This window comes from Cupressus sempervirens, chromosome 2, assembly GCF_028749045.1.
Source record: "Cupressus sempervirens isolate cs-2001-9-10 chromosome 2, ASM2874904v1, whole genome shotgun sequence".
NCBI lineage: Eukaryota > Viridiplantae > Streptophyta > Pinopsida > Cupressales > Cupressaceae > Cupressus > Cupressus sempervirens.
In genome coordinates, this window is record NC_143119.1 from 741870507 (window position 1) to 742014685 (window position 144179).

Sequence of the window (144179 nt, forward strand, 5' to 3'; positions counted from 1 at the left end):
TTCAAAATCAAATTTAAAGTCCAATATGATCCCACTATTCAAATTCTACACCATTCCCTATTCAAGATCACTTATTTTTCCAAGGGGAAATTTTGTATGAATAAATCCTAAAAATATCAAGGCAATCCCAAGAGCATCAATGATATTCCCAAGCAAAAAAATGGACTTCTCTAACCAAAAGGACCAATTCTTAGGAAAATAATGTACTTCTCACCTTTTTCTATATAACTCGTTTTATTTTGTGGATTTTGTATAACCCTCAAAGCCTTTACTAGAGAAGTTTAAAAAATATTAAGGTTTGAATTATTTGTAATTATTTTACTTTGAAATTTAAAACCATATGATTGAACCCTTAAAAGATATACTAGAAAGTATTTATTTACCTTGTTGGAAGGGTATTGATGTCTTTTTTTATTGTACGTAAGATTGAATAATTTGTGTATTGTTTTATAGTGTTGTTTTTTTATAAAACCTAATTGCACCTATTTTAAACCTAGTAGTTGGAGAATGTTGACATCTCCCTTTTGTTAATTGTTAAATTATAGATGATGTGGTTTGATATAGTGTTGTTTCTTTGTTTAGCAAAAGAGTAAAAGATTAAGTGGGTTTCATAGCCCTTGGGTCTTGTTGACTTTTATCTCTCTTAGTGTCATTTTTCTATGTATGATGGTGAACTAAATGGTTGCATCTTCCTTTGTAACAAATCTAGTACAACCCTAAATTTTTGAAAAATAATCCATTAGTGTATTTTTGTTATTATTGTTTTCTACTAGCGTTACTCTAATTTAAGATTTGACATTAGTGTCAATGAGATGAAAAATGTTAAATGAGATGCTAATGTCATGTTCATCATTGTAAATAAATTTCTTTAAGCCTTCTAGAATGGAAAGAGATTTAGGATTATTGTTTTCTTGACCTAGCTATTGTTCAAACTTCTTAAATTCATAGGGACTTTAACAGGAGAAACCCTTGATAATTCTTCTTCATTGTGAGAAGAATGAGAATATGATCACTAATATGCACATTGGTCTCATCAAGATTCCTGGGAAAGAAAGAAGGTTTGAGATCAAACGAACCTATGAATCTACAACTTCTTCTAATTAGAATGTTATAGGTTGGACTCAAAGTAATAAATCCCAAGAGCAAAGGTAGTGGAAAGAAAGAAAAATATAATGTAATTTGAAACAAATATGCACACTAAGAAAATTAACTATCAAATTTAAGCATGAAACTATGGATCTAAATGCATACAAAGTAGATATAGATATGAAAAGGATGAGCTAAGTATCAAATCAGAAAGTATAATTCATGAAAGTAGGTTCACTATAATATGTCATAAGAAATAGTAAGCAATATTATGAAGCAAGATCACTTGCCAAATCAAATGGGGAAGGAGGTATGATACATTAGGAACACTCCCAAATGGTCCACCTTCAAATCTCAATCAGACTTTCACAACCCAAAAGGATGAAGGTGTGCTAATGCAAGAGCTAGATCAATTGAGGAATGACTGTCATTTAGGGATGGGTTTGTTTGACGTCAAGATGTACATGATATGTAAAAAAATGATAAACAAATGTAATGAAAGGAATTGATACTATGACTAAGGAAATGACAACTAAAAAGATGTGATATCAAATCTTATGCACCTGTTCTAATAGTTGGAGAATGTTGACATTTCCCTTTCGTTGATTATGAAATTATAGATGGTGTGTGGTTGGATATAGTGTTGTTTCTTTGTTTAGCAAAAAAGTAAAAGATTAAGTGGGTTTCATAGCCCTCGGGTTTTGCTGATCTTTATCTCTTAGTGTCATTTTTCTATGTATGATAGTGAACTAAATGGTTGCATCTTCCTTCATAACAAATCTAGTACAACCCTAATTTTTTGATAAATAATCCATTAGTGTATTTTTATTATCATTGCTTTCTACTAGCATTACTCTAATTTAAGATTTGACATTAGCACCAATGAGATGAGAAATGTTAAATGAGATGTTAATGCCATGTTCATCATTATAAATAAAAAATTTTAAGCCTTCTAGAATGGAAAGAGATTTAGGATTATTGTTTTCTTGACCTAGCCATTGTTCAAACTTCTTAAATTCATAGGAAATTTTTTGGACTTTGAAAGGAGAAACCCTTGATAATTCTTCTTCATTGTGAGAAGAATGAGAATATGATCACTAATATGCACGTTGGTCTCATCAAGATTCCTAGGAAAGAAAGAAGGTTTGAGATCAAACAAACCTAAGAGTCTACAACTTCTTCTAATTAGAATGGTATAGGTTGGACTCAAAGTGATAAATCCCAAGCGCAAAAGGGAGTGGAAAGAAAGAAAAATATAATGCAATGTGAAACAAATATGCAAGCTAAGAAAATTAACTATCAAATTTAAGCATGAAACTATGGATCTAAATGCATACAAAGTAGATCTAGATATGGAAAAGATGAGCTAACTATCAACTCAAAAAGTATAATTCATGAAATTAGGTTCACTAAAATATTTCATTAGAAATAGTGAGCAGTATTATGAAGGAAGATCACTCGCCAAGTCCTAAATGGTTCACCTTCAAATCTCAATCAGAATTTCACAATCCAAAAGGATGAAAATGTGCTAATGCAAGAGCTAGATGATTTGAGGAAGAATGCCATTTAGGGATGGGTTCATTTAACGTCAAGATGTACATGATATGTAAAAAAATGATATGCAAGTGTAATAAAAGAAATTGATACTATGACTAAGGAAATGACAACTAACAAGATGTGATATCAAATCTTATGCATAAAAGTAAGTGCTAGAGGAAAATGGAAAGAATGAACTCACATTTAGACTAGGAGAGGAAAAGTGAACTTCAAATCTAGTTTTGATTGTTGCAGATAAGATAAGATATGATAAATCTATTAATGCCCAGAAAAAGACCACCAAGGGTCTAAGTGACTAAAAGCATACAACCAAAGAAGCAGCAAACAACAAGACACCAAACAGTATCTGGGAAAGAGCGAGCGAGAAACAAAAGAAACAAATTGATTTGACCCTCAGAATAATATATGTTTATGGATTTGACCAACACTTGTAAATTTGATGTTTACAATTTCTCTAAAATGGAAAAGTTGATCTTGCAACTCCCAAAATCTAATCCAGAACCCTTCGCACAAGAAGGGGAAAAGGTTGTGGGAAGAAGCTTGCATTGGTCAAGCCCCTGTATAGAAATCAACCTTGAAATGAAAAACTCAATGAAGATTCTTAAAATGCCTTATAAAATAAAGGATGCCTTAACTCCCGATTCTACAAGATTCTACCAAAACCGCCCTTTTCATTTATTTTAAGGTTTCCCAAGACATTTCGACAAATGCATTTTGTGCAATTCCTGCACTCAATACATTTCATCAAACCAAAACCACATCCATCATGCACTATGACATTACAATCTTTGCAAGCTTTTATCTGCCCATGTTTGAAAGTTTCTAAAGTCTTCCCAACAAATTCGCTGTGTAAATCCAGTTATCATCCTATTCTATGAAGTGGTACTTCGTCATAGCAATTTTGTCAAACATTTCAAGCGCCAAATCCGGGCTTACATACATACGCACCCATATATACCAGATCATTTCCAATAATAATACCTGAGGGAAAACACCTTCAGCGCAGTCCACAAAACAGATCATGTGCATTAATATACCTTCCCAGTTGCATTTAGTTCTGATTCCTCCTAGTCAAGCATTTCGAGCGCACGATCGATGCTTCCATCTTTTGCATGAACATATTGTCAAACACTTCAATTCCCCTCTGATAATTGGCTCACTTTTCTTTGAGGCATTTTGTAAAACAGTTATCGTACCCTGTTGCTATCAACATTTGTACACATATCTTCAAACAATTGCTTTGAAGTTCATAGTCTTCATGAACTAATCCATTTTGTCTATATTACGCCACTGTTGAATTCATCTGCCATAGTTATGAGACCAAGTTTCTTTCTAGAAGTAATGTTAAATGCTTCAACGTTGTTCCCAGTGAAACCACATTTCTTTCCGACACTATATCAGCAATGTGAATGTCTTAACGTATTTTTCCACAATCTGCACACATCTCTACAAGAATATTAAATGGAATAGTCTGCATGTGTATGGGTTTTTGCTTATACATGAAACAATTCATGTGTGCCTCCCGATTTCCATGCTTAGCCCGTATCTAGCCGGACATTCATCGCAAGGAGATAACGTTGAAATCCGTCTTTGATTATATCACAATTACCCTCCGTACAATGGAAGAGGTATTTGAATCTGATTGAGTGTCTTCTAATTGCATTAGATTGTAAAGCGTACTAAAAAATGATCTTTTACAAATTTCTTCTTCATCACATTCGCATGACGACATCTCATTGAGACCAACAATTTTGGGCGTTGTTTCCTTCAGGGGAATTACAGTTGTAATCCCTGATAAAGAATTATTTTCTATGCCCCTTTAATAAATCTTCATTGCACCAGCAGACTAGTAACAAGCAATGGTTGTGAATATTGGCATAACACCAAGGTGGTTACAAGCTCTTGAAATAGGGTTTTCAAATAATTAAGATTTTAAAATAATGGACTCAAATTTAAGAATGAAGTTCAAGCTTTTCACAATGTAAAAGTTGGAGTTTGCAGCTTCTAATGTGAAAAAAACAAGATTTTGGTAAATTGGTTTTGAATTTCAAAATGCAAAATTTATAGTTCATAGTTCCAATGGTGCAAAAGCTTGAGGTTGTGTAAGTGTTAAAAGTTTAGATTTTCTAAAAAGATTCATGTGAAAACAAAAAATGACTTAGACTTTTTATTTTAAATTTTAGACACATTATTGATCAAGTTTCAAAATTTAGTGTTGGAAATAAGGGACAAGAAAGACAAAAGTCAAACTTAACTCTAAAAGCATACTAACTAATAAAGTATTGTCAAAATAACCAAAAAATTGCTAACTCCAAAAATCCAAAATATATAAGTGCAAACCTATGAATGTTAGTACTCTCAAGATCATTTGAAGATGCAAATGAAGAGTATATTTGAGTTCAAAGGGAAAAATATTAGCCCTCCAAATATGTTTAAAAATGTCAAAGGGCCCTTGGTCTATTGGTGAAGCTGAAAGGCTCACAAAGAGCCCACTAGAGATCAGGTCTTCTTGAGTGCAAGGCCCCCGACATCTAAAAGGGATGAGGCCGGGATCATGCCCCGGGCGAATTTGGCGGAATGGATACCCCGCAGTCCTTGGTTCTTAAACAAAGAGACTAGGCAAAAAAAGCTGAATTTCCATCAAAAAAAAAAAAATCTGTTTAAAAATTAAAGTAAATAACTTTAATACCATATTAAGGTTTTGAAAAAATAAGAAATCAACTAAAACCAAAAGCCATGGTGATACCACAAGACTGCTCCATACCAAATTAAACCAAGAAAGAAAAATATAATACACTAAAGAACATGAGGAAAAAAAATAGGTGGATACATTATAGGAAACCCAAAGGAAGGTGGCATAAGAAGAGACCACTTCCAACTCACCAATAAGCTAAAGGTGCGAAAAAAATACCCAATAAATAATGAAAATATAAATACCTACACCAACACTGACTAGGATTTCATGTACTAGTTCATTGAGATTGAGATGTATTATAAAAAATCACATTCCAAGGCTACCAAATTCAGGCAAGTTAAGAAAGAGGAGAACAACAACCTTAAACACTTGATACAAGTAATATTGGCTGACAGCAGTTCAATATAACATCTTATAGCATTAAAATTAGGCAAGCATTAATGAAAAATGCATAAAATTGCCTCCAAAGCATTATTCAATTGGATATTTTACATACAAATAGCATCGTCACCTTGTTACTTTTCTTTCTTTTTTTTCTCTGCAGTTCCTGCTATTATTTCTTCGTACTTGGTTTGATCAATAATAAAAGTTTTCATGATTATCTCGTCATTAAGTACCACCAAAATTTGTCACATTAAATTTTACCAAAAAATCTCAAAAGTGGAATTCTATTGCTATCCTTTAGTAACAAAGAATTTGTAGCTCTCATTCAAGAGCATAAGTTCGTAAAAATAGATATATTGTGACATTAGAAAGAAATCTCATCCAATTATAATTAGAGTGCAGAAAGAAAGGGGTGATTGAGAACTTAATGACATAAATGTGCAGACTTGTGCTTCAACAATTGATGGTCTGTAATACCTATATGGCTCAATACAATTAAAAACTGCTGTTCCTCGAAATTATTCTGTCACAGATCTACAAATTAGAGATTGAGCCAATTTCCTTCTTTCATGTTAAGAAATTAAATGGAAAAATTATGGGTTGATGCCTGGGGCTTACAAACAAGTTGTGTATCACCCGTGTCTGATTATGGATCTCCCACTCGTTCGATTGTCTTGTAAATCTGTGGTCTTACATTAGGCATGTATTTTCTCAATATCTTCACCTATAGTGATCAAAGCCTGTTTCAGTATTTGGTAAAGTACCTCTGACTTTTACATGTTCCTGGACCATTGTGCCACAACTTACATAGGTAATTCTTAAGTTGCAATTTGTAGAGAACTTACAATTCTCATAATCCTCAAAAATGACAAACAAACACCTATTAATAGTTGTTGTCATATAAGCAGAAAATTGGCGACCACAATATATCAATGCACGGTCTCAATTGCTTACAAGCCTAGCCAGTGGTTGGTGTGTTCTTGACATTTTAAATACAATATGTGATATAATCAACTCAAAAATGCAACAAAAATATACACTTGGGGTATCCAAAACATGATGGATCAAAATTCTCGTTTCTTCCAGCCCATTTGAAGTTTCTACAGATGCAACAAATATTGCTTCTGTTCTCTTTGTAACAGGAAAAGACGGAAAATCCAGAAGAGAATGTCTGGATTCAATTTGATGCAACCTTAGAAGTAGTAATAGTTTGAAGAATCTGTACCATTTGGAGCATCTTTACAAAGCATGGAACGAACTTCCATAATAGAGCGTGGTGGCTCAAGGTCTTTTTCTTGGAGAGCATGACCCTGCAATCTCTGAATCTGTGATGCAAAAGTATCATCCAAAATCTGCAAAGGCACAAACACAAGTACGAGCCATGAAAAATCTCAAACCTAAATTTCATAGCATCTCATGACTAGAAGACTTGGCAGACTATGGAGTGCCTGTAATTTTGATCAACAAAGATGTGAATAGAGAACGAAGTGTAGCTTACCCCCACAGTAATACGAGAACCTTTGTACAAGGACCTATTTTCCTTTCTGTTTTCTAAGAAGTGTAGAACATCCTGCATCCAATTATGTATATATCTGAATAAGTATTCTCAATGTGTCACTAAAAGCATAATCAATCCATATGCTATATTACCACATAGATTAAAGGGACCATAAGAACTTAATGATGAACTGCAGCTCAAAAACAAGAAAAAACAATGAATATATTTTATTCAAGTCTAAAACTCCAGTGAGACAAGGAATAACAGCTGTCACAGTCAAATACAGTTTGACAGTAGTATCATGTGTCCTCTAAATATGTGATTGCGGAAAGAGAACCTGTCCCATGCGATCCCAATATCCACGACAAATGGCCACAAAGACACGGCTCGTAAACAGATCGTGAAGATTAGAAATTGTATCAATCAGTTGAGTATTCAAAGCCTGCATTCTATCTCGAATCTCGGACTCTCCACCTGAATCCTTTGTGTCCTGAATAATTTTTTTTATTTTTGTCTCACGTTGAACTTGGGTCTGCCACAGCAAACATATATAGGAGATACAAAAGCATTATCATTATTCCAAATCATATATTCTAAGTTGAATGTAATATAAACAGCATCACAATATATACTTACGTTATCAGCAAGTTTATCAATAATGGCCTGCAAATAGTTCTTAAACTTAGCTCTCAAAATAACTGTGATCTCACTCATGTGTTCACCAAATATCATATTTCCACAGGCACCTTCAGGCAGGCATGAAACCCATGACTTCAACTGTGCCTCAATTTTAGGTCGAAGAACATCAAGAAGTCTCTTGATAGTATTCAGAAAGACTCCCAACTGAAGTAAATATGCAATTGAGATCAGGATGAGTGAGTAGTATTATTAGGACAATATACTGCTGTGCTCAGCATGAAGATTCCAAAGATAAGAAAAATATGTTCAATGAGACTCAACTCACTTGATTAGGAACACTGTAAAGACACACTGATCGGCGCTTTGCAAGCTTCTGCACATATTGGAGACCAAATTTCTTGGGCATCGTATTTTCCTTAAGTGGTGCCAAAACATCAGCATATTGCTTTTCCAATGCTTCCAGGACTGCCTTTTCTACATCAGCAATGGCCTTCACAGAAAATCTTTGATCAATTAGATACCAAGGTTTATGATATAGGAGGAAAAATGAGCTAGTGGTAGTGTCAAACTAAAAATAAATCACAGGCCACTTACATTCTCTAAAGCAAATGTGTATTCAGGCCAGCGACGAACAATGATTTCATATTCATTTAATGTTTCTTTAATGCGTTCATACATGTCCTCAACAAATGGTGATGTTGCATGTTGTGTCGTAATCTCAGTCGATCGGACCTACAACATGGAGTTAAATTTGTTTGTAAAAATATTTTTACTACACAGAAAATAGACTGCCTCTTAGAAAATAGACTGCATCTTTTATTTTCTCTTCATAAAAGTTCACAAATATGCTCAAACGAGCAGCTGAGTCCAAATAAAACCGATACATAAGCTACTTGCAAGCACTAGTACAGCTTGGCTACTCATGAGCATTAACAATAGATAACAACTGAGAAATTGATGCAAGAGGTCAAAAATGAAAGACAAAGTCACCACTTAAAATTCTGCATCAGTTGTAAGTTTGTAACTTTGGGATTGGTTTGAATTTGGGTCTCTAGGATGAACATCTAACAAAATACAAATTCCCTTAAAAACATGGAATGGATTATAATGGGATTTATTTGTAGGACAATAGAGTGCATGACCAAAAAAAAAAAACTCTGAAAAACATTAAATAAATATCAAAGACATGCATATATGCATAGTAGCCAAAAAAAAATCACACATGTTTTGTTTTTACAGCAATGTAGTTTAAAATACTGACTTACCCTATATCTAAACCCAATCAACTAATATTTTCCCAAGTTACCGATGCGCCAGCTCAAGAGGGGGGTGCGGATGTGGATGCAGACTGGTGCGTGGATGGGGACTAGGCGTGGTGGATGCTGGCAGGAAGCACTGTTGTCTCCTGCGGATGTGTGCGGGGTGCTCTGGAGAGCATCCAGAGAGCATCCAGGCGCACCCTGTGAGCATCTAGATGTTTCCACCGCCCAATCACTTAAGTGACTTAGAAAACATGTGCTTTAAATGGTTTTTTTTTGTTTTTTTTCCTTCTATTTGCCTCAAAACCATAAAACAGCCCTAAAAGAAGCCATTCATTGCCCATTCTTCCCATTTTGTTTTCAGCTGGGCTCTCTTCTCATTTGGTCTCCATTGTGCAATTCTGAAAGCAAGGTCATTACTTTTGAAGAGGATCACTCATAGGGTGTCTATTGAGCTTCCACAAAGAACAAATAAGCATCTAAGGTAAACATTCAATCCATTTCATGAGTTTTTTTAGTGATTTTTTTTTTAGTTTATGAATTTTTCAAGTTTTAGGAGAAATTGTACTATTTTTTTTGTAAAGAAATGGAGTAAGTTTTTTTAAACATTTCTAAGTTAATTTTTTCTCTTTTCTTATTAGATTCATAGTTTCTATTGTGCAAGAATGGCCACTACTAATAGTCAAAGTTCAGCAGCAAGGAAAGAACGAAGTGATAACTTCAATATTGATGTGGCATCTCCATTATGGAGACACACCACAAGATTATCACAAGTTTCCGGAGGTGGGTCATACATTTGGAGATGCAATATATGTCATAGTAAACCATTCAACAACTCATATTCTTAGGTCAAAGCTCATTTTACAGGCCCTACTAGTAAAGGAATAGCATTGTGCAAGGTAAGTAAAGATGAAAGGTTGAGCGATGCACAGTTAGCCGGATTCATAAAAGAACAAGAGGCTGCTGATCATTTAGTGAGCAAATCAAAAACAAGTTTGTACAAATCTTCATCTACGAAGAGCAAAGTGAATGTGCCCACTGATCATGTTGCATCCTCCAAACATCCATTCTTGGAAGTGAGAGAGGAGGATGATGAAGTAGAAGTTATTACTCGCAAAAGAGGTCTGTTGGATCAAGCATTCAAAATGGAGGCAAGAGAGATTGCTGATGAAGCAATTGCACATTGCCTTTATGCCAATGGTCTTCCTTTCAATTTGGTAAGATCGCCAAATTGGAGGGAAATGGTTGCAGCCATCCTTAGAGCACCAACTGATTACATTAGCCCCGGGTATGAAACAGTGCGTACTACTCTTTTGCAAAAGGAAAAGATTCTATAGACAAAGCTCTTCCAACCCAATTAGGACATCTTGGAAAACTTCCAGCATAACATTGTATCTAATGGATGGAAAGACACAAGAAACCGACCATTGATAGATGTGATTGCAATGTCCCCCAAAGGGGCAATGTTTTTTAAGGCTATTGATTGTGAAGGACAATTTCAGGATTCACAATCCATTTCTAGAATTCTCATTAAGGCAATAGAGATGGTGGGAAGTAAGAATGTGGTCTAGGTGGTCATAGATAATGCCATGAATTGTAGGGGTGCACGTGCTTTGGTTGAGTCTTGATACGACCATATTTTTTGGACACCATGCATCGTACACTCTCTCAACTTGGTCATGCAACAAATTGGCACCCAAATAGATTGGGTGCAGCAAATATACCAAGAGGGAGAGGAGATACAAATGTTTGTGACAAACCACCACATTTCACAACCTATATTAAGATCATTCTCCAAGTTGGAGTTGTTGGAAGTAGATTTAAAATCGTAATTACTTAGTTTCATTTATTTATTTATTTTGAATAAGTTTTATATTCATGTTCAATATCAAATTTCTTGTTTATAATTGTGTGCTTTGGTTGAGTCTTGATACGACCATATTTTTTGGACACCATGCATCGTACACTCTCTCAACTTGGTCGTGCAACAAATTGGCACCCAAATAGATTGGGTGCAGCAAATATACCAAGAGGGAGAGGAGATACAAATGTTTGTGACAAACCACCACATTTCACAACCTATATTCAAATCATTCTCCAAGTTGGAGTTGTTGGAAGTAGATTTAAAATCGTAATTACTTAGTTTCATTTATTTATTTATTTTGAATAAGTTTTATATTCATGTTCAATATCAAATTTCTTGTTTATAATTGTGTTTTATATTTGATGTCATATTGTCAACTTGCTTATAGGTAGCTGAGACAAGATTTGCATCTCATACTATTGTTCTGAAACGACTCCTCAAGGTGAAATCAGCATTAGGCCAAATGGTTATTTGTAACCAATGGACTATATGGAAGGCTTCAAATTCAAAGAGAGCCTTGAAGGTTAGGGGTATGATCTTGGATGTGCAATTTGTGTTGGATTTCACCGAGCCTATCATGACTATGCTATGCTTTGCCGATACAGATGCACCTTGCTTGGGGGATGTGTATGATGGCATGGACACCATGGTAGAAAAGGTAAAGCTTTCCATACAAGCATATGAGACTAACCCCACAAGATGTGAAGCCTTGTGCAAAAAGGTCTAGGATATCATTCATCATCGTTGGGAGAGGATGACTACCCCATTGCAGCTCCTTACATATGCCTTATCTCCAAGGTACTATATCCAGGAAATACTTGCTATGGTGGATAGAATTGCACCATATGTAGATGAAGAAGTTGTTATTGGGTGCTACAATGCATTTGCAAGACTCTTCCCAGATGATGAAATACACAAAAAAGTGAGGCAAGAATTTGGCTTATTTGCTTCAGGATCAAAACTTACTCCATATGCAATAAAGAACCAAAATGACATGGGAGCTATCACATGGTGGTACATGTATGGTTAGCCATTCAAGCATCTACAACCTCTTGCAATCAAGATCCTCTCACAAGTAAGTTTTCATTTATGTATTTATTTAATTCTAGCAATGGTATTCTACACTTTAGTGTTTAACATTCTCTAATTTGCTTTTCATTTGTATGTTTAATTTTAAAATTTTAAAATTTTATGAACACTATTCAAGTTGCAAGTTCTTTTGTTGAACGGAATTGGAGTATATACTCCTATATCCATTTAGTGAAGTGCAATCAGCTGGGCTCAAAGAAAGTTGAGGACTTGGTTTATATACATACCAACTTGTGTCTTTTGTCACGTAAGGAGGATGGATACAAGAGTCAACCAAGCTTTGGGATGTAGCCCCTAAATCTGCAGACTTGGATGTAACACTTCAGGATCTTACTGTGATGACGGATGATGATGTTAATAACATCATAGCACGTGCATCTAGCACAATTGGAACCATGCATGGTTCAAATGAATCTGCAAGTGTTGCTGCAGGAGGAGATGATGAGAATGTGGATTTTTTTGAGAATCCTTGTGATTCTGAATGACTGAATGTGATTTGTGAATCTTGAGCCTTGACTCTTGATTGATCGACATTGAACCATGAACTATGTTTTGATTATGTAATTCAAATTGCATTGGAATCTTGATGTTTTGATTACTGTTATAACTTATTTCAATTTGATTATGATAAATTATAATAATTCAATGAATAGTTTATTTTTGTATATTTGATATTTCTTGTATTTCTTTGCATACATTGTCATAAATTATAGTTGACAACTTTACATAAATATATATGCATTAATATATATATATATATATACTTATTTATGAACGCACCCAAACGCATCCAAAATCCCCAAAATAAAAATTCCATGCATCAGCACCCCACACCCACATCAGCATCAGAATCAAAATCAGTAACTTAGATATTTTCTAATTTTGTTGCCCAAAATCAAAATTTCTCTAACAAAATATTTATGGACTACATGTTTAAGTATATTAATTACAAAAGATTTTATTTAATTCCCTTCACAATATTTTTCCTATTTATTTGTTCAAACATAATTTTATAATAATACTTTGCTTGTAACATGGCTACTATTATTCTATGTTGAAGTAATCAATTTAAAGCTCCACTATTTGCAATGTTGCTAGTGCCCACTAGGTCTGGATGTGATCCAAATGCCCACAAGATGTGCATCCCAAACTAAGGATGCATCCAAATGCACAACATAAGCATCTGGTGCACGTCTACAGGTCAGAATGTGCTCTTGGAGTGCACCTCGACATCTACAAGTTGGAATGTGCTTTTGGAGCCTTGTAATGTCCCCACTATTAGGGTTAGTTTGGGACCATAATGGCTACAAAGAAATTATCTTTGAGAAGCTATCTAATTTGAAATGATTTACATTCGTAATGAATGCTCTCCACCAAATTGCATCATACTATGACATTCACAATGAATGCCCTCCAGCAAGTTATGCTTGGATCATTCCATAACATTCACAATGAACACCCTCCAACAAGTTATACTAGGATCATTCTCCACCAAGTGTACTTGGATCATATCATGACATTCATAACAAATGTCCTCCACCAAGCTTTACTTGGATCATAAAAATTATATCAATCAATATTCCATTGATCTATTATTATCTAAAATAACATGCTAATTATATATATATATATATATATATATTCTTTTCATAAAGTGAAAACAAACTTCAAATGATAATTTTTATACCTTACCGACGCCTGATCCTTAGTCTTCACCTTATATTAAAAAAAAAAGATATATAATATAATGGTCTTACAACTTAGACCAAGACCCTTCTTTCAAAAACATTATGCTTGGGCACTTCTCTTGATCTGTGATCTCCCACCATGCTACCCGCTTTATTATTCAATGTCAATTTATACCATCATCATTAAATAGTTGCTTCTTTAAGCAAATCAAAAGGCACATCGTTATGTTTATGAAATCACACCCCAAACTATTAGTTTATTAATTTAAGCTCGTAAATTGTACTTCGTAGTTAATGAATTGTAGGTCATTTGAATCAATGGTTCTTAGTTCTTACCCTTTATGAGTTGTTATTTAGCTTTTTTGTGTAATCCAGATTCATTTTTTAATTCACTTAATGATTCATGGCATATCTAAAACATGCTCTCTTATTTTGTCTTATACATTGGCTAATCGCCATTCTTATTCCAGTCAGTTTCTTGACATAATATGGATAATTTATGGTAGGCTATTATAGTCTTCATTAACATTTAGAGTTTACTTGTTTTCTTTAGAAAACACTTTTGCAAGTATGAATTGTCTCCCCTTGGTAACTAATATCTCTACAAAGATTTCTATTATTTATACTTCATATTTTTGATATACAACATTTGATATGTTATATTATATTATAAATTATTTAATAATAATTTTCTTCTTATAAAATAATTTATTATTATTTGTATTGTAATTATTTATTTATTTATATTATAATCTATTTATCAAATCTACGAGGCCATTGAACCTAAAAACCTATCATTTTGTTTGCTTTTTACTCTCATCTCAGTTTGTCTCCATTTTGGCATTTCAAAAGGCAGGTAATTATTTTCAAAGGGGATCATTGTGGACCTAAATGGCCCTGTATGAGGCCATAAAATGATGTGCGCAATGGAGATTCTGTGTGGTTTTGAAGAGCCTCACAACCCCGCCAGGGGCACTGCTCCTTGACACCACACTAGAGATGTTGCCCCCAGACCCTTCAAGGGGTATGGCCCTTGATCCTTTTGGGGGTGTTGCCCCTAAAGCCCCATTTGACTTCTCAAGTACACTACAACTTTGAGTTTCCACCATATGTGTATTTGATGATGTTACTTTGTCTCTAAAGGTAGCCGAATGTACCCAAATCCCTAAAAAAAGCTGCATGTACCCACATAATGGGTTCTCATACCCATACCTGTACCTGTACCCGAACCAACAACTTAGAGTTAAAGGCTATTTGCAATAAAACATGACTATGTCAAAATTACTTGATTTAGGAGTTCTGGTATTTGCAGTCACATCTTTGTAAAGCCCAATAACATTCTTCGAATAGTCAAAATACCTGCAGGATGAAATTAATAGAAAGACTATGAAGATGGATTCAAGAAAACAACTGTTACATTTTCTGCATACAGAATCTAAATTCATCTTAATGCATGACAAGCATTGCTGTATGCCAATTCAATCAACTGGAGAAAATCCTCTCATCTGGAAGGTTGTTCCATAACATTCAATTAGAGCACACCTTCCACAGCTTGATTACCCTTTCAGTTTGACCGTCACTTTCAGGATGGAATTGAGAACTAAAGGTTTGTTCCAAAAGATATCATTAATGCTGTCCAAAATCAAGAAATCAGAAGTTCATTTTTGTTATAAAAAAATGCTCGTATCAGCTATTCCATCCAACATTACAAATTTTGAAGTTTGCTGCAATCACTGTGCCACACCAGTTCATCAAGGAATGTATTGCTTTAGCCTATTGTTTATGATACAAATGAATCATAGTACCTTAAAAATCCATGGAAGAGGTCAATGGAATAAGGGATCTACAAATGTGAGGGTGAAATTAATAGAAAGAGTAGGGAAGATAGATTCAAGGAAACCACAGAACTATTACATTTTCTGCATACAGATTCTGAATTCTTCTACATGGACGACCAGCATTGCTGTATGCCAATTCAATCAACTGGAGAAAATCCTCTCATCTAGAAGGTTATTCCATAACATACATTTAGAGCACACCTTCCACAACTTGGTTCCCCTTTCAGTTTGACCATCACTTTCAAGATGGAATGGAGAACTAAACTTCTGTTTTGCTCCAAAAGCTATCATTAATGCAGTCCAAAATCAAGAAATCAAAAGTGCATCTTTGTGAAAAAAATGCTTGTATCAGGTATTCCATCCAACATTACAAATTTTGAAGTTTGCTGCGATCACTGTACCAAACCAGTTCAAAGAGGAATGTATTATATCATTTATGATATAATGAATGATAGCACCTTAAAAATCCATGCAGGGGGTCAATGGAATAAGGGATCTACAAATGTGAGGACACTCCGTGCACATAATTGGAAACAACAACAGATTGGTTTGCAAACTGATTCCTCCAGCATGGAGAAAATTTCAAAAAGACTTCACCAACCTTTAAATTGTAAACAACAAAAAAAAACTTCTACAAGGCATTGATAAGCTTTTCCTACATCAAAACAAAGCTATTGTTAGAGTTTTAGGTGACTACATAACCCCCAAGATCAAATGAAAGACCAAGATAACTTGCATAAGAGAATGACAAGACTATTGCATTAAGATACAAGAATGATATTATTGATAATGGTCTCACATTGATAATGGTCTCAAGAGTGATTGAGAATAGAAGCAAGCATTAATAGGTCTCCATGAACCTAGGAAAGGGCCCAATGAGACATAGAAGGTTGAAATCATGTCATATATGTGGACTATGTTCAAAGGCACTAATAATTTTCAAGCAAAGACACATTTCCCTATTATTTATAATTAAAAAATCAAGAAAATTGTCATATTGCCATACAAGCAGGGAAGAGGACAAGTCATGCCCCCACATGTATTTAGTGGTTACATTAAAAATAGGAAAAGACACTTGAGGCACCAATTTTGAGAAATAGAAAAGACAACCCGTCAGGCACCCACTTTGGAAAATTAAAAAGGTCTCTCTAGGCATCCTCTTGGATAAGTTGACAAGTTATCTATTTGCCATGTGTGGCTTTTATTGATAGCCACGTGTTGCTCATTAAGAGGGGGAGAGAGTTTTCCAAGAAGTGCAAGAATGATATAAAAGGGAGGCTTGTGCTTAAGTTTAGGCATGCAGAGTTGAGTGGATCATTCAAATTTGAGCTGTTCATTCAAAGGGAACAATTATTTGGAGTTGAGAAGAATTGCCCTTTGTTATAATATGGAGTTGAGTAGTGATACTAGATTGTATGGCCCATGAGTCTAAGCATTGTAATTTCCGAATACTTGAATTTCATTATATAAAAGTAAGAAAAAATCAGTTATTTATATTCTTGCAATTTCTATGCAAATTCTCTTTGTTAGAGTTTTCCAAGAAGTGCAAGAATGATATAAAAGGGAGGCTTGTGCTTAAGTTTAGGCATGCAGAGTTGAGTGAATCATTCAAATTTGAGCTGTTCATTCAAAGGGAACAATTATTTGGAGTTGAGAAGAATTGCCCTTTGTTATAATATGGATTTGAGTAGTGATACTAGATTGTATGGCCCATGAGTCTAAGCATTGTAATTTCTGAATACCTGAATTTCCTTATATAAAAGTAAGAAAAAATCAGTTATTTATATTCTTGCAATTTCAATACAAATTCTCTTTGTTGTGCTATGCATGAAGCTTGGGTGGATGAACCATGACATTAACAAAAAGGTCGTGTGTTTGGGTTGTGTTAGGGGAGTCCCCTACATCAGAATTATTGCATAAGAACCCATAAGACATTGATTCATGAATGATTGATGCCAATAAAAGGTTGAGATAGAGCAGCTTGAGGTAGCATCATTCTAGAACCATTATGTTGTGACTTTATACTCCCTTTCCCTAATGTATAATTCAATGCCCCAGATAGTTTAATCAATAGAAACTACTTCCCAAGATACCTACACTTAACTATTTTTTGCTAAGGGAAAAGGCAAGAAGTTTGATTTTGGATCTTTCAATCAGTTTACAGCCATCTAAAGGTAGCTACTTGAACTCCATTGCAATTTGACACATAATTGTCACTAGATGCCACCATAGAGACGGTACCATTCCAAAGCACAAATGAATGGGAAGAACATTTTGATGAATACTATATCACAAAAAGACTCAATGGTATATACAAATGTTCAAAAGTGTATTAGTGCCTAAGTTGATACAAATTCAATAGGATTGCATAATACCAAAGATAAATGAAATACAACAATAGCATGAATAAAATTGATTCACACTACACGATAAATGGCAGAATGATATATGTTTCATAGCATAATAGTTTCAACATTACCCACACCTTTTACTTGTTCCAGACTCCATAAAAATAGACTCGCCATGGTTGATTAAGTCTCCAACCATCACCAACTAATGATATAATTGACACCCCTTCAGAACACTGTTTTATCACATTAACTAACAAAAGTTCTATTTAACTATTCATGGTATAATCACCGCCTATATCATCCTCGAAAAAAGAAAAAGTCTTCTTCCAGACGACAAATATACATCAAGTAATATCCAAGAAGACTAATGACAAGAGTATAGATAATGACTCGTATTGCACAAACTCAATGTTGTAGTATAGTTCAAAAATAAAATGGGTGTCTGGGGGCACCTTCAAAACCACACATAACTCCATGGCACACACCATTTTTTTATTTTTTCAATGCCACCACTCCTCAGCCTTGTCATGGCATTGCCAACTCCACTACCCACAATGCCCACAAAAGTATTTGTTGTTCTATTACCAAGTGTACGGACAACTTAAGAGAACATGCACCTACCAGCCGTACGAATTGTACGGTCTAGATCCTCTATGTTCTGTACAACTTCTACTTTGTGTGGCAATCTTTGTTGCACCCTCATCCATATGGCTCCTACTTCATACCTCGAAGTCCTCTATCGTTTCGTTTGTGTGCTTTGTACAATGCTGAACTTTCCTACCTTCTCGTACGACAATCTCGTTCTTCAGGTGTATGCTCCCACTCCACGTCGCTCATGGCGTATGGAACTAGTTGACATCCTCCTCTCTCCCAATCATACGACCAAGTCATTTCCCTGTCGTCGTACGTGTCATATAGACCTTGTTCTCTACTACTTTCGTACATTCTATATGACCTGCAATTCCCCTTCTTAGATTTTCTTTCCTATCTCCAAGTGCTTCAACCTCTCTTTTTTCCTTCCCTATAGCCTCTACCATAGTGATATTTCTCCCCTCACTTCTACACCTATTTCTTCTTCCTCCCAACTCTGCACGGTTCGTCCATTATACAATCTCCACTTCTTTGTTCTTGGTCCGTACATTGTACCACCCCTTTTGCCTACATACAGATTATACAATCTACTTCTTCCTTTGTTCATACGGAGCTCTGTCAACCTATGCATAGTATTTTGGTTTTTTGTCTATACAGACCCCAACTATGTTTTATTTCAAATGCTTTGGTCCTGAGTCGATGGCTCCCTGCAAATTAGGTTTATTTCCAAATGCCTTGGTCCCAAGTCGAAGGTCTCCTCCAAAAGGTCTAGCATGTTACAGTGTGGATGGAAAACTTCATAATCCTCCCTCCATCTACAATGGAACAATCCATTTAGTGAACCCGTTTCATCTTTCGAACAATCCCCTTAGTCTCAAAACTCCCTAATCATCTAGTTCCATCCCTCTTTCCTCACCCAACTCTCCTCCTTCGAACTTGGAGTCCAATGCCATTTCTTAGCTTATCGCCTGATTTTGTAGGTCAATGATATACTTCTTTCCCTCGCTATCGACGGAAAGAATGTTCTTCCAATTGTGGTTGGCCTTTATTCCGATAAGCCAAGCCCCTACCAAGGAAGGCATCATACCCCTTCCTTTCCAAGGCGATGACAATAAAATCTAGAAGAAATTGTTGGGTTTAGATAACAACCTTTTGCGCCATTAAGTGTCTTGATTGGTTTTATACCATGTTGGACAACACCTACCAAGTATAAGGGTGATGGCTAGAGTGTAAGTTTAACAAGGGCCTTCCACATTTCTTTTGACAACACATTTATGCAATCCTACATCTACAATATTGTTTATCAGCGTACATCCCATGATTTTTAGCACCCCTTGCCAATAACATAGGATTTGTGGCACTACTTGAGGTAGTAGCTTTCGCATCTTTTTTCCTATCTCATTCGCCTGGTGTCATTGTCTTGGTTGCCATTAGTGTCACCTATATGAGTAATTGCCACCCTCAGTAGTGGCACTGTCTCCAATAGGTCTACCATTCATACTAGAACCATCCTCTGTAACGTCTATTATATGATGTTGGTTTCTAATGTTGACCATATTAGAGTGTCATGTGTTTGCTTTTGCTCTTCCTTCATTACCAGTTCCATATCCATTCTAACTTTCCTTCAACCTTTCTTTCTCCTTACGTAGATCAAGATGCATGGCTTTTTTTTGCCTAGGACCTTGCAATTGCCATGACCTCTTCCCCTTAGGGCAGTCATCATCATTGTCATTACCAAGACCACACCAATTATAGAGCATGCTTTTGCATCCTTACCCGCTCTGATAGTCTCGCACGTAGTGACCCGACTCATTACATCGGTGGCATTGTGTCATGGGTCATCCCTTCACATCGTACTAGATGCGACTTCTTGGTGTGTTGTTACTACTATTGTTGCTTCCTCGTCCATTGTAGTGGTACCCACTGGGAAAAGCATTATAATTCATTAGTCGTAGTAGTGTGGTGAGTAGAGTTGCTTGCTCTCCTTAGTTGGGTAAAGAGCACTTGTGTGCTCCTTACTTTTAGGTTGTAAGAGCACTCCTTAATGGAGTGTCCCAATACTTGGTAGATGTTGCAGAATAGTTTCTTGCAACCTTGGTGTGCCCTTCGTTCTTACACTTGATACACCATAGTTCCTTGCCTTTTCCTTCCTTTGCAAAATCCTTCTCTTCTCGCAGTTCCTTCATCATTCTCACCATGTCCTTTTGAAGGGCTTGTATTGTGCGGGACTCCCTGTTGTTCTCACCATCTGTATTATCATTGTCACTAGTTTGTTTCTTTCCTTTCAATGTTCATTGCCCCATTGTAGGCCTTTGTGTATGAGAATGGTGGTACCACCTTCATTTTCTTTTGCAAAGAGGGGTTTAGCCCCTCGATGAACCACCTTTTATTCAAGTCATCTGCTGTTCGGTTGCCTAACTTGTCTTTGAGTTCTTTCAACTTGTGATAGTATGACTGTACGGTCTCCATTTTTCCCTCCCTTTGTGTTCTAGATTTTTGTTACCACTTCATCGTCGCAAAGTAATTTCAACTCCTCCAGGAATGCTTTTTTTAAAGTCATTCCAACTCGCCTCCTCCCCTGCTAGCAAGTCCATCTATCAATCAATTATGATCCTTCATAGAGGGGCAACAAAAGCCTTCAACTAGTAGTCATTGTCATCCTAGCCATTTGCTTCCCATATCGTTACACATGTTTTATAGAGCTAATGCTCTGATCTATCCCCACTAAACTAGGGCAATTTCTACTTCTCTAGAGTGTTTTGCATTTGCCAAATATGTTAGGTACCATGCACATTACTGTACGTCAGTAAGTTGGTTTCTCCTCTACATCCTTGTGTGTCTTCCACACCTTTGACTACATGCGAGTCTTCTACGCCTCCACCTTTGTCGTTCACGTGTTGGTTGTCTCCTTCATAGTGGTGTTAGTACTCTCTTCTCCCCAAAGTCTTTGATCTGTTCTCCCTATTCTTGATTCCTCCAAGATAACGAGATTGTCAATGCCCCACAAGATACTCTCAAATAAATCTACTACCTCCACTTCAAGATTTCCTTCTTGACTATGGTCCTATTCGAAATATACAGATGGTTAAATTGGCACAGAGTTGCCACCTTCCCAACTGTTGATGTCAAATCCTTTGTGTGCTAAGGGAATTGCATGGGAGTGGTAGTTCTTTGGCAATCTCTTCCTATTCATATCTTGACAGTTGTATTATGTCACCCAATAACCACATTGGGGGACAAACTGTTTCACTAGTTATTGTAGCCATTGGCATCTCTTGGCTTGCTATTAGATACACGAAGACCTCCAAACAACACTTTAGGCTCCGTTCTCTCCTTTTGTCTCCACCTTTGTGTGTTGCCTTACATCCTTGTTTGGCAGGTTCAGCATCGATGTTGGAGTTACACCTTCTAGTGTCGTGTGGTTTCTCCTCCCTATTTTTCCTCTCTTCATATCGTTGGAATATTTATTGTCTTCGTTGCTCCCTTTCTCGTGACCCATGTTGATCCTTGAGTTTCAACAATGCTCATGCCAACAATCTCGGAAGGCTATCCATAAAATCATAGACAGGACTGCTCACCATGAGTTCGACACATATTGTACCAATAGAGACCTCTCCCAAGCCTCCTGATGTACATACTTGTCAATTGACACGTCCCACGTGTGAACCAATTTTTCAATTAACTAGTCCTCTCGAATCACTTTGATATTGTCTTCTTCGTCACTGTAGATACCACTATTTGTTGGTTGAAAGTACGGCCCATTATGCTGCCATCTCACCCATCCGACTTCCTAGACCTCTAGGTTCATACTTAGGCAAGGGCGCCAAAATGTTAGATGCTTAAGTTAATATAGATTCAACAAGATTGCATAATACCAAAGATATATAAAATACAAGAATAGCATGAATAACATAGAATCACATTGCACCATAAATGAAGGAATGATATATGTTTTGTAGCATAATAGTTCCAAAATTTAACCACACCTTTAACTTGTTCCAGACTCCATACAAATAAACTCGACACAGTTGCTTAAGTCTCCAACCATTACCAACTAACACCCCTTCAAACAATGTTTTATTGCATCAACTAACACAACTCTCATTTAACTATTCATGGCATAATTGCCACCAACAAAGTACAGTAAAGAAAATCAAGGGTTAGAGCATGCACAATCAATATATACACCAAGTTATAGACCAGTGTGTTTATGATGATGAAGTGGAGAGGGAGAAATTGAACAAGCAAGCATTTGTTCAAACAAAGTAGCTTGAATTAGTAATATAAGCCAGTGATAGCACACAAGCATTAGTTGTGCAAGTTGTTAAATAACATTCGTAGATTGTATGTCAAACTATAGATAGACCATAATTGACCGAAGTAAAGTGTTTCTACCATTGTTAAACATGTTGCTTCTACATGTGGGCAGCCCAATCCAATACCTTTAGGCCCCATTTAGTTGCACGAATTGGGCGAGAATAGGAAAATCTAAATAATCGCATTCACCAATCTAACATTTGTTTGCAAAATACAAAATTAGAATTAGAATTCGTCTATCCTAATTTGACCCCAAAATGAGCATAGTGGGATTCCTAAAAAAGGTGGAATAAGAATAGCTTATTCTTATTCCAATTTTCAATAAACCCAATATGATGGGTTGTCGGGTCCATGACTTTGCCGCTTGATTGTATTTGGCCGCTCGAATGCATTTTTGGACTATTTCCTCCGTTCATCATAAGATATAAACTAGGTCAACATTATTTAAAGTTTAATATGTACTTTTTTTAAATGACAAAAAAGACTAATATCAAATTTGATATCTTTTATAAACTTTCATAAAATTATCTTTACAAATAAATCTTGGGTTTAGTCTAATAATTAAAACTATGTTGAAAGATCATTTATATATCTAATTGATGACCTCGACTTATTTGTATTTTTTTTTTTTTTAATATATTTGAAAAAATAAAATGATTATAATTTTGATCTTATACTCATTAAAATTATTTGATTTAATTTAGAATTATAATTATAATTTACAATATAATATGTCCTTTCAATTTCAAAGAATTTGAAAGGTTGCCGTATACCTTTCACTGATAGAGTCAATTTAAAAAATAAAATACATGTTACTTAAATTAATTTGGATTTTACAAAATTAATTTAAAAAAACAGTTTTTATAAATAAAAAATCTTGATTATTTAGAATATTACCAAACTAAAAATATATAATTAAATTATTAAAGAAAATAAAAAATATTCCAATTCCTATTTCAATTGTTGCAACCAAACACAAAATATACATCTTTTGAGTCCCCTTCCAGGTCAACCAAACAGGTCCAAATGACATTCTAGAACTTATTTTAAAAATGCACTAATACCAAAAGAGAGCTTATTCCAGCATAGATGAATTCATGCAACCAAACGGGCCCTTAACTCACACTTTCATTCACTGCCAAATTTGTTACCATAATTTGCTCCACATGAGATGGTTAAAAGTTGACCAAGTCTTGCCACAACTTGTGAGTCTAAGGCATGTGATGCACCAACTTTACCAAACTCACACAACAATTCTTTTTTGAGTAACTAGAACTCTAAGCCAAGTCCCACCAAAATCTCATTGACTTTCAAAAAAGGACTTGGTTACAACAAAATAAGAAAACCAATCATCCAAAGTCAAACAATTAGCTTCTTGCTTTACTAGTTCGGCCCCTCGGGCTACTAGATTGGGTCCTAGTCCAACTTGGAAACAAAATTTGAATCAATTTTGACCTATGGGACATCTAGGGTCCCACCTCAAATATACAAGTGCATTCAAGAAAAAACTACAAAACCCTGCCATAGTCTAGCAGGTTTTCATGCCTAGCTGATGAATATTCAATTTAGTCAATTTATCTATTATATATTAATTTCCAACTTTGACCAAAACCCAAACCCTCACCCCCACCCCTTAAACATGGATTCTAATGCATAATTAAGACAAAAACAAAGTCATTTCTCTTATTGTGAATGCAAAATAAAAATCATTTCACTTATCATGGATTCAACATAATGTGTGCAATGCTGATTTGTGAGGATTTGAAAAACTTGATTTAGGCTTGGTGGTAGGTGTTCAACCCTACTCTATATCGGAACAAGGAATGTGTGAGGGGTGCTGCCCCTAGATCCCAACTCAGCCTATTTGATTTGTCCAATACACTCTATGTCCAAATTTGCAAACTACGCTTCCAAATTTGCCTACAGGTCCTTGTTAGCATTGCAAGGAGACATATCCAAATGGCTACGACACACCTAGTACTTAGTCAAGAATGTACTTGCAAGAGGGATCCAACCTGTCTTAGTCTCTTGGAGTCTTCAAAAGTACCAACTCAAAAGTAAGCCCCAAAAAAAAGTAAAACAACAAGAACTTTAGAAAAGGAAGGGTGCCATTCTTCAAACACGTGATAGAAGAATGCAAGAGCATAGAAAAAGAGAAAAAGGAAGGTTTGGTGTTTTATACTTTGGGCAAACTTAGCGTTCGACATTTTATGGCTTTTTGTTTAGTATTCAAGGAAAAACGCATGTTTCATTTTTTTAAGACTTTTAGTGCTTCAAAATACTACCACCGCAACTATACTGCATACAATATGAATATACAATGTTTAGATATTAATTAATAATTATTTATAATAATAAAAATTTAGAATAACATTATCAAATGGTAAGCCTTTAGGCTTTGTTTGAGTAATTTTACAAAATTCAGTTAAAATTATTCTTATAATTCAAATTTCAAACACTATAAGCTTTGTCACATGCTAAATAGTTGTACATGTATAATTTTACTTTTGGACAATATAGGAGTGGCTATTAGTTAGAAAGGGAGTCAAAAAAATTTAGAAGTATACAGCTATAGCTACCCAATTAGTATTGTAAACATATTGAACAATACAATGCTCTTTATTTATTTATCTTTCATAATTAAAAAGTAAAATATCCTCTCTACAGAGTTTATTCTGACATTAACAATCTAATAATTTTTAACTTTTCCATGTAGAATGTTGTGCAGAGAAAAGAAAGAGTTGTATCCATTGTGGGATTATGTTGATTGTGTCCTAGGGCTGAAGGGTTCAAGTGAATCAGCCATGATCAATTGTAAGCTTTGCAGTTGGCACAAAAAAGGTACTTGCATGAGGGTAAAGGCTCATTTCCTTCACCAAACTGAGAAAGGTGTTGATCCATGTATTAATGAGTTGGAATAGCATGATGTCATGAGTAATCAAGAAAAATTTGATGGAAAAGCTGCTAATCAGAGATCTCATGCCTCAACAACAAGGCCAACTGTTGCAACTTGTTGATGTGAGTTTTTGTACTACTACATAACATATTAGTAATTGAATATCTGATACGGAGTATCAAACACACAGTTCCTCTCTTGAAAGGTTAATGCTTATGGGATATGAGAATAACTCCAATGGTCCTTACACTTGTCGATACTCGCTTAGTTTATCGATGTGATTTGCTAGTAATCACGTAGGCGGCCTTATGCAAATTGTTGAGGATGACTTGGACTTTGGTGGGATCAATGTTAGATGGTGTTGGTGAAAAGGTGATAGTAGTAGAGGGTGAATGGTTCTTATGACTGGTATCTTTCTAACTTTCTTCTCCTAAATTCTAAGTCCTAAACTTCTTGCTATCCTACTCCTACTCCTATGAATGGAAGACTAGCAAATGGACTAGGATCAAATCTAATGAAAGTTAACCAACGGCTCCACCTTGACAGATGCAATGATTCAAAGGAAAAATAGACTAGTTTGCCACGCAAGGCTTCCCAACAAGCCGCTAGGATGCTAGTGGTCTAGTATTGATCCCTATCAAACATCTACTAATACTACCATGCAAGTATTCATCTACTTTACTCTTAACAACTTGAAATGCAACCAACTTTCACAAGTTGAAAGGAAATTTTACTCTAACTATTTGGAAGTAGAAATCATGCAATAATACCAAAGGCTCTTAATCACCATGCAAGTCACAACAATGAGAAAGAAATAGCGAATTTTGGCATTATTTTTGCAACAATTTTCTTCGACGCTTACAAATGAGAGCAAATGGCCTTATATAGAGGCCAAAATGTACAACCGACAGTAGAGATAAAGAGGCAAAATCGATGATCCAGATTGAATCCTAGAAACCCTAATTAGGGTTGCCACCCCATCGGCCAATGAGAAGACGCCACCTCGTCAACGGACCAATGAAAAAAGCGTAAAAGTGGCAACCAATGAGAAGGCACCAAAATGGCGGCCAATCAGAATTAAACACTTGTTCTATCCTAGAAGAAAGAGAAATTGCCACTTGGGCTTACATAAAACGATCTTCTAATATAACTCTCCCTTTTTCTTTCATTCTTTTAGATAAGGCAATGAACCTAGCTAGCCTTTTGTTGACTTCTTCCATGGGAGGACAAGGTATGTGCTTTATCTTGAGCTCTGTCGATTTTATCACGCTGTTTGCTACTTTTAGTGTCTTCTCATGATCCTTCTCATACTCTTTTGCGAATCCAATAAAATCATTTAGGGAGGAAAGGGTGTTCAAATGTTTCTTCTTGACAACAACCTTTCCTAGCTCATCCAATCTCGATCCAAGTCTTGTCTCATTGATATCCTCTTCTCTGATGTCTTCAAAATCAAGCGTCATCCCAATGTCGCTTATCATGGTTGAAATGGAAGTGTCAACACTTGGGCTGGGCTGTGTTGTGCAATTGCATTTTGTATCTCTTTGAGTGTTCTCAATCTGGTAGTCAAATCGATACACCAAGATTCAACCGTACCCAATCCTCTCTCATCAACCAACTTGGCCCTCTCCAAATATGCTTCTGGTAGCCCAATGAACACCTATAGCTTGGGAATAGCTAAATCTTTGACTAGAAGGAAATCCTTCCACTCTTCTTCAAATAATCTAAACTTGTTTCTAACAGTCACTAATGACCGGAATGTCGAGATGAAGGCAAGAAATTTTGCCCATCTTGTATTGTATCATAGATCCAACCCTTGACTTCATGTAGTTGAGCCGATGTCTCTTCTAGGTTGTTCCCGCTGTCTTGAGGAAGGGCTGCCTAGTACAACTGTTGGATAGGCTGGCAATCTCTCCAATATTTTTTCTTGGCCTCCAACTTTATGATCCTTTCATTTGCCTTCCTCAACCTTTCTCTGATTGAAGCTATACCCTCCTGGACCTCTTCACATTCCATATCATCTGTGTTTCTTCCCAAGTTGTTTTCCACTATCTCATATTCCTAGGCCGCAATTTCATCCACTGCCTTGTTGACAGTTGGTATAGCAATTTGAACCTTTCGATGACTATCATTGCCGCTCCTGATTACCTTTGCCACCGTCTTTGCCATTTGTTTCTGGTTCTCGCTATCACCTTTTTCTATTAATCCTTGGATGTCTTCAACTATTCGGGCAGTTACCACCTCGCCTCTTGGCATAAGCATTTTCGTTAACCATAGTGGTGCGGTGCATCTCCCCAAATCTGGATTTGGTTCGACTAACAAAGCATCACCAACGGCCTCGGGTGCCTGACTTATTGCCTCGATGTCAATCGGTCCATCTTCTCCACTAGTTACTGCCATATCATCTCCTTGTTGGTTTTTTGAGAGGGGAGTACTCGGTGCTCTCAGTGTAACCACTTGATTTTGAATCAAAGCTCACCTCTATTGCGGCCCCTTTATCACCTGAATTGACTTCTTGGCTTCTAGCCTCAATTATGCTTTCTCTTGACGGTGTTGCATGCTGTCGCTTGGTTGGAGGTTCCGGATGTCCTTTGCTCTTCTCAACCTCCAAAGCTCTTTTCTTGTTTCTAACTGTTTCCTGTTGTCAACTACTTCCTTCACCCTTCTGTCCGACTGATTTTGTTGGACCCTCTTTTGGCTTCATCTTCTCATAAGTAAGGGGGACCCTTTGTCTTTGTAGCTTCTTTAATCTTTCATTATACCATAACTCAATATGCAAATCAACTGCCCTTGTAACTGCTTCCAAGGAAGGATCCTGATAGTCATCCCAATCTACTGGATTCAACTATGTTCCTTCTACTGTATTATAATCTCCTTTCAACATATTATCATCATCTTCCAATTGATCGAGAATGTCAAGGCCTCTCCATTTGATATCTCTCATCATATTCACCGACAATCTTGAGAAAGCTAGCTTTCTCACATGAAAGTCATCCTTGGCATTGGCCGAAAAGTCCTCTATAGTGGGAACATGCTTAAATGCATTTCCATGAGATACCTTGATAAGACCATTAGGATCGAATCCTTGCCTTGCTCTGTACCATCCTAGATGATACCATTCCAATTCCTTCTCTGCAGCTACGAAGGTAGTCCGATTGGGACAACTATCATTGCCAATTTCAACTGAGAAGATAATTCCTGTCTTACCTTCATTTCTCATTATTCTATCATAGTGTTCAAGTTGCCTAACCAATTCCATCAAAACTACCTTGTCAGGTGGGTATCTTGGAAGCCTCTTGGGACAAACTGTGCTCCCTACTACTCTAATGTACGTGAATTGCGGAAATTGGATGAACCAACTCCCAAACTTCTTTATCTTTGCTTCTGCTTCTGATAAAAGTCTTTTAGCAGGTGTCCCTTGTAATACCCTTACTATCTTCATGGCAAAGGCGTCACTGAATATCTTGTAATCCTTGTTGTGCAAGTGAAGTTGTGGACAGCACTCATGCACCAAATATTGCCCTGCCCCATTGCCAACTTCTCCTAAAACCTTAAGTCCCGAACTCTTATACAATCTAGAAATTAAGTAAAACAGATAGGATCCCATATAGAATTGCTTTTGGTTTTGTACTGTTCTAAGTTGCAACTCTAGATTCTCACTTATGATCCTAGCCCAATCAAATCTTCTTTTTCCCTTTTCAATTTCATCAATGAAGAAGTACATCCAGTTTTCAAATTGCGTACCTTGAGCTAGGCCCATGATCTGACTGAGAAGCACAATGAGATCTTTGTATTCTAATTTGAACTCTGTCACTGTAAGCTTTGATGACTTAGTTACGCCTTTCTTTCCCTCGTGTAGCCAATCCTGCTTTAGATGTGTGAAATAAGCCTCCTGGTTATCCTAAAATGATTTAGCCACCTGATCCATCATCACTACTGTCATGCTCTTGTACTAGGGAATGTTAAATGTTTCTTCAATTGCTTGTCCACTAATATTGGCCAACATCCTCTTCCCTTCATCAAAGATGATGGATTTATTGATTAGATCAAACCTAGATGCGCATTCCATAACCAATTCCGAATAGGGCAATGTAGGAGGAAAAGCTGCCACGTGTACAATTCCACTTCTGTATATCTTCTTTGCCAAGGGGGATTGACCTTCCTTTAGTCTGTCCTTTACTTGTATCATGTTCACTGTACCGACATTGGTATCAATTATTCGTTTCATTTTCAAGAAGAAAGTTGTTTTGAGCATCATATCCTCTTTGTCTTTCTTAGTGTTTGTTCCCTTGGGATTCTTGTTTACACTACTATCCTCCATCTTGTCGCCCTATTACGGGATGGTAAAGTGGTGGACAGTGAATGCAAAAAGAACCAAGGGAGACAATATCTAGACAAGAACGAAAGAAGGAAGTTAGCTTAAGGACCCCTTTCAACTTTAAATGATTAAAAGTCACCTCTACCAATAGCCGGATCTTTCTTTTGGAATTTAGGATCAGACTTCAAGAATTTCAAACCCTTTGCAAAACTACAGGCTCTAGCTGGAAAAAAAAAATCAGAATTTAGTGCTCTCGGAATTGTCCACCATCTACCAAAAAAATCAGACCTTCATCATGTATTTCTTCTCCAAATAAAATCGCCAAAATCTGATGTAAAAATGCAGTCCTAAATGGAGAAAATCAAACCTACATCATAAATCGCCTAGGGCATAAAATCAGATCTGCCCTCAAAAAAAAATGTCAAGAGTGGAAAATTCTGCTTTCAAACCAATTCGCCCAAGCATGGAAGATGTTCTCTCTTAATAAAAATTGCTACATATGAGAGAAATCAGTTGCCCTAGCAAAAATTGCCCAACAATGGAGAAGAAATCTGCCCTCTCAAAATCGTCCAAGCATGGAAATTCTGCCCAAAGAAGAAAATCGCTAAAGGATGGAGAAATCTGCACTTGCAAGAAAAATCGCCCAAGGAAGAGCTGCTCCAAGTTAAAATCGCAAACAACAAAAAGGAGGAAGATGAGAAGTGAGGAGAAAAGAGGAAAGAGTTTCCTCTTATACCCAACTTGCCTCTTCTCTCTAGCTGGCCGACTAGGATCCTGAGAGCAAGAAAATATTAATTAATATACCAAAACTAGCCCCCAATTAAATGCTTAGCTAAATATTAACTTTGCCAAGATGAAATTTGCTTTTTTGAATTGCCAATCAGACCAAAATTACAAAAAGAAAGTAAATAATGCCTTGGAGATGCTAAATGTTTCCATTTAATGACAATTTAGCAATTAATATATCATTAAAATCAGATTTTGGCTAGCCAAAAGCCATTTTTCAATATTAAATTACCAATTTCATTAAAGGCTAGAAATTTTCAAGGCAATTTAACCCATTAAAGCCAATTTTTTGCAATTCAATTCAAATCGATTTTGCTAAGCTATTTTAGTTTTTGACAAAAATAAAATCATCTCTAGAGCCTAAAATTGATTTTGCAATTCAATTTCATCTTCACAAAAGAGAATTTTTTCTCACCAAAGAAATTCAAGATTTTCCAAAAAACTCAAATCTAACAAAATTTCACTTTTTGAAAATTATCCAAATTTACACAATTACATCCAAATTTTCAAAAAATCGTCTAAGTACAAAATTTACAATTTTATCCAGCCAAGTGTTGTTCTTTGGAATTTTGTCCGGTCTAAGGATGAAATTGGTTGTTCTGAAAAATCAAGTTGAAACCGGGTGAAAATAAACCTAACCCTCTCCCCTACGGCCTGAAGGTGTCCAAGGCTTAATATTTTTTAAAAAATTGAATCAAAATTTTTTGGACAACTCAAAATTTGCCAAGGCGATTAAAAAAGGGGGGGTCCCCAAAGTTTTGGGGCGATGGTGTGAGAACCTCACAACACAACTCAAAGTCAAAATAGAGAGTCGTAGGTGGATGTCTCTTCTAGATGTAGTAGCTGAATATGCTGACAAGAGTCCACATATTGGCAGCTCAAACCCCATTAGAAGATTGTTCAATGTACAAGGTTGAGAAGCAATTGATGCAACAATTGCACAATTCTTTAAGGAAAATGGCATATTGTTTAATGTTGCTAGCTCACCTTTCAACACTGAGATAGTCCATGTTATAAATAAACCACCAGCAGGGCATAAACCACCTCGGTATGAAAAGCTTCGCACTACTCTAATTGATAAATCAAAAACTCAATTAGATGAACAAACTACATTGATTGAAAGAGTGTGAACTATAGGAGGTTGTAGATTGGGATGGGTGAGTGAATAGATGCTAGGAATCGTCCGCCGCTAAATACCATGGTAACATATAGAAAAGGGCCTTTTTTGGCAAAAGAAAAGAATGCAGAGTTTCTACACAATCGGCTATTGAGGCCATTGAGGAGGTGGAGGCATCGCATGTGGTCTAAGATGTTACTGATGTTGCCCCTGTTTGTAAAGTAGGAGGCATATTGATCCAAAAAAGTCCAACCATATATTTTGGACACCACGTTGTGTACATTCATTATACAATGCACTCAGAGACATTCACAAGTGCTAATGGCTTTCAGATCTCATCTAAAAGGGGAGGAAAATGCAATGTTCATATGCAACCATCACCACACATAAACCATCTACCGTAACTTCATCAAGGTGGAGCTATTTAAACCTACTGATACATGTTTTGCTTCTTACTTTAGTCTTCTTGACCAATTTTGCGAAGCCAAAGGAGCTTTGTGGTCCACACTTGTTAGTGTAAATGGAATTAAATGTATATCAGGTTAGATAGGTTTGATTACAGAATTGTATGATTAATGAACTTCCTTAACTTGGAATAGCAGATTTAGATCTGAGTATGAAGGTTTCAATCAATCTCCAACTTATTGTATATTCAATATATACAAATAATGAATATTAATTTCTGATTATTACTGGTAATAGTCAATCTGCTCTTAGAATAGAATGTTGATAGATTTTGATATCTATTTGGCTGATCGGTTAAGTCATATATATATGAGCCGATATGTCCATGAATGGACAAGTCTCCAGATGGTGGAGACATGTTCATTCAGTATAAGTCTCTTAATATTGCACTGATTCAGATCTGTTAAACAGGCCCGATCACTAATCAAGGTTTAAACAACAATTTTCCTTAACCATAATCATTCTTATGAGATCGCAGATCAGGGAGAATATAATCAGTCTTAATATGATTCGATCCCAGCATCTCATTAATACAAAGAACATGAAATGATTATTGTAAGAAACTAGTAATCTGCCAGAATAGATCTGATAATATACTTGGGTTTTTAATAGTATGCAAATGATTCAGATTATCATTCAAATATCTGATCATAGCTATCATACTTTAACCCTCCCTCTTAGCTAGGAAAGATAAGGATCTAACCAGGTATATGTAATCACAATAGGCTCATCTATTGAGAAAAGAGATATCACCTAACTCATGATGTCTGAGGATATAATATGCTCAAGAATATCAGTCACATGACATTCCTTTTATTAATCTCAATGTTATGGTATGTGCATTGACATCACGTCTCATGATGTCTACCACAACAAATCATGGCATATCCATGGATATTATGTCACATAATATCCACCATAATTATCTTATAAAGGCATAATGATCGGCAACCATTATCAAGTCTCATGATATCTATCAAAATGTCCAAGAGATACTGTATCATGACATGTACACGAATATCAAGTCACGTGATATTCATCATGATAGAGAACTAATCGTTGTAAAATTGTCACCTTACAATGTTAGGTAGAAGTGTATATTATCTAAAAGATTGTCACCTTTCAATAATGTACACAAGGGGGGCCATAAAGTCAATCACACACATGACAAAAAAGAGTTTACACATTAAACATCTTTTATATTAGTAGAAATAAACAATTTGAGATTTGATCTCAATAAATTACATTTCAACCATAACAAGTTTCTTCCTGAAGTGTTCAACTATAAATCTGGAGAGAGGCTTGGTGAGAATGTTGTTTGATCACTTGTACTAATATATTCCAATTGGATCATGTACCTTTCTACCATATCTCTCACATAGTGGTAAGGAATCTCTATATACTTTGATCGATCATGGAACATTGGACCAATGAGAGCTTAATACAAATTTGATTATCACAATGGAAAGTAGTAGTTTCAGGGGCTGACCAAATAGTCTCAAAATCAACTTTTGAAGCCATATTGCTTCTCTTGCTCCCGTAGAGGCTATAATGTATTCGACTTCTGCCAAACTTTGTGCCACTAAAGACTCTTTCCTACTTATCCAAGAAAACATAGCTGATACCAAACTAAAACAACATCCTGATGTTCTTTTCCGATCAATCCCACTTCCAACCCAATCTGAATCAGACTATCCATGTAGATCTAGGTCAACTTTTTTAATATTTGAGATCATGTCCTACCTTGAAGGTACCTCAATATATGTTTTGCAGCAACAAGATGTATCTCTCTTAGTTCAGACATAAACTGGCTCAAACATTTACTGCATAGCAAATATCTGGTTGAGTGTTAACCAAGTACATCAATGATCCAATTATGTCTATAAAGAGTAGGATCTGCAAATCTAAATTTTGTTGCTGCCTCTTTCAACTTATGTAAGTTGGTTTGAATGGGTGTAGACAACGGTCTACAATTTGATACACCAAATCTCTTCAAAATATCAATTGTATTTTCCGTGATTCAGAAGAATACAATCAAATTTATGTCAGACTTCCAAACCAAGGAAGTAGTGTAAAATGCCCAAGTCCTTCATGTCCAATGGCGAGGCCAAGTCCTTCTTACATTGGACAATGAGGTGATAATCTCATGTATTTAGCAGGTCATCAACATATACGATTAGTATTAACATATAACCTTAATAAATATAAAATAAAGATTTGAGTCTGCATAATTCTCTGTAAACCCTAGTCACATAAGATAGTTGTTGTGTTAAATCTGTAACTTCGATATAATACTGATCTGATTGAACAAGATCTTACAGATCTATTCTTGCATGGAAAGCCTATATACTTGTTCCTTGTTTAGGCATGATCAGCGTCTCCCTTGGATTATGACATTTGAGTTTTGAACTTAACTAATATTTGTTAATTTGATTAAACACAAGCTATTACTCATTGATGCTGATTATGAGAAAACATTATAGGGCCGACCTAGATAGCGTCATATGTCCCTTCAAGGGACATGCCTTTTGGTTACCTTATTTATATGGGGTATGGTTGTAGTTAAAGAACCCACAAATAACATACGGTCTACTCCTTTAAGCAATTCTGCCCTATAGGAATACTTGCAGAGATAAAACATTTCTGAATAATATTTATATTATTGACATCACTTCATACAAGTTTGAATCATAAAAGATCATCTTTAGCAAGCATTGTACAACGTTGCAGAAACTTTACATGGTATCAGAGCTCTAGTAGTCGAACCTAGGCTATGCTAATTGACAATCCGACTTTCATATCTAACAACATCCTTCTATCTTCAGACCTGAGGATAGGTTTGATGGGAAAGAACACTTTGTTGCTTGGAAATTCAGAATTATGATGATTCTTGAAGACAATGATGTGAAACAGTTTGTTGATTCAGCATCCAAGTAACCTATTGTTGAACCTAATAAAACTATCTTGAGTAAAGGAAACAGGAAAGCCATGCAGATCATATTAGATGGAGTAAAGAATGAAATAGTACCTATGCTAATGAAACGTCAAACAGCATTTCATATGATGGATGCATTATTAAATGTATATGAGGTTAACAATGCAACTAGAACCCTTGCTCTAAAAAGGCAACTAAATCATATATAGATAAAGAAGGGAGAATCTATGAACTCTTACTTCCTAAGGGTGGCTAGTCTAACGGACGAACTTGCAAGTATAGGAACCATAATTGAAGACAAGGAACTAACACTTATGGCTATAGATGGGTTACCTAATTCATAGGAAACATTCTCACAAGGAGTAAGCGCTAGAAACAATCTTACAAACTTTAATAAACTTAAAGGAGATTGCTCGCAAGAAGAATCTAAGAAACTTGAGAAAGGAGGAAGATTGAAAATTGAAGATGAAGAACTCCATGTTCTCAATACAAATTCCTATAAAGGTAAGAAGAAGCACTTCAAAAAGAAAAAGGGTAATCAAAGAAATGACAAACCTAAGAAATATCTATCCAAAATAAAATGCTTCAAATGTGAAAAGTTTGGACACTATAGATCTAATTGCCCTAAGAATACAAAGCAGCAAGTAAACTGTACAGTCATTACTAGGAAAGAAGATAACTATGATCCTAAGAATCGTGTATTGTATTTTGCACTATCAAATGAAGTGTAAGGCAAAGCATGGGCAATTGATAGTGGATCTTCTCCACACATTACAAGATACAAAGAAGCACTGGACTCTATATCTGAAGAAGTTGATACCGAAGTTACCATCGGTGATAATTCCGCTCATTCAGTCAAAGGAATTGGGAATTGCACCTTGAAACTAAAGTCGGATAGTTCTCTACATCTCCAAGGAGTACTCTATGTACCAGGAATAAAAAGGAATCTAATATCGGTCACAACATTTCAAGATGATAGACATAATGTTGTATTCATGAACGATAAAGTAATGACATGGCCTAAGAACTCTTCATTTAAGAAAGTAAATTTGATTGGTCAAATAAAGGGATACTTATATGCACTAAATACAGAACTTGGTCAACCTATTCAAGCATTAATTCATGAAGCTATTGACATAAACGAAATATGGCACAGAAGGTTAGGACATCTAAATTTCAAAACCTTATCAACTATGGAGAAGATGGTAATTGGTTTACCTAAGTTGGATAAAGATCACTCAAGCATATGCAAAGGATGCACTCTGGGTAAGAACACCAAAAGTCTAATTCATGATAGCACTAGAAAAGCTAACAATGTTTTGGAATTAATCCACTCAGATTTATGTGGACCTATGTTTGTTCCTTCTCTTGGAGGATTCTGGTGCTATAAACTTTTTATAGATGATTTTTCTAGGAAAACTTGGATTTACTTCTTAAAGTGTAAAGAATCAAAAGAAATCCTTAAGAGATATAAAGAATTCAGAACCTTAACTGAAAACTTATCAGGACACAAAATTAAAACTATTTAGACTAATAATGGAGGGGAATACACTTCATATTTGTTTAAAGAGTTTTGTAAAGAAACAGGAATTAAGAGGGAGTATACCGTTTCTTATAACTCACAACAAAACAGGGTAGCAGAAAGGAAGAATAGAACAATTATAAAAGCTGCAAGAGCTATGATATTTGATCAAAACTTAGAATATTCTCTTTGGGCAAAAGCCTCTTTTACTGCTATCTATATTCAAAACAGGAATCCTCACTCCTACCTTAGAGATAAAACTCCTCAAGAAGTCTTTACTAAGATTAAACCTAATACAAGTCATCTTAGGATTTTTGGGTGCCCAATATGTATACATGTTCCAAAAGAAAAGAGAATTAAGTCAAAACCCTCCGAGAGGAAAGATATTTTTGTCAAGTATAATGAAACATCTAAAGCATATAGGATTTTCATAGCTTGTCAGAAAAACATTGAACTTAGTAGGGATGTAATATTTGAAGAAGATTTAGTGTTCGAAAGAGCCCTAAGTTCTAGAGATCCCTCTCCCTTACCTAATTCTGAAGAAAATATTGAATTTGAGTTTCAGAGGGAGAACATTGAAAAATTTGAAGATGAAATTCAAAATCTTATTCTTGAGGAAACTCAAAATCCAAAGAATAGACCACTTTGGACCATTAAGACAAAAGAGGAAGCACAAGACTTCGCTGCACCATCTGGAACCTTCAAAGAAAGCAAAAGACCCAAAAGATTTTCTAGTTTTGCAGCAAACATGAGTTATTTATCTAAATCAGAACCAACCAATATTTCAGATGCTATTAAACATTCAGCTAGGAAGGATGCCATGACGGAATAATACCAATCCATTACTAAGAATAATGTTTGGGAAATCGCTCCATGACCTGAAGGAAAATCAGTTGTTTCTTCTAAATGTATATTTAATATCAAGCATGTTGTTGACGGTAACATTATAAAATATAAAGCCAGATTCATAGCCAGGGGATTCTCTCAGAAAGAGGGTGAATTGATTATGAAGAAACCTTTGCTCCTATTGCCGGATACACCTCTGTAAGTGCAGTCCTTGCTATTGCAGCATCGAAGGGATGGAAAGTACATCAGATGATTGTAAAAACAACATTTCTAAATGGAAAAATTGCAGAAGAGGTATATTTGGAACAACCTGAAGGATTCGAAACTCATAACCCTAAAGTTTTAGTTTGCAAGCTCAAGAAACCTCTCTATGGGCTTAAACAGGCTCCAAGGTTCTGGTATGAAAGAATTGATAAGTATCTCACCAGTTTAGGATTCTCCAAGAATGAAGCTAATCCAAATCTCTACTACAAAAAAGATAAAGATGATATGATAATATTGATACTATATGTTGATGATTTACTAATAACAGGTGATGATCATCGTATAGATCAATGCAAGAAAGATCTAATCTAGAGAATTTTGAAATAAAAGATTTAGAACTCCTTCATTACTTCCTAGGACTAGAAGTATGGCAGAATTCTGACAACATCATATTTAATCAAGGCAAGTATACATTAGACATCTTGAGGAGATTTGGGATGTGGAACTACAGGCCTATGTCTTCTCCAATGGAGACTAATCTACATAAACTTAAGGAAGCAGTAGCACAATCACCTTCAATAGATTCTACTCTTTACAGACAAATGATTGGGTCTCTTATGTACTTGGTAAATACAAGACTTGATATTTGCTATGTTGTTAATGCTTTAAGTTAGTTTATGTGTGAACCAAAGGAGATTCACCTAGTTGCAGTCAAACACATCATGAGATACTTACAAGGTACTCTTAATCTTGGGCTCAAGTATGAGAAAGTTGACTTGGACTTACATGGGTACACAGACTCAGATTGGGTTGGAAGTGTTACTAATAGGAAAAGCACTTTAGGATGTTGTTTCAGTTTAGTCTCAGCGATTATATCTTGAATATGCAGAAAGCAAGCATAATTAACACAGAGTTTCACAGAAGCTGAATACATTGCCGCAGCAATGGCCTCTCGAAAAGCAGTTTTGCTTAGAAAGTTACTTGCAAGATTATTTGGTCAACTTATGAATCCTACATTGTGATAATCAATGTTCCATCAAGCTTTCTGTGAATCCAGTTTTCCATGATAGGTCCAAGCATATTGAAATTCCTTACCATTATGTAAGAGATATGGTGATCTCTTAGATAATGTGCTGAACAGTAGAGATCTCCTGTCAAATCTAGATGAGTTCAAGATCACATTGTGATGTAGACATTTCTATGTCTATGAGTCACAACTTGGATAAATGAAGAATTTAATTATTTTCCACAATTTATCCTGTGTTCTAGTAGATCGTAACTCAGGATCATGTTGTGATATAGGAATGCCAGTAACTATGAGTCACAAATTGGATAAATGAAGAAATTAATTATTCTCCGAATTTTATCCTATATATTGTATTCTTTGCAATACTATTATCACTAGTATCAATGATAAGTTATATCACAAGAAAGTAATATGACGTAGTATCATGTGTTCGATGATACCACATACAAAGAAGATTCAGATAGATATAGAGTATCAATCTATGCTTATTCATTGTAATTGATGATGCTGGATATGTTATCTCTCAATATGATTATCACGTTAAGATGGAGTGTTAAATCTATAACTTTGATATAATACTAATCTGATTGCACAAGATCTTACAAATCTATTCTTGCATGGAAGACCTATACATATTTGTTCCTTGTTTAGGCATGATCGTAGTCTCCCTTGGATTATGGCATTTGAGTTTTGAACTTAACTAATATTTGTTAGTTTGATTAAAAAAAAGCTATTACTCCTTGACACCGATTATGAGAAAACATCATAGGGCCGACCTAGATAGGGTCATGTCCCTTGAAGGGACATGCCCTTTGGTTACCTTATTTATATGGGGTATGGTTGTAGTTAAAGAACACACAAATAACATACGGTCTGCTCCTTTAAGCAATTCTGCCCTATACAAATACTTGCAGAGATAAAACATTTCTGAATAATATTTATCTTATTGGCATCACTTGATACAAGTCTGAATCATAAAAGATCATCTTCAGCAAGCATCATATCAGGTATTATCTCAGTCTGATCATACAGAATTTGTAGAAACTTTACATATTGATCATTTCATATCATGCTCGGGCAGCCTGTTTAAGCCTGTATAAGGATTTCTTCAATTTGCATACATGTGAGACTGTTGTAATAGAAGTTTATCAGGCAACAAGTGCAAATGTCTCATCGTAATTAATACCTTCCTTTTGAGAGAACCCTCTGGCAACAAATGTGCTTTGTGTTTCTCTATACTACCATCTACAACATGTTTGATTTTAAAGAGCCATATGGAAGAAACAACAGATTTCTCTTTAGGTCTAGGTCTTATACCCCATACATCATTTTTCAAAATGGATTATTACTCCTCTTTCATGGCATCTTTCCACACTTGATGTTTGAGAGCTTCTATTACACTAGTAGGTCCTAAGTTAATGATTCTGCTCATTAAGGTAACATAACTTGAGAATCTGTTAGGCCTCTTATTTTCTCTGAAAGTTCGTTTGGGTGTTGCGAAGTTTTCAGTTTCCTCAATCATTTTTCTAGCCCAAAGTGGTATTTTCTCGTCGTTATTATTTTGAGTCTTCTCTTGATACCCCCTCTAATTCTCAAGAACAGTTTGGTTTTCATCTATGGTTTCTTCTGGATACTCCCTTTGAAACCCAGGAGTAGGGTCCTCCTCCATGTCTTTAGGTGAATGCTGAATTTGTAACTCATTGGAACTCTTTGCCCTTTTGAAGGGCAATGTCTTCGTCAAAGATGACATCTTTTCTTAATTCAATTTTTCTTTGTCGAGGTATGTATATCCTATAGGCTTTTGAGGTTTCACTATAGCATAGAAAAATTCCTTTCCTTCCAAAAGGCTCTAATTTTGACCTCTTCTCTTTAAGCACATGGATATAAACAGGACAACAAAATATCCTTAGGTGGCTTATGTCAAGTTTTATACGAGTAAAAGCCTCTTCAGGGGTTTTGTTATCAAGGTGAGAATGGAAACACTTGTTTTGGATGTAAACAGTTGTTCTAGATGCTTCTACCCAAAATGAAGTATCTATGTTTTCATCATACATTATTGATTTGGAAGCCTCTACAATAGTTTTATTTTTCCTCTCAGCAACCCCATTTTGTTGAGGATTATAGGGTATAGTAAACTCCCTCTGAATCCCAACATTGACACAAAATTCCTTAAAGGTTTCTAATGTTTATTCTTTCCAATTGTCTGTTCTCAATGCTTTAATTTTCTTTCCGAAAGAGTTTTTTAATTGGCTTTGAACTCTTTGAACCTTTTAAAGATATCTTTTGACTCCTTACACTTAAGGAAAATAGATCCAAGTCTTTCTGGAGAAGTCATACACAAAATATAGGAATCCTCCCATGGAGGGAACATGGGTCCACATTAGTCAAAGCTAATTCTAATATGTTTTTGGTTCTACTCAAACTATTTTGAAAAGTTCCCTTAGTATTTTTCCCTAAGGCACACCCTCTGCATACTCCATTATGAGTTTGATTTAGTTTGGGTAGTCATGTTACCAATTTTTCGAGAAAGTTATGTCCTAACTTTTGATGGTGGGTCTCATTTGAGTCAAAAGTCTCATGGATGAGGATTTGTTTTGTCTGAGTGCAAAATTTGTATAGGTATCCTTGGCTTATACCTATGGTTTTAGCTTTCCCATCCATGAAGGTGACCCTATATCCGTTGTCTTCCAAGGCAGATATGGACACTAAATTCCTCTTAATTCCGGGTATAAATAGTACATCAGTCAATTGGATAAAGATGCCTAATTCCAATTTGATGGTGCAAGTTCCCACCTCTTTTACTAGATGTGCAGAACCATCCCCAATAGTTACTTCTTCATCAATTTCTTCCACCATAGTGTCTAGGTGTTCTCTGAATCTTGTGATATACCTTGATGACCCACTATCAATTACCCAAACGTTAAATTTTGTTTGATATATGGTTTGATAATGCTAAGTAGAAGACAAATGTCTCAAAATCATCTTCTATATTTGCTTTTCCAACTTTAGCAAATGATGCTTGTTTCTTTGTCCTGTCAGGGCACTTGACTGCATAGTGTCCATAATGGTCAAATCTAAAACATTGAACTCCAGAAACATCTTTCCTCTGCTTGGATGAACCCTTTCCATTAAATTGTCTTTTTCTTTTGAAATTCTTCTTCTTACCCATCTTATGAGAATTATTGCTTAAGACATGGGATATCCTCATCTATAGATTTTTTATTGTTTCCTTGTTGACATCAGTCTAACTTCTTGTAGGTAGTCAGATCTTAATCAATCAAACTTTAGAAGTTTTGATCTTGCACTTATTCTTGAACAAATAACTCCCATGATTTTGGTAGGCCACCTAAATATATCAATGTTAATTCTTTGCTATCAATTTCATATCCAACAGTTGATACTTAATCCCTTAGCTCAGTGATTCTTATGCAATATGCATTGATGGATTCTCCTTCGTTCATGCTTATATAATCAATTTGCCTCTTTAGTGCAAGGGTTATGTCGGTGTTATTTATTTCAAATGTGCTTTCAAGAGATTTGAACATAAGGTATGTTGTCTCCTGTTTTGCCAATACAGGTACTACGTGGTCCCTAACTAAATCTACTATTAGTTTCATGGCCTTTTCATCATTCTCAATCCATTGATTTTTTGGTTCATTCTCAGGTTCTGTCTTTTTATCTTTCACATGAATCTAACTTATTCTCTTTTAGTATCATCATGATTCTTAACTTCCATGATGTGAAGTTGTTTGTACCTTCAATACGATTCTCAAATCTGATCACATTTGACATTTCGAAGAATGGAATGTGACTGCAATATCAAGATAAGTAATCTGATATCTCAAATTTAATTTGGATCTTCCTTAACTTGGCTCCGATACCATGCAAATGGAATTGAATTTATATCAGATTAGATTGATTAGATTACAGAATTGTATAATTAATAAATGTCCTTAACTTGGAATAGCAGGTTCAGATCTGAGTATGAAGGTTTGAATCAATCTCCAACTTATTGTATATTCAGTATTTAGAAATATTGAATATTAAATTCTGATTATTACTGGTAATGCTCGATCTGCTCTTAGAATAGAATATTGATAGATTTTGATATCTATTTGACAGATCAGTTATATATATATATATATATATATATATATATATATATATATATATATATATATATATATATATAGAGAGAGAGAGAGAGAGAGAGAGATGAGCAGACATGTCCATTCAGGATAAGTCTCTTAATATGCACCGATTCAGCTCTGTTAAACACGCCCGCTCACTAATAAAGGTTTAAATAACAATCTTCTTTAACAATAATCATTCTTATGAGATCGCCAATCAGGAAGAATATAATTAGTCTTGATATGATTCGATCCCTGCATCTCATTAACAAAGAACATGAAATGATTATTGTAAGAAACTAGTAATCTGCCAGAACAGATTTGATAATATACTGGGGATTTTAATAGTATGCAAATGATTCAGATTATCATTCAAATATCTCACCATAGCTATCATACTTCAACAGTTAGTGATGCATGGGCAAATTGGAGAAAATCCACATCAAATACTGTAGTTAGGGTGAGAGGTATTCTTGATGAGCATTTTTGGGATGAAATGAAATCTTTTGTGACATTATTAAGCCCACATGTGAGTTCATCAGATTTGCACATTCAAATAAGGTATGTTTGAAATAAGTTTATGAAGATACAGACTCCATGTTTAAAAAAGTCAGGTATGTTTGAAATAAGTTTATGAAGCTACAGACTCCATGTTTAACAAAGTCACGACAAAAACTGCTGCTAAAGAACTTCACTATATCCTTTGATGGAAGATGCAACAAGGGCACCCTAGATCAAGATAAGGAGGTAATAAAGCTGTAATTAAAAAGATTTATAACCAAGGTGGGGATGCTTCAATTTTACGGAGTCAATGAAATAAGGTTTCACATGAGCAAGGTGATTTTTCTTCTATAAAAGCTTTATATGATATGAAAGTAAAGAAAGACCTTATAGAGTGGTTGTGGAACCATGGAGGTGAAACCCTTGAATTGCAATCATTTGCAATATTTTCTCTGGCAACTAGCCAGCTCTTCATCTTGTAACAGAAATTGGATACTTACACATTCATTCATTCAATAAAGAGGACCAATTAGATCAAAGAAAGCAAAGAACCTGGTGTACATTTATAGCTTACGTTGTCTTCTCTCTCATTTAGATCCTAAATACAATGAAGGTCCATCAAAAAGGGATCAAATTTCACCTAATGGAGAAGTTGCAGCCATCGTGAATAAAGTGGTTGAAGTAGATGGTCCTACTGGTCTTTGTTAGTCTTACCAACAAAGAAACCTATGTTTGACAGTGATTACTATTTGGAGAGCATCGTAGCTGAGGACCTTGATATGGATGAAAGGCAATTTCTGTTTCAGTTATGAGTTTTTTATTTGTTTATCAATATGCAATCCTTTTGGAGCTCTGATACAATGATAATATGATTGTATAAAATTTGTGCACTTAATCTTTAAAGTAAAAGTTTTAACAAAAAACTTGATCACTTTTCTTGTTTTGAAAATTCAATGTCATTGTAGATTTGAATTTTCTAATAATTTTTTAATTATCATGATCAGATTGGAAAATTTCCATAACAAACTGGACAGCTTTCCACAACAATACTGATGTTTACCTACAAGAAGCAATACAGTAATGTAGATGATTCCAATAAATCATATATATCATTAGATCTGAGTTTGACCAGTTGACAATTAAAAAATTATTTTTATTGGGGTTTTGTTTATTATAGAATATATGATGCTATGTGTGGTATTTTACACTTGGTAACTGCTGCAATTATGTATATATTTCTGATTTTCAAATGATTTATATTGATGAACTCAAAACAGTCACTGCTCCATAAAAAAAAATTGACCCTGCCCAAACCCAAACAAGTTCCAAGACCAATTACTTATTTTGTGCTCATTTGGCCTTCAAGAGGTGCAAAACAAGCTGAGAGGAATTATTGGAAAGCAGATTTGAAAAGTGAATTTTGGAATGCATTTGACAAAGGTATGTATTCTGTTTTATCTATTTTTATCCCTCTGCACATTAACTCAATACCAACTCTGAGTAATGCTACTAGGTATAAGCATTTTGAGTTTATCTTTAACATTTGTGATTTGAAAAGTGAGATTATATTTCCAATGGTCAGTTCTGTTTTCAATTCTGTGTTCAATTCCATGCATATACCTACATTTAAACAAACATATAGCCATATGGAACCTAGGGAAAAGAATAGGCAAATCACCAGAACGGCATTGTAGGTTATGATTCATTTCAAATTCACATTCCCATATTATAGATAATCTCAGAAAAAGAAAACCAAACAGATTAACAATACAGATCACATTGTCAAACAAGCAGTGCAAAGTTGGACGTCCACAATGATTGCAGAATCATTCAAAAAACAAATTAAAAATAGCTTTCATTGGGTTCTTTGTGTTTGGATGATGGTCCATTTGTATTCCCATCTATGAAACAAATCAATCACAACCAGAAAAATTGTAATGCCAAACAACACAGATAAAAATGTCGGTTTATCAAGCTTAGGAATCTAGCAGAACCAACAACAATTTCCACAACAATATTGCCAACTCAAAAAAATAACAGTGATTTTTTTTAATATGTTTTAAATAACAATTCATTTTATATTCCCACTAGGGAACAATTTCATCATAACAGGAAAAATTGAATAAAACAAATAGAACCGGCCACCAATATTACCTTATCAGGCTTGCAAGACTCAAGCAATAAAAGGCGTCTATCCTGAATCCATAGGACTATATACAAATGGAATAATTCCTTTGCATCAACACCTCCTTTTACAGGACTGTAAATATAATGCACTGAATAGGTCACCACAACATCTTCTGTTCAACTCAAAGAAACCAAAGAAACATAAAAAAAGGAAGCCAATAAACTAACAGTCGACATAGCATACCTAATATTCCAGCTCGCAATATCTCTCTGGAAGTCTGCAGTTGCAATTACAAGTTCTCCCACAGGTGGAGCAGGGCTAGAGGGAGGGCATGCAATAAGAAATGCTCGTAATCGGTTGCAGAGATCCACATTATATATGGCAGCAGCAATATTTGGAAGATCTATAGAACTGGTTCAACATAGATAACATAATAGTGTTTACAAATCGTTGACAGATCATAATTATGGATATGTGGAAAACTGAAAACCAAATTCAGTTATACTATTAACCGAAAAACAGAAGGAATAGGACTAGCCCTTGCAAAACATTATTAACTACACCTTATGGAATAAATAACTCCCCAGCAAATCTATAGAAATGAAATAAATGATGTAATTTTAAGCACAATATAGGCATTCCACTACGTAAAGATCAAGTATAGGATATAAGGAAACTTTGCTTGTCGTTATAAATTTTCTATTAATTAAACTCTCCAATTATAAATTTCAACACAATGTTTATTTTATTACGATGAATCAATTATATCATTTCATATGAATTAAGATGATAAATTTCCAACTTCTGATTTATTGTATACTCTAAACAATAGTAAAGCAGCACAACATGCACAAAATGTAAAAGAATCAAAAAAGATTGGTGGTTAGTGACAGCATACCAATTATAGAGTGACAGCAGGACATCTGGTCCCGCTGAATTAAGATGATAAATTTCCAACTTCTGATTTATAGTATACTCTAGACAAAAGTAAAGCAGAACATGCACAAAAAGTGAAAGAATCAAAAGAACATTGGTGGCTAGTGACAGCATACCTCGGTAAAATGTGCTGATTATGGATTTCAATATCAGTTGAAACTTCATTTCGAATATTCATACAAAGTGTTTTCATTTTTGCATATGCTGTTGAAATATTTAATGCATCCAACAAAATTCCTTCATTGCCATTTGCAACAAACTCGTCAGTCTCTGCTATATGTCGCCTTGACCTTTTTTTTACAGCAGTCTGCACATTAATTTAGTTTCAGCGATCTTACTACCAATCGTTAGTCCTTATTTTTTACTATTGCAAATGTGCAGTTCATGTTTCTTTAAATCACACAAAATAACTCAACCAACTCTGGAGATTACGATAGCTTATTTATAACAATCTAAAGGCAAAGATTCTTTACCTGAAAATAGCTGCACAAAGTTAACTGCACCTCGGGAGATAGTATATCATGGAGAAGAGTATATATCTTTACAGCAGGGGTAAGAGCTGGTGCAGCAATGCCAGTAGCAGGTCCAAATACATCAACTAAGCCTGATGGTATTGAACTATCCAATGATTTATAATTCTCAAACACCAAAGCAAGCAATTGCTCCACTCGGTCTTCAATGTCTCCTAAAATCCGTTTCTGTCAGAAACATATATTTACAAAAAATAAGAATTCCTTAACTGGAAAAGGCAATGAAAGTGAACCAAAAAATTAGTTATATGAAAAATTTTAAAAGAAAGCTCCACAGCCACAACATAAGTGAAAATGGGAATGATCAGAAAAATAAGGCTAACAAAATGAATCAAATATACGACTGCAGAAGCTCCTTCCCCAATTATCTACTACATGTACCCCAAATAAAAAAATGCACATATTATGAGAAATCACAACTTAAACTGATCAGAGATTCTGAATCCGATCAATTTTTTTGTACATTTACAAAAAAAACGTAGGCATGACAAAATCAGACTTGTTCCCAGTTTTAATCCACAAAAATGTGATTTTCTATAGATTTGAATTTTGTAATGAAATCCAAAAACATCATTTTCTCTTATACTTTAATTATTCAAAATTTTCCAATTGATTGAAAATTTCTTTTGGTCAAGCCAATCCCAAGAATATTTTGCTCCTATGCATGTACCTTTACACAACCTTAAATGATGTTACAGTATGAATGCAGAAACATACTTATATGTGCAGATGCACGCTTGTATGAGAAATACATACATCCATTTAAGATTCAAACTAGGTTCTCTATATAGAGTGCCATTCGAGACAGTAACAGCAAAAATATAAAACAAAAAAATGATACACACATCATAAAACTTACAATATGCAGTTTGAATTTTGAGGATGGCCGGTGCATTAATACTATAAAAAATCACAGGATATGTGGCTAATACCTATCCTGGCCATCTGCAATTTATAATTTTCTATATAAAGAAAAAGTTGAACACTAAAAATAAGAGAGAACCAACATGCAAGCTTGTATCTATTCCGGCTATGTGCATATTTGATATACATTAAGGCAAAATAGCCATGTTGCCGGATCTGTCTATAGACAGGCCAGATCAAGGATTCTTTGCAAAACTGAAAAAAACAAATATCATTCCAAGAGGCTGAAGTGAACATTTGTTTTTGCTTGTTGGATCAGCAAATGGAGTTTAAGATTGATATTTAAAGATTCTCCAAAGAATGCATTGTAATTCCTATGTATTAAAAGTATTTCATGTTAGAATACTTTTGCAAAGAGATAAGCTTTTCATTGTTTTTACTCCATATATTTTACAAACATGAAACTAACTCTTTGCTTTGTTTTTAAGTTTCTTTCATCCATCTATGAATGTATCAGAAGAGCTAGGTTTTATATATCTATTTTATTTATTTTTGTTCCAGATGTGTTATTTATTAAAAAAATTGCAGTAAGCATCATATTGGCAGTTAGTTCTAGCTTCATATCTTGATCTAGATTCAAAACATATACTAGTTCTCCTCTATGGAAGTCTACTGATATGATACAACTGATTCAAGGTGATGCAGGTTATATTTGGATTTGTCAAGGATGTGATGTTCTAGTTCATAAGGTAGAATCAAAGTCCATTTGTGAGGAATGTCTGGGCAAGGCATTAAACTTGCCATGGAAAGAATGGTGTACTGATGCCAATGGAGCAAGAACAAGCAAATGAATTAGCAAGCCATAAATCAAATCACCCCTTAATAATAATATCAAAGGAAATGGAGTTCCTAATCCCAGTGTTGTTGTAGAGAACCATCCATTTCTGGCCACTCTTGAGAGTGAAGAACTCACTACAAACAAAAGACCAAAGGGACCTTTGCAGACTGCATTTCAAAATGAAAGTTGAGACATCGTCAACCAACACATAACAAGATATATTTATGCAGATAGGTTGACTTTCAATGTAGTACACTCCTGCATGGCACATTAGGTCAAGCTCCTAGAAGATTCAATGAAGCCTAAAGGGATTCATGGGTTGACAAAGGTGTGTACATTGTTTCAGATGGGTGGATAGATGCTAAAAATGACCTTTGATAAATATCACAACAGTCTCCCCTAAAGGGGTGATTTTTTCAAGTCATGGAATATGAGGAGCAAGTGAAATGTGGCCAATTGACATTCTCATTGAAGCTATTCAAAAAGTGAGACCTCGTAACATTGTTCAAGCCACAATGCAGAATGCAAAGAATTGTTTAAAGCAGGTTGTTGGTTGAGTAGTGCTATTCACATATCTTTCGTACATCTTGTGCAGTTCACTCTCTCAATGGAATGAAATAAATTGGAACAAGATTTGTATGCAAATGCCGAGAACAAATAACGTTCGTCACCAACCACATGTCACAAGGCAATTTTAGATCAATTTCAAAATTGTAGATATTCAAGGTAAATGTAGTATAAAATTTTGCATTTTCATGATTTGATTGTCTACATTTCTTATTTAAACTTTTTTTTTTTTCAATTATTCTATTTTTTATTTTGATAGGTTGTTTACACCCATTTTGCCTCTAGGTGCAATCATGCAATGTATTTACCTAGTTTCACCAAGTGTATTCATGATTCATTATATTGACAAGCACAAACCATTCTTGGGAGAGATATATGATGGCATTGACTCAACGATTGAGAAGATGAAGAGCATCATAAACGAGAAAGTATAAGACCCTTTCCATCTTCTTGCCTTTGTATTGAGTCACAAAGCTACAACATTCAGATTCTTTCTACACTAGTAAGTGCTGTTCCATAAGGAGATTTGAAGTGGTTGAATAGTACAAGGCAACGTTTCATAGTGTCTTCATCGATGTTGATTTGCAAGATGTCATAAGTGAGTTAATTGAACTTTTACACACATCTGGTCAAAGTATTGAGATTCTTATGATAAGTTCAAGAAAGATTCTCGCAACTGGTGATACTTCCATGGCCAACATTTCCAACACCTACAACCCCTCGCAATCAAAGTTTTTTTAAACAAGTTTAACCAAAATATAGTCTTTATAGTTTTTAAAAATATATTATGATATATAGCTTTGTCTCTTTGATTTTTCTTCATATGTTGCTAATTATTCTAGCTAAGAGGAATTGGAGTACATACTCTTTTGTCTATTCAATAAGATTGCACTCAAAAAGATATGAGTACTTAATATATGTACATTTCAACTTGTACCTCCCTTCACACAAACATGTGACTACGGACGCGAGGTTGCAAGATAAAAATCCAAAGCATATTCACTTGAATGCTTACCCTTCTCAACATATTGCACTTGAGTTGATAGCCATAGTGTTAGAATGTAAAGTCCACCGACATAACTGAGAGGAGGGGGTGAATCAGTTATCCAACTATTATAACAATTATCAATCTTATTAATCCTTAAACATATGAGCAATATAATCAGCAACCGTAACAAGATACTCATACACAATAACACCAGATATGTTAACTAGGGAAACTCTTGATCAGAGGGAAAACCTCAATGGGGATGGTAACCATAAAATGATGTACCAATATAGATGTTTCTTGTTAGAGGATGGACCCTGTTAAGAGTCAATGAAATACATTCAGTACATATCAGTCCCTATTAGGAGACTTTGAATCCCCGTTAGGAGATTCAAACCCTGTTAGGAATTTTAGAAGGCAGATGGACCCACTGTCCAAACAGCTTCAGGGGCAAGACCACTAAACTCGTTGTCCAACTGATCTCTGTATTATTCCTTGCAAAATAATAGAAATGAACTATACTTATACTTCCTCTTCCTCTATCCTGTCAACCGGACTTATCTTCTTTTGATCTCCATACCGGATCACCAACTTCACATCCAATAATCCCTTGGATCGCTTAATGGCATTTACCAAATACTTTGCTCTTATTCACACAATCCACACTTGATACATTCACATTCTACCAAAAGGAAAATAACCTTCCTTTATACCATGTCCTCAAAACAATTCCTTGAGTCGTCCTTGAGGCTTTCCCAATTAATTATAATAGGACCACATTAAGATAATTAATTATATTACAATTACACAACATTGTCGGATCGTAGTCTCTACAAATTCTCACACATGCGACCTCAGACCTTGCCCACTCGCTGACATCATCATCAGACTGTTGACTGCCATTGTCTAACCTCGCATATCACGATTCTATCTTTGTTAAGAGATATAATCCATTCATTAGAAATTGCTTCTCAAATACTTTGTTTGTATACTTCTCTCTGTAAATCAACCATATCTTCTATATACCTTTGACTTACTTGATGCACACTTAACCATGTCATCCGGACACAATATAGAACACGTCCTTAACCGCAGTTGACCTGATCATCAGAACTCTATCTATACGACCTCGTTCTTTGTCTGCTATTATGCCAGTCTTCACAAAAATACTGCTATGTTGACATCAATGACAAACACAGTCATGAATGCAACACATCAATCATGCTAACAATCTCCCCCTTTAGCATTGATGGCAACATAGATGAAAAACATCTAAGTTCTAAGAATACCAAAACAAACTCTACTGTTGCTACTCTTTTCTTTTCAAATCCTCTTCATCAATCAAATCTGAAATCCTCTAGAACACTGCTCTGTTCTACACCTCTTTCTTTAGGATCAGCATCAGTTGTTCACACTCTGACTTTTAGGAACAACTCTCAATATTGACATTAACAATTCAATCTCTCCCCATTAAGTCAGTCTCTCCCCCACTAGAGGATCTTCTCCCCCATTCATGGTACTTCTCTCTCCTTGTTCAAACAATCTCTCCCCCATATATACATAGGAGATTTTTTCATGCATACTCTCCCCCATTGACATCAATGACAAAGGCTTCATTATGTGAATCATCTGCTCCAAGTCTTCAATCAGCTCGAGTTTCCAAAGACACTATTCAAAACTAGCCACCAAGAGTCCTTTGATGACTCTGTTCATCGCAAATACTGCCCCACACAGGAAGCATCAGCATTCAATCCAGTCAAACAATAGTGCTCTATACCACTGGACTGATGCAATCTTTGCATCATCTACTCAAAAGTAGGCAGGGGCATAACCCCAAGCATACCTCGCAAGTACTCAAATGTATCTTTAGGCAAAGGCTTTGTAAAGATATCTATAATCTAATGTCTTGTACTTACATATTCTAGTCTAATTTCTTTCTCTGTAGCTTTCTCTCTCAAAACATGATACTTAATGGATATATGCTTAGCACTAGAATGCAGTACAGGATTCTTAGACATACTCACTGTACTTGTGTTATCACAATGTATGATAACAAGCTCTAAAAATTCTATCCCGATGTCCTTTAGCATCTAATTCATCCACATAATCTTATTACAATTATTTGTTGCTGCTACATACTCTTCTTTAGCTGCACTTTGTCAAATACAATCATGTTTCTTGCTTAGACAAGAAACCAATCTTCCTCCAAAGAAAAATATTCCACCACTAGTGCTTTTTCTATCATCCATACTAACTGCCCAATCCGCATCAGTATAAGCACACAAAGTGAAATGACTTGATCTATCATACCATAATCCATAATCAAGTGTACCCTTTAGATATCTCAATATCCTCTTTACTGCTGCATAATGAGATTCCTTAGGATCAGCTTGAAATCTTGCTACTATCCCAACTGCATTCGCTATATCTAGTCTGGTGTGAGTAATATATTGTAAACCTCCAATCATAGATCTATACTTCTTCTACTCAACTGTAGATGTCTCATCCTTCCTAGATAACTTGTGACCAATTATCATAGGTGTACCAACTTTCCAAGCCAAATCTTTTCAACAAGCCTTTCAAGTACTTAGCTTGTGATATGAAAATACCATCTTTGTTTTGCACAATTTGTAAACCCAAGAAAAACTTCATCTCACCAATCATACTCATCTCAAACTCATTCTTCATCTCTTCAGCAAACTTATCACTTGCTTCATCATTACCTACAAAGATTATGTCATCAACAAATATCACAATGATAAACAAACCATTCTCAACTTCTTTCAAATATAAGTTACTATCGTACCTTTAGCAAATCCTAATTTTGCCAAAGTCTTGTCCAATCTAGCATACCAAGTTCTAGGTTTGTGCTTTAAACCACAGTACTTTCTTCAATCTGCATACCATATCCTTTTCTTTGTCAAAGGAAATCCCTGAGGCTACTCAATGTAAACCTCTTCTTCAAGTTCTCCATTCAAAAGTGCTGACTTTACATCCATCTGATACACTTTAAACTTCTTACTTGCAGCATAAGCCAAGAACATTCTTATTGCTTCCATTCTAGTTACAAGGGCATATGTTTCTTCATAATCTATACCTTCTTGCTATGAATATCCTTTGCATACCAATCTAACTTTGTTCCTCACAACTTTACCTTGTTCATTCATCTTGTTTCTAAATACTAATTTAGTTTCTATAACATTCTAATCTTCAGACCTAGGAACCAATTCTCGTGTCTCATTCTTCTCAATCTCATCTAGTTCTTCCTTCATTGCTTGAATCCAATGATCATCCTTACATGCCTCATCTGCACTTTTAGGTTCAACTTGAGAAATCAAACATAATTCATCATGCACTCTATTTCTTGTCATTACACCTTTGTCTTTACCTCCAACAATCTGTTCTACAGGGTGATTCTTTGCCAAAAATTTTGTTAGGTGTAGGAGTTTGTGATGTCCCCTTCTAGCTAGAGACATCACTTTAGCTGGTGATTAGCCTATCAAAGACCCTCGTAGGCTAATAAGATTGGACAGAGGGTCACCTTGGTGAGGAGATCCTCCAAGGACCAGAGCAGAGTACTCTTCTGGGTTGCCAGAGTTTGTTTATGATGAGTTTTCCTTTGAGTTTGGCTTGGTCAGGCTATTTTTAGCAGTTTTGGAGTTATAAAGATAGACCCTTGCTATTTTTACAAAAGGGGTATGGTCATATGCAGTTCTATCATGTTAGCTCCCAGTCCAAACGACATTCAAAAATGTTGAGTAATAATGGAGATATTAATGTTTATTTAGTTAAAATTAACATTATTGGTTTTGAGCCTATATTGTTAAGTTATAATATATAACTTAAGTGAGGGTCATGATATCATAAAAGGGGCCATCGTTTCAATTAATTGTGGGTCCAAGCTTATGGAAAAATTAAAAGGGGTTTTCTAAGTTTTAATGTAATAACATTTTTTATGTTATTATTATATCTTTTATCCCACATTGAGCGTGGAGACTCATTCTGGAGTTGAGGAGTCCTTATAAACAAACCTTGTCTTCCTTCAAGAGCAGGTTATGAGAATTGCTTTAAAACTTTGCCTTGTGAAATTTCTTGAAGTTGTGGCAACAAGGGTTTCTACAAGTTTAAGAAGAATTCAGACTGTGGAGAACGTAGTATCTTCAGAGTTGATGCAATTTGAGGGTGTGAAATATCACTTGAATTTTGCCTGTGAGTTGACTTCATTCTGGAGTCAATATTGTGTTTCAGTAGGGAAAAAGTGGATGAATCTGTTTACAGGTTGGAAGAGGTTATAACAGCAGCTACAGTGCTGTGAACAGTACAGCGCTACAGTGAATTAAAAATCAGAGATTTAATATTGCGGTTTTTGATAGGCGCTGCCCAAGGAGGAAGCAACCAGCAGCGTGGTTGCGTATCGGAGACAAAAATCAGGTTTTTTCAACTATTAATGATGATGTTTTTAATGTATGCTTCCAGCAATAAGTATTGTACAAACATTAGGAGCCATCTGAATAAATGAATTTGATTAGCATTATAATCAGATTTGAGTTATAATTTGAGGTAGATTAGTTTTCAATATTTGTATTTTTTTTTCATCAACTCAAAAACCCAAAAACAGCTTAAAACATTCAAAAACAAACCAAAAACAATTTATTACACCCAGGAAAACAAGCAGTGATCAGCGTAGAGCCTATTTGGGGTTCTTACAGAGTTGCTATCTCAAGTTTTATCTCTTCCCTTGGTTATGTACTTTGTTCCTCTCTTTGCTCAACAATTTGTACATCATTCTGCAAATCATTGTTAGTCTCAAAGAAAACTTCTACATTCTCTTTAAAAGATCTAGGAATATCTTCTTCTTCATCCGAATTATATTCCATCATTCTTTCTTTAACTCCAAACTTATCATCTAGTTTCACATTTGCACATTCAACAATTGTCTTAGTTCTCCGATTAAAGCATCTATAAGCTTTGTTTTTCAATTAATAACTAAGGAACATACCTTCATCGCTTCTTGGATCAAACTTACCAATATCATCATCTCTCTTTATGTAACATTTACTTCCAAAACTTCTAAAATACTTTACTGAGGGTGTATACTTTACTGAGGGTGTATGACCAAACCATAATTCATAACAAGCCTTGTTTGTACCTTTTTTGATCTATACTCTATTCATGGTATAAACTATTGTATTGACTGCTTCCCTGAAAAATAACTTGTATACATCATTCTCAAACATCATTGCTCTGGCTGCCTCTGATACATATCTATTTCTTCTTTCTGCCATCCCATTTTGCTCAAGAGTTTTGGGTGATGATAGTCTCTTAATTCCATTCTCTTCACAAAACATGTCAAACTCTCTAGAAGTAAACTCTCCACCTCTATCTGATCTCAAACATTTAATCTTTACACCAAAATCATTCTCAACTCTATTCTTAAACACCTTAAGCTTTTCAAATGCCTCAAACTTTTATTTAAGAAAAGCTACCCACATCATTCTAGTGAAATAATCAACAAAAATCATAAAGTACCTTTCTCCATAGAATCCTCTTGTTCTGGTAGGACCACTCAAGTCTGTAATAGAATCTCCAACTTCTCTATAGTAGTGTACTTCTTGCTTGGAAATGAGACCTTCTGCTTAGCCATGATACATTCTTTGCAAACAACATTAGCAAGCTTCACGATTTTAGGCAAATCTCTAACTGTAAATGTACTACTAGCCTTCACAATATTATCAAAGTTTATATGACAAAACCTTCTATGCCATAGCCAACTGTTATCCACTTTTGCAACTAAACAAGTCATCTCAGTAGGATTCAATTGAAACACATTACCTCTAGATCTTGTACCTGTTCTAATCAACTTACCATCCTTATCTTTAATAATGCAGGTCTTCTCTGTGAACTGCAACCGATAACCTTTATCAACTAACTGTCCAACACTCAACGAGTTATGCTTCAATCCATCAACGTTACTCTTTCCATCAAGAGTAACAGATCCTATCCCTATGATGTGAGAAGCTGCATTGTTGCCAACTCTAACAATTCCTCCATCATGATCTCTGAACTTAACAAACTTATTCATATTTCCAGTTATATGATGTGAACATCCACTATCTATAATCCAATCAAATTTCTTTTCAACTTGAGAAACTAAGGCTTTTTCTTCTCTAACTTCAATTTCAAAATTCTCTTCTTTTATAGCCACAAATCCTAACTCATCATCAGTTTCACTCTGAACTCTTTCCTCAAATTCATCATCTTCATTTGCATACAAACAATCTCTACATCTTCTAGGCTTGAAATTTCTCTTATACTTTTTCTCTCTTATAGGACACTTAGAAGCATCATGACCAAATTCATTACAAATCCAACATTTAAAGATTTTCTTACCATTCGGTTCTCTTCTCACAAGCAGGGCTATTCCTTCTTCAATCTTCATGTCTTCTTCAAATCTAGATCTTCTATTGCTAGCATAATCTCTATTGTTGCTTGCACTTCTTGATAAACAAGGACGAACACTCAAATTCACTAAAAGTTGTCTCTACTCTTGTCAATTCTCCAGACTGCCTCAAACTTGATTCTGTTGCTTCCAATCTTTCAAGAAAAGTCTCCCTAGTGAACTTCTCGGTACAAGGTATCAAATGTTGAATCATCTATGTTACTTGTTTGAATGGTGGTGTCAAAGGTTTTCAGAATCTTCCATACAATCTCATCTTCCTCTTTAGATCCTTCACAAGACTTAATTCCTGCAACAATCTCAGATATCCTACCAATAGAGCTTCTCACATATTCATCTTCCATCATTTTAGCATCTTGAAACAAACATATCGAATTCTGTAGTCTTACTCTTTTAGCATGCTTATCTCCTTCAAAAGTATTTTCTAGAGCCTTCCAAATTTTATGAGATGTTTCCAAAGATCTTACCTGACTGTATTTGTTTTCAGGAAGAGCTATCATTAATGCTTCTTTGGCTCACATATTGCAAATAAACAGATCTCTTTCATCTTCACTGCATTCTTCAAGCTTGCTTTCTTCCAAAGCCTTCTTATCATTTTTTGTCAAAAGCCAATATCCTAAACCCATGCGCAGCAAATGAGTCTTCATCTTCTGCTTCTAGCTGTCATAGTTAACTCCACCAAACTTAGGACTTTCTTTTCTAAAGTGACCCGCCATTGATCTCCCAAAGCTGTTAAGCTTTCTCTTCAAGGACCAAATGCTCTGATACCAATTGTTACAAAGTAAAGTCCACCAATATAACTGAGAGATGGGGTGAATCAGTTATCCAACTATTATAACAATTATCAACCTTATTAATCCTTAGCCATATGAGCAATATAATCAGCAACCATAACAAGATACTCATACACAATAACACCAGATATGTTAACTAGGGAAACCCTTGATCAAAGGGAAAACCCCGATGGGGATACTACCCACAAAAATGATGTACTAATATAAATGTTCCTTGTTAGAGGAGGGACCCTGTTAGAAGTCAATGAAATACATTCAGTACATATCAGTCCCTGTCAGGAGACTTTGAATCCTCGTTAGTAGATTTCAACCTTGTTCGGAGTTGTAGACAGCAGATGGACCCACTAGTCAAACAGCTTTAGGGGCAAGACCACCGAACTCACTGTCCAACTGATCTTTGTATTATTCCTTGCTGAATAATAGAAATGAATTGTATGTGTACTTCCTCTTCCTCTATCCTATCAACCGAACTTCTCTTCTTCTTATGATCTCGATACAAGATCACCAACTTCGCATCCAATAATCCCTTGAATTGCTTAGTCGCATTTACCAAATTAAAATTGCTCCTATTCGCACAATCCACACTTGATACATTCACATTCTACCAAAAGGAAAATAACCTTCCTTTATACCATGTCCTCAAAACAATCCCTTGAGTCGGCCTTGGGGCTTTCCCAATTAATTATAATAGGACCACATTAAGATAATTAATTATATTTGAATTACACAACATTGTCAGCTCACAGTCTTTACAACTTCTCACACGTGCGACCTCAGACCTTGTGCACTCACTGACGTCATCATCAGACTGTCTACTATCATTGTCTAACCTTGCATATCACAATTCTATCTCTATTAAGGGATACAATCCATTCATCAGAAATTGCTTCTTAGAACCTCTGTCTGAATATTGCTCTTTGTAAATCAACCATATCTTTTGCATACCTTCGACTTACTTGATGCACACTTAACCATGTCATCAGGACACAGTGTAGAACACATCCTTAGCCATGCTTGACCTGATCATCAAAACTCTGTCTGTACGACATCGTTCTTTGTCTGCTACTCTGCCAATCTTTACAGAAATATTGCTATGTTGACATCAATGACAAACACAATCATGAATGCAACATGTCAATCATGCTAACAATCTCCCACATGCTCTAGCAATGCTTAGGATAATCCCCCAAAGGAATACCATCAACATCCATGCTAACACATAGCACTTTTTATGCAAGTGAGACTAGTGCTAGCAATGCTTCTAGTTCTACTGTCCCTATATGGTCAAATGTCAATGATGATGATGACCTTGATGTTAGAAATAGGCAATACTAAGAGGAGGGGTGAATCATTATTGCAACACTTTTACTATAATTAAATATTTCAAAATGTAACCATATGCATCCACAAATAAATTAATAATTAAACTGAGAAGTAAAGCACACAACAATAAGAAATTCATAATGCCATGATTTATTTTCGAGGAACCCTTGGCCAAGGGAAAACCCCAGTGGGGATGGTACCCACAACTAAGTGCTACTTTGGAAGTTATTTGTTGAGAGACCCTGTTAGGAATCATTACATACATTTAGCACATTAGTCCTTGTGAGAGGACTAGACCTTGTTAGAGGTCTCAGACCTGTTAGGAGTTGCATTACAATGGGAGCTCAATGCTCTACAATGATATATAATCTATACAGTGAGTATTAGGTACAATACCAAAGCTGACTATATTGATATCTGCAATATTTGATTAGCCCTTTGTATATCACGGATTTGATTTTGTCCATACATCAACAGTTAGCATCTAACCATCAAAACAGCATCATAGCATCATCCATAAAGCTTGCATGTCATGTACGTATCAATACCATACTTCGCATGAGTAATCTATCTCCTTTATATACCCTTTTAATTATATTATTCGGTTGGCCTTAGTGATGAAGCGTGTAGCACATCTCCAAAATAGAACATTAAGACTTAACATCTAGGATGTTGTCCCTACGTTGACAAGTAATTGAATTGACAAAACAATTCAATTCCTTAGGCCTAAATGCTCAATCTTTGTCTCTTATCCTGTCCTTTGCGATATAAGCATGCCTTCCATGTGCTATCTGACATATTAACTTAGGTGAACATGCTGACATCATATTCAGACTTCATTATATTAATATCCAAAATTGTGGCCAGTAAGACTTACCCTATCATGCTCGTTGATCAAAACAATTCAACTGCTAACAATTTTCCTAAACTCTACTTAGTCAATTTTCTCAATAAGCCAAAACCAAAACCAAAACTGAACATAAGTCCAAGCGACCTTACCATCAAATTGTGTTGCCATTAATGACAACGTCCATGCCTTCACATCTAATTGTTTGCCAACACTTGATGACTTATAAAATCCATAAGATGATTAAAACTAATTGTTGAACAAATGATTTGCCAACACTTGATGACTTATAAAATCCATAAGATGATTAAAACTAATTGTTGAACAAATGAACCCAAACTCAAAAAAATTGGTCAATCCACAAACCCAAACCGAGATCCATACAAGAACTAGCAACATAGTTGTAACAACCACCATAAAAAAACAGCCTCCTTTTTTAGAACCACACATAATCAAAAGGGCAAATAAACAATGCTTTTTATTAGTAACTTTTGTTGATATTGACAATATTGAAGGTAAATGTAGTTGAAAATTTTATATTTTCATAATTTGATTGCATCTTCGAATTATTATTTAAAGTTTCTTTTTAAATTTTAATTATTGTATACAATTTTAAATACGTTCTTGAGATCAGTTGTGCCTCTAAGTGGAATTGTATCATGTATCTACTTAGTTTCACCAAGCATATTTTGAGTATTATTGATTATACTGACAAGCACAACCCCTGCTTGGGACAAATAGATGATGGCATTAGCTCAAAGATGAAGAGTATCATGAATGCGAAAGAGTGAGACCCTAAAGAGACATTTTTCAAACAAGTGCACACAATTATTGGAAAAATAGAATATGATGATACCCCCTTGCATTTTCTTGCTTTTGGATTGAATCCAAACTACAACGGTAAGATTCTTTTTGCGCCAACAAGAGTTGTCCCATATAGCAACTTGAAGGATACAAGCCAATGTGAGTCCTCCTTGATCTTGATTTGCAAGATGTAGTCACACCAGAGTTCATGAATGTTTTTGTGATGCCCCCTTTCTAAAATACGATTTAATAATAAAATATAGAAAGGATATAAATTAAAGTGAATTAAATTAAAATATAACCAAGTTTAATGAATGGTCAAAAGGCATGAAATGACAAGATGTGACTCTCCGTAGAAATGAGAAACCAAAAGGGAGAAGAGAATTCCATTTGGAAGGGGAGAACGAGAAAAGAAGGAAGGAGCGTGGGAACTAAGGAAGGAGTAATGGAAGAAGATTGAAATGAGAAGAATTGATGAAGAGTTGTGACTCTTTCAAATGGTGCTAGTTATGAAAGTTTGTGACCCTTCCAAGGGCATAAAGGATGAAGGGTTGTGACTCTCTTGAAAGGTTGTAGCTCTCCCATCATGAAGATATAAATAGGACGGAAAGTCATTTGTTGAAGGCATTGAAGAAGATACCATCATAGGGAAGGTATTTATAGTAAGTTCTGAACTGCATAAGGAAAGTATCTATAGTGAGTCCTAATCTGCAGAAGGAAGGTATTTATCATAAGTCCTAATCTGCATAAAGGGAGCATAGGGATTAAGAAAGGACTAATGAAAGATGAAGAAGGAAGTAACTTCCAAAGGGGCAGAAATGATGGAAAGCTGTGACCTTTTTTGAAAGGTGCTAATTGTGAAAGGGTATGGCCTTTGAAAAGGGGCCGACATGGTGAGCATAATAATTTGGCTGACTATGATTGGTCTCTTCTTCGTTAAGAAGTAGAATATTACGCATTGCTACTGTGTTTATGCGTGTGTGGGCGTGCATGTGCGTGTGTGGGTGTGGGTGTGGGTGTGGGTGTGTGTGAATCCTCACGAGGTAGGTGAATCCCAAGATGAATATGCATTTAGTCCTGAAATCTTCAGGGAACCAACTTGTAGATTGGTGTCCAAGCGCCCTATAACAATTAAATTGCCATCCTCCTTAGGGTTGATGCTTAGAGTAAGAATTGGGGCTTATGTGTGTTAACTATCAAATGAATCAAATGCAAACTGATGCACATTGATAATTGGGGATTGGCAGCCTCCTAGTAGGGAACATTACAAAGACTAAGTAAATTGCCATCAGGCACAATCCAAAGCCTAGTCGGGAACTTGAGGGTAAACCGAGTAAAGTCCTAGCTCGGGACATTACATTTTTACACTCAAATGGTCAAAGTATTGAGGTTCTTCATGATTAGTTCAAGAAGGATTCTCACATATGGTGATACCTCCATGTACAACAATTCCAACATCTACAGGATTAATTTTAAAAATAAAATCATTTATAGTTCAAATAATATATCTATTATAGTGCACATATTTGTTTCTTCACTCCGTCTTTATAGGTTGCTAGCTCATTTCTATCTACAAAGAATTGGAAAACATATTCTTTCATCCCCTGAATAAAGTGCAATAGATTGCACTCGAAAAGAGTTCAATATTTATGTGCATTCTAACATGTGTCTCCTTTTCCATGTACAATGACTACAAGGAAATGGACGCAAAGTTGTGGGATATAAAGCCAAAGAATACTGACTTTTAGGTCCACTTATCAATATATTGCACTTGAGGAGCCAAAAAGCCATCACACTTTTCGTGCAAGTAATACAGCTTCTAGTTCTTCTATTGTTCCTACATCATCTAATGTCAATGGTGATGATAATCTTAATGATTTAAAAATCTATCCAATGATTAAAACTAATTGTTGAACAAGCAAACCCAAAATGAACCAAACACTCAAAAAAGAGTATCAAATCCACAAAGCTGAACCAACATCCGTACCATGACAGACAGCATGGAGAAATAGCCCTAAAAAACAACCCAAAAAACAGCCCCATTTTACAGACCCACACATAATCAGCAGTGCAAATAAAGAAAGCTTCCTGTCAGTACCTCTTGTCGACTTAAAGTGTTTGCATCCCGAGCACTTACTACAGCAACAAGCAAATCATGTACTAGTATAAGACAGTCTTCAGTAGGTGTTGCAGCCTCCATAATAGATGAAAGGTACCTGCATATTTCAAAAGACGCATTCCAAAAGATTCTTGAAACTAATTAAAAATACATTCATTTAACATATATAAAGATACAAAATATAAAAACAATTATAACAAGCCAAATGATTATTCCACACTACCTTAACTTTGTATATGAATCTGAAACCCCGTAATAAGAAGCAAACTCTGTCAATAACCACCTCCAAGGCCCATGTAGATGCAAATTCCTTTGCTGAAAATGCTGCACTTTCATTGCAACTTCTAGTACTAAATCATAGGCAACAGTTTCTGCAACAGGGCCACACTGCGGAAATAAACAAAAAAGATTAAGCTAATTAAAACATTATGAACTCAATTAAAGTTTACCAAAGGAAAAGCACAGAATTCCTGCTGTGCAGCTAATAATAATGAAAAGTTCCCTATTGTTCATACAGTTTGTGCTGTATATATTATGAACATTTATCTCTCATGGCCAAACTATAGATAGAAAGAACATTTGTAAGAAGCTTACAAAACGTTTGTCTAATTATCACAAGTAAAAATGATATGTAAAATTTGATATAAAAGCAGTTTATTGTAAGATTCTTCTTGCAACCCAAAATTCAATGTACCCAAACTGTAACTTTGCAACTCTGAAGACTATCTTTTAACTTTCAGAAAATGCATGGCAGTCCATCATATTACAATTTCAACATCCTATGCTCTGTGACAAGCCAATCATACATAACTTTCCTGACTATAAATTCAATATAGGCCATTCAGCGTAATCCAAGTGGGAAAGATGCAACAAAACATGTACCTTCATAGCACCCATTTCATCTGTACTCGTTATGTAGTTTATGAAGAGCTGAATTTTACCCACACACTCATGTTCTGGCTCTTTATAAATAGACCACCAGCGTGTTTTATCTGTCTGCACAAATTATTTATATTAGCATTAATGTAATCTTTGATCTTATAAATCGTGATGGCTAACATTATTTCTATCAATATTTGAAGACAGAAGAGAAATGCATTGCTTACCGGATCATCACTAATAGAAGCAAGTTGAACTAAAACACGGCCTTGTACATTACCCTTAGAATCCTGAACATCTACAATGAGATCATCCCCAGGACTTTCTGGCAGGCTTCAATCATGAAGATAAAAACAAAAGCAATGCAAGATATTTCAGATTTTTTTCATGAATTGCTGTAAGTTTTGATAGTTCAAAAATTGAGTTGCACATGAAAAAGAATGACATCAACATGACACAAGGCGGCATCACACTCTTGCTCAAATAAAATAGAGATAGTGATGTTCAACACAAAGAAATGACAAGAAAACCTCAATCTCATAAGAACTGACAATCTTAAGAAATAAGCAATTCTCTCAAGGAGGAGAAGAGTTTAATTTTAGCCAGAGATGCTACATACAAGACATGCATTTCACCAGATCCTGGTTGCATTCGGAAAGCTTCTTCTTCAATTGAACTCTTCAGTTTCAGATAACAAGAGTAAGTCTCTGTAACAAAACATGCAGAATAACATTTCAGAATTAAGAATCTCGTATCCCAATTGATGATAGGCCTGATAATTTGGTTAACAGGGCCCAAAACAAAGCACTCTAAGGAAAACCTGAAGCTAGCTGTTAATGACATTTTGTTTATACAAAAAATATTGAATCCCAAAAAAAAGTTGTTAAAAAAAGGGTTACCTTGTGTGCTTTCATTCACTGAGCTGCTCCTTAGTGATGTGACTCCTATTTTAAGAAGGCCGGACACTTGTTTTACATAACGTCCACCTGTTTGCATATATGCCATACTACGCTGAGAGTAAGTGCCATGCAGAGGAACATGGGTTGCAACACGAACTTTTCTCACTGCTTCCCATCCAGCCAAAAGTGTTGACTGAAGATTGGAAGTTTTACTACGTATGGATCCAAAATTTACACGTGATGATCCCAATGAACAAAAAGTGCATCCAGATGGTGAATCAAGCATCATCCTCACTTTACGCACTGTGTCCAAGAAAAGCATAGAAAAATTACTCAAATTCACTTTCCATATAAGTTAGAAAACTGGACACTGATTGATGTTAACCAACAATCCCACTGATGCATTCTTGACTCATCTGAAAGAGCTATGTCATTTTCATTTTTCAACCAAAAATCTCCACCATGATGCAATCTTGACTCGTTCAAAAGTATAATATCAATAACAACAACAATCCCCCCAATCAAATTCTTACTCATCTAAATTGTGGTTCAAAACAACTAAAGAAAAAATGCACCCTTGGATCAAATTGTCTCTACAGTAGATGTACCTAAGTTTAAAAAATGTCACAGAACCATGAGATAAATTCATTGATATAATACCTTGCACCTTAATTTTTCCTACGGTTTTCTTTGGCTTAGGAGCAGACCCTTCTAGAGTAGCATCTGTGGAGCCTTTTCTCAGCAACTCCTCCTCTGGTTGTAACAGTATTTGCTGCAATCTATAGACATGATAAGCACGTCATATGAAAATCAAGCAGCATTCCTACATGTTAATCAAAGTTAGTTCTAGTATCACCTTCAATCCAAAGGATTAATAAAAACAACAATCAACATGAGATTGTTTTCAACTGAGATAGTAAAAATCAATATGTCACTTGCCCAAAAGCACTACGCAACAATGAGCATTCATTATGAAGGAACTCAGGAGCTTCCACGCAGCCTCTGGCCCAAGCCTGGAGGCAAAGCCGCACACAAGCCTCATAAGCAATAAGGGCATGCCAAGCTCCTTGGCCACTGCAACCAACAGATACCATTTCATGTGTTTTATCAAACAAGATAAATTTGAAAGGTTACCTCTGCATTAAGCTAATAGTGATCCATGAATGAAACTGACACTATAAACAACCATATACTAACCTAAGATGATACATGGGTAAATAACTCGCTGAACTTGTTGGCTGTTTGCACGAATTACCAGTTGTATCTTCAACAATCATAGAAGCGGGCCTGTAAAAGCATTGTCAATAAGTTTTTTTGCAATTGTTTAGAATTAGATCTCAGCTTGAGACTTCTCACTAACCCAAACAAATCTATCAATAACAAATGAGATAAACATCTGACTGCCAACAAGAGGGAGTGTGTCTGTGCAAGTATGCAAATGTGTACCTGGCACATTCATCCTTTGTTTGCTGTACAGTGTCATGTCTCTCCAGTCCCTCATTTAAGGCTGCTTTAGGGAGAGGTTCCTGTGCCCTACCACACTTATTGTCTGCTTCTACAGTGTCTCTCCTAGTAGAAGATTCAGAGCAATAGACAGGATTATTCCGAACGCCTGTAATAGTCGGTCCACCCATGGAACCATCAATTGGTGGTGCACTGGGCATTTCCATGTCTGAAAAATTTCCAGCCCAGCCACCACTATTGTGAAGATCCTGCAGCTAGATAACACAAAGGTGATTGATTTTATTACTCCCAGTTTTGGTATTATATTATTAATCTAAGAACAAAAAATATATGAGTAGAACCCATTGCAAAAGCAGTTTTATCCAGATATACAAACAACGGTCAAATATAAATAATTTAAAACTTCATTCTATGCACATATTCTCTGGTGATCAAGGTTAAAACAAAAATTTATTCAATTGCTACTACATTTTTGGTAAGGAATGACATGTTTCAAAAGCCACATCCATTTTTGGATATCAAGATAAGATTCATGTACCATTTGGAAAAAAAATATCAAAATATTAATACAAGTAACCCCAGTCTTACCTGCGTCTGGGTTGGATGAGGCTGTGGAACAAACTCGGATGATCTTTGCTGCAACATTTTAGACCTTATTTTAGTTGCATGAGTGATTGTATCCTGTGAAAACTGCAGCAATGGATCATTCTTTTTAGATCACCAAAGCCAAACGAGCTTATTTCAGGATTCTACATTGCAATAACTAAATAAGTAATATTCTTTGCCCATGCAAAAGTTTCACACAGCAAGTATTCTTCTCAAGAAAACAAATTTGAGAAACTTCTGTATATTCTCCATAATGAAAAAAATACATATAGGAGATTGAATATGCAAACCTCTTGAAGATTCTCTGTAACACCCTTAAAATTGGTAACACCTATCCCTTGGTGAATACTGCGATCTCTAGCAAAACGATCTTCAACTTCTTCAAAGCTCATTCCACTTTCTGAAGATTCATCTTCAATGTATTCATTTTGATGCCTATTATTATAACCATAAGGATATCTCTCCTCGCCTGCTCCTAAATCTAGTCGATGCCCAAAGTTCCTTTGCTCTGATGATTCATTAGAGAAATGCTGCTGCCTCTGAGAGTGCAATGAGGAATTATCATAAGAATACAAATAATCACCTGTATATGTTTCTCTGCGTTGCGTAGGGGGCATAGACCGGCGCTCCATAAAGTTGCCATTATAACCATGTTCAGTGTCTCTATAATAATTTCCAAAATGATCTTCCTGTGGAGAAGAATCGCCAGAATATCTTCCATATTCTCGCTCCCCACCAGAGTCTGATGTTTCTTCATAGTCTGAGGTACGACTGCCAACATTCTCTTTGACTGCAGCATCTCCAGCTGATCGAGAACAGGGAATTGTACCAGATAGGACACGAGCACTCCGCAACTGTGATGGAGGAAGGCCAAAGCCTCGGCTTCCATTTCGGTCATTGTAAACTGGATCCATATTACGAGTAGGATGTTGTGCTTGTATTGGATGTCGTTTAGTCTCCGCACCCTACAAAAAGTTCATCCAAATTAAAACTCTGGATCTCGGGCAAGTTTGTTGCAGCACATTCGGCTCAATTTTCTACTCGGTTAACGATGTCTTGCCTCATATCAACTCATCCCAACCAGGGTTCCGTTCTTATTACAGGATCAAAAACAAATTTATAATATAGATAAAGATTGTTCCCATGCACAAAAGTAAAGATCTTGTAAAGCCAGCTTTCTCTCTCTTTTTTCATTAGAAAAGGCTTTCATCTAAGTAAATGTCAGCTTAATTCTTATTATGAAATAGAGAAAACAATCTGGATATTGAGTCCCCTGGTTCTATTTTCTGTGTTTTAATTTCCATTTTGTAACGCTAACTAGCTAATTCAGACGGAAGCTAAAAGAATATCAGAACAGCAACAACAACCAAAACAGTAAAGCTGGAATCCTCTGTATAGCAATCGTCACCTACATTTTCCATTAAACTGTCAAAGCCAAAAAAAGGGAAATGCTTTGCTCACCTTTCTAACCCAGTTAATGGCACTTGAATCTAGCCCTTCCGTGAACATCATTCTTGCTGAACGCTATTGTCCGATTTGGCCCGCTTGAAGCTGCAGCAAAAGCATTGAAGACCAATAATTTCATACATAACAAAAACCGAAACCGCCGACAAACTTCACCCCTGCAAAAATCCTTAAAAGCCTCTCCACACACACCACAATTCCGTGAGTTACCTACAATCTGCCTCCAATTGAAGCAGGACTTCAATAACTGGTAAAAACTCCAATGTACTTCCTTCTCAGACTAAAAAAGCCAAAGAAACCCTCTTCTGATATCAAAGCTTCATTAATCCCAAGAGTTCTTCCGATTTCAGGCTCCAAAATCTTGTGCTGCTACCTACCACATTTCAAACTACCAGCTAGCACTATTTAACTCATACGGTTTTAAGATCTTCCACTATGAACAACAAAAACCAAAAACAACACCACACCACGAACTCGTACCAGCTCTGCAGCGTTCCAACTTCGTGCTTTTGATTTATTTATTTTTTAAATTATTTCTGATTTTTCCTTTTTATCTGGAAAACGATATCTGGACACAATTTAAAAACTCCGTTCTGAATTAAGCGCGATTACTACGCCACGTCTGATATTCCCGTTGGAAATTATTTCGAGACCCGCTGTCCACGTCGGATTTGTCCGGCTTTGACCACCGTTCATCTGCCACGTCAGCAGACTGATGAGTGAAGATGCCGTTAACGGAGTTTGGCGGTCTAGAATTTGACGGTCATCTCTTCCTCCTATGTGAAAATTTTATGACGGTTTCAATGTCTTCTATTTGACATTTAAAAGTGATATTCTTTGTCAAGATAAAATATTTGAAAATTTGTGTAATTTTTATATATTTAGATTATTTTTCCTAAATATTATAGAAAAAATAGTTGATAACAAATGTTAAGATTTAGATTTTATGTGGCATCACAAATTTCTAAATTAATCATTTATGTTTAGACAAACTTATAAATATTTAGATTTTTTAAATTGATTATATTTTAATTGTAAATAATACTCAAAATTCATAACATTCATATTGATAAGTTCAAAAATTTAAAACAATTATATCTTGTTATTTTAAAATATTTCAAATTCTTTTTAATGATTTAAATTGTGACAAAAAAAAAGGACGATTTTAACATTCAAGATCTATAAGATTAGTTTATAGGATAATCTATACATTCAAATGTAGTTAAACTAGTACTTCTTTTTTTATGAGAGTTGATGGTGAGCATCCCCAATTTCTCAATTTTGTATTGTTGTGTCATTGAGATTGAATGACACTTTCTCACAAAGTGCACAACTTATGAAGACATTAGGTAGAGTTCACACAAAATCATCTTGAAGGTCGATAACATGATAAGAGCAAGCAGCTCTAGTTTGATTGTCAAGATCACAAATGGAAAGGAATTAAAGTTGTGATTATGTGGACATGGACATTGTTAAAATCATTCATTCATTCATTCTTTGCTTATCATGAACTAACTCTACACCACAAATTCTACATTTTATTGTTTCTCGTAGACATTATTAAGATCCTTCATTCATTTTTCACTTGTCATAAACCTAGCACTGAGTAGATTTCCACAATCTATACTTATTATCTCAAATGACTTCCAAATTCATCATTATAATGAATTTGAAACATTGATAATAATAATAAATCATAAATGACATTTTATATAACATTTATAAATTGATGTAAGAAAATTGAATCGCCTCCTCTCTAATTTATGTGGGTTTGCACAATGTATGAAGACATTAGATCGTGAAGGTTGATAACATGATAAGAGCAAGAAGACTCTAGTTTGATTGTCAAGGTCCCGAGAAAGGAATTAAGGTTGTGATTGCATTGTTAAATTTTGTCATGCATTGATTATTTTCTTATCATGAACAGTAACCACACATTCTTCATTCAATTGTATAAGAATTTTGATGTCTCGTGTGGACACTATTAAAATCCTTCATTCCTTCATTTTTCGCTTATGGTGAACTTCAAAGTAGATTTCCACAATCCATTAGTATTATTTCAAATGATACTTCCAAACTCATCTTCATAATGAATTTGAAACATTGATAATAATAAAAAGTTATGTAAGAAAATTGAATTGCAATTTATCATATGAGATCACATTCCCTGATTTATCAAAAGAGAGAAGAAAATATAAAATAGCCACGTAGACCGTCAAAATCTAGGGCTCAACCGACTTCACCGTTTCATAGTCATTTGACGGTTGTTGTCGACGGGCGTCCCATGCAAATGCGCAGTTTTAACGAGAAAAAGGGCGTCCAAGTTTGACGGCATTTGAATCGGAATATGAACGCATGGAGAATTTAAGACCGATATAATCGCCGGTTTTTCTGACGTTATGGCTTTTGTCGGTGCCACCTGGGCCCACAAAAGTGTGGTAGTGGGAGTGGGAGTGGGAGTGAGAAAATAAAAAATATTCAAATATTTAAATAAAATTAATCGGAGGAAAATAAAAATTTCAAATATTTGATGATAACCCTAGTCATAGTCATAGTCATAGTCAACAGCATGTGGGGAGTGTCTTTTCTTATGCGAGGGACATCTTAAAGGAGGTGAGACAGAAGGAGTGTGTTTATTCAAATTTAGAATATAGTGGAATACCTATAACGTAAAGATTCTTATAATCATATTTTTCATCTTCAAAAGAAAAGAGAATCTATGGATGTGGAAAGTTAATAAATAATAATTAATAAAAATAAAAAATATTAATTGTTGGTATTGGAATGTTGTGATGGTATGATTATTATATTTTTTATTATTATTCAAAGATTCAATTCCATTTAGGTTCTATTATTCAATAGTCATTTTCATAATTTGAATGTCAAACATGCTTACCTTTTTATAAAATAAGATAAATAAATTTAAATGAAAGCATGTGCAATTTGTCTTTCTTTGGTAGTAAAATATATCGTATCTTTAGAATAGTATAATACTTAATATATAGATTCGTATAGCAAACTATATAGTATGTGTATACTTGTAGAATACATAATATATAGATTCTTACAACAAACTTCATGTTCTAGGAGTTCTAAAGAATCAATAGATGTGGGAGAAAAAAAATGTGTTAATAAAAGAAAGCTAATAATATGATATAAAGTAAATAAAATAATGAATTATTAATATGTGTATGTTGTGATGGTGTTGTTTTGACCATCAATCTCATTCTAGTGTTATTCTTGAATGGTCAAATGGGGATGAGGCACTAATTTGTGACCTTATCATTCATAAATTTGAGTAAAAAAAATGTTTACCCCTCTTTATAAATATAAATAAATAAAATGATCACAACATGTACAAAGTGTTTTTTAAGTGTAATAGACTCTTAGGAAAAAAGAAGAACAAACAAACATATTTATCTAAGCTTGGTCTATGGAGTGCTTATGTATAACATCTTATAAGATAATTTTCATCTTCAAAACAAGGAGGAGAGTTGTTGAGAATCTATAGATAGAAAAGACATTCATATCTCAATAAAAGAAGGTTAACAAATAATATAAAATAAAGAAAATAACAATTCATAAAAAAAAAATTGAATGCTCATATTGGCATGCTACAATTGTTAAGTTATGTTGGTGGATATTGAGTGACACTTCATCTTTAAGTGTGTATGATATAAGGATGTTTGTAAACAATATGAAGACAATTTGAATGTGAGTTGTTTAAGAAGGCAAGAATTCACAAAATTGAAGGCTTCTTGATCAAGGTCCATAACCAAAGAGTTAAAAAACTTGAAAATTGTCAACGATGTTATTCTCAGTCTGATACATTGATAGTCTCGAGGACATCACTAAAACTCATGCATTCATACATTTAACCATGTTCAAGTGTTATTGTTTTTGTTGATGTTTTATATGCATGTCTTTTTTGGCATACAATAAATGGTTTTTATAGACATTTAATGATCCAAAATAAAATCTATCTCATTATACAAGTATGTTTAACTTAATTTTGATGGACTTTTTTTCTTGAAAAAGATTGTAATTATGATATCATTTTCTAAAGAAGATTGTGGATACAATCATACACTTTACTTTTAAATTTTTAAGTCTTTCTTTCTAAGGACAACCTTGAGACCTATTTGTTAACATAAGTACTAGAAATTCAAAATTATGCTTATGAGTTCATTTCTGTAAAAGTGCCATCTTATGGCATTTAAAGATTACTAAAAGCATATTTGGAAAAATAATGTCCCCTTTTATAGTTAATAAATTCTCTCTCATCATCTATCGACATTATTAACAATTATTGAGCTTTCGACAATTCATCCAACAAGATTTGCAAAGCACACTCCAAGTACATTCTCTAACATAGTCACCACAAGCTTGCTTTTTCTTTGCCAAGTAACTAGAAAATTGACATAATTTTCAACATCGATTGTCATCTTACCTCAACATCCATCATCATCCCTCGTCACTTTTACTTTTACAATTGATTTGCTCAGTATACTTGTAAAATATTCAAATAAGTCTATGACGACAATCTTTGTATAGCAAGTTTCATGATGCTCCTTAGTAGTTTCATTATTTTTCTTAGCTTAAATCTTTGTGGACCAAGTTCCATGAGGCTCCTTAACACTATCATTATCTTCCTTGCCTCGTATATCAACAAACACATGAGTGTTACGAGTATCATACTATAATTCTATTATTTGTACAATTCTAAAAATGATGATAGTGGCTACTAGATGAGACTGTAATTGTAATTATAATTATTTAAGTTTCAATATTTGAGACATGACTTATTGGGGTTATGTCAATCCAACTTCACTAAGGTGTGGTTTGCAGTCATTTATTGTTAAGGTAGATAAAGTTGGGGTAGAATGGTGGGTAAATTTGAAAATTTTCTTTCAAGGAATGGTTGTGATTGATTACTTGGTCAAGAGGAAAACCAATTTAAGGTCGTCCATGCATTTCCTTTTTCTTGGATTTGGCATGTACCTTTAGAATTGGCTAACCTCTAGCAGCTTATTTTGGCACTTCAATTTCAAGTTGGTTAACTAAAGCTAGAGGAATTCGAGTGGAAAAAACACCAACTATTATGAATCTTGTTTTGGTGTTCTCAAATGTTCACTCAAACCATAGTTGTTGTGTATTCGAGAATTGATGAGAATTTCTATTGAAACTTGTGAATGGTATGAAAAAGGTGGCCATTGAGTGTATTACATGTCATATCAATACATGTTTGAATTGAATATTTGCAACTTTTTTTGTTGCTAAAATTAGTGATGTTTCTATAAACTTGTAAGAAACATACTTATGATGCTTTACATAAATAGATTAGATTAATAAAAATATAAATAATTAAGCATAATTAACATAGATTTTAGAAATATGTGGATAAATGAATATTAATGGGTATGGTAATTAAATAAGAAGAATTGGGCACTTGTGTTAGGTAACTAAGAGGGGGGTTAATTAGTTATGTCCAGTTATCCTATAGTCCCTTCAAACATTTTAGTACCAATAAAACTTCACAAACATCAAAAAAATCACTCGGTGATCTCATTCAACTTCACAATTAACTCTTAAAATCAATATACACCAAACTTCTAACTCATTGCCTTCGTTATTACTGAATATCATAAATATAACTTTACTATTCCCTAGTTGTTACCAAGTTACAGTAATAAGTAAATACCATGAAAAATTACTTTCAACATAACAATATTCACACATTTGGCACCAAGATTTTTAATGTGGAAACCCTATAAAGGGAAAAAACACCTAGGACTAACAACCCAAATATTTTTCACTATTTTGATGTGAGCTCTACTAGGATTCAACCTTGTTAAAGGTTTGCATACCCATTGTTAGTGTGACTTGGTTAGAGGATTGACGCCAAAGATCATCTAGACCTTATCACTCCTTGATCCTGTCTTAAAAATGGCTTTCTCTAAAGGACTTACAAACATCACTAATCGATGTTACCATATAAGATTTTATAGATTTGTTAGGTCCACTTGGTTAAGAGATTTTCATGTTATAATTGTTAGAAAGTAACAACTTAAATGATCTGTTAGGTTTAACACTACCTTTCTTGTTTAGATCTTTATTCTTCTCGATCTCTTTCTGATATATTTCTTCTGATATCTTGTTGATTCCCACCTTCTCACTTTCACTTTTCACTTAACTATGCTTTGATCTTCTCTCTTCTTTTCTCGATTCTCCTTCCTTCTTTTAGCTTCTCCTCTTCCTTCAACAATTTGCATCCATTCAACATTCAATTAGCAACTCCATCTGCAACCAAAAACTTTTTCCAACTTCTCCTTAAATAGTATTCTCTCTGCTTCCAAATTCTTCTAGATTTTGTTATTTAAACACAGTCGTCAATCTCATATTCATACCAAATACGATGTATGTAGACAATGGAAAAATAGAATTTTCATAGAACTTTCTGCTCATCCTTATCATTTTTCAATCTCCATCATCAGATCTTCAATGTATTTTTCTAGCTATATATCTCAAACTTTGACTTACACCTTTCAACTTCTCAAGTATTCTTTATTTTACCAAAAATTGGCTTCGAATTCCATATTTATAAACTTGTTCTTCCAAGTGTTACTTAGTGAACATAACATTTCACTTAGTTAATACATCACTCGGTCAATATGAAACTTACTCTATTAATAGTTAAATTTTACTTCGCTTTGTCAAATGCTTGGTGACAACTGTAGTCACTCGGTGAAGATTGTCTTTCTTCTTTAACCTTGTTACTCGATGTAGCTTGTAGAGCTCATTACATTACAAGATTACTTGATTTTAAGATAATCAAACCAACATTACATTATCACTATCCAACACGTTCAAGTGCTCATTGAATACCATACAACTCAATACTTTGTCATTAACATACTTTCTTCAAATCATCTTCATTAGCAAGCTCCCACAAAACCACCAAGTGGTATTACATAAACTGTGTGCTAAAACCATGTGCTACCAAACCTTTATCAATTCCCATTTAATTTTAGGCATTTAATTATTTTCCCCAATATAAAATAATTGCATCAAATATTTGTTGGAAATTGTTGAGCTATTGTTTTGCACGATGCTTAATGGTAGGAATCCTTTCGAGCTCCTCTCTTGAAAAGCTAATCTGGGATCAACTTCAAGGTTTTGAGTGATCTTGCGACCTACTGGAATTCGCTCAGTTGAAAATAAATGTTTTTGTTCACAGGGAGGCCTTTGCTGGTTCCGACCAATTTCGAATAAGATTTTGAATCTTCTTGTTGTCTCAAAAGAATAACCACACAAAAAGAAAAAATATTTTTGTATCTTTGTATTTCTTAACAAATGCAATCTAATTTTGCAACTATATGAGTTCCTAAATTAACCAAGGGTTAGAAAATAAAATAACAAGAATAGGGTAACAAGAAGTTTAAGAAAATAACTTGAAAAGAAAATTCCTAACGGACATAAACCATGGAAACAACACGTCTGTGAATTAAGCCTTTGAAAAGATCAATAAGTAACCAATGAAAATAGGAGCAATGTTTCCTTAATTCCACTAATGCAATCATTGATGGGGATTCAGTAACCATAAGATGTTTCACTTTTCATCAAATTGCAAGGCCACAGAAAGTGCACTCATGCGAGACAAAAAGCTATGCAGGAACAAAATGGATGATCTCTTCTCAAACTAAGTACATTAGCAGAATTTGTAAACCCATAGCAAACACCAAAATTAAAAGATCGCATAATCAAAATAATATAATAAAACTATTGGCTCAATTACATTCCATGAATATACATTCACAAAATATAACACACTTAGGCAAGAACCACTACACTCCAAACACGTGCACCAATAACATATATTATTGCATCAAAATAATGGCTTGGAATACATATTACATTCCTGACTTTATAAGAAATTTTTTCCTTAATTTGTGTTGAGAGTGAGAGATATCTTTATGCAAACATATGCTTCTAAACTAATAAAACAAATTTATTTACATACAAACTAACTCTCTAAATGGTGCTTAATAGACTCCATCCATATTTATATCATTAAATGGATGCATGAGCCTTTACATGTCTTAAAACAAATAAAGCATGATAAAATAAGAAGAAGAAAGCCCTTAGATGATGTAGGAGTATCTGGAAGTGCCAAAAATAGAGCTCCATCTTCACTAAGTGTTTGTAGGAGTTAAACTATCATCAGAATGTGTTTTCGATGCATGGAAAGCTCTAAATTTAGAACTGCTATTTAACTATTGACACACTTTTGACTTCTTCAAAAACTTCCAGCACACTCAAAAGAAGTGCACCTTGCGCAGCTGTGGACCTTGGAAGCAAGTCCAAAAAATGCAAAATTTTACCAAGTGTCAAAACTGAAATTCTAGCTTCTAGGTTTTGTTCCCTTTTATACTAGAGCTATGTCTAGGTATTTGCTATTGAATTTCTCAATAATCTCAGTGACTTGAGCTGCATCCAAAAAATTTAAAGCTTTGTGCTTTTCTTTCAGTTTTTGCCTATAATTTTTCCTACCTTGATGCGAGTCTTTGCATAATCTCCTAATTTCACATCCAAGTCTAGTAATGCTTCTTCAGCCCTAAATGCTTATCTAATATCATCATTGTTGGAAACTTCTTCAAAAGTCTTCCGAAATTGTTCAACAACTACTTCTATGGTCATCAATTTGTCCCTTGAATCATCTTCAAAAATATCTAAGCACACATCACTGTAATGTTTCTCTGCCTCCAAATTTTGCTCTTGGGTTTGATCCTTCAGCTTATGAATATTCACATGTAATGTTTCCATTACTTTATTGTCATCCACAATCTTCTCTATTCAGTCATCAATTTTATCTAACTCTTCTATTATATATACCTCCATTAGCATCTGATACCTTTAACCCTTTATGGATTGTAATATTTTTAGGTCCTTACCCCAGGTATGCACTTCATCCATTAATCCAAAATCCTAGTTCAAAATAGCCATCAACTTATCTACATTATTTTGCATATGGTGTAGCAGTTTAATATTTCCCTGTATAATCTACACACCTTTCTCTTCAAAACTTTCTCGCCATTACTGACAAGCCTTTAAAAATGGTTCAAGTTGCACATTCTCCTTATCCCTTTTCTCAAGTGTTGCATTTAAAGTCTCCTCGGGATTTTCAAGATCTAATGGACCAACTACTTCATTCATATATCCTTTTAGGATCTCATTCTACTTCGGACGTGTCATTAACTCTGTCTTGTTCTGCTCTAAGTGCCTAAACACTTCTTTGATTCCAGTTATCACCATTAATTTGGTAGTGTCCATTGTGGGTTTCCCAAGCACAACCTCCCTGATTTGATAATCTATCAGAGTCAAGTCCTCAATATCTGCATGCAAAGGAGGGATAGCAACATGAGCAAACAAGTCCTAATTCTAATCACTCATCACAAAGGCCAATGCTCATGCATCTTTTGGAGGCAACTTAGTGAGAGCTTCAATCAATTCTCTCATTCCTTCTTCCTCAGTATCATACCACTATCTTTTGTTTCTAATTACCTCTTGCCTCAACCATCTTGGAATATGTTCCATCAGAGATTTACCTTTCAAAGAATAAGGAGTTTGTTTTGCTATGCTCTTTCCCTTATCGGTCCTTTGTAGAGTCTTCTCCTTTTATGAGAGATCCACATTGGGAGTCTCTATATCTGTAGAGTCCACAGTTCTCACCTCCATGTCTCGAGAAGTCTATTGAGGCTACTCACATATTTGTCCTTCCTCTAACACTTCATCGATGAGTATTTATTGTGGCTCTTCTTCCTATTCCATTTGGACCTGTTCTTCTTCATTGCTAGGAGGGAGAGGAGTAGCAAAACCTTTATGCATGCAAAATGTACCTTGATTTGGTGATAGTGGAGCTACTTCGGGTCCTTGTGGCTGAGATGACAACTAACTCCAACCCTCTTGTTGAGGTTGATTAGTTGGAGTGTCCCTTATCTTATCTCCCACCAACTCAGTGCCAATTGCCATTAAATCAAAATCTAACATCTAAAAGACATAAATCCCTTCATCTTCTTGTTGATCAATCCATTGCTGCAACTCATCCTTTGAAGTAGTAGACTAAATAAGTTGAGTGGGAATGGATGGTGGTGTAATGGTAGAGCTTCTTCTCCACTCCAACTTTTTCGCTCCATGAAGAAAAGTCCTCCGACTCAAGGGAAAGTTATCTTCTTCATCTTTATCATCCTCTTATTCTTCTCCTTCTGGGATAACCTCTAGGACTAGTGGAAAAGGAATAACTCTTCTAATCACCTTTTGTCTCCTCTTGACCAGAGTTTTGATCTTTCTTCTCTTCAGAGCCGATGGGGAGGCTTGTACTTATTATTGAGGAGGAGACACTGTTTGTACTTCTATTTCAGTTCCTCCTTACCCTTGTTCAGTCGATGGCACTTAAGGATTATCCTAAACTTATGTGACTTCCACATTCTTCGCTTGTACATTCTTTGCCCCTTATTGTGGTGGTGCTTGAGTTGTTCCTTCTTCTGGCTCAATTTTGCTAGGGAGAAGTTATTTTCCTCTCACCTTTACCCTTCTGAGCCCTATAATATCCAACTTCTCTATCAAGTTGGTACACTATTTCTGGTCTCATTGGGGATTGAGCTATGAAAGTGGGAACTGTTACCTTGGCTTCTCTACCTTTTGTTGGGCAAGCTGCAGTGTGAAAGACTACTGCTTGAGGAATTGGATCCAATTTGAAAGGTCTTTTGATCCAATCCTTGGTCAATTTGATGACATTCCTGGCCCTATGATTAATATCTAAATTATTTTCTTCCTTATCAATCTTTGCATTCATAATAGGTCGATGAAAAATCTTATCTCTACTATACAATGGATCTAGGACGTCTTCGGTATCTTGTTGCACTACCTTTAAAGGAACCTTTATCTTTAAAGCATTGCTTGTCAAATAGAGAGTCATCCTACAATACTCCATTATACAGATATTGTAGTCATCTACTATGTTCATCCAATGGTCCTCAATTGCATCTTCATGTTGGAATTGTTTGCCTGCTAAGTATTGCACTCTTCCAATGTTATCAAAAAAGGGACGAGGAGAGTTATATTCATCCAAGGGATATTGATCCCACTCAGACTCAAAAGATGGAATATCCTATCTCCTGACCACACTAAATGGTCCTATAGTAATGGACCACACCCAGGTTATCTTGTGTTGCTTCCTTACTCTGTTATATGCAAACAAGAGTTGCCAAGCAATCTCCAACAATATAAGTCTATCACTTGGATACCTAGGGAGCTTCTTGGGATTGACAATCATACCTGCTACCCTCAAATAAGTGAATGTTTTAAATTAGATGTAATAGGTGCCTACTTCTGAAATCTTTGCCGCTGCCTCATTTGACATCCTTTTCGCATAATCCCCTTCAATGAACCAAACAATCATGAAAATAAAGGCATAATTCACTATCTTGTATTCCTTGTTGTGGTTCGGAAGCTTTTTCTTCACCAACTAGGGATATACTATATAGGGCCATGCATTTTCATCTTGCATGCTTCCCTTTTTGAATAGTCCCGGATAATCTGTTGCTCTCACAACTAACAAGTATACCAAATAGGATGTCATATAGAACTTATGGTTGTTCTTGACCACCACTAGTTTTTCATCCAAGTTCTCACTAAGCATTGAAGCCCAATCAATTAGTATGTTTGTTGCTTTGATAGTCTTAATGAAGTGCACCATCCATATATTTAGGTGTCCTAATGCTGGTAACCCCATGACTCTACTCAAAAGTATTATAGAATATCTTATATCTTCTTTCATATAGCCCCTTGTCATGTCCACTTTGCCCGCTTTGCATTCAAGAGGAGTTTTCTCGAGGAGGTATGAGGATTGGATGATTTCTAATGGTTCCTCTCCATGTTCACTATACCATCTTTTTGCCTAATGATATGTCAATCTAATATACTTATCTACTCTAAAAAGATGAGATACCCTTTCTATGTTCTTAGGTCTGAGATCTAGCATGATCTCTCCAATTATACTCTTCACCACCCTTTCTTCAGAGACATAGTTTTCTGCCAGTGTCATGATCAATTCTGAAGATTGTACCGATATTGGGTGTGATGCTACATAAAGTAGCTCTAATCAAAGAGGAGCAGATATCATTGGGACCTCTCTGTAGGTTTGTTGCACAACACTGGGAATGTGTTCCAGTTATTATGACTAGTCCTAGATCTCTGAATAGTCATCTTGAAAGTGTGACTTTGCTAGAACACTTTGAAACAAGTGAAAAACACTGGTTTTGGGACCATCTTTGTAGCGAGGGAGGATGATGAAGAAGCCATTGAATCTGCACAAAATCAAGACCCATTAGTCTGGAGGCAAAGAAAAATCAATAATATAAACCCTAATAATGACCAAAATACAACTTAGAAGCCTCGACTCTCAAAAACTATTAAAAAACATTAAAAAAACTTAATTCTAACCCTAAAAAGCAAAAAAGAGCACACCTAGCACAAGTGTGCTAGGTGTGCTTTACCTATACACCAACTCTATTAAGGGTGCACATCTAGTGCACCTCATGGGGGGCACTAGATGCGCACCCTTATAGCATAAAGGGATGCTTAAGTCTATGTAAAGGAATGCAACTGTGCACCTTAGATAGGTGCACAACTATGCACCTATCCCTAAGTGAAGGATATGTTAGCTTTAAGTTTTTAAAACATTTTAGTATTTTGAAAACAAGGTGCACATCCAACACACCTCAAGAGGTGCGCCAGATGCACACTTTGTTGCCTTTAGTTTATTATTTATGTGGTGTGTGGGAAAGCAGAAAGAGAGATTGAGTGCAACAATGCAACTTGGGAGTTGCGCAAGTGCAAGGAAGGGAACTAGAGTGAAGAACGAAGTGGGGAGAGGGGTAGAGTCTCAGGTTTTAAAGACTCAAGCTCATGCACACCTCTTGGAGGTGCATAGCTATGCACTTCCATTAGGAAAGTGCTTTCGTTAATGTCTTAGTGCATTAGTGCACCTAGTGAGGTGCATGAGGTGCGCTAGTGCACATTTTTACTTGCAAAAAAATGGCTTCTCCTCTCTAGAACATAGTTTGTGGGGATCTGGGTAGATATCCTAAATTAGGTAAAAACGCTAGACGAAACCCTAAAAAAACTCAAACCCTAGACTAGGATTTCAAAAGCTAAAAAATAAAGTAGGGGGTCCCCATTTCTAAGTGAAATGGGGTGTGCATTGTGAGACCACAACAAAAATGAAGAGAGTAACTGAGAGGGGAGGGGTGAATCACTTACCACAAAAATAATTCCTTGTCCCTAGATGTCAAATCAAACTTTTCACTGATAATCCAATACTTTATCCAGCTCAATTAAAACTAAGTTCTTGTTGTAACTCAAGTAACAAAGTAGTCTTAATGATTAATAATCTATCTTAACCTTTAGTAACTTAGTTACATGAACATAGATGACACCAAGATTTAACATGGAAACCCAATTTGGGAAAACTGCCATGCAACTAGCTACAATATTTTTACTCTTCTGAAGTGAACCCTATTAGGAGCCAACCCTATTAAAGTTTACAATACATACTATTAAGTATGACCTTGTTAGAGGATTTAGTTCACCCTGTTGGGCATGGCCTAGTTAGAGGTCTTCAACTACTTCAATCTTGAAATGTCACCTTGTCAAAGGATTTATAATCTGATTGTTAAGTTAACTCTATTAGGATATTTCTTCACTATAACAATGATTAAAAAGGTAATAGTAATTTGACCTTATTTATGAAGCAACTTCTTTTGAATATTCAGATCTCTATTCGGCTTGACTTATGGATCCTTACTGATCTAAATATTCTTTGCTTCTTATCTTCCACACTTGCTTGCTCTGCCTTTTCCTTCAATCACATATCCATCTTATTCCATGTATTCCACATTTTCTCCACTCTCATTACATTTCTTGATCTCTCTTATATATCTTAAGCTTTGACAAGTCATTTTGAATGCCCTTTCAAATAACCATTAAACATCCAAATAGTCAACCTCAATTAGTTAATTAATAGACAAGTGTAATCTGTTGAAGCTCGATCAACACGAGGATTGATCACTCAGTTAACACTTGAAGTCCTTTGATGCTTGACCACTCAGTTAATGCTGACTATGCATGGTTAATATTGAAAGTACTTTATTGCCCGACTGCTCAATTAATACTAAATATTGAATATGCTTGGTTAATATTGACATTTGCGTAACATCAATTGCAACATACAATTTGAAGAATTATTTTGAACAATCTCCCTCTTTGGCATTGATAGAAACACAACATGTCAACATACAATGATAAAAGTATGAGCAATTTAATAATATCCTTAGTTTGATTATGATTCTCATCCATACCAACTCCCTCTATGATTATGCTTAGATTTGTCTCAGAAGCTTCCAAGAGAATTCTCCCTATCACTTTGTTATGTACTTTTTGTCATTTTTCTCCCTCTTTTTATAAATTCATCATTTGTATACTTTCCTTCTTGAAATACTAAACTCTCCCTCTTTGACATCAAATACCAAAGGATACATACTTGAAGTTACTATGTACCTTTTGTACTAATTCATATATAATATGTTCTAGATTTCACATCTAAAGTATGGCAATTTGCATCAACTTGATAGATCTTCAATGAGACTTGGTTGATGCATCACTATCTTATGCTTTAGTGAGCATTAGATAGAGGAATAACCCCTAGCTTTCCTCTTAGATACATAAATGCATCCTTAGGTAATGCCTTAGTATACATGTTTGCTATTTTCTCCCTAGTGTTCACATATTCCAATCTCACCTCTTTATCTTGAACCAATTCCCTTAGGTAATTATACTTGATTGCAATGTGTTTTGTCTTTGCGTGCATCATAGGGTTTTTGGATATATTGATTGCACTTGTATTATCACAATAGATAATCATTGGTTCCTTGATTTCCTCATTCATTCCTGAAAATAATTGCTTGATCCATATAATGTTAGAACAATTAATTGATGCAACAGCATACTTTGCCTCTCTTCTTGATTGAGAAATACAATTATGCTTCTTGCTTGTCCATGACACTAGTCTCTTTCCAAGAAAGAATGCTCCTCCACTTGTGCTTTTTCTATCATCAATTCTTAACTCAAGGTTACTCTTATACCATAGACCATATTCTTCAGTTCCTTTTAGGTACCTCATATTCCTTTTTACTGTCATCATGTGATTTTCTTTAGGATTTGTAGAGAACCTTGCAACTATGCCAACTACCAATGCAATATCAGGTCTAGTGTGTGCCACATACTGAAGTTTTCCAATCATTGATATGTAAGTAGTCTAACTTACCTCCTTTGAATCATCATTCTTTGAAAGTTTATGTCTAGTAGACATAGGTGTTCTAATTAGTTTGGAATCTTCCATTCCAAATGCTTTCAATGTTTCCTTGATGTACTTTAACAGAGTGATGTATATGTCATTCTTCATTTGATGAAATTCTAAGCCAACAAAGAATTTTATCTCTCCAAACATAGACATTTCAAATTCTTTCCTCATTTCTTTAGCAAATGATTTGCATAACATCTCATGTCCTCCAAATATGATATCATCCACAAATATTTCTCCTAGCAATATCTTGTCCCGTGGTCCTTCTTTTATATACAAATTACTATTATCATTTGTCTTTTCAAAACCAATTCTTACTAGATATACATGCACCTTTCATACCATGCTCTAGGAGCTTGCTTAAGTCCATATAGAGCTTTGTGTAGGTTTCATACCATGTCTCTTTTGTTTGGATCAATGAAACCTTCGTGTTGTTTAATGTAGACTTCTTCCAAGATTTCATTTAAGAAAGTTGATTTTACATCCATCTGATATACTTTGAATCCTTTATGTGCATCATATACTAGTAGTATTCTAACTCCTTCAAGTCTTGCAACATGGGAAAATGTTTCTCAATAGTCAATACCTTCTTTTTATGCATAACCTTTGCATACTATCATTTCCTTGTTCTTTGTTACTTCTCATTTTTCATTTAACTTTTGAATATCAATTTTGTGTCAATCACATTCTTATCAATAGGTCTAGGTACAAGAGACCAGGTATTGTTCTTTTCTATTTGCTTAAATTCTTCATTCATTGCCTCTTTCCAAACTTCATTTTCTAAAGCATCTTTTACATATCTAGGTTCAAATTCACTAAGCAAGCATATACCTTTTTATTTTTTCCTTGTCAGTATGTCTATCTCTCTCCTCCTATTATTTGTTTAGGTGCACAACATATTCTAACATATTTTTCAAGTTTTGGTTATTTCCTTCTTGTTTCCAAACTTGGTTCTCCATGCTTGTGATCTTATATATTTTGTTGGGGCTCCTCTATCTATGTGACTCGAGTTGCATTGCTTGTGACTCGGGTTGCATTATCTAAACTGATTGCAACTTAGGTTATTTTGTTTGTGACTCAAGTTTCACTATTTCTAGTAATGTCTCAGGTTCCTCCTCATAGTAAAAAAAACTTTATGTAGTTTTTAGGTTCCTTGCTACTCTGATCTTCACTTCTTTCTACAAACTCATCAATCTTCACATGTGCACTTTCTATAACTTTATGAGTAGAAAAATTCAAACATTTGTATGCCTTACTTTTATTGGAGTAACCTAGGAATATATCTTCATCACTTTTTGCATCAAGTTTTTGTTTCCTTATATCTCTCAAGATATAGAATTTACTTCCAAATACTTTGAGATAACAAACATTAAGCTTATACCATACCATAATTCATAAGGTGTTTTGTTTGTACCTTTCTTCAGTTGAACTCAGTTTAGTGTATGAATTGTTGTGTTGATTGCTACTCTCTAGTATTTTGGTGCAACAATTTTCTCAATCATTAGTGTTCTTGCACACTCCATGATGGATCTATTCCTTCTTTCTGCTATACCATTTTACTCTGGTGTTCTAAGTGTTGATACCCATCTTTTGATTCCTCTTTCATTTTAGAACTCATTGAATTCATTTGAGATGAATTCACCGCCTCTATATGATATCAGGCATTTCAAATTCTTTCTTGTTTAATTCTCAACTCAAGCCAAATACCATTGGAACTTTTAAAAAACATCATATTTATCTTTTACAAATATCACAGTCATCATCCTAGAATAGTCATCAACAAATAGAATGATGTATATGTCTCCACAATAGCTTTCTATACCTATTGGTCCACAAAGATTTGTATGAACCAGTTCCAAAATTTCTTCATAATTGAAAGTCTTACCTCCAATTTTTTTTTTATCCATCTTTCCAATTTGACATTGTTTACACATGGCCATCTCAAGTTTCTTCAGATTTGGTATGCCTCTTACTCTCTTGTTCTTGCTTATGGTAACTAGGTTATCAAAGTTAACATGACACATTATTTTATGCTATAGCCAATTTTCCTTTATTTGAGCCAATAAACATGAATTTTTAGTGAGATCTAGGTAAAATAAATTACCATTTTTTTGATTTCTAGTCCCAAATAGGTTTCCTTTACCATTTTTTCCATTGATTAATTCTACCTTATATCCTATATTGTTCAGTTTTGCTACACTATGTAGATTATTTCTTAGTCCTTCAACCCAATAGGCATTATTACATTTGATTCCTTCAGTTAATGTTATGAATCCTTTTCCTTTTACATAGCACGGTTCATTGTTCCAAACCTAACACTGCCACCATCATAGTGTTCTAAGTGTTCAAAATTAGTTTTTCCATGAGTCGTGTGATGAGAACAACCACTATCTATGATTCATGTATCATTTTTTCTAAAATGGGAAATAAGTGTCATATTTTTTGTTGGAAATATAAGAGGAGTAACTAAGAGAGGAGGTGAATCAATTACCACTAAAATAAATCCCAGATCCCTTAGATGTCAACTATAAAATTTAGACTAATAAAACATATTACTACTGTTACTCTGTAAACACACATAAATTGTTGTAACTTGGTAAAATGCAGAGTGTGAATTTACTTTACTAGATCTTAAGATATTTTTAGTAATTACTTGCAAGCATGAAAGAAATAACACAAACACATGAGAGACCAAGATTTAACATGGAAACACAATTTGGGAAAAACCACCAATGTAATTAGTTACTATTTTTCACTCTTCTGAAGTGAGCCCTATTAGGAGCCAACCCTGTTAAAAGTTACAAAACACACTATTAAGTGTGACCCTGTTAAAATATTTAATAACCCTGTTAGGAGTGGCCTTGCAAAAGGTCTTGAAACAATTCAATGGAATTTCCACCTTGTTAGAGGATTTACAAATGGCTATTAAGCCAACTTTGTTAAGATACTTTAGTTCACTACTACAATGGTTAGAAAGTAACAATGAAATGACTTGATTGTAATGCAACTAAATTGTTGATTATAGATCTCTACTCTGGTTTATACTTGATCCTTCTTGATTGAATAATAATTTTCTATACCTCAAGGGTATCTCCTTATCCTTCAAGTTCGCTTCCTCTTCTTATCTCTTTCAACTTATTCAACTTGCATCTTACACACGTCTTGAAATCACAACTTGACCTTTTACCTATACCTTTTAGATTGTCAAGTCAGCTCAAATATAAATTAGAATAACTAATATTCATCACCTCAGTCGGCTAGAATCAATAGGTAAAATAATTTGAGCTTTATATGCCAAAACAAGAAAGTCCTTAGGTAGCTGACCTAGCTCGGTAGAAACTATTTCTGAAGCGATTTTCTGTGTTAATGAATAGAAGCTCGGTTAACACTACAAACTTACGAAATTCCTTTGGTAACTAAGTGAACTCAGTTACACTCACTCTATTCAACTTTCCCTTAATTAACAAAGTGAGCTCGATTAACACTCATTTCTTCTTAACTTCCTTCGATGCTCAAGTGAGCTTGGTAAATACTACCTTTTGTACAAAGTAAACTCAAGAATGCTCGTTAGACTAGAAAAACTATCTTTATTGACCAAGTGAGCTCAGCATGCACTGACTGTCAACTGATATGACATTTGTATAACATCAAAGTCAACACACAATTAATCAATTGTATCCAACAATTTTCATGTTCCTCATTGTCAAATTCATCCTTAACAACAATATAGACTACTACTTCTTCTTTATTATCATCACTATTAGAATCTTTAACAATGTAACAAGATTTCTTATCTTTGTCTTTGTAGTCCTTGTAGTTCTTGAAGTCTTTCTTGCCTTTGAACCTGTTGTTTCTTCTCTCATCTGTATCTTCTTTGTTTGATATCTTGTAACAATATGACCAACCTCCTCACATGAGAAACAAATCAATGGAACTTTGCCTTTAAATTTACCTTTGCCTTTTGGTAATCTTTTTGCAAGCAAGGCTTCAAGGACTTCAAGATCATCATCAATGCCATCTTCTTCACTATCAACTTGTTTCCTTTTGAGTTTCCTCCTTTTCTATGAAGAATTAATTTGGCTTTGAATGTAGATTCAAAGTTGCTAGGATTAGGAGCATAGTTATCAAAGTTATCCAATTCAAGAGCAACCATCTTCCCACAAGTGCATCCAAGGTTATATCATTTTTAGGATTCCATCTCATCTCTTGAATTGTTGAAACTCTAATTGCATAAAAAGGAAGAAGAGTTCTTAATATCTTGTTGACTACTATTTCAGTTATTTATCCTCCTACAACTATGATTGCACTCACACTTTCTTTGGTTCTTTCATTGTATTGAACAATGTTCTCCCCTTCTTTCATTTTCGTTTGATCAAACTTGCCTCCCAATATTTTTGCCTTGGCTCTTTACACATTTTTATCACCTCCATAGACTTTCTATAGTTTTTCCCATATTTCATACATTGTTGGACAATATTTAACTTCAACAAAATCAGAATAGTTGAGAGAGAAAGTAATATCAATCATTAATATATTGTGATTTTTTTCCTCTTTCATTTGTTCCATGTCATAGGTTTAGGTGGTGACACATATTTGTTTTCCAAGTCGAATAGACCATTATCTCTGATGCTTGATAAGTACAACTTCATCAATTCCTGTCATGTTGAAAAGTTTTCTCTCTTAAGCTTGAGAATCTCCCTTCTATATGACATCTTCATCTTTAACTTAGGTCTTTGAAACATTTCTTGCCATCACAAAATGCTCTAATACAAATTGTTGGAAATGAAGAGAGTAACTAAGAGGGGAGGGGTGAATCGGTTACCCCAAAAGTAATTACTTGTCCCTAGATGTCAAATCAAACTTTTCATTGATAATCCAATACTTTATTCAGCTCAATTAAAACTAAGTTCTTTTTGTAACTTGGTTAACAATATATTCTTAATGATTAATAATCTATTTTAACCTTTAGTTACTTAGTTGCAAAAACATAAACATATTTAAGAAAATAATATGAACACAAATGACACCAAGATTAACATGGAAACCTAATTTGGAGAAACTACCATGCAACTATTTAAAATATTTTCACTCTTCTAAAATGAGCCCTGTTAGGAGCCAACCCTGTTAAAGGTTACAATACATACTGTTAAGTATGACCTTGTTAGAGGATTTAGTTCACCATGTTAGGAGTGGCCTAGTTAGAGGTCTTCACTCTTGAAATGTCACCTGTTAAAGGATTTATAATCTAACTGTTAAGATAACTCTATTAAGAGATTTCTTCATTACTACAATGATTAGAAGGTAACAGTAATTTGACCTAATTTATGAAGCAACTTCTTTTGCAAATTTAGATCTCTGATTGGCTTGACCTGTGGATCTTTACTGGTTATAATATTCTTTGATGTTTATCTTCCACATTTTCTTGCTCTGCCTTTTCCTTTGATCACATATCCATCTTATTTCATGTATTCCACATTTTCTCTACTCTCATTACACTTATTTATCTCTCTTATATATCATAAGTTTTGATAAGCCAGCTTGAATACCCTTTCAAATCACCATTAAACATCCAAATATTTGGCTTCAATTAGTTAATTAAAATTACAAAATCTTTAAAAAATATATTTGAGAGTTGAGGAGTATACCAAGGAATTATTTAAGATGACAATAAGATTTGGACACCAAGAATTATCAAAGGAGAAGGTGGATAGGTATGTTAATAGTTTGATATTTAACATTCAAGAAGAGTTAATTATGTTGAGAATTGGTGGAATTATTGGTGCAATTAACAATGCTTATCAATATGCTCTAAATGAAGAAAATAAATTACCCCTAGAGTTAGGGATAAATATATTGTAGATAAGGGAAAAGATAAACTTGTGATTGAGGAGGAGCCTAATCAAAAGATTTATGGAAGGGGTAGAGGCAATAGAGAGTTCAAATTTACTTGTTTCAAATGTGAGGATCTTGGGTGTAAGGCTTTCCAATGATTAGTTGGTTCTAGAATGGGAAAATACAACTTAGTGGCATATGAGGAGAAAGTTGAGAAGATGAACTTGTTGAAAGGGAAGATGGACCTAAAATGGGGGAATCTTTGATGTTCAGGAGAGTCATGTTGAGTAAGAAGGAACCAAATATTGCGAAGAGAAGGAAATTGGTCCAAATTGTTTGTCAATTGGGAGGTAGATATTACAAGGTGATAATAGAGAATAGAAGTACTAATAACCTTATATCTAAGGAAATGGTACAAAATTTAAGGTTGAGGAGAGTTAAAAATCCTTTTCCTAATGGGAAAAGTTGGTTTCAAGATGATCATAAAGTGGAAGTAAAATAATAATGGGTTAATTTCAACATTAGGTCATATCAGTGCATGGTGTTGTTAAGATGAGTGATTTCCATGTTTTTTTGGGTAGACTCATGCATTATGATGTCGGAGCTATTCATGATTTCCAATGGAATATTGTTTATATTGTGAAAGATAGTAGAAGGTTTACTTTAATTCCTTTAAAGAAAGAAGTAAGACACTTGATAGGAACTCAAGTATGATGAGGAATTATACCTTAGAAGATCATACTACTTTGGAAAGGTGATAGATTTATAGTAAGTGGTTGGCAAGGTTATTGCAGTTGTACGGTAAGTGCACCAAGATGATGAAAAAAAAGTGACACAGGAGTATCTTGGGTCAACAAGAAATCTTGCATTAACCAAAAAATATATTGCTTTGTTTTTTGTACTAGTCTACTATTTGTGAAGTAGTTTTTGCTTCTTTTGGTTTCAAGTTGAGTGTGGTTGACATCATGTGGAGGACCTATTTTAGATCCTTAACATATGAGAGCATAAGTTCATGTTTCATGTGCTCTGAGTTATGGACCATTTTCTCCAATTCTTATTTCCTGATATTTCATCTAATGTGGCATGTTGTTGCTTTTGGCATGTTTTCCTACAATAATATGGCATCTTAAATGCTTGGGAGTTGAATCCCTAATCATGTTTGGACCTACCTTTAAGAGCACATAAACAATTGATGCCCATTGCTTGAGTTATGGTTTACACTTCCAAGGTAGGACCTATATTGTAATTAAATGCTTGATTGGCCAACGTGTGGTCCAGATGGCTATATAAGAACTTGAATTTGATGTAGGAAAGTAGCATGGGAGTAGATAATAGAAGATAGATAGTAGAAAGTATTAAGATTTGAAGTTTCAAGCTCTAATGTTATAAATTCATTATTATGGCTGCAACTCGAAAGGCCTTACAATCGGGCATGTTGGTTGCTAGTTGATGGCATATTTTATCATCAGTAAATTTATGAATTCTACTATTTCTTTGCTGAAATTATGTGTTTTGTTCCCTGTGTACTCTTGGAGAGTTTTTAGGTAATTGGATTTTGATCTCATATTCACTTCCATTCCCTAGTAGCCTTGCATCAAAAAGGGAGGTATATGTAGATAACTTTTTTCTTGAAATCAGGTAAACCTAAACTTGGACAAGATATTTGAGGGTCATCCACTCAAAATGAAAAAATGTGTAAAAAATAAATAAAAATTAGTACGATGAATTTAGTTTCTAAACTATGAAAGCTTTTAAAAAAAATAGATAAACATTAAGTGGGTCAAACCCGAAACACACCAAAAACTATCCCTTATTTTATTAGAAAAAACATAACATAGTTGTTTATGTGAACTACACAAAAGACAAAGATATTTATAGTATCCTTCAAAGACCTTTAGTAGGATGATATCTAGAAGTTGTGCATTTTTTTTGTAATTTTATAATGGGTATTTTTTTTTTCTTTTTTTATGATTTTTGAAGTGAGTACATCTTGAGATTTTGCCACATGTTCGTGTCCTTAGCACAACTTGCATCAAAATAATAAAAAATGAAAACATATATTTAAAGTGTATTGAATCAAGTGTAGAACAATAATATTTAATGCATTTTGAATTTGGTTACGTATATCAAAAATTATTTAAAAAGGTAGACATGTGTCTGTAAGGAGTGTCAAGACACTGGTAAAAATAATTAAAGTTGACTATGCTAATGTTATCCAAAAATAGAACAATTATATGGTTAGAAAGCTAAGAAGACATGTAAGATTGTGTTAGTGATTTTATAGATACCCACTTCACCATTTGTATATTTGATGAAGGAAAATATGATAATTCATCTTAGAAGATCAAAAAATGTCTAAAGGAACAAAAATGGAAGGGAGATGAGCTCCCAAGCCTTTGAATAATTTCCCTAGGCTCTTACCAAGCCATAATCTCATCGGGTTTTAACTTTTCAAAAAACTCAATCAAGTTCTCAAAGGCTTCAGTGTGTTTTATATATCTTCTTAACCAAATTGAGTTATTATGATCTACAAAACCTGATTAGGGTATGAAGATTGGATATTTAATGCTTCTACACTTATCATGAGCAACAAATACATATATAATTAAATATTTATATTGTATGTATGTATATATATACATATATTTATATAGATAAATGTGTAAATGCATCTCTCTCTGTCTCTAACCCCTAACCTCTTTCTATATATATATATATATATATATATATATATATATATATATATATATCTCACACACACACTCACTAATTACCCCTAACCCCCCTCCCCTCTCTCTCCCTCTCTCCCTCTCCCTCCCTTCCCAACTCTCCCACCAAAAGTTCCATTCCTACATATTGCTTGTAGGGATTTTGTCTTGTTAGATTTATCCTTCTATTAGTTGGGTGCATACATTTTTGGATTTTCCTATCACTTCTAAGAGAAAGTTGAACACAAGATCAAATTTTATTTTGATATTCATTTATTGCTCTTCCCCACAACTTTAACTCCATCATGGTTGGAGTTTGAATTTTGTGTAAAAATCTGGGTTATGTATGAGCCGTATAAAGGAAAAGTTTATAAATATTTTATGGGTTCTTTGTTAGATAACTGGGGGGGAGGGGATGTGAATTAGTTATAACTAGTTATCCTACAAGCCTCGAAAACACTTTTGTGCCAATTCAAGCTCATATACTTTCAGATCATTAACTTGGTAAATAGATCTAATATCATATGATCAATTGGTAAAAAATTGGCTTTAAACTTTATAATTTTTGTTCCTTAATATACTGAGTATCAGAGTAAACTTTCAGTTTATATGATTTTCTATCGACTTACAACAATAAGCAATAAACATGAAAATAACTTGCAACACATAAACATCCATACAATTTGACACAAGTATTTAATGTGGAAAACTTGTAAAGGGAAAAACCACATGGGAACCGATAACCCGAAAATTCACTCTTTTGAAGTGAGCTTTGTTAAGAGCCTACCTTATTAAAGGTTACATACACATTATTACACGTGACCTCATTAGAAGATTTTCACCAAAGATCATCTAGTCCTTATCACTCCATGAAACTTCTATAGAGTGTCCTCTAAAGATCTTAAAACATTACTATTGAATTTTACCACATATGGTTTCACAAAACTATTAGGTCCACTCAGTTAAGATATTTTTTGGCTACAGAGGTTAAAATATAATAGTGAAATGAGTTGTTAGGTTTAACACTATCTTGCTTGTTTAGGTCTCTATTTTTCTCTATATCTTTCTTTTTACAATCCTTATAATCCTTTCTCTAGCTGATCGACTCAAGTATTCATTCGCTTAGCACTTCTCTTGCTTTATCTTCACAATGCAACTCACTCAATTATCCTTTGGCTATCAACTTCTTCCACTTCTTTAACTTGATCAACAATAATGAACTTCACATTCATCCTTTAAGTAGTAATCTTCTAGCTTAATATCTCCATCTGATCCATCCATTTTGTCTCTTAAATACATCCATTAAATCTTCATTTAGCTTAGGTTAATTGAATCTAGTGACTCTGTTAATATGCTTCCAACTTGAAGTTTGTTGTCACTCTAGAAGTAGTAAATCTCATTCATTAGTTCTCTCTTGAATTTATCTAGTCGTCGATCTCATAATTAACTTTTTTCTTATCATTTAGACTTCTGGAACATTCTTAATTTTCATCTAATGTCGACCTTGGATTCCATCTTTTCTTTTCTATTCTTTCTTTTCATGCTCAGTTTACACTGTGTCTTTCTCAGTCAATACTAGGATCGGTTAACACTAACTTTTCTTGGTCATCACTATACTTCTTTCTCATTTCATTTGGTGCTCGATAACAATTGTAGTAGCTTGGTGAATACTAGGATTCTTCTTTCACCTAGTTGGTTAGTGTAACTTGGCCATCTCAGTGCAACATGTTTACATATGATTTCAACACTTCATCAAAACATGTAAACCCATCAAATAAACATTATACTGCCATAGTCCAACTCATTCAAGTGCCCATTGAATACCATACATTTTTCATCATTTACATCATTATATTTTCTTAAAATCCTCTTCATCAATCAAATAATATGGCACTCTACTAAATTAGCATAATGTCTTACCAACTAAGGCTTGACATCAATGACAACATAAGAATTGATATGATTCTTAAACATACATTAATAACATTATCAATTGAGGGTAACAATCTCCCCATTTGGCATTGATGGCAACACATTTTACATAGTTTAAACATTTGAAATAAATTATTAATAACATTACATTATGAAACAAATAAACTATTAAACCATAAACATTTTCATCTCTCTGGCTTTTCATGATCATATTCTTTGCAATCTTCTCGATCTCTACATCAGGTTCTCATTCTCAGGTTCTATGTCTATTTACAATATTCTTCATACATTCAACATCTTTTTACATGTTATTCCCCTTTGATTATACTTTATACTTGTGTTCCTTGTTTACTAATTCTCAATATCTCTCCCCCTATGGGTGTATTCTCATCATTTCAGATTTCATCTTCCTTTATTCATTCTATCCCTATTGGTCCTCTCCCCATTTGCTCATTTCTCTCATTTGTATAGATTTTATCATTTGTTAGCTTGATATTTTCCCCTTAATAATTCTCAACACCATCTATGGTGAAACTTATATGCACCATATTGCAGTGAAAATAATATAGTTTTACATTATTTAACACTGGCTATGAGTGCATATAAGTTGTCCTGTAGCCAAAACCCTAATTATCTCCCCCTTTGACAACAATGCCAAAGGTAAATATAATTTCCAAGTAGAAATTCATAAAACTTTATAGTTATACCTTATACCTTGCATGTATTGATAATATTTTCACTAAAGTTATTCTTTCACAACTATAGAAACAACTTCCTAAAGTTTGAACTCATCCATCAACTCCACAAAAAATTCTAATTCATCCATGAGCTTATGCAACTTGCATCTTTTCTTAGTAAATCTTGGATAGGGGAAGGACCCCTAAATTACGTCTTAGATAATCAAAAGCATCCTCAGGGAATGGCTTAGTAAATATGCCTACAACTTTCTCTTTAGACTTTACATATTCCAATTTGAATTTTTTCTCTTATACTTGCTCCTTCAAGTAGCGATAAGTGTGCTTTTTTTCATGCATCACATGATTCTTTGAAATATTTATGGTGCTTGTGTTGTCACAATACATAATTACTAGCTCGGTGACTTCCTTTCCAATAATTTCTTAATCCAAACAATATTTGAATAGTTAATAGCAACATCAACATACTTGGCTTTAACAACAAACTAGAAAATACAACTTTATTTTTTGTTCAAATATGTAATCAATCTTTCTCCTAAAAAGAAATCTCTGCCACTAGTTCTCTTCCCATCATCAACATTTCCATCCTAATATGCATAATTATAGATTCTCAACTCAAAATCACTTTCTTTCTTATACCATGGTCTATAGTCTTCAATTCCTTTTATAAATATGGACATTATCTTAAATGCAGTCACATGTGTCTCTTTAGGATAAGATGAAAACTTCACAACTATTCCAATTGCAGGTGCAATATTAGGTCTATTGTGTAAAGCATACTGTGACTTTCCAATCATTGATATGTATTGTGTCTCATTCAATTCAATAGCTTCATCTTCCTTGGATAATTTGAATCCAATTACCATAGGTGTACTAACTAGTTTTGACTCATCTGTACCAAAAGTTTTCAATATCTTCATAATATACTTAGACCGAGTCACACATATTCCTCCTTGTGTTTGATGAGCTTGTAAAGAAATGAAAAACACAATCTCACCAAACATAGACATTTCAAAATCTTTACTCATCTGATCAACAAATGATTTGCACAATGAATTATTCCCACCAAATATTATATCATTAATAAAGGTGACATTTTGGTTAGCTTTGACATGGTGTCCCTATTCACCAAGGTCCCCATTCCTGATTTTGTGGAGTTAGTTAAGCACAAATCCAACTTTGAGGTTGCCTCTTTGGTTGAGTTGTGCTTGCGCTCTACTTTCTTTTCCTTCCAAGGTGTCATTTATGAGCAAGTTGATGGAGTAGCCATGGGCTTACCCCTTTCTCGAGTTATCGCCAATCTTTATATGGAGCATTTTGAGGATGTTGTCCTGCGCTCTGCCCCCCTCAAACCCAAGTGGTGGAAGCATTATGTAGATGACACCAATGTCTGTTGGCCCCATGGTCTTGATAGTTTGGAGGAATTTCACCACCGTCTTAACAATTTAGTTCCGTGCATATCGCTTATCAAAGAAGTCAAGTCTGACAATTGTCTCTCCTTTCTTGATGTCCTCATCATCAAGAAACCAGATGGCTCCTTTGGTCGTGGTGTATTTCGCAAAGCTACCCATACAAATCGTTATCTTCATGCCTCCTCCCACCATCATCTGAGCCAAAAAGAGGGCATTCTCAAAACCCTAACCTTGAGAGCCCATCGGATTTGCGATGTTGATCACTTACCTCTTGAGCTCTCTCACCTTTGCCAAGTGTTCCTGTGGAATGGTTATTCCAACAAACAAATCTCAAGAGCCTTCCATCGGGCTAGGTCCCTTGTTTGCTCCCCTCCAACCTCCTCACCCCCGCCTCTCAATCCTACCCCTTTCTTCACCCTCCCCTTTGTCGAAGGCATTTCTCACAAGATCTGTAAAATTTTAGTCAAAAAGGAATATTCGGGTGTCCTTCAAGCCCCTCTCGACTCTCAATCGATGCCTTCCCCCGCTCAAGGACTCTAGGAATTCCTTCATGGAGTCAGGAGTCTATAAGGTTCTTTGCTTGTGTGGCATCCCTTACATAGGCGAAACAGGTCGCTCTTTTGCCACCTGACTCAAAGAACATGCAACAAATATTAGACATGAGTGGGTTCTCAAGTCTGCCCTTGCCGAGCACTCATCCTCTACTAAACATCATATCTGTTTGGAGGATGCTCTCATTGTTTCCAAGGAGCATAACTTCTTCAAAAGGAAGTTCAAAGAGGCTGTTGAGATATATTACAACTCGTCTAACCTCAACCGTGATGATGGGTGGCACCTAAACCATGCTTGGCGTCCCTTGTTGTCGTCCCTTCAGTATTCTAGCCCCACCTTGTCTTGATTGTTCCTTGTCTCCCCTGTTCTGCCCCGGGTCTCCCCCCCTCCCCTTTTGGTTTTTTCACTCTCTCTCCCCCTTGGTGCTCCCTTTCCTTTCCTCCCTCATTCTTGTGTTCTCTCGTTCTCTTGTTCCTCTTAGGTGCTTTGGTTTTTCTTGTGCCTGCCTTCTTGTTTCCTTCTTCTTTCTCCCTCCCCCTTGTCGCCCCCTTCCGCCTCGGTGTCCTTTCTTTCTTTTTTGTCTCCTCCATGCTAGTTCTGGGGCTTTGAGGGCCTTCTTTCTCAATTTCTTTGTTGTGTTACCCCCTTGGTTCTTTAATTGCATGCATGGGCTTGCATGTGTTCCTATATATATATATATATATATGTTGGCTTTCTTCTCTTTGTGCTTTCTAGTGTTCTTCTGCGGATTTTTATTCTTTTTCTATTTATTTTTCTTTTTATTATTATTATTATTATTTTTTAACTTCCTTTCTTTAGCTTAGTGTTTTCTTTCTTTTAATTTTTTAGATTTATTGTCTTAAGTTATTTATTTTTTATTGTTTTTATTCGTTTATCGTATTTATTTTTAGGTTTTCTTTCCTTTATTTCTTTGTCTTATTGTGGCCTTTTTCAATTTTACTACCCCCCCCCCCCCCACCCTTAAAATTCTTTTCCCCTTTCGTTGTCCCTTTATTTACTTAATTTTTGCTCTTTCATGGTTCTTTTGTTTAACTTACCTTTGCTCTTCTTTTCGTTTTGTTTTTCTACTTATCTTTCTTTCCAATTATAATTTAATTATTAACTAAGTTATTTATTTCTTTTTATTTTTTATTCTCTTTTCCTCTCTTTTGCTTATTCTAACCAAAAAATTTAATTTTGTTTTATTCCTTATTTTTTAATTATGTTTCAATCTTCCTTTTTTTATTTTATTAGTTTATTAATTATTTTGTTTTTTCAATCTTCTAATTTTTCTTCTTTGTATATTTTACTTCTTATTTTTTTTTAATTCTCCCTCCTTTTTATTTTTATTTTTATTTTATTTGGGGTCTTTTCTCTCTCCTTTCTATTTAATCATTTTTCTTAATTTATTTAAATAGATTTATTTATTATTCTTTTGGTTTTTCCAGTCTTTTAATTATTTAATTTTTTCTTCTTTTTCTTCGTTAGAACCTCTTTTAATATTTTTCAATTCTCCCATTATCTTATTATTATTAATTTCTCCTTCTTTTATTTTTTTATCTTTTGGGGTCTTTAGTTTGCTCACTAGGATCTTCTCTTTGTGTCTTGCACCTCTCAACTCTTTTTCCTCTTTAGGTTGGCTTGGTTGTCTTTTGGGTTCCTTTATTTGGTAGTTGTCCTTGTTTTGTGTGCTTTCTTCCTCCTCTCCCCCCAACCCCCTACCTTTTATTTGAAGTTTGGTTTGCTAACTTTCTCTTTTATCCTTCTCTTCTATTGTATGCATCCTAATGATGGATCACAGAGTGTGATCCGAAACGTTGATGTAAAAAATTGGTCACACAATCAAATCCAGATAGCAAATCTCAACATTAATAAAGTTTTCAACAATTAAGATGTTCTCATCAATTTCACTTTTCAAATACATATCAATATTTTCACTTGGTCTGAAAAATCCAATTTTGATTAAATATGAATGCAATCTTTCATACCATGCTTCAATGCTTGCTTTAATCCATATAGTTCTTTGGTCAATTTACATACCAAGTTCTTCTGATTTGGCTCCACAAATCCTTTAGGTTGATCGATGTAGACTTCTTCTAGAATTCCATTCAGAAAAGTTGACTTAACATCCATTTAATATACTTTGAATTTCTTGTAAGCAACATAGGAAAGTAGAGTTCTAATTCCTTCCAATCTAGAAATAGGTGCAAAGGTCTCTCCATAGTCAATTCCTTCTTCTTGGGCATAACTTTATAAACTACTATGGTCGTGTACAAATTATTCTTTTTAATTCAATCTGTTCTTGAATATCTACTTGGTTCGAATCACATTCTTGTCTTTGGGTTTTAGTACTAATGTCCATGTATTTTTCTTTTCAATTTGATCTATCTCCTCATTCATTGCAAATATCCATCCATCATTATCAAGTGCAAATTTCACACTTTTAGGTTCAAATTCATATATCAAACATGTATCATCCTTCAACTTATTTCTTGTCATAACTCCAAAACTCTTGTCACTAATTAATTGATCTAGTGAATGGTGTCTTCTCACATATTTTACTAACATAGGCTTGGTTTTGCAATCTCCAACATTATCATCACTTGATTGGTGCTCAACATTATGCTTAGGTTATTCTATCAGTGGCTCAGGTAAAGTAGGTTGTTTCTCAATATCATTCTAGTGTTTCTCGGTACCATTGCAATCACTTAGTTTGGAGCTCAGGTAAAGTATCAAGTGCATCATCATAGACATACACAAATTTTTTCTATCCTCAAGTTCTTTCTTTCTCTCCTCATCATTCTTATCTACAAACTCATCAATTCTTACATTTGCACTTTCAATCATTGTGCTAGTCACATTGTTCAAACATTTTTAATCCTTGCTCCTAATAGATTAACCTAAGAATATACCTTCATCACCTTTAGAATCAAAATTTACATTTCTTGCATCTTTATGAATACAACACCTACTTCCAAATATTTTGAAATAACTTACATTTGGTGTATGACCATACCAGAGTTCATATGGTGTGTTTTTTGTTTCCTTACTTAAGTGAGCTCAGTTGTGAGTATAGATAGTAGTGCTAATAGCATCTCTCCCAAAAAATTGTGCAACTCCTTTTCCAATTATTAGTGTTATGGCATAATCAATAGCTGGTATGTTTCTTCTTTCTACAACTCCATTCTATTGTGGTGCTCTAGGGGAAGACAATTGTCTCTTGATTCCATGCTCAATACAAAATTTAGCAAGTTGATCATACATAAACTTTCCATCTCTATCAGATCTCAAGCATTTCAATTATTTACCTATTTCTTTTCCAACACTAGATTTATACCACTTGAACATATGAAATGCATAAGATTTCAACTTTAGAAACATAAATTTCATCATTATAGAACAATCACCAACAAATAGTATCAAATATCTATCTCCATAGTAGCTATCTCTCATATGACCACATAAATCAGTATGCATCAATTCTAGAATAACATTGGATTAATATTCTTTACTAGTAAAATTGGACTTAGTCATTGAGTTGATATTGTTCACGCCTAGCATTGTCAGCTTTACAAGCCTCTAACTTTCTTCCTTCTACTAATCTTGATAATGTTATCAAAGTTTACATGACAAATCTCTTAGGCCATAACCAAACATCTTCAATTTTAGAAAATAGGCATGTGTCCACAGTAGGATCTAAGTAAAATAAGTTACCTCTTGTTTGTCCACCAATTCCAATCAAGTTTCCTTCTCCATTATAGACCTTAACCTTTCTATCATGAAATTCCAATTTGTGACCTGAATTATTCAATTACACAACACTTAATAAGTTATACTTTAGTCCTTGAACCCAATAATCATCATCACATATTATCTTTTCAGTCAACATCAATGATCCTCTACCTTTCAATAGACATGGAACATCATTTCCAAGTTTAACAGTTCCACCATCATATTCTTCCAATTTATCAAACTCATCTATATCACTAGTCATGTGATGTGTATAGCCACTGTTAATAATCCAAGTGTCATTCTTATTAACATGTTGATGCAGGAGCATCCTAGGTTGACGTGTTATCCTACTTATTTGTTTTCATTCTACTAGTTGTTGCCAAGTTTTAGTCATTGTCGAGTTGCAACAATTATCGAGTGTCAATAATTTTGTAGTTTAAGTTGAGTTGAGGTTATCTCACATCATGTTAACACTCAAGTTCACGTGTTATCCCATCTCACTCTGCAGTGTGTGCCAAGTTCCATAGTGTGTACCGAGATATTCTTCATGTGCCGAGTTACCTAGTGTATGCTAAGTGATCCTTCATGTGCCCAGTTTTGCTGTTGACATTGAGTGTTAGCATTTTGGATGAGTTTTTTGCATTTTTGGTGCGAGCCAACTTGTGGGATTTATTTTGATTGCATCATTTATGATAAGGTCTTTTCTTGGGATGTGTCTATACCATTGTTGGGCTAGTCTTTCTATTATGTAATGTTCTAGAATGATCCACAAGCCATTTTGGCAAGAATAAATAATGTTTAGGATTAGAGTTAGAGTAGTTCTGAGGGTAGATTTGAGGGAGTCTAGAGCAAAATGTGAGAGTTGGAAAGTTTGTTACATATGTCTCTGGATGTCGTGAATTTGAAGTTGGATCTTAGATCTTGAAAGTATTTTGTATCTAATCGTAACCTAGAAGGCCTTACAGCTAGACATGTATGATGATCATTTGATGAATCAATAAAATAATATTGTTCTCTCTCTCTCTCTCTCTCTCTCTCTCTCTCTCTCTCTCTCTCTCTCTCTCTCTCTCTCTGTGATGTTGTTCTCTATTTGTGTTTGCTTTCATTGTGTTAACTCTACAAGGTTGGTTTGGATTGCTAGGTGTGTCTCTGGCCCTAGTTATTCTTTTCCCTCCTTGCATCAAGTGGTATCAGAGTGCAATTGTTTCTAAGTGTGCAAGCAGATTGCCAAAGTGTGAGGTACTTTGTACCATGACCTTGGATCATTTAAAACCCTGATTCATATTTAGTTGTAAGGTTGTAGATCTGTAGATTTGACCTATAACTTGTAGAGGGTTCTGATCTTGTAGGAACCAGATTTGTAAAGATGGTTTGTGGTAGAGGAGATGTTGATAATACTGTGTTGGATGCATTAAGACAAACTACAACCAGATTAGATGTTGTGGAGATAGCCCAGAGGAGAGGAGCACATCTTGAGGATGTGAGTGATGATGAAGCAATAACACAAAACCCTAATCTAGAAACAAAAGAAGATCAAGATGAGGAAAGATTATTGAGAGTATTGCCTAGGGCACATTTGAAGCATGTTGTAGAAGTTGTTCGTTATGATGGAAAGTTGGAAACCAATGTTGTGTTGGATTGGATCTCTAATATTGAGAAGTTATTTGAGTAAGAAAACACTCCTAATAATAGGAAGGTGAAGATTAAAGTTACAAGGCTGAAAGATGATGCTTCACTGTGGTGGGAGCATTTGCAAACTGATGAACAAAGGAGAGGAAAGAAGAAGATCAGAACTTGGCTAAAAATGGTGAACAAGGTAAATAAAAAATTCCTTCCTACTGATTACCAAGTTAGCTTGTTAAGAAAGATGCAAAATATAAGAGAAAAAGGCATGACTATGAAAGAGTATACTAAGGAATTCTATAGATTGGACATCAGATCTGGACATGTGGATGATGATGTGGAGAAAATTGCAAGGTACATAAATGGATTGAGATCTAGAATTCAAGATGAGATAAGTTTTTTGAAATTGGAAAGTGTGAAAGAAGCATATCAATATGCCCTGAAAGCTAAGGAAATCTTGACAAAGAAGCATGAACAAAGACAAAGAGGTAGAGGTGGTAGATTCCAGAGAGGCAAAGGTAGATCTTATGGTGAAGGTGGCAGATCTAATACTTCTGTGCAAGATAAAGGAAAATTTGAATGAAAAAATGATGACAAAGACAAGACTAAGTGGAAAGGTGGTAGTTCATATCGAGGAGGTATCAGTTCTTACCGAGGAAGAGGTAATTCTTATCCTAGAGGTGGTTTTTATGGTAATTGTTTCAGATGTGGTAAAGAAGGGCATAGATATTTTGAATGTAGACCTTCTAAAAGTGGGCAAGGTAATAGAAATGTTGTGATTCAAGAGGACATTGAGATTTCACCAAGTGGACCTGAGGCTAAAGAAAATATGATGGTGAGAAGAACCTTATGTAATAAGGGAAGTGATGATGAACCTCTCCTTAGAAGAAGTCTTTTCGAGACCAGATGTAAGATGATTGGAAAATGCTACAAGGTGATCATTGATAGTGGAAGTTCAACAAATTTGGCATCAGAAGAGCTGGTTACAAAGTTACAGTTGTAGAGGTTGAAGCATCCTAAACCCTATCATGTTTGATGGATCAAAGATGAGCATAAGATATTGGTAAGTGAGCAATGCATTGTGAAGTTTAAGATTGGACATTACTTTGATGGAGTGCTATGTGATATTATGCTTATGGATTGTTCTCATATTTTTTTGGGTAGACCTTGGCAATATGACAGATATGTTGTACATGATGGAAGATTGAATCAATATACTCTTTGGGTGAATGGGAAGAAGCAATTATTATTGCCTTTGATTGAAAGTCTAGATGAGGTTAGCTATGCTACAATAAAAGTTTGCATGGTTAATGGAAAAAAAATTGAAAAAAGAAGTGAAGAAGAATCAAATTTATTTTGCTATAATTCTTGGAGGATCAAGTGTTGCTGGAAATGACCGAATAACAACAGATAGTGGTAGCTAAGTACCAAAAGAAATTACAGAATTATTGAATGAGTATAAAGAGATTGTTGCTGAGGATATTCCTGATAGTTTACTGCTAGTGAGAAGCATAAGTCATTATATGGATCTAATTCCTGGAGCTAGTTTGCTGAAAAAAGCACCACGTAGATTGACACCGACAAAGAATGAAGAACTTAATAGACAAGTGCATGAATTGCTACAGAAGGGATCAATTAGAGAAAGTTTGAGTCCATGTGCTATACCTATTGTATTAGCACCTAAGAAGAATGGAGAATAGAGAATCTATGTACTGATTCTAGAGCTATTAATAAGATCATAGTGAAATATAGGTTTCCTATGCCGAGGATGGATGACATAATGGATTGTTTGAGTAGAGCAAAGTATTTTACCAAGATTGATATGAAGAGTGGCTATTATCAGATTAGAATCAAAGAAGGTGATGAATGAAGACTACTTTCAAGACAAAAGATGGTTGGTATGAATGGTTGGTTATGCCTTTTGGTTTGACTAAAGCACCTTGTACTTTCATGAGGTTGATGAATAAAGTTCTAAAAATATTCTTGGGTAAGTTTGTCATTGTTTATTTGGAAGATATTTTGATATTCAGTAAGACCAAGGAAGAACATCTTGAGCATGTTACACAAGTATTACAGAGATTGAAAGAGGAGAAGTTGGTGATTAATTTGAAAAAGGTGTTCTTTTATGCAAGAAGAGATTGTGTATTTGGGATTTGTGATTTCAACTGATGGTTTGAGAATGCATTCAGAGAAGGTTAAAGAAATTTTGGAATAGCCTACACATGAGAATGTGGGTGAGGTAAGATCATTTCATGGTTTGGCTAGTTTTTATAGAAAGTTTATAAAGAATTTCAGTGATGTTTGTAATGCTATGACTGAGACAATGAGAGGAGATAAAAATGAATTCAAGTGGACACATGGAGCTGATAAGAGTTTTGAGACTTTGAAACAAAAGGTTGTTGAGTTACCTGTATTAGCTTTTCCTAATTTGAATAAGGTATTTCAAGTTGAATGTGATGCAACTGATAGTGCAATAAGAGCTGTATTAAGTCAAGAAGGTAAACCTATTGATTTCTTTAGTGAGAAGTTGAATGATGCTAAAAAGAAGTATTTTGTGTATGATCAAGAGTTGTATGATGCTAATCCTAATTTTTCTAAGGTGTGGAGAGAGTGTAGAGCACCAAATCTGGTAGACCACGTCAGTAAGTATGATGAATATTTCATTCAAGAAGGTATGTTGTTCAAAGGTATTCAGTTGTGTATCCCTAGAAGTTCTATGAGGTTGAATTTGATTAAGGAAAAGCACAGTGGTGGATTGGCTGGACACTTTGGAATTGATAAGACATTGAGTTTGCTAAAGGAGAAGTATTATTGGCCATAGATGTATAAGGATGTTCAAAAATTTGTGAAGAGTTGTGGAGTTTTTCAAGTTGCAAAAGTAGTAAGTTACAATACTGCATTATATACACCTATTTCTATTCCCGAGAAACCTAGGAGTGACATTAGTATGGATTTTGTTCTTGGATTGCCTAAAATAACAAATAGGTATAATTCTATATTTGTTTTTGTGGATAGATTTTCTAAAATGGCTTATTTTATACCTTGTAAGAAGACATTAGATGTTGAGCATGTTATTAAACTTTTCTTCAAAGAGATTGTTAGATTGCAGAGATTACCAAGAAGTATTATTTTTGATAGAGACAATAAGTTTGTTGGTTATTTTTGGAAGACTTTGTGGAAGAAGATGGGTATTTAGTTAAAATTTAGTTCTACATTCCATTAACAGACTGATGGATAGATAGAGATTGTGAATAGAGAAGCTTGGGTAATTTGTCGAGATGCTTAGTTGGAGATGATCACATAATTTGGAGATGGTATTGGCACAAGTTGAGTTTGCATATAATAATTCTGTGAATAGAAGTATAGGAAAGACACTTTTTGAATTTTTTACTAGAATGAAGCCTAGAGGAGTATCAAATTTAAGAGATGTTGCTGGTGAAGAGAAGAGAAGTGCTACAGGAGAAGAATTTGTTGATTTTATGGAGTCTTTGCATAAGGAAGTGAAGCTGAAGTAGGAACAAAGTAAACAAAAGTACAAGGAGAATGCTGATAAGTCTAGAAAACATCATGTTTTTGAAGTTGGTGATGAGGTGATGGTTTACTTGAAGAAAGGGAGATTTTTGGTTGGAACGTACAGTAAGTTGAAGATGAAGAAGTTTGGACCTTGTAAGATCTTGAAGAAGTTTGATAGTGGAAATGCTTATGAAGTTGAGTTACCTGATGACATTGATATATGTTCTATATTCAATGTTGTTGATTTGTATAATTATCATGAGTCATATGATGAAGTTGTTGTACCTAATGATTATCCTAAGAAGCAAATTGAAGAGACTGAATAGATATTGGATTAGAGAGTTGGCAAAAGTACAAGAGGAAAGGACTACTATGAATATTTGGTGAAGTGGAAAAATAGACTAGTTGAAGATGCTACATGGATTTCTCAATCCAAGTTGGATTCAGCTCAAGTTGTGACATCTTAATGATTTAGGAGAATCATTTCTTTCTACCCTAGTTTTCTAATGCAGGAGCATCCTGGGTTGACATGTTATCCTACTCATTTATTTTCATTCTGCCAGTTGTTGTTGTCATTGTCGAGTTACAACAATTGTTGAGTGCCAATAATTTTTTACTTTAAGCGAAGTTGAGGTTATCCCACATCATGTTAACACTCAGGTTTGTGTGTTATCCCATCTCATTCTATAGTGTGTGTCGAGTTCCATAGTGTGTGTCGAGCTATTCTTCATGTACTGAGTTACCTAGTGTATGCCAAGTGATCCTTCATGTGTCTAGTTTCCTTGTTGATGCCAAGTGTCAGCATTTTGGATGCATTTTTGGTGCTAGACTACTTGCGAGATTTATCTTGATCACATCATTTATGATAAGATATTTTCTTCGAATGTGTCCAGATTGTTGTTGGGTCAGCCTTTCTATTATGTAATGTTCTAGAATGATATGTAATCTATTTTGGCAAGTGTAAATAAAGTGTTTGGACTTAGAGTTAGAGAAGTTTGGAGGGTAGATTTGAGGGAGTCTAGAGCATAACATGAAAGTTAGAAAGTTTGTTGCATATGTGTCTAGATGTTGCAAATTTGAAGTTGGATCTTAGATCTTGAATGTATTTTGTATCTAGCCATAACCCAGAAGGCCTTATAGCTAGGAATGTATGTTGATCATTTGATGAATCAATAAAAAGAATATTGTTCTCTCTCTCTCTCTCTCTATGGTGTTCTCAGTTTGTGTTTGCTTCCGTTGTGTTAAATTTGCAAGGTTGGTTTGGATTGTTGGGAGTGCCTTTGGCCCTAGTTATTCTTTGCCCTCCTTGCATCACATGTGGAATGAGGGCTTTTTCATTCTAATACCTTTCTTCAATAGGATCTTCTTTAACAATGACATATTTCACTTCTACTCCTTCCTTTTCATCCTATGTATTTGACTCAGTGTTCTCTTCCTTAACAATGTAACATAATTATTTCCTTTCTCCTTGTAGTTCTAGTTCCTTCTATATTTGTTCTCCCTTTTGTCATCTCTGTCATTCTTGTTCTTGTTAGGATATTTAGTAGTAAAATGACCAACTTCATTACATTTGAAATATAAGATAAACCATTTGTCTTTATACCTTCCTTTACCTCTTTGTAACCTTCTTGCAATAAGTGCTTCAAGATCTTCATCTTCTCTATCATCTAAATATGCATCACTCTCATTTTTGTTACACTTATTTTTAAAATAAAATTCCAATAGTCGACGATGTCTTGAAAGCATTCTCAATCTTAGGTACACTATTGTCAAAGTTACTTAACTCAAATGTAGTTAATCTACCAACCAATCCATCAAGAGTAAGAGCATTACTAGACATAACCCTAAATTATTGAATAGAAGATAGTCTAATAGAATAAATAGCCAATAAAGTTCTAAGAACCTTACTTACAACTTCTTCATCATTAATCGCTCCTCAAACAACTTTGATGGCACTCACAAATTCTTTGATTTGGTTGTTGTATTGAACAATTTTTTCTCCTTCTTTTATCCTCATTTCATCATACTTTCCTCTTAAGCTTTCAACTTTGGATCTCAATACAATCTGATCTCCACAATTTACAAGTGCAATTTTATCCCACAAATCTTTAGTAGTAACACAATTTTTGATATCATCAAAATCAACATCAGTAAGCATAGAGGCAATCTCAATCATTAGGTTATTGTGTTCTTTCTTCCAGTTCATCTCATCCACTATCATAGGTTGGTTCAATGCTGTAAACTAATTATCTAGATAGTGCAATGTATTGTCTCCAATCCTTGATAGGTACAATCTCATCATGCTCTATCATAGTGTAAAGTTCTCCTTGTGTTGGCATTATGATACATTTTTGTCATTAGTTACAACACTTATTGGATTCTGAATGCTTACCGAGCTCTCACCGGACATTCCTTTGTAAGCCAAGCTTTACCTAGTTCTCAGTGTTTACCGAGTGATTGAGGTGAACAAAGAAGTCAGTGTTTATCGAGTGATCGAGGTGAACAAATAAGTCAGTGTTTACCGAGTGTTCGAGGTAAAGAAAGGAATAAGTTTTGATCGAGTGAAGATGTACTTAGTATTGACCGAGAACCTCGTGATAACCGAGCTCCTGAGGTTATCAAGGAAATTAATTTTACCGAGCTCAGACGGTTATCAAGGAAACTAACTATCATCGAGTCACAAGGTTCTATCGAGTGTTTCCTTTGATCACCGAGCTACAGTTCAGATAGAAGTGTTCACCGAGTGACATCTCTTCTACCGAGTCTCCAGTGGTTACCGAGTTCAGAACTACTCGAAGTGTTTAGTATGGACCGTGCCTTCACTTCTACCGAGTGCATGACGATGCCGAGTAACGCAGTGGATGCCGAGTATCAGAAGGACACCGAGTCAGTTCACTGAACCCAAGTTTTTACCTTGGGCCGACTTTGTATAGAGATTTGCACTTGTTGTTTTGGCCGACCTTGCATGTATTGTTTATTTGGATGGTATATATATGCAATGTATTGTATCATTCAAATATAATGGTAATAGTAATGGTAATGAATGAAAATGCGAAAGTGTGAAAGAAATACATGCATGCGAAAGTATGTGTGCTGAGTTGTGAAGGTATTCAACAAGGTCAAGTTTTGGAGCAGAAAAGTTTTATCTATCACATCAAGGTGAATCAGAGCATAGCGGATCTTATCAGCAATCAGTTGTAATCAGATCCACTGTTTCATTCTCACAGGTGAATCAATTTTTGTAAATCCTTTAACAAGGTAGACTTAACAGTCTTTTGTAAATCTCCTAACAGAGTGCATACTTTATTGTATGTTTGTAAATCCTCTAACAAGGTGGATCTAGCAATCCTTTGTGCTCCTAACAGGGCAGATCACCAGAAGTGGTCATTGTAAGCCTTAACCGGCCAACTTCATACTGCAGTAACGAAGCTTTGTGGGTTTCATCCCCACCCCAGTTTTACTTTCTATTTGGAAGGTTTCTGGGTCACCAAATCTGTGTGTTCAAGTGTTGCAAATGATTTTGTTTCATGCTTACAGTAGGTTACTTGGATGAATGGTGAATATATCAGTATGCAGTTTTATTGTTTGAAATTTTAAAGTTACTGATTCACCCCTCCCCTCTCAGTAACTTGTCATATCTTGAATATTTCCAACAATTGGTATCAGAGCAATAAGGTTCTCAAGATAAAAGTTTCACAGCTTGAGCAAAGATCAAGGACAATGGATATATTCAGACTTGACAAAACTATTGAGAATGAAAAGCTAGATCTGAAAATGGCCATGGCTCAACTCAATGAAGCAAAAGAACATCTTTCACAATCCTTGAAAAGAAGAAAAGAACTTGCAAGGCAAATGAATGACCATCAATATGTTGAAGAAAAGATTGAAGATCTCTCACCATCAAGTAGTTCAGATGAAGCTGACAAAGCAATCAAAGAACTTTTAGAAAAGAATGGATCTCTGCAGGAAGAATTAAGAAAGCTCAAAAGGGAACAAGAAATCCAGTCCATCAGGCTATGTGAAATCTTGGAGCAAAGGAACAAGGCAGCTGAAGACTTAGAGGTAAGGAATAATCAATCCTCTCAGCTTGAAAATCTTGTAACTCAATTATCTAATGCAAATGAAGAAATTATGAATCTAAGATCTGAGAATGAGAATTTGAGAAATGACTTAATTACTGAAAGGCAAATCAATGCAAGCTTACAAAGTGATCTAATCTCTAAAAAACAAGTCAATGAGAGAATGGTAAAATCTCAAAAGGACATGGATCAATTGAATCTGCAAAATGAAGAAAACTTTCATAAACAAAATGGTAAAGCAGGCCTTGGATACAAGGAAGAAGGTGAATCCTCCAAACAGGGTACTCAAAAGAATCAAAGACCTACTTGCAGCCACCGTGGTAAGTTAGGTCATACATCTAACAGATGCTAGAGCAATGGAAAAGGCAAATTTAATGGAAAGTGCTACAATTGCAATCAGCATGGACACAAAGCCAATGAATGCAAAGAGAAACTGAAATTTGAAGGTAAATGTCACAAATGCCAAAAGCAAGGTTATAAGGCATCACAATGCAAATCCAAATCATTTAATCCAGCTGAACAACTTGTCAAAGCAATATTTGGTTGGGACTACAACACTTGGTGCAGATGTCATTATTGTGGAGAATATGGTCATATTGGCATAAACTGTGCAAGGCATCACCTAAGAAAAAGGGATACCACTGTAAGATGTTATACATGTACAGAACTTGGTCATATATCTAAAAACTGCATGAACATAAAGAAAGTCGAGGATGAGAAGAAAATCAAAGTAGACAATATTCGGAAGCAAATGAAGCAACAATGGATTCCTAAGTCTACCGAGCCAGATAATTCAAGTGATGGAATGGTCACTCAAGAAGTGAGTGACTCTACCATTTCCAATTAAGACTCATCAGGATAAGACCAGGATTGTATCTACAAAGCAATATCCTAAGCAGTCCTAGAATGAAAATATGATCAAATCATTATTTCAGATACATCAGGATCATGGTCGGTACCTGACCTTACCGAGCTCAGTCGGGTGCAATAAGGCTTCTTTCACCAAGTTGCACTTACCGAGCATGGTTGGTTCTTCTCTTACCGAGTTAAGGTCGGTTTAACCTATTTTCTTTTGGTAACCGAGTTGCGAAGTTTAAGCCGAGCTAGTGGATGATAGTCTGTCAATCACAGCTACCTTCATACTGAACATTAATGGCAAATTTTTCATCAAAAGGGCAGATTTTGACATCAATTTTTTTTTCACCGCGAATTCGAGATTTACACAAAAAAAAGGCTTTCAAGCGAGTTCAAGTGATTTGAAGAGATTTTCCAGCGAAGTATTCTTACGAAACCTTTTCACTCACCGAGCAGCAATGGCATCCGCAAGCACCAGCAGCAACAAGGCGAAGAAGGGTTCCAAAATGCTTGTGAAGGGAACAAAATGGAAGGCACCTACGTTCAAGCTCGTTCCTGCCATCGCTGAATCGCTCGATCCCAATGGAGCTCAATCACATATTCCACCCAAGGTACTCCTCGTGAACGACATTCGCACTCATTTTAAGTGTGCTATTCAAGAAATAGGGACATTGGACATGGATAATGCCCTAGCGGAGTTATGTGTAAATGGTTCTCTCAAAATCAAGCACAAGCATTTGGAAACTAAAGGTTTGACTCACATCGCGCATATGCCTAGAAACTTCCAAGCCAAATGGATTAGGTATATCTTGAGTCAAGTGCATAATGGTCAGTTGTGGTTGGAACAACCCATTTTGATAACCAAGAAGATGATTCACAAAATCACGGGTCTCCCGATGCTCAGCAAAGCCAAAACCACCAAAACCCTAGGACGGGATGAGTTACAGAGGCAAACCCTAGCCGAGTGGTACGGTAGAGGTTTGAAGGTTAACACTGTAACAGATCCGGAACTAAGATTTGGCATACATATTATTGCATATAAGTTATATAGTTCCAGCAGGTTAAATAGTGTACCGTGTGAAGCTGTGGATTTGGCCCTGAAAATTGTAAAGAAGAAACTTGAGTTTGATCTGTCAGAAGTAATGTTGAAGCAGTTAAACAAGAACATGGACAGTATAAGGACATCGAAGAATAACCCCTGTAAATTTGGATCTCTGTTAATATGTTTACTATTTTATGTACAAAAATTCTTTCCATCAAAGGGAACCGTAGAATGGAGAAAAGATGTCCCAATTTTGTATCAGATTAAAGAGTTTATAGCAGAGATGGGAGAAAATTTTGATAGTATCATGGATAACTATTTTGAAGACTTTAAGGAGAGGATGAATAACCAATTCAGAATTCCTCCTAGGCTTGTTGAAGAATATAAAGATGACGTATATTTTATGGTTGACTGTGACAAGGTGTACATACAGGCAGTTAGACCCCGAGTTGCATGGGTGAAACCTCTTCCATATGAGGTAAATATTGATGAAACAAGGGATATCATTGAAGCACTGGTAAATGAGCCAATAGACCCAAGGCAACGGATTTTTGGTACTTATGATGAAGCAAAGGCCAGAATTGAACTGGAAATCAAAATTCCACAGGCCATCAGCAAAGGTACGATGAAAGTGGCCAAACTAAAAACTGCAATAGGTCCTCTTATGCTCACCGAGGGAAAAGGTGAAGATAAAGAAAGTGAAGAAGAAGAAGAAGGAGAAGAAGAATCATTGGAAGAAGGAGTTGGCATCACAAATTTCAAGGCATTGAAATTTGAGACAAGGACTGATGCAGAGAAAATGTAGATTGAGGAACTGGTACTTAACAAAATGGAAAAATGGAAATACTCCCCGGACCAGATTTCTCCTCATATCTCTAAAGAACTACTGGAGAGAGTACGGTCAAGATGGGAGTTAGCCACCAAGACGGTAAAAGATATATATGAGCAATCCCTGAAGAATCTTCGGCCTAGTCTCACTGGAGCAGAGGTAAAATCTGAATTGAAAACCTATGAAGGTAAAATGATGATCAGATTCCACACTTGTTTGATTTTGATCAAAGATATAGAGCATGTTTTAAATGATGCCACAAACATGTGGAAAAACATCTATCATCTACATAAGCCCAGTGTAGACCCAATAGAAATAAAGGATGATGACAGCAGCAGTAGCAGTGATGAATCAGATAGTGCTCCATCCATCACAGTTACACCAGGAGAGTTGCATGCATTGATGGAAGAGAAAGAGGAAGAAGACAAAGAGGAAGAAGCTGAAGAGGAAGATAAGGAGGATGATCCGGTAAAAATTACAGCAGCAGTTATTGCATCCCTTCCTCACTCCCCAGCTAAACCTGTGACATCATCAAGGTTGGAGTCAGCTTCAGCAGGTTCATCTACACCAGATTTACCATCTACACCTGCCATATCTCAGCTCCAGGTATCATCAGTGGAAGTGACTACCACTTCGTCTACCGAGCTGCACCCCTCTTCATCTACCGAGTTGGCCTCCTCGACTCCATCATCATCAGTTGGCATTGCTGTGAGTTCTCCAATTTTGACTACTCCAATTTGGTCTACAATTTTGTCGCCATCTACTTCAGGCACAGTGAGCTTAGATACTATATTACCGAGTGTATCACCTTTTTTGGCCAGTACTCAAATTTTTGATCCTGTACATACTCCTATTGGCACTCAACCCTCAAGCATCCCAGTTTTTACTGCTAGTCCTTCTGTCTCTACTGTTGTGTCTATTCCAAAGGTCAAACCAGTCATCTCAGAAGTCAAACAAAAGCAACCATTAAGACTTATGATCACTGGAAAGGAAATTCCTAAAGACATTGACTTGGACACAAAGATAGTAATTCCAAAGATTGACTTTGATAATGCTACCATTGAAGAAACGAGGTATGCTAGTCAACTTATTGAGAAAAAGGCTACTCAGATGCAGTTAAGATCGAAAAGGGATAAGGAATACTGGATAATTGAAGATGCCCGGAACATAATTACTGAGGCTATAGGTGTTGATGTTGATACTTCTCAACACATTTTGATTCAATTGGAAGAGGCAGTTAATAAATTCAATGAAGATGCCTCCGGACAAGAAAAGCTGATTGAGCGTGCAGCAAAGAAATTTGATAATAAGGTGTTGGGGCACATTTCCCAGAACATTACAATAAATCAGGTTGCATTAACCTCAGTTTTGGCAGATATGGAAAATTCTTTTAATAATGTAACATCTCTTTTTGCTAAGCTTTGTGATGTTACCGAGTACACTAAGGGAATAAGAGAAAAACTAAATAAAATTGATGAGGATCTGAAGGTGAGCGCACAGAACTTGAAGCTTGACCCCAGTTCAAGCTCATCTCATCACCTCAGGATCAAATTTTTGTCAGAGAAGCAGGCAGAGCTGTTGAGAGAAGAGGTAAGGATCCGATCTACATTGATAGATATCCAAAACATGATCCTTCCCATCATGGATTCAATGCAGAAGCACATTGCACATTCAAAGACATTAATCCATGATAATAACTTCTCCATTGCAGACCATGTGATTGAACTTTCGGCTGAAGTTCAAGTAGCTCTTTCCACCTGCAAAATTTTGCAAGAGAATTGGGATAAGACTCTCTAGCTTATTCTTCAGGTACATTCAGAGTTCATCTCTCATTTTGGTGTTTCTATATAAGTATATATATTCTTTTATTCTTTGGCATTATTGTCAAAAAGGGGGAGATTATTGTTGGATATGTATACTATGGGTGAATAAGTGTTTTCGGAAAAATTGTACAAAGGAAGAGATATACAACTCATGTAAATACTATATGTACATTCTATGGGGGAGTTGTATATAATGAAGCTATGTATATTCAGAATCAGTCATCAGCATTATGATACGTTTTTGTCATTAGTTACAACACTTATTGGATTCTGAATGCTTACCGAGCTCTCACCGGACATTCCTTTGTAAGCCAAGCTTTACCTAGTTCTCAGTGTTTACCAAGTGATCGAGGTGAACAAAGAAGTCAGTGTTTACCGAGTGATCGAGGTGAACAAAGAAGTCAGTGTTTACCGAGTGTTCGAGGTAAAGAAAGGAATCAGTTTTGACCGAGTGAAGATGTACTTAGTATTGATCGAGAACCTCGTGATAACCGAGCTCCTGAGGTTATCAAGGAAATTAATTTTACCGAGCTCAGACGGTTATCAAGGAAACTAACTATCACCGTGTCACAAGGTTCTATCGAGTGTTTCCTTTGATCACCGAGCTACAGTTCAGATAGAAGTGTTCACCGAGTGACATCTCTTCTACCGAGTCTCCAGTGGTTACCGAGTTCAGAACTACTCGAAGTGTTTAGTATGGACCGTGCCTTCACTTCTACCGAGTGCATAACGATGCTGAGTAACGCAGTGGACGCCGAGTATCAGAAGGACACCGAGTCAGTTCAGTGAACCCGAGTTTTTACCTTGGGCCGACTTTGTATAGAGATTTGCACTTGTTGTTTTGGCCGACCTTGCATGTATTTTTTATTTGGATGGTATATATATGCAATGTATTGTATCATTCAAATATAATGGTAATAGTAATGGTAATGAATGAAAATGCGAAAGTGTGAAAGAAATACATGCGTGCGAAAGTATGTGTGCTGAGTTGTGAAGGTATTCAACAAGGTCAAGTTTTGGAGCAGAAAAGTTTTATCTATCACATCAAGGTGAATCAGAGCATAGTGGATCTTATCAGCAATCAGTTGTAATCAGATCCACTATTTCATTCTAACAGGTGAATCAGTTTTTGTAAATCCTTTAACAAGGTAGACTTAACAGTCTTTTGTAAATCTCCTAACAGAGTGCATACTTTATTGTATGTTTGTAAATCCTCTAACAAGGTGGATCTAGCAATCCTTTGTGCTCCTAACAGGGCAGATCACCAGAAGTGGTCATTGTAAGCCTTAACCGATCAACTTCATACTGCAGTAACGAAGCTTTGTGGGTTTCATCCCCACCCCAGTTTTACTTTCTATTTGGAAGGTTTCTGGGTCACCAAATCTGTGTGTTCAAGTGTTGCAAATGATTTTGTTTCATGCTTACAGTAGGTTACTTGGATGAATGGTGAATATATCAGTATGCAGTTTTATTGTTTGAAATTTTAAAGTTACTGATTCACCCCTCCCCTCTCAGTAACTTGTCATATCTTGAATATTTCCAACACCTTGTTCATCTTGGGTACCTCCCTCTGATACATTTTCTAATCTTTAGCTTAAGTCCCTGTTAAAAATTCCTTCAAGCACTTAGCTCTGATACCAATTTTTAGATAACTTTGGGGGGGGGGGGGGGGGGGATTATTTATAACCATTTATCCTACAAGCCTTAAAAACACTTTTGTATCAATTCAAACTCATAAACTGTCAAATAATTAACTTTGTAAACATATCTAATATCACAATCTTAACTAATAAAAATTTTTCTTTAAACTATCAACTTTCTATTCCTTAATATACTAAGTATCAGAGTAAACTTTCAATTTATATAAGTATCATAGTAAACATGAAAATAACTTGTAACACAATAAACATCCACACATTTGACACAAGTATTTAACATGAAAACCCTATAAAGAGAAAAACCACCTGGGAACCAACAACCCAAACATTTCACTCTTCTAAAGTGAGTTCTATTAGGAGCCTACCTTGTTAAATGTTACATACACATCATTACATGTGACCTTGTTAGAGGATTTTTACCAAAGATCATCTAGATCTTATCACTCCATGAAACTTCTATAGAGTGGTCTATTCTAAAGGACTTAAAAACATTACTATTCAATGTAACCATATAGATTTCACAAGACTATTAGGTCCACTCAATTAAGATATTTTTCTACTATAAAGGTTAAAATGTAATCTTGAAATGATTTGTTAGGTTTAGCACTACCTTTCTTGTTCACATCTTTGTTTTTCTCTATAACTTTCTTATGTTTAATCCTCTGATCCTTTCTCTGGCTAATCCACTCAACTATTCATTCACTTGGAAATTATCTTACTTGATCTTCATAATGTAGCTCATTCAGGTATCATTTGGCTATCAACTTTTTCCACTTCTTAACTTGATCAACAATGACAAAGTTCACATTCATCCCTTAAATAGTAATCTTCTAACTTCATTTCTCCATTTGATCCATCTTTGCGGCTTAAACACATCTGCTATATCTTTATTTAGCTCATGTTCTTTGAATCCTGTCACTCAGTTAATATGCTTCTAGCTTGAAGTTTGTGCTCACTCTGAAAAATAGTAATCTCCTTCATTAGATCTCTCTTGAATTTCTCCAGTCGTTGATTTCTTAACTAACTTTGTCATTTTCATTTGGGCTTCTCAAAACTTCTTAATTTTCATCAAATGTTGGTCTTGGATTCCAACTTTTCTTTTATGTTCTTTCTTTCCATGCTCGGTTTACACTATGTCTTTTCCAGTCAATACCAAGCTCAGTTAACAGTAACGTTTCTCAGTCAAAACTACACTTCTTTCTCATTTCATCAGGTGCTTAGTAATTAATAAGTGTAGTAGTTTGGTTAATATTAAGATTCTTCTTTCACCTAGTTGATCAATGCAACTTGGTTAGCTCAATGCAACTTGTTTACACATGATTTCAACACTTAATCAAATCATGTAAAATAATAAAATCAACATTATACTATCATAATACAACTCATTCAAGTGCCCATTTAATACCACTACATTTATCATCTCTTACATCATTATACTTTCTTCAAATCCTCTTCATCAATCAAATGATATGACACTCTGCTGAATTAGCATAATGTCTTACCAACTAAGGCTTAACATTAGTGACAACATAATAATTGATATGACTCTTTCACATACATTAAGAACATTATTAGCTGGGGCTAAAATTCTTCTCTAGTTCATTACAACAACATTATTCTCTTAATTTGTATTCCTTTTGCCTTTCATTAATGAAATATATCCATTCTTACCAATTTGTGCCATTCATTAGTATGTGCATGTATATTGCCTCACTTTGAATGTTTCTTTTTTCTGTTTTCCTAATTTGTATGTTGTGTTTAATATATTGGTAGTTTTTTCATAGTGAAAATTATCTTTCCTTTCAACATTTGATCAATCCTTGGAAAGTAGATTAGAGTCAAGACTAGTGTATTTTTGGGTGTTTCATTGATGTTTAGTGTAGTAATAGGTAGACGTAGTAATCAAGTTTCAATCTAATGCATCACCCCCTTTTCCCTTTCAAACATTTAATTTTATGCAATCTCTCTCCCTTTTCCCTCAAGGTTTTAGTTTTGGTGCATCCTGATTGTAAGGAATGTAACCTTCTTTGGAGATTCAACCTTAGAGCACAACTCTCACACTTGGAGGTTGTTTTGGGAATAACAAGTTGGACATGGGTGCATATTTTTGTGTCAACAGATATGTTGGTAGGCATTCTAACATGTCCAGAGGAAAACTAAAACCACTCCTAGGGTAAACCTACCCAAATACATACAACAAAAGCATTAGTTTGTGCCGATGCAGAACAAAATTAACATTGTTGCTCCTAGTAGGTTACACAGGGGACATCATCAATAGGGTATGTTGATGCCCATTATTGCATGCCAAGAGGGAAACTAGGAGTATTCATAGGATAAAGCTACCAAGACATACACAATGGAACCATTTCTTCATGCTTAGGATAAGGATAAACTTCTCCACCTTAAGTACATTTGAGGTCCAATAAGACAAAAGACACTTCTAATGAACAAATTGAATCATATTTAAATTTTAAATCCGCAGATTTGTAATTATGAATATATATACTTATTAAATAAGTACAATATATTTCAATTATATATATATATATATATATATATACATATATATATATATATATATATATATATATGTATATATATATATATGTATATATATATATATATATATGTATATATATATATATGTATATATATGTATATATATATATATATGTATATATATATATATATATGTATATATATGTATATATATATATATATATATATATATATATATATATATATATATATATATATGTTTCATCCCATCCCACACAATGAATAAGTTTGATGACAACTCAATTGTAAATAGCTAAGATTTTAGGTCCGAATATATTTATGGAAAGAAGAAATTGGATTGAATATCAAGTTTCATATGTATTAAAATAAATAATAATCGTGTATATATCAAAAAGTGGCTACATCCCAAGTCACCTATGTCAAGTTCAAATGTACAACACATATGTCGAATAATTGCTAATAACTTAGCTGAGGTGCATGCACTTTTGGAAGGTGTGAAACTTGCAGTGTCATTGGGAATTTCTCATCTTCATATTGAGGGTGATTCTATGTTGATTACATCTTCTTTATCTTTGGTAAATCTAGTTGATTGGAATCTATAGTATGTATTAGGGGAGGTGTGGATATTTCTTCCTCGATTGGAGGTCTTTCAAGTAGGCCATTGTTATAAAGAAGCGAATGGTATGGCTAATTGTCTTGAAAATTTTGGATCTACCTTGGATCATGGATGCTTGGAGTTGGATTCTTCTAGAGTTTGGCACTTGGTATCTTCCATGAGGTATTCAACCAAATTGGTTTTTGAGTTGGCAATGAGAACATGATGTTTGTGTTGGTTGGGACTATTTGTGTTTGTTGTTTGGATCACGAAGAGCAATGTTGAAAGGATGTGACATTTTCTACCTTTTATACATGGGTTTCTACTTAGTAGGTTGTGGGGTTGGATTTTTTCCACGTACTTATCTATATTTTGAGCCCATTTGGATGTTTTGTAGATTTGGATTTTGAATCTCGTATATGTGCACATGGATGGTTCTTTTTGGGTTGATATTTATATGAGTTGTATTGGGTTTTGTTGTTGATCTTGAACTTTTAGCATCCTCTTTCATATGTACTTTTTTTTAATCTTTTAATTCAATCTATTTATGGGTCTTCAACCTTTTATCAAAAAACAAATAACCATAACTAGATCTATATATGTCTCTATAAAATTCCCTGAATATGCTAAATCATCAATATCTATGACTTTGTTGGATCATCAAAATTTAGCCTCTTCACATTAGTATGTGGCTTAATATGTATCTGCACGAGAAAAATTTAAATGCTAAATTACATATCTTATCTAAAAATAATATCAAATAACTAAATATTGGATTTTAATTTTTTGGTAGTTGAATTGTTGATTACTTGATCTCTATCTTCTACACTTGGGTTATATGATAAAGGTATTAGGCTCCGTCATGGGAAAGAAAGACCCCTATAAAAATGGAGAGGTAGAAGAATGATGGGCATTCATGAAGGTTCCTATAAGATGAAATAAAAAATATGTTATATTCAACATATACTAATAAAAAAATACATAGAGTAAAAAATGAATGTGCACCAGAGCCTCGTTTAGATGTCTTGTGTTGCTAGAAGGAATAACTATTGATGAATCAATTATTTTCTTTTGTTTTATGGTAGAATACAAAAGATGTTATAATCAATATTTATACTAGACAAAAAAATGCATTGAATAAAAAATAAATGCATATTGGAGCCTAGACTAGATCTCTTGTGTTGGTAGGAGCCACAACTTGTGATGAATCAGTTATGATATTTCTCTAGATGGAAAAATACAAAATATGTTATAGTTAAGAAATACTAGACAAAATAAATGCATGGACTAAAAAATGAATGTGTATTGGAGCCTTAGTTGTATCTCCTATGCTGGTAGGAGGCATAGCCAATGATGAATCAATTCTAATATTTTCTTGTATGGGAAGTGATAAAAAATGTTAACATTGCAGATAGAGGTATTTAGGGATTTCTAACAAACACAATACAAATCCAAAATGATATCACAAGAGGGTTTCAACTAAGAAGACATGTATACCTTTGGCCTCTATTGTGTTGGACCTCCTAGTCAACGATAAAGACTCCTAACAAAATGGAATGATAAAGGATCTCTAAGAAGTCATGAAGGGAGTTGTAATAGGTAAAAGACAACTAACACGAGTTAATAACCAAAAGTCATTGACAATCACTAGAAACTAAAAATGCATGTACTCATTTATAAATAAATATGTTTAACATGTATATAGAGAAAATGAATACATAACCTCATATTTCTCTCCAACACTCTTAGGAGGAACCATCATTAATGAGGAAGCTATGACCATTTCCTATGTGAAATATAACAACATGTGAAATACTGATAGAATGCAAAATTAAGTAAATATGGAAATTTTACCTCTTCCCTCTCCTGAATGCTAGTGTCATCTAGTGCATTCAATAGTTTTGTAAAACCTAATTATTTTTGCATGTATACGATAAATAAGTCGGGTATATTCATCAATATTGACTACATGTGCATATTCATTCATAATACATTTCAAAATATAATCTTAACTTAATACTTTTTATATTGAAGTGCTCTGATTGATTTCTTTCTCTTTCCCAGTGTGTAGAGGGAAAATGGAATCAACCACCCTAACAACTAATGAAGGAGGAAAACCAAGATTCACCTCCTAAGGTAGGCTTTATTAACACAAGAGAGAAGTGTCAATTCGTAACCTAATTCAAAAGAGTGAATTACCTAATTTACTACCTTCTCACCTCCACCTTAAGAGGGTTTTAGGCAAGTAGATATGCAATGTAAAGCTGAATTATAAAGAAATGATGAAGTTTGTTGAAATGGAAAAGATAAGGTGATATATCTTACAATATACAAACATAAAAATGGGCTATCAAAAAAAACTCTAAAACTGCTAATTCTCGCAATTTGGACTAAAAATGGATAAATCTACAAACCCAAAAAGCATACAAAGCATCCAAGGCTAAATTACTCTAAGCCATACTCAAAATCTATATTTGCTACTCCATTAGTAGAAACTATGTACAAGATAGATGTATGTATTCCCCTTCCATTTCATGTCTATATAATAGATATGAGAAGGAAGAGAGAAAGGATACCTACTTCACGAAGTAAGGAGATATCCTTAAAGAAATAATGCAGACTATGTTCATAGAGAATAACCTTAACCCTTACAATCAAAGAACATAATCAATCATGGAAATGCTATATCACTTATGGAAAGAGGATCCCCAAAAGGGGAGAAATTTTAATAAAAATACATTTTTGTAAGAGGAGCGCTTGATCAAGATAACATCTCCAAGAAGAGGGGAAGAAGAACATGAATGCACCTGTTCAACCCCCTGTGTATAGGTAGAATAGGGATCCTTGGATGAAGGGTGACAAAATTTAACTCCAAGCAAGGAAAAGTGTGTATAAATCTCATACCCCTACTTGATAAAAAAGACGCGATGACACTGAAGATACACCTCTTAAAAGAGATGATTCATAGTCAAGACACAATTATTCATAAAGAAAGAACAATTGCACATAATAAATGAGTTCCACTTAAGATTAAGGAAAGTAGATCCCTAGAAAAAGAGATAAATAATATACAAAGCCTTTTACCCACCAAGAATGAGACAAGAAAAGGAAATCTATGGTGGATTATATAAAAAAATTCTTGGAAGATATAAGGATGAGGCGTAAGAAAAAATCTATTGACATGAAAAAAATGAAAACACCCCACATCCAGCAAGAAGTATTATAGAATAATGCAACACTATAGGATAATCAATTAAAAACAAGGAAATATATTATATATGAAGTAAACTATAGATGGTCATTAAATGATATGTATTAAAATCTAAGGCATGAAAGGACATGTGCTAGGAAAAAAACATGGTAATGAATTTAACAAGGCAATGCATACCCATAGATAAGAATGTACCATAAAGTAATACAAATCTATAGAGAAATAAAATAAAGAGACAAAAGGACTTCATTATAACATGTAAAGAACATCTTACAAACATAAGAAATATAGTGAAGATAGGAATCAACACCTATTTAGTGCAAATCAATGTCACATATAGAGATAATAGATCCAAAGAAGGAAAGAATAACATCATCATACAATGAGGGAATACCATCACACAACATTATATAAATGACAGCAAATTTCAAGGAGATAGAAGAAGAAAGAAAATTAATTCCTAAGAGAGGAAATGAATTTAAAAAAGATGGAAAAGAAGGGATAAAATACTCTTTCTTCCACATAAGATTTCGTAAATAAAAATACCTATAGATAGGATGAAGAAGAGATCCCTATATGGAAAGTAAAGGAAGAAGAATTTCCCCCCTAATGAAGGAAAAAGGAAAGGAAACCTATTGGGAGATTCCTAATGCTCTTTATGTAGGATAATAGGGAATCTATCCCAATAGGTGAGAAGAAAAACTAAGTGAAATTAAGAATAAATTGTAACACCTCTGGCGTGTATGGGAGAATTCCCAAAGAATCATTTTCCTTTACATGCAAACGGAAAATGATAAAATTGGAAAGCATGTGATAATTATCATAGTGAAAAGGATACAAAAAATTAAAAAGAGTATCTTCAAGAGGAATGCTAAAAAAAACCGGTGCAATAACAACTACTTGAATATACACCTTCAAAGCTACATATTGACGAGTATATGGATAATCAAGATCAAGAGTAGGTAATAGAAGATGAAGATGAGGTCACATAGGAGGATACACTAGTTCCTTAGAAGAAGAATATCCTATACCATGTTTATTTTCCTTAGGATGGATATGAGTAGGGTTTTTAATACTGTGTTCATTAATACCAAGTCCTAAGCCTTTATAACCCGTGCTATAGTTATTTTTAGAGGATATTTATCACTATAATAATGAGAAAAGGTAGTTCAAGGCATAATAATAGGAGGAGAAATAAATGTAGCCTTTTGTTTCCCCTTATTATAATCATGATTAGGTGGAGGAATAGAAGGTTCATCAAAGGATACTTTAACATCCTCGTCGTGAAGTAAGGTTTGAGCTTGAATATATTTTTGAGAAGTGATAGGAGATGAAGATGGAGAAAAGGGTTAAGAGGGTTAGAAAAAGGATTAGGAGGGTTAGGAGGAGGATACGGAAGATCATCAAGTAAGGTTTTTACATAATCAAAAGAATAAATAAACCAACCACATAAAGACCTAACCATAAATGTGAAATAAGGGAAAGATGTATTTGTTAATCTCATAATAACAATATAAGCAAATGGAGTATGAAGAGACATAAACACTATGAAATTAAATAAATTGTCATATACAACATAAGTACTAAAAAGAGATGCAAGAAAAATAATATTGAAAAAGATAGCCATACATCAAGAGATATTCAATAATGACAAATGTAAGCTAACAAAGAGCACACAAGGATCTAACTCCAATATTAAAAGAAAGAGCAAGGACTCAGGTTAACCAAAGATGTGTAGGTGAAATTTATACAATATTAGGGACATTAAGGAATCCAACTCCAAAGTCAAGAAGAGAAGACACATCAGGTTCACCAAGATTTGTAGGGGGAAAATGGAACCAACAACTAATGAAGGGAGGAAACCAAGATTCACCTCCTAAGGTAGGCTTGATTGACACAAAAGGGAAGTGTCACTTTCTAATCTAATGCAAAAGGGTGAATTAATTGGACTAACTTCCCTCTTACCTCCACTTTAAGAGGGATTTAGGAAAGTGGATATGCAATCTAAAGATGAAATATAAAGTAGTGATAAAATGTATTGGAATAGAAAAGGGAAGATAATATACCTTGCAAGATACAAACCTAAAAATGAGATATCAAATGAACTTTGAAACTGCTAATTTCTGCTCACAAGATTGAAGCAACAAAATCTACAAAACCCATAAATCATTCAATTTTTTGGTAGAGACAAATTTCCTTGGCAGGGATGAATTTAGGCATCAAGGATACGATGCATCCCTACTCAACAACAAAATCAATTTTAGATCTCCAAATATTGACAAAAAGGGCATTTGAATATGCAACTTGTTCTTCCTTCTAAGATCTACAACTTGCAAAATAAAGGTTTTTTGTTTTGGTTGGGTGGAGGTTGCCTTTGTTAAACCCCAATTTTGGAATTAATCTTGAATTGAGATAAATAGAGAATGCTAGCAAGTAGTAGAAATAGATCTAACATGAAGCAATGTAAATCTATTAATATGCTCTTGAATTTGGGATGTAATCAAGTATGTAGATGCAATAACCTTGACTCAACTTCAAAAACCATAAGGAAGGAAATCAAAGTGAAAACCAAAACCTTTGTGAATGAATGTCCTTGAAATTTTCCTTGGGAGTGGAAGGATGAATATAGGTGTCAGAGAGATAATTGTAGAAGATGAAATAAAAGATGTTGAATGTATGAAAGGAGATCTTGAATGTTTAAAATGCTAGATCTTGCATAAAATCCTTCAATTTCTTGAATGCCTGAATCATTTATCTTCAATTGAGAACTTTATTGAATGCTTGAAGAATACTTGAGTACTTGAGATCTTGGACATGGATGATAGAGTGTTGTGGATTATCGATTACACATATGATGGATGGACGCAAAATGGATCAATTGGATGGGTTTATAAATGGATAAGAATTATCTTTCTCCCCAAAGTTGACTTACCTTGAGATTAACACCCTGGATTAATCCAGATATAGGATTTGAGAAGCAGCCCCAAAATAGGGCCCATACAAGGACACATTTCATCCCTAATTGGCCTAGGAAGGATGTAATCCCTAATTAAGTAGAGATGCACTACAACTATGCTAACTAGAGCCTAGAATGTTCAAGATTCCCTTAGGACCCCAAAAGAGGTCCCAAATCTTGGAAATTAAGGGCATATTTGAGAGAATACTATTACGATGTAGAGATTAGATTTTTAGTGATTGAATGATGGGAAGAAAGGATCTAAGTGGTTAGATCTCACCTCAAGATTTACACCATGAAATAGGAATACAAAGGAGGATCTAATATTTCCTACCTTGATTTTTCCTAGGAGAAATGAGAATAAATGATGAGAAAGGGGGGAAATGCAAATAAGTGACGACCTCACATTAAATGGGTACTAAATCATCATTAAATTGAGGTGATTCCAATTTAAGATGGTAAACCTAGTAACCTCAAGGTACATGGGGCACCCTAACAGAAGAAAAATTAACATAAGAGTAACAAATATTGTAAGAATTTTCCTAAGGGAAAAATTCAACCAGAAAATGAGAACTCAAACACAAGCACACAGTAGACTAGGAGATAGAGTATGATCAAAATGACAATATATTCAATATGCCATGATAAGAGTACACTAGGAGTGCCTGTATATAAATGCCTCTGAGATACATCTAGAATGCCTTGTAATCAGCTACATGATATGTCATACAACCAGACACATGTCCACCGATATAGGTTATCCTCCATTAAGCACGAAAGTATGTGCGATGATGAGAGGATAAGCCTACAAGGGTGTGACATGCAAAACAATGTTGTAGAGACCATGTGCTAAAATAGAGATGTGTACTCCTGTGTTGTCTACATGACAACTCAAAAAGGTGCGCAAACTCCTAAGTGTCTCACAAATAAAAATAATAAAATAATGCAAAATAATAAAATAATGCATTAACCTAAGTAAACTTAAGTAAGTGTAAATAGTGAATACTTATTTACACCAACACCCCCCCTTAAGTGCAACTTAGGGGAATGCCCTTAAGCTTATGAAAAGTAGGATGAAGATGCATAATGGGTCCTAGTTACTAGGCCATATTAGGTACCCATGTACATAATGAAAATAAAATCTCTCATAAAGCAGAGAAAGAGGGAAAACCTCATGGGAAAAATTCTCCCCCAAAAAGAGAGATAAATAGGGATGCATTGATGGATGGAGTAATCAAGACCCCCCCAATTATGACATACATCCAGTATATACATAAGAGAAAGATGAGAGAAGGAAGAGAGACAAAATAGCCCCCCCCCCCAAAAGAAGAATGCTGACAAGTGAAAGCCACTCTGATGAAGAAGCTGGTCCAAGAATGCAGAATGGTGTTCCTCCCCTTATGAAGAAACAAAGCCAAATGTACACTCCTAAAGATGTATGGTGGCCCTGAAACCTACTCAAGTATCCCTGTGCTGATGCTAGTGTTCACCCCTTCCAACTGTGCTGAAAAGAATGAATGCAGGTCAGGCAATGATGTCTGTTGAACCTATTCCATTGAACCATCTGTCTCCTCAATTGACAAAGATACCTCCACTAATTGTTGTTCATAAGGATCCACAATCACACCAACCTGTGAAGATTGATCATGTAGAGAATGGACATGAGGGTTAGAGTGAGCCCTCGCAACAACTGTAGAAGGATCACCTTCATCAGTGAGAAGATGTGAGTCCTCAAGTCTGCCTCCCAAGTCAATTGAAGCTGGAGCTGGAAGACAAGATGTACCATGCTATGATGGACCTTTTACTGTGGCAATGTAAGCACGTGGACTAGACTAATGTGACCTCTCACTACAATTTTCGATAGAACCCCACGTGTTTGAACCTGTTGAAGCACTATTGCTAGTGTCACTATCAGTTTCCATTATGTACAATGTGCGGAGAGGAGTAGAGGATAAGCTTGGAGAACTTTCCTCAAAGTGAACATCCTTCTCCACAAAGATCTCATGTGTCTCAGGATCCATAAGTCTATAAGCCTTAGCACTATCTTCATAACTGATGAAAGTACAAGGCCTAGGGGTTGGTGCCTTGCAACTCTTGGAAGATAGGTTTGCCCATGCTGGACAATTGAAGACTCTGAAGTGACTCACATCTAGTTTTCTGCCACACCATGCCTCAAAAGGAGTCTTGCCATCTAAGGCTGTATGAGGAGACCTATTAAGTATGTGAGTAGCACTGCTAATAGCTTCAACTTCAAGTGTAGGATCAAGAGACTTGGCTTTTATCATGCAACTTTCCATGGTCTTGAGAGTCCTAATCATCATTGCTACAACATTTGTCTTGTGTGGATTGAATGCTGGTGGGTTCCGAAGATCAATCCCCTCAATTCTGCAAAAGTTCTTAAGTCTTCTATCCACATATTTGTTCTCATTTTCCACCCTTAGTACCTTGATGGCTTTCCTTGACTTGTGTTCAACATGAGTCTTGAAGTCTTGAAGATTATGAACCACTTCATTCTTATGATGAAGGAAGAAGACCCAAGTGAATCTTGAAAAGTCATCAACAAATGTGAGTATATAGCGGCCTTGGCTGACTGAAGTCACTACAAAGGGTCCTGCTAAAACCATGTGAACTAGCCGAAGAACAATTGGAGCTCGAGAAGACTTCCATTTATCATATTTCTCCTTGAGATTCTTATCCACTGAGCAAGATGAACACTCTCCCTTAGAAAAGCTGATATTAGGTAGACCTTTGACCATATGTTTTGAGCAAAGTTTCTAAAGAGAGCAAAAGTCAAGGTGACCAAATTGCTCGTGCCATAAGTTGATGTGTGAAGTAGAGTCAGTCAACAAGGCTTGAGAAGGAGACTTAGGCACAAAGTGGGAGAAGGAATAAAGCCTCTTGTCATCATTGACTTTCCCCACTACAACCAAGGAATCATCTTTAACACTTCACACCATTACTAAATCTAGAAGGAACTCAACTTTATGACCATCTCCAAGGTGAGTGATTTGGTAAATTGATAGGAGATTGGAACTAAGGTTTGGAACATAGAGAACATCTTTGAATTCCCCATTTTCCATTTCCACATGTCCATTCCCTTCAAATTCCATCTTAGTATCATCTCCCATGAAGATGTGTGGTACCTTTGACTGCTTCAATGAAGAAAAGTCTTCCTTTGAAGAACCCATATGGTAAGAGGCACCAGAGTAAAGTATCCATTCCGAAGAAGAACTTGTGTTTGCCATAAGTGCTTGCCCTTTACCCTTTGAAGAGGTTGGAGTTGAATCCTTGGAAGTACCTAGCACTTGAATATTGTTCTTCTTGAGTAGGTTTTCCAACTCATCGATTCTTTTTGTCTTGCAATGATGCTTGTCATTATTTGGATTTTTGCAGTATGCACAAAAGAGTTTGTCCTTCTTGTCATTACTTCCCTTCTTGTTTGAAGAAGAGTTTCCTTGTTGTGAGGAGGATTTTTGTGTCTTAGATTGTGTTTTCTACTTCCACTGCTTCTTCTTATTGTTGCTTTTCCCTCCTTGAATTGATTTGTGCTCATCACTAGCCACTAAGGCTTTGGTCTTTGATGACTTGAGAAGTCCTAAATACATCAAGTGAGATTGTTCAAAAATCAACATCTCTACAAATGCATCAAAGGAAGGCTTGTGGTAAGCAGATCCCATGGTCAACCAGTGAGTATTAAAACTTGAAATAAAGTTAACATACTCAAAAGGTAGCCTCTTCAGGATGTGATGAATCAACCTGTCATCCTTTATGGGATTTCCACAATAATTTAGAAGTGCCCTATAATCATCGACTTTAATGATGTAATCCTAAATTTTGTTAAAATTCTTAGGATCCAAGAGAAGTAGATCATCTTCAATCTGAAATCCCTTTTCTTTATCCACCTTACCATACAACTGTTCAAGTTTATCCCAAGCTTCTTTGGATTCTGAACAATTTTTAATGTGGAAGAGAAGATCTCCATGTACACAACTCCTGATAGCTCCTAAAGCCTGTTAGTCTTGTATTTTCCAATCAATGAGTTTTTTTTGCATCAGTAGGTTTAGGAATTGTACCATCAACATAAAGACTATATCCTTTTTCCATTAATCTACTCCATGCAATATCTTTCCATGTAGAATAGTTGTGTGAAGTTAGAGGAGGACATTTAAAATCCATGATGTAGAAATTGAAAAGAGCACAATAGAGAGACACAAAAAATAGTACACCCCCCCCCTTTTCACTCAATCAAAAGACCCCCCCAAAAAAAGATGCTTTGGGCACTTTATAAGTAGTGCGTTTACAATGGGCCACTTGTCAAAATGAACAAAGTGGACTTTCTAATTTTTCTTTTACAACTGCCTTATGAGGCTTAAATCTATCACTTAAGCACTGTAGCTCAGATTTACAACAATTTTGAAAAAAAATCAAAGCTTTACAATGTCAAAAAAGGTCTAATTCTGAAAGTGACATTTTGGTCCATAAAAACCTAGAATCTGACTTCAAATATGGAAAGTAGACAAAAAAAAATGCACTTTCAAAAAAATTAGAACTTGAAAAAGTGACCAGATGTGCCCGTACGGAGTGTTTGAAGTTGCAAAACACAGAATTATGCAGGTATAGTCACCAAAAAATGCAATTTCTGCAAAATCTATACACCAAAACTAGAAAACAACATAAGGAAATTCTACCCAATTTCAAAAAAAATTGCACCTAAATCAGAGTCCAGATGTCCAAGTTATGGGCTCACAAAGTCAAGTTGCCAAATTGAAAAGCAATCTAAAGCGGGGTCTGGAGCAAAAATTGTGAGCTTAAATTTGATGGTCAAATGGCTGTCATTACAATTATAAAATGCCTAGTTTTGGTAGTCATACGACCATAAAATTTAGGATAGTGGAATGTTGACACATGCAAAAAATTAGCCCACTAGGGATGACGTGGCATCAGACTTAGTTGTCCGTACTAAATGGAACGTATAGATTTTGCTGGTGTAGAATGTGTAGGTGGAAGGTACGATGATGTACACATGGCAAAAAGGCCAAGTTCCACATGGTGACATGGCAGTCCTGCTGAGTGCCAAAGTATGACGTGTCAAGATCTTATGTGTCCGCGTGGCACTGGTTTAAGGCAGTTAGAAAACACTACGTGTCTTGCCATACACTTTGTAGTAGGACTGTTGCAAAAAATTTGTGTGTGGGCAGGAAAAAAGGGTGCCAGTTTTTGAAAACCATGTGTGCTGGAAAATTTGGCTATGCCACTATCGAGAAAGGCATAGTGTGCTAGAGACTTCAAAAAATTTGTGTCTGAATGCAACTATCGTCGGCTAGAGCGGGAGTGTACTGCTCATCAAAAACCATAAAAGGAGTGCAGGGTCGTGACTTTACTGCAGCTAGATTTCACAAAGGTTTTGAACAGGCCACCAAAAAAATTTGTGGGCAAGAGGGTTTGATGTAGCAAGCCGAAAAATGATGCAGGTTGTCGAGAAAGACAAATGCATGCCAAAAAATTGAGGCACAAGCCAGATTCTTTGAAGCGTCACAGACTGTTGCAGAATGGTTGGAGAAGATGCTTCAAGGGCTAGTTTGAACTTTGCATTGCCAGATTCCTTTAATGCTACCGGAAAGCTCGCCTGCGATCACCAGAATGTCCTCCTTTAATCCCACATTGGGAGTGTGGTGGGCATCAAAGGTGTTTAAAAAGAACACTTGCCGTAGCTTGGTGCAAAGAGCCCACCGGGTGAGGTAGGCTAGCTGGATTTGTTGGAAGTGGCCGGGATGTCTTGGGTACCCACTTGGCCAAAATTTTGTTGGCGGATGTGTACAGTGAATTGCAAAATTTTGAGTAAATAACCTGTCGATTTAATGCAAAATTCATTGGTACGACCGTTGCGTGTAATATAATATGCCTTGCAACAATAATAAAATGTATTGTGCAGAGTTGGGATCTGACAGCCTGATTTTGCAAAAAAAAATTTGAAAATAAAATTCCACAAAAATTGATGAAAAATTACAGAGAAATTAAAAAAATATAGATTCGAAATTAATTAAATTTGCAAAAAATGACCATACCCGATCTGCAAATTGGGGCCTCCGGGTTCTAATTTGCAAAAAAATTTTGCCTCACAGTTGACTTCAGGCCAAGGTAGCTAAATTTATAGTCAACTTTCATCGATTTAGCATTCCAGATGTAATGGCGAGGTCAAATTTGGCTCTAGGCACTCCCAATTTTTGCAATACTCTGGATTTGGGCTGAGGTGTTGAAGCAAGCATGGTCTCGAACGGCTATGTGATGAGAAAATATCCAAGTTGCTCTGATACCATGTAAGAATTTGCCTAAGGGAAAAATTCACCCAGGAATTAAGAACTCAAACACAAGCACACAGTAGACCAAGAGATAGAGTATGATCAGAATGATGATATATTTAGTATGCCATGATAAGAGTACACTAGGAGTGCCTATATATAAAGGCCTTTGAGATATATCTAGAATGCCTTGTAATTAGCTACATGATATGTCATACAACTAGGCACATGTCCACCAGATATGAGAAAATCTCCAAGTTGTTCTGATACCATGTAAGAATTTGCCTAAGGGCAAAATTCACCCAGGAACTAAGAACTCAAACACAAGCACACAGTAGACCAGGAGATAGAGTATGATCAGAATGATGATATATTCAATATGCCATGATAAGAGTACACTAGGAGTGCCTATAGATAAATTCCTCTGAGATACATCTAGAATGCCTCGTAATTAGCTACATGATATGTCATACAACTAGGCACATGTCCACCAGATATGGGTTATCCCCCATTAAGCACGAAAGTATGTGTGATGATGAGAGGATAAGCCTACAAGGGTGTGACACACAAAATAGTGTTGCAGACACCGTGTGCTAAAATAGATTTGCGTACTCCTATGTTGTCTACATGACAACTCAAAAAGGTGTGCAAACTCCTAACTGTCTCACAAATAAAAATAATAAAATAATGCATTAACCTAAGTAAATTTAAGTAAGTGTAAATAGTGAATACTTATTTACACCAACAAATATGATACAATATGAGTTCATTTAAAATTGTAAATAAGAGGTGTGCAAAATATGATACCAAAAAGCTCTCTAAGACAAAGTTAATAGCAAAGCATGACATCATAAAGATAAAAAAAAATGAGCCCCCAAAAAGCCCTATAAACCACTAAATAATTATACATATATATTAAAAAACAATATTTTGAAACCAATATATTATTCTATTTTTGTGAATATTTATAAAGCTTTACCTTAGGTTTTGGAGCTCCCCTTGTGTATATGGTCAAACGAACACTGTGTGGTGTGCTCCTAACACCCATTTCACCCTACATTGCATATTATAAATGTATCAATATATATTATTATATAAATAATTACTTTTTACTTTTATGATATTTATGTGATTAATTAATAACATGTCAAAACTTAAAATAAACAAGCTTGTGTCTCCTCTCCAAAAAACACCATCAATATTAAATCATCTATGAGGGCCACATCCTCAGTACTAGATACATAGCATCTGATCACAGATTGTATACATGAATGGGATGTTAGTCCATCCTCAATTGTCTCATAATTTATCCCATAACATATACCCTTGAAGTTGGGACAAATATGGTCAATAGGTTGGGATGAGTCTAATGGTGCATGTGATGATGATGCAAGTGGTGTAGGTAGGGATGATCCTTATGGTACATGTGATAAAAATGGAATTGGTGTATGCTATGATGACCCTAATGGTGCATTTGATGAAGATAGAGGTGCCACATGTGATGATCCATCCTCTCATCAAACTAATTATCTTTCATGTTGAATAATGACATCAATTAATGATGTAAATGCACGAAGAGTCTGTAAATCAATAGACTCCTTTATAAATATTTCTAGGAGCACAATATGAGGCATGGTTTTTCTTTTTGTATGATTCATATTTTGTGGTTATACCACCCTATGGGCCCTAGGTATATCCTTTACAGAGCATCTTCCTCTACCCTGGAATTAGCAGATGTCAATGTAATTTGGCTTCTTGTTGAATCGTGAACTTGTAATGTCCCATTTGGGAACATTATTTATTTGACTTCTATTCGTAAGAGTTTTTAAATAATTTTATCTCCAGATGATCTTTCAATGTTATTAATCCTCATATATATACATATTAATGGTAAGAGCCACGTCCTTTCATATTATATTAATAATAATTATATTATATTAATAATATATTTATATATTATATTAACAATTATATTATAACATATATTAATTTAATAATATATCAACTATACATTATAATACATTATTAATATAGTATTATTATATTGAAATATATCTTAATCATCATAATATTATTATATTTAGATTATTATTATTTCATTGATTTTACTATAGTACATTATACATAATATGGTATTATTATATAATATAATATTGTACTTATAGATCTAACATGATTTATAAGATATTATATGATTATAATAATATTACTAAACATTTAATATAATAATATAATATCATTATTTTAATTATTAGTATTACTTTATATATAATTCCTATTTGAATTACATGTCAAAATGGGGACATCACAGTCCTCCCCTCTAAAACATTTGCTTGCCCTCAAGCAAAATCTTTCATACACAAGCTTTGTCATAGACACAAAACATATTTGCATTCAAAAGACCAAAATTTTTTATGAAATATACATTGAATGAAAACACGAAGCATACACGATGTAGATAGATCATGAAAACACAAAGTAGACATGATGCAGACGGATGAAGACACAGAGCAAATACAATGCAAACACATAAGACACACATTATGTATTTCCTTAATTGTGAACCTGCAACCAAAATAATCATTAGTACACATTATATATAAATCAATCCCCTGACAAGGTGTTTATAGTCTCAATCCATTTATTAACTCATCATTTTCTAACTATGGGAGGAGAAACTATAATAGGGTGCCCTGTTACCCAACTAATGGGCCTCACTATTCTTCCTTATTATTGTTATCTCTCTCTGATCATCATTCCCAAGAAGGTGCCTTTGTATGGTGTACCTTGGGATATTCGCTCTACTATAGGCCTTACCCAGTACTTGTAGGCTTTATCCGGTACCCTGAGTGGTGTCACCCAACCCATTCCACCATAGGCCTTATCTCAACTTGGAGAATCATGAACTTAATGTGATTCTATCAACTATTTTTCAATAAGAAGTCTTTTTAAAGCATAATCTTTGAAATATCATATACTTAATCTTATCATTTAATTATAGGAAGAGAAACCATAATGGGGTGTCCTGTTATCCAAATTAGTGGGCCTCACCATTCTCCCTCATTATCATTACATTGATGGCCATGTGTGAGATATGCTTTCCACATTCTATACCAATGAGGGGGTGAGGTTTAAATTGCTTGCTGTATATTATATTTGTTTTCCTTTTATATGCTTTTGGTCTTTTTATCTACTCTTTTTCTTGAGCCATGCATTCTTCCTGAAAACTTCTATTACAAATTTAATTGCTTTTAGAGATTGCTTTGGTATAGTATACAAGTTTACAAGGTACTCTGCTGCATTGTCTCTTCAATTTTTGTTATTTCACTGTATCAAATTTAAGCTCATGGGAAGAATATATTGTTTGTAACCTATGAAGGCTCGCTAAAACCACACGATATATAATTATAATATCTCTTTCTTGTTTGGATTGCTCCATGGTTTGATTTTGCATTTGATAATGTGCTTAGGCCATGCTTTCGGTTCATTAACTACCTGGTTTATCAATCAAGCTTTTCAATCACAACATCAATTACCTCCTGAGTAGTACTATCCCCTCCAAGATCTTTTGTACGGTATTTCCCTTCTTTGATGACCCCAATAACAACTTGTTCTAGACGATCTACAAAAGAAGGAAATTGCAAATGTCGTAGCATTATTGTAGAAGACAATAACAATGTTACTGGGCTTGCCTTCTTCTGTACTAATACATATATTTTTCATTTCCAACATTCCATTTATCATAGCAGTTAATGGTGGATTGTATCAGTGGTTTAGTTTGCACTATCATCCACAGATGGCAGAATCATGCTCTGATACCAGTTGTTATGTCCCATTTGGGAGCATTATTTATTTGCCTTCTATTCGTAAGAGTTTTTAAATAATTTTATCTCCAGATGATCTTTCAATGTTATTAATCCTCATATATATACATATTAATGGTAAGAGCCACGTCCTTTCATATTATATTAATAATAATTATATTATATTAATAATATATTTATATTAATAAGCTTAGTTAATATATTATATTAACAATCATATTATAACATATATTAATTTAATAACATATCAACTATACATTATAATACATTATTAATATAGTATTATTATATTGAAATATATCTTAATCATCATAATATCATTATATTTAGATTATTATTATTTCATTGATTTTATTATAATACATTATACATAATATGATATTATTATATAATATACTACTGTACTTATAGATCTAACATGATTTATAAGATATTATATGATTATAATAATATTACTAAACATTTAATATAATAATATTATAATATAATATCATTATTTTAATTATTAGTATTACTTTATATATAATACCTATTTGAATTATATGTCAAAATGGGGACATCACAGAACTCATAGTATAACTTTCTCAAAAAATATAAAGGAACCATCTTAACATACTTACCTTGTACAATTATTGAAGAATATGAATTAGTGGAATTGAAGACAGGTGATAAGAAGATGATGTTACAAAAAGTTACCAAAGGGGAGGGATCAAATAAAAAATGAAATCCTATGAATGGATTAGAGGCTGAGAAGATACTATATAATGTCAAAGACAGGGTCAAGAAGTCAAGGATAAAGAAAATATTAGTTATTCGATACACAAGAAACAAAGATAGAAGAAATTGGTGTAGAATGGATGATCAAAGTAGGTTTTGTGGAAGTGATAGCCATAAAGTAACTAATGTTGGAAGATAAATCTTTTGGAATAATGGATTTACAGAATCAACACATTCATTTCCTTCCCCGTGAAGATGATATGTTAGTCAAGAATGAACATGGGGTTTATAACCTAGATCCTTGCAAAATTTCATAAGTTACTCATATGTAACATCTTCTTATTCACTTGGGGCGTTTGATGTAGGAGCATCCTTGTGTTGTGGGAAATCTTCCACTGCCCCAATAAATATATCCTTCCAATTAATTTTTTTCTTGTTTATTTAGATAGTTTCCTATTGTCTTAGGTTGTGATCAATTGAATCCGATTATTTTCTTATGGCGTGGTCTAGGCATTTCAAAAATCCTATGTCTAGCTTTGTAGCTTGTTCTAAGGTTTCCTGATGAAGTCATCTTATGATCAGTCAAGTCTTATATTTAACTTCTAGTTTTAATAGTCAGGTTAGCTAGATTTGACTTGTGATGAGATTTCATGCAAAGCAATGCCAATTGGTGCATACTTCAATGTTTTTATACACGTGGTCAACCCTCTTGTGTATTCAAATGGCATGTTGTATCTATTTGAGGATGTTCTTATGGATTTAGGTGCTAAGTTATATGTTGTAATGTATTTCCTTTTTCTTAGATATTGTTGATTAGATAGGTCAACTTTTAGTTGGTTATCTTGTATACAAGTCGAGTATTACTTATTTGAGAGTAGTACTAGTAGAGAATAATAGATAAAAGAAAGACTAGCTTTAGATTGTGTAAATAATCAGTCCTATATGCCTAAAATATTAGAATTCTTGTGTCCTAGGTATTTAATATTATATTACTAAGAATGGATAAGATCATCATTGAACAAAATTATAGCCACCCATGTCCAGAGGACACCAAAGACACTACAAACTAATTTAACAAAGCTCATCGCTATCAAAAAACATCAATAGTGCTAGAGTATAAAATGTTGAAGGCTAGAGTATAAAATGTGTCTTCTTCAACAACACAAATATTACTAAAAATAAAAAAAACACAAAAATTACACATTATAAGTGAAAGTAGTACTAGATCAACAACCTAAACTATTGGACATTTTCATTTTTTCCTTCACCAATCATCATCTCAATCTTCTATGCTTATTGTAGCTAGACATTAATTTCATGCCATGGATAAATGACATCAAAGATGCAACAAAGTATAAAGCTGAAATTCAACAAATGAATAAAACCACAAAGGTAACTTGTGAATAACAATAGACCAACAAACATCTTCTGAATCAAATTTATCATTTCTCGAAAAGTAATGATATCACTATGAACATAGACCAAAGCACAACAAGACTATGGACAAATAATCTAAAACCACAAAATTAGTATTTGGAACACAATAAAAGTACTTGTAAGATCTTCCAAACCAAAGGATTGCAAATGTATAAGATGTATGTTAAGTCATATTCATACAAATAATTACTATCATGATTCTTCCTATCAATACTTGACTGACTAATACGAATACAAAAGAAATTTAAGATAACAAAAAATATGCTAATACATAATATTTTCACATCATGATCCCAAAAAAAATTCCATCAATACTTATGTTACTTCTGCAAGTAATCATATTGCCAATTAGTGTCAAAATGTCAAGAAGTTTGCAAAGAAATCGAGTCACCATATTGCCCGAGTAATGAAGGAAGGTGATGAATGAATTTTATTATTATAACTGAGCTCAAGTATTCACTGAGTGAATCTACATATAATGAGTAGAAGTCATAACCGAGTTAGGCATGGAAAACACCAAGCACTTAGAGTATATTGAGCATAGAGGTTACCGAGAAAAGACTATACCGAGTGATAGTATAAGAATATTATATTTATCAAGTGATACAAAGACTACATAAAAGTCTTAATTGGCACAAAATATGATGTGATATGATCATACGAAGTTGGAGAAATAGTTTACATTAATCGAGGTAAAGATTTGAAATGATTTTCTTGAAGAATGGGAATCAATTTTTGTTGATTTCAAGGCTGAAAGGACCAATGAAAATAAATGATGGGTAGGAATGAAATGGTAAAGAATTATAAATTATTGATTTTGATCAAAGAAGAATTCTAGAAAGTTCCAAAACCCTAATTAGGTTAGACAATGAAAAGGCAAAAGAAAACTATAAAAGGACATATCAAGAATAATTTTAAGGTGGTTGTTGTTGTTGTCAAGAAGATTGAAGTGGTTGTTGTTTTTGAGTAAGGTATTGAAGTGAGAAAGAGAGAACATAGGTCAGATATCAGAGGTAAAGATAGTATAGAGGAATTGCAGATCTATCACAAAAGGTGATAACCAATGAGCAGAAGAGGGATCTAATCAAACAAAGTAAGTTGATATTGTAAAGATCATTTTCTACTACTTTCTAATCATTGTAGTAGTTTCTAAATCCTTGAAAAAGGTGGACCTAGTAGTCTTATATGTAAATATTCTAGCCAAGTAACACTTGAAGAGTTTTGTGAAAATCCTTAGAAAAGGTAGATCTTTGTAGGTCATATTGTATACTCCTAACAAAGTAAGTCAACAGAAGTGACTAAAACCTTATAGCCCTAACAATGCACCCTCTTATTGTAGTAGTGATTGGTACCATCCCCACTATAGTTTTCCCTCTAACCAAGAGTTTTTGTGATACCAAATGGCTGTGTTATGTGTTATGTTTCACGAGATTATGTGTATATAGTTGGTTAATGTTGAATTAGTTATGTTATTTTTATTTACAAAGTATTGTGATAAAATATTAGTGATTACCAAGTTACAAAAGGAAGAGAAAAAGTTCTAAATGAGCTAATTTTGAGGATATTGATTCACCCCCCTAGCATCCTATCTCTCCTATTTAATTCCAACAATTGATATCAAAGCTTTAGTTCTCTTTTTGAGGGTTTCACCACCTGGGAGTTAAAGATCTGAGTCACGAAGAGGTATAGGCTTAATAGGATTATTGAGAAGAAGATACTGGAGATAAGGGTGACCATGGGTCAAATCAATGAGATGAAAGATGCATTGAGATAGTCATTGAAAAGAAGGAAGGAAATAGCTCAACAAACCAATGAAACAACATACCAAGAAGAAATTATTGAAGATTTGCATTAACATTAACCAAAAAGAGAAAAAGAGTTGTAGTCTACTAGGATGTGTGAACTAGTGGAACATAAGAGAAAGGTTGAGGATGACAAGAAAATGATTGAAGAAGACAAGAGACAAATCACTACAAGACTCAATGCAAAGGATGAAGAAGTCACAAGGTTTCCAAAGGATCATTATGATCTAGTAAACCAGGTACTCGATGCTAATCATGAGACTAGTCAAAAGATGGAAGAGATTGGATGAGAATGAAAAACTAAAGTGAGAACTAAAATATGAAAATGAAATCATTAAAAGAATGAAAAGATAATAAGAAAGTATCAAGATACTAGATGAACAACTCAGAGGACAAGGCGACTGAGAGATACATTTGGACTAGGTTATATCGAGTACTCCACTACTGAGAAAGATGAATCATCAAAGCAAGTTGAACAAAGGAATGTGTACACAATTCCAAAGTCAAAGAAACCTACATGTTATCATTGTGGAAAGCATGGGCACACTACAAATGTCCGCAAGAGAAAAAATGGTAAGATTAATGTTACTCCTAAATTTGATGGTTCTTGTTATAATTGCAATAAGTACATGGACATCAAGATTATGAGTGTAGGTCCAAGTTCAATCAAATACCCAATAAGTATGCATTCAATGGATACTATTACACTTGAAATAAGTATGGACATAAGTCACAGGAATGAAGCTCATTGATGAAGCCTAACTGGAAACTAAGAAAGAAAGGTAATGCAATCAATTGGGATTATAATACATGGTATTCATGTACTGCATGTGGAAAGTATAGTCATATTTCTTTAAATTGTTGTTAGAATGATTTAGAATAACTAAGAGGGTGAGGGTGGGTGGCGGGGGGGGCGAGAGGTGAATCAATAATCCTTAGGTCCAGATGTACCAATTAAACCTTTCAACTCTTCAAACAACTTAGATCTAAAGATTAAGTAGCTCGGTCTCTATAGCAAGTTTTTAGCAACATAAACTTGTAGTCCACTATCCCAATAATAATGAACTTGCAAAATGTAAAACATTAAATAATAAGCATCTCAAATAACATCCACACAAGACACCAGGATTTAACGTGGAAACCCAATTTTTGGTAAAACCTCCAGTAACATGTCATCAATTTTTCACTCTTCTAAAGTGAGTTCTGTTAGGAGCCAACCCTGTTCAAGGTTACAATACACACTATTAGGTGTGACCCTGTTAAAATATTTAATCACCTTGTTAGGAGTGGCCTTGTTAGAGGACTTAAGAAAATTCCATTAGAATGTCACCTTGATTAAAGGATTTACAAATGACTGTTAGGTCAACCTTGATTGAAGGATTTTAATTGATACAATGGTTAGAAAGTAAAAATAGGTTCATCTGATAAATACAACTCACTTTGCAAATAAAAATCATAATTCGATTCAATAGCTAATTCATTAGTTGGCCTCCATTATCATCTCCATCACTAATTCTCTTAGCAACCTTCAAGCAATTACTCTTCACCTCAACTCTTCACTGTTCATCCTTCTGCTCAAGTTTTCCAATCAATTACTACTCCAACCTTGTTAGGTTAGCCCTTATGCCTCCTTATATAGGAAACTTTGATATTTTTCTGCTTAAACACAACCATCAACCTTAGGTTTAGGCCAAATTCATTGAATCATTCCATCTTTTCATTTTCTCCTTCTCATTCTAGAAAATTCTCAAAACCTCTCTATGAATCCATGCATAGAAATACTCAAACACAAATTCCCTCGCATTAAATGTTTAAGCTCATCAATCGTTATCTTGAACATGCCTTACATGTTCCTAGAGTTCAACTATGCTGGCCATGAATCTCAATTCCTTCACAAATTGTACAATGCTGACACTTGGCAAAAATTATGTTCCTCAACCTTGGTCATCACTAGATAACTCGGTCATCACTAACTTTCTCACTCGGCTTACATTGTCTTTGCTTGGTTCTTTTACTGGCACTTGATCCACACTAGTGCATCTCAACTTCAACTATAAGTTTTTTAATCTTCTTCTTTGAAATTTGGTTAAGCCTATGAATTTGTTCCTTTATTGATCATCTATTCAAGGCTTCAAATCAACTACCTTTTACACTTAGTGTTATGATTAAACAACACATTATCTTGTCAAGGTCCAATTAATCAAGTGCCCATTGTAGCTTCCTCATAACTCAACCTTCCACTAGGTCCTCTTGTTATCTCTTCTTCTCAAATCCTCTTCATCAATCATATTGATATGAAACTTTGCTCAAGTAGAAACTATCTCACCAGTAAGGTTTGACATCAATGAAAACATAAAAATTATTCCAATTGTAGTTTCCAACAATCTCCCACTTTGGCATTGATGGCAACACCTCTAGTTACCATAAAATAAAATAAAATCACTTTCTATGTTTAGTATAAGATCTTCATTAATATCCTTAGTTTCATTTTTATTCTCATCTCAACATCCAACAATGTCTATCAAATTTCATCTTTTAGTTTCATTCTAATTCTCATTCACGTAGCTCTAATATGCAACACCTCTAGTAACAATTCTGTAAGAATTTTCCTTAGAGAAAAATTCACCTAAGATCAAGGAGCACAAGCACAAGCACAAAAATAGACCAAGAGTATGATCAATATGAAAATTCTTTCTATTATTAGAAGCATGTACATACACACTTGGAGAGCTTGTATATAAAGGCCTCTAAGATGCATCTAGAATGTACTAAGAGATAAGCATCACAACTAAGCACATATGCTCCACAATAAGAGGATAAACATGATGAGGTATCTAGAATGTTGTAGACACCATGTGTTCAAATAATGCCCTAACTCCTAAGTGTAGACAACATGTGCATAATTAGAGTGCGAATAACCATGTTGTCTACATGACAACTCACTGAATGATGCAAACTCTAGTGTTGTAGACACCATGTGTTGAATTAGAGTCGCATACTTCTATGTTTTCAACATGACAACTCATGAGAGTGCACAAAATCCTAAGTGTTTCACCTAAATAAATAATAAAATAATGCAATATAATAGAATAACTCATTAACTTAAGTAAACTTAAGTAAAGTGTAAATAGTAAATACTTATTTACACCAACACCCTCCCTTAAGTGCAATTTAGGGGAAAGTGCTTAAGTTCACAAAATCTAGGATGCAATGCATGATGGGAACTGGCTAATAGGCCATGTTAGGTACCCATGTACATAATGAAATGTAATCTCGCATAAAGCGGAGAAAGAGAGAAAACCTCATGGGAAAAACCCTCCCCCAAAAAGAGAGATGAAAAAATTAGATGCATGGATGGATGGAGTAATCAAGAACCCCCATTATGACATACATCAAGTATATATAAAGGAGAAAAATGAGAAGAGGAAGAGAGACAGGATAGGCTCCCCCCCCCCCCCCCCGCAAAAGAAGAATGCCAACTAGTGAGTGCTTCGATGTAGAAGCTGATCCAGGACTATAGGATAGTGTTCCTCCCTTTCAGAAGAAACAATACCATAGGTGCAAGTGAGATGCTTCCACTATGTGTGGAAAGAATCCCGATAATCACTAATTCCTTTGAAACCTATTCAACTATCCCTATGAAGGATGGATGAAGAACATGTCCCAAAGAATGTATTGTCTCCTCAATTGATAAAGAGACCTCCTACAATTGATGTACATAAGTATCCACAATCACATCAACCTGTATAGATCGATCATGTAGAGAATGGACATGAGGGTCAGAGTGAGCCCTCACAACAATTGTAGAAGGATCTTCTCCATCAAAGAGAAGATGCACATCATCAATGACGTCCTCCAAATCCACTATGTATGACTCCACAAAAAAACTTGAAATGTCTGCTAAGAAGTCATCATCTGATGCTGGAGTTGGAAGACTAGTTGTACCCTTTTGTGCTGGACCTATCACTGTGGCAATATATGCATGTGGAGTATTCTAATGTCGTGACCTCTCACTGCAACTATCGATAGAACCCCATGTATCTGAATTTGTTGAAGGACTATCGCTGGTGTCACTATCAGTTTCCACAATGTATGATGTGCAAACAGGATTAGAGGACAAGCTAGGTGAACTTTACTCAAAGTGTACATCCTTCTCCACAAAAATCTAATGTGTCTCAAGATCCATGAGTTTGTATGCCTTCACACTGTCTTCATATCTGATGAAAGTACAAGGCCTTGGTGTTGGTGCCTTGCATCCCTTGGAAGATCTATTTGCCTGTGCCGGACAACTGAAGACTCTAAAGTGTGTCACAATTGGTTTTTTGTCGCACCATGCCTCAAAAGGAGTCTTGCCATCTAAGGTAGGATGAGGAGACCTATTAAGTATGTAATTGGCACTATTGATTACTTTGACTTCAAGTGATGGATCTAGAGACTTGGCTTGTATCAAGCAACTTACCATAGACTTAAGATTTTAGATCCTCAATGTTGCAACATCTTTCTTATGTAGACTGAATGCTGGTAGATTCTAAAGATCAATTCCATCAAGTTTGCAAAATTCTTTAAGTCTTTTATTCACATATCAGCTTTCATTGTCCATCCTTAGAACCTTGATGGATTTCCTTCATTTCTATTCAACATGAGTCTTAAAGGTTAGAAACTTGTCCAACACTTCATTCTTATTATGAAGAAAGTAGACCCAAGTGTACTTTGAAAAGTCATCAATGAAGGCAAGTATGTAGTGACCTTGGATGACTACTATTACTGCAAAAGGTCCTGCTAATACCATGTGAACCATCTGAAAAACAACTGGTGCTCTTGAAGACTTCCCTTTTGGTAACTTCTCCTCTAGATGCATATCCACTATACTTGTTGAACATTCACATGCGGAAAAGTTGATTTGGGGTAGACCTTTGACCATTCTATTTGTGCAAAGTTATTGAAGATAGAAGAAGGAAAGATGTCCATACCACTAATGTCATAATTGGATTGTTGAATTTGATTGAGA

At 34.8% G+C, this 144179-nt stretch overlaps 1 protein-coding gene across 2 annotated transcripts; it reads right to left on the reverse strand.

The window, feature by feature from the left end:
* Positions 1-6150: 6150 nt before the first annotated feature.
* LOC149575512 (pesticidal crystal cry8Ba protein) lies at positions 6151-68632 on the reverse strand. 2 transcript variants are annotated; one of them, XM_089815266.1, is made up of 23 exons: positions 68105-68632; positions 66934-67608; positions 66626-66727; positions 66020-66285; positions 65771-65860; positions 65513-65647; positions 65234-65352; positions 64574-64876; positions 64294-64381; positions 63902-64007; positions 63678-63791; positions 63019-63182; positions 62775-62892; positions 47138-47362; positions 46781-46971; positions 45972-46139; positions 45755-45860; positions 8454-8591; positions 8185-8349; positions 7857-8063; positions 7558-7752; positions 7221-7292; positions 6151-7074 (listed from the first exon to the last, which is right to left on the reverse strand). In XM_089815266.1, the coding sequence occupies exons 1-23, from the start codon at positions 68153-68155 to the stop codon at positions 6916-6918; spliced, it is 3957 nt and encodes a 1318-aa protein (XP_089671392.1). In that variant the 5' UTR covers positions 68156-68632; the 3' UTR covers positions 6151-6915. The 2 variants fall into 2 exon arrangements, with proteins under 2 accessions (XP_089671392.1, XP_089671391.1); XM_089815265.1 differs by having other exon boundaries at positions 66020-66291.
* Between the last annotated feature and the right edge of the window lie 75547 nt (positions 68633-144179).

What these genes read in the sequence shown, in the direction of transcription:
- LOC149575512 (XM_089815265.1), bottom strand. Translation starts at nt 68,155, where the DNA reads ATGATGTTCACGGAAGGGCTAGATTCAAGTGCCATTAACTGGGTTAGA. An exon ending in AATCAGCACATTTTACCGAG is followed by an intron (nt 46,140 to 46,780) that starts GTATGCTGTCAC and finishes ATGTTGAACCAG; the next exon opens with TTCTATAGATCTTCCAAATA. An exon ending in ACACATTTGCTTTAGAGAAT is followed by an intron (nt 8,350 to 8,453) that starts GTAAGTGGCCTG and finishes TTTTCTGTGAAG; the next exon opens with GCCATTGCTGATGTAGAAAA.